The sequence below is a fragment of the Trachypithecus francoisi genome, unplaced genomic scaffold, assembly GCF_009764315.1.
Source record: "Trachypithecus francoisi isolate TF-2019V2 unplaced genomic scaffold, Tfra_2.0 Lachesis_group10, whole genome shotgun sequence".
In the NCBI taxonomy this organism is placed as follows: domain Eukaryota; kingdom Metazoa; phylum Chordata; class Mammalia; order Primates; family Cercopithecidae; genus Trachypithecus; species Trachypithecus francoisi.
The window spans coordinates 28018609-28146725 of NW_022681455.1; the positions used below are offsets into that span (position 1 = coordinate 28018609).

Consider the following 128117-nt stretch of genomic DNA (forward strand, 5'->3'; position numbering starts at 1 on the left):
CATGTTTTTGTTTAAATATACCCATTGAGTAGCTCCTTTCCTAGAGACCAGGAAATAGGGCTGAGGACTCTACCCTATTTTCAATCTAGAGACTATGAAACTGTAGAGAAATATGTCTAGTAGCAATCCATATACTTTTCCTAGTAAGCATATTAAAAACTGAATACTATACTACATTCCTTACAGCCCAGTTTCCCAGAATCATAAATAAAATCCCACCAGTATCTAATATGTAACTCCCAGTTAAGATGCTGATTTTTGTCGAAGTTGTGTCCCAGTAAAATGCCTTTAAGATACTACAAACTGGCCTGGCAGTGGCTCACGCCTGTTAATCCCAGCACTTTGGGAGGCCTAGGCGAGTGGATTACCTGAGGTCATGAGTCCGAGACCAACCTGGCCACCAAGGCAAAACCCCTGAAAATAGATGTTAGCAAAGGTACCTTGTTATTATCTACATTAAGGAGTTAAAAAAAAAATTTTTAATTCTGACAACGTACACAGAGGTTAAAAATTAAAACCGAAACGCCATGAGTGTGTTGTCTAGTGGTGAAGCAGCTGAAAACGGACTCGTGTCATCTTTTTATGATTATTAAAGTGGCTCTGAAAAGAGCCTTTGTTTCTATGCGCTTTTCAACTCGGTCTTTACTTAGTCTTGTGGTGGCTCTCAGTTTTCTTTGGCAGCAGCACGGCCTGAATGTTGGGCAGAACACCACCCTGTGCGATGGTGACTTTGCCCAGCAGTTTGTTGAGCTCCTCGTCGTTGCGGATAGCCAGCTGGAGGTGACGCGGGATGATGCGAGTCTTCTTGTTGTCGCGGGCCGCGTTGCCAGCCAGCTCCAGGATCTCGGCGGTCAGGTACTCCAGCACCGCCGCCAGGTACACCGGCGCCCCAGCCCCGACACGCTCGGCATAGTTGCCTTTGCGGAGTAGGCGGTGCACTCGGCCCACGGGAAACTGAAGCCCGGCCCGAGAAGAGCGGGTCTTGGCCTTGGCGCGAGCTTTGCCTCCCTGCTTACCACGCCCAGACATGGCAAAAGGCCTATATCTATACAGTTAGAAAGGACAGACGAAAGTAGAAAAACGCAGTTTTTATAGCCTCTACTGGGCGCGAAAAGGAAGCTGTTCGATTGGCTGACGTTTTATTTTTATTTAGACCAATAGGACTCAATTATGCAGGATACCTATTTTGATTGGGCAAAACTGGCATCTGACGTCATCCACGGATAATCACCAATAAGCAGTGACCTATTCTACTCCTAATTTGCATAATAGCGTTTAAATAAAGAGGACGAAACAACCCTAGGATTGTTGTCTTCTGTTTTTCACCATGCCTGAACCACTAAAATCTGCTCCAGCCCCTAAAAAGGGCTCCAAGAAGGCTATTAACAAGGCTCAGAAGAAGGATGGAAAGAAGCGAAAACGCAGCCGCAAGGAAAGCTACTCCGTGTACGTGTACAAAGTGCTGAAGCAAGTCCACCCCGACACCGGCATTTCCTCCAAGGCTATGGGGATTATGAACTCCTTCGTCAACGACATCTTCGAGCGTATCGCCGGAGAAGCGTCACGCCTGGCGCATTATAACAAGCGCTCGACCATCACTTCGAGGGAGATTCAGACGGCCGTGCGCTTACTGCTGCCCGGGGAGTTGGCAAAGCATGCCGTGTCCGAGGGCACCAAGGCCGTCACCAAGTATACCAGCTCCAAGTGAGCCCCTCGCTGCAGTTACAGGTCCGCTCTGACCCACACTCCAAAGGCTCTTTTCAGAGCCGTCCACGTTTCTCAAGAAAGAGCCAGTTCACTGTTAGCTTGTCTCCCCTTAGGTACCCTTTGGGACTCGCTTCGTACATATAAATGTACACATACATGTGTTTTGTGTTTTTTGTTTTTGAGGTGGAGTCTCACTCTGTTGCCCAGCCTGGAGTGCAATGGCACGATTTGGGTTCACTGAAATCTCCACCTTCCGGGTTCAAGCGATTCTTCTGCCTCAGCCTCCCGAGTTGCTGGGACCACAGGCGTGTGGCACCATGCCCTGCTAATTTTTGTATTTTTAGTAGATAGGGAGTTTCGCCATGTTGGTCAGACAGGTCTCGAACTCCTGACCTTAGGTGATACATTTGCTTCCTCCCAAAGTGTTGGGATCACAGGTTTGAGCCCCTGCGCCTGGCCCAAAATATTTTAAAGAGGATTATTAGCAAGTATGAGTGACCGTGGCTTAGGGAAGACACAACCCCCAAGACCATGAGAAAGTGGTTCTGAGGCAGTCAGAATGCAACTGTTTTATACATTTTAGGGAAGTAGAAGTTATAGGTAAAGTCATAAATCAATATGTGGAGGGTTAGGCCAGGCGCGGTGACTTACGCCTGTAATCCCAGCACTTTGGGAGTCCGAGGCGGGCGGACCACTTGAGATCAGGAGTTTGAGACCAGCCTGGGCAACATGGAGAAACCCCGTCTGTACCAAAAATACAAAAATTAGCCGGGCATGGTGGCACGTGCCTGTAATACCAGCTTCTCGGGAGGCTGAGGCAGGAGAATCGCTTGAACCCGCAGACGGGTTGCAGTGAGCCGAGCCGTGATTGTGCCACTGCACTGTAGCCTGAGCAACAGATAAATAAATAAATAAGTAAATAAATAAATAAATAAATAATAAATAAAATTTAAAAATCAGGTAAATCAAAGAAATGAACTGGAAAAAATAATTGCTCTTAATATTACTGTGAATACCTAGTGAGTGTTTTGTAGATGTGTTATAATTAAATTGCCAGAAATATTCTAGTTATGCTTAAATCAATTTTTAAAATTGTGAGAAAACTCATACCTGGAAGGATTAAAAAGGCATCTGCACTGAGATTGCTTTTCCAGAGCCTTTGAATCCTCACACTTCTTTAAAGAAACCCAACTTGAAAAATATTTTTTAACATGTGTGTGATTTATGCTAGGAATTTCCAATTTAGGGTTCCATTCAATAAATTATCATAATGTTAGAAAAGACATATAAACGTTAATGGAATAAGTAAGAATAATACGTTCAAAGAGTGAAGCATATTTACATAATTCCCAACTTTTACTTTTGGTTGTCTATTGAAACTGTAGAATCCAAAGGAAAACTTCTCCTTTGTCCTCTGAAGGTTTGGTGAAAAATCAACTCACAAAAGGTAGATTAATAGGAGAAAAAGCATACAAATTTATTAATGTGCATGGGGGAGAATCAGTGATTACTGCCTCTCCCTCCCCCCCATCCATGCCCCAAGCAATAGAATAGAGATGATTACACACCCTTTTTCTTAGGGAAAAGGGAGATGGATAAGTGTGGATTATTTTAGAGGGTATTAAGTGATTTTTAGGGGAATTCAATAGACTTGAATAACATATAACAGCCTAGGACAAAGTCTGTTTGGCCCACAGACCAGACAACGGTTTGTGACAAAGGTTTGTCTCAGTATGTTGACAGACTTCAGTCTTCTTGCAATATGAGTTTTCAGTTAAGGAAGACTCAGAGAAGGGACCAGAGGTAATTGCTTTCTTCTTTAGCAGGTCTATACTTTAGAGAGATAAAGGAATTTCAGAGAACAACTTCATTTTGTGATTTCAGATAGAGAAATGAGACAGGAATAGGAGGAAGTTCAGAAAGACCTTCAGGATTCTTCTTCAGTTCAGTATGTCAAAACTCCATATTTTGCGGAATCGGTTTCTGAGCCCCAACAATACAATCTCATTAGACGAAGCATCTATTCTTGATACATGAGTATCATGCTAGAAAGAAAGCTCAAAAGATTTTTTTAAAAAATTAGGCCGAGTGTGGTGGCTCATGCCTGTAAATCCCAGAAATTTGGAAGGCGGAGGCAGGCGGATTACTTGAGGTCAGAAGTTTGAGTTCAGCCGGGCTAATATGGTGAAACCTCATCTCTACAAAAATACAACAATTAGTAGAGTGTGGTGGCATGCTCCTGTAATCCCAGTTTCTTGGGAGGGTGAGGCAGGAGAATTGCTTGAATCCAGGAGGCAGAGGCTGCAGTGAGCTGATATCACACCACTGCACTCCAGCCTGGGGACAGAGCAAGACTACATCTAAAAGAAAAGAAAAAAAAAAGTAGGAAAATACTTTCCAGAAATCTTGGCAAAATTGTTTATTATTATTATTATTTTTGAGACAAAGTCTCACTCTGTTGCCCAGGCTGGAGTGCAGTGGCACAATCACCGCTCACTGCATCTTGGCTTCCCCAAGCCCAATCAATCCTCCCAACTCAGCCTCCTGGGTTGCTGGGACTACAGGCACAGGCCACCACGCCCAGCTAGTGTTTGTATCTTTTTTGGTGGAGACAGTGTTTCACCATGTTGCCGAAGCTGTTTTCAAACTTCTGTGCTCAAGTGATCCTCTTTCCTTGGCCTTCCAAAATGTTGCGATTACAGGTGTGAGCCACTGTGCCCTGCCCCATTTTTTTTTTTTTTTTTTGAGACGAGTCTCGCTCTGTCGCCCACGCTGGAGTGCAGTGGCGTGATCTCGGCTCACTGCAAGCTCCGCCTCCCAGGTTCACGCCATTCTGCCTCAGCCTCACGAGTAGCTGGGACTACAGGCTCCCACCACCACGCCCCGCTAATTTTTTTGCATTTCTAGCAGAGACGAGGTTTCATCATGTTAGCCAGGATGGTCTCAATCTCCCGACCTCGTGGTCTGCCCGCCTCGGCCTCCCAAAGTACTGGGATTTACAGGCGTGAGCCACCGCGCCTGGCCTGGATTCTCTTTTTCGGTAGAGATTAGCTTTTTCTGAGTGAAGGGTGGCATGACACACCACCCCAAAATATGCCACATTGACATAAAGATTATTTCAGTTGAGGGCCACTGAGAAGAAGCAGATACAAGAAAACTCTCTGCCTTCTCCCTATTTGCCTAAAAGCAGGACATAAATGTGCAGAAGTGTCCCTCCTCCCCTCTCTACCAGAGAGGACAAAAAATAATCACCAGAGACCACTCATCAGCCTAGAGAGGGCACCAGAGCAATCTGCATAACAACTTTATTAACCAGCCGTTATCTACCATTAGTTTACTATATATTTGCCTTCCCACAATTTGTTACTCCTACAGACTCAAAATCCTTTTCCTTTGTCTTTTAATTTATCTAAAAACTTATTGATCTTATTAAAGATGCTGTATATAAATTGGAGTTTTAAGTCACATTTTTTAATTACTCATTTCTGGGTACTCCCTCTTGTGACATGTGCTGTACACATGTTAATAAACTTGTTTGTTTTTCTCTTCTTAATCTGTCTTTTGTCACAAGAGCTCTAGCTAAGAACTCAGAAGTGTAGAGGGAAAATAATTTTTTCCTCCCACATGAGGCTTCCAGGAAAACCAGGCCTTCCTGACAAAATTAATGACATACTTTGACAAACTTTCTACTCTCTTAGTTACCTTCTTGGTTTTCCAATGTTTTTCTTTCATATCTTAAATCTGTGTACTATATGTCTTGATTTTAACTGTATGTATAAACATATTCTCTTTATTGTTATTGTGATGATGTTCAAAGTGGGAAATGAAGAACAGGCCTCAAAAAGAGCCTTCAGCCAGGCACGGTGGCTCACGCCTGTAATCCCAGCACTTTGGGAAGCTGAGGTGGGTGGATCACGAGGTCAGGAGTTTGAGACCAGCCTGACCAACATAGTGAAACCCTGTCTCTACTAAAAATACAAAAAAAATTAGCTGGGCCTGGTGTTATGTACCTGTAATCCCAGCTACTTAGGAGGTTGAGGCAGGAGAATCGCTTGCACCAGGGAGGCAGAGGTTGCAGTGAGCTGAGATCGAGCCATTGCACTCCAGCCTGGGCAAAAGAGTGAGACTCTGTCTCAAAAAAAAAAGTCTTCATTTGATTATATTTTTATTTTAGCTATTAATATCTTCTAATAGCTGCTTTAGAAGTTATATCAAAACATAAAACTCTAAGCATTTATTCAAATATATTAGAAATGTAAATGACATAAAAATTGTTAAGTACTTTATTTGGACTAGTGCAAATAGCATAAATGTGAATTTAAATCTACACAAAAAGTTAAGTAATTGAATATCAGTAAAATATTAATCAATAAATAATAAATATAAATTATATATGTATGACTAGTGAGATATTACTAAGCTAGTCTAGCCATTTTGCTCAATTATCTCCATTATTTCCTACAGCTTCCTGTGAAGTAACTCTTATTGCCTTTACTCTCATCATAAAGATGAGGAAATTAAGACATAAACAGCAAAAGTGTCTGCAACGATGTCACAATTTAAGTCTAGGTTTGTTCCATTGCAGAGGCTGAGTTCCTCACTATTCTCCAAAGTAAATATCTACATGAAAACACTGAAAAACAAAGAAATTACATTTTAAATTGTGTCAGGATTACAGTTTCTTTAGAGTTAAAAGAATTTCACAGTGTATCCATGCATGTAAAAAATATTAAATATATGAAAAGATGACTATTTCAGTAGACAGATATCATAAAGTTAATAGGATAATCTTTGGACTGTGATTTATAGACATTTTTCAGTTTGCCTAATTTGAATTTTTAAATTTTTAACTACGTACAAGAATTGCTTTCTAATTATTTGGACACCAACTGATGTACTGCAGTTCAATTCAGGCACTAATTATTCGAAGTTAGCTGGACCTCATCAGTTAAAGGGCACATTTCCCAACAAGACTGTCCCAACTTCAGACACTAGCTGCAAGTGGGGTTCCCAAGCCACTTGCTCTTCTGAGCAACTGGCTTCAAATAAATCCAGGGATTCCCACTACCCCTTCATGTTGAATAATTTGCTAGAATGACTCATAGAATATAAAAAGTGCTATCCTTATGATTATAGTTTTATCATAAAGAATACAAATCAGGACCAGTCAGATGAAGAGACACATAGGGCAAGTCTTGGAAGGGTCCTGAAAGCAAAGCTTCTGTGCCATCTCTATGTGGAACCAGCAGTTACCTCCCTAGGATATCTATGTGTTCACAAACCAATAAACTCACTGACCTTGGTATTCAGAGCTTTTTTTTTTTTTTTTTTTGAGGCGGAGTCTCGCTCTGTCGCCCGGACTGGAGTGCAGTGGCCGGATCTCAGCTCACTGCAAGCTTCGCCTCCCGCGTTTACACCATTCTCCTGCCTCAGCCTCTCGAGTAGCTGGGACTACAGGCGCCCGCCACCTCGCCCGGCTAGTTTTTGTATTTTTAGTAGAGACGGGGTTTCGCGGTGTTAGCCAGGATGGTCTCGATCTCCTGACCTCGTGATCCGCCCGTCTCGGCCTCCCAAAGTGCTGGGATTACAGGCTTGAGCCACCGCGCCCTGCCCTGAGCTTTTATGAGGGTTTCATTATGTAGGCAGGATTGATTGAATCCTTGACTGTATGATTGAACTTGTTGGGGCCCAGGCAAAGCTTTCCCTTTGTACTCTGAAACTTCACTGAAAATCCTGTCAAGAGGCAGATTAATAGAAGAAAGGCATACACATTTATTTAACATGTACACAGGAGCCTTCAGAATGAAGACCTAAAGATACAGGGGAAATTGTCCATTTTTATGCTTAGGTTCAACAAAGTATGGACAACTATGTAGAAATATGATTGGACATAAAGAGTATGACCTAATGCTAAGAGACTGAGTGGGGAAACCCAGCCAGACCTGTCTAGATTCTTGGGCTGTCTGTGCAGTATTTCTTTTGTACATGGAATGGTGGTCTTACGACTTACAGTCAAACAAGGTAAGTTAAATAATTTCTTTGTGGCCAGTTTTTACAGGAAAAAATAAAGTTTATAGGTTTCTCTTTTTTTTTCTTTTCTTTTCCTTCTTTTTTTTTTTTTTTTTTTTGAGATGGAATCTCACTTGGTTGTCCAGCCTGGAATGCTGTGGTGTGATGTCAGCTTACTGTAACTGCTGCCTCCCAGGTTCAAGAGATTCTCCTGCCTCAGCCTCCTGAGTAGCTGATATTACAGACATGTGACACCATGCCCAGTTAATTTTTATATTTTTAGTAAAGACAAGGTTTCACCATGTTGGCCAGGTTGGTCTCGAAGTCCTGACCTTAAGTGATCTGCCTGCCTTGGCCTCTCTAAGTGCTGGGATTACAGGCATGAGCCTCCACGCCCAGCCTAAACAAGCGTATATTAAAGATGATAATTTATTACTTATAAAGAAATCAATAAATCTTGCTGGGTAACTAGTTCATTAACTCAAGACTCAATCAACAAAACCAAAAGTAAATTCTGAATGTAACATAGAATTTAAAAACTATAACACTCAGTGATGGTAAACATACACAAGAACAGTTACTGCTGACAAAAGTGAATGGAATAAAACTTTTGAGGAAAATGTAGTAACAGTCATCAAAATACCTTAAAATCCGCATCTTTTGTGACAAAGCACTTCAATTCTACATTTTCCTCAGGAAGTAAATTTTGTACAGTTCTCCTTTAAAATAGGAAAAAGAAAATTAGAAAGCACATTTTGCTAAATACTAGAAATATTGTTAAAGTGGACCTAGAAAATTCCTATGATGGAATATTAAGCAGATATAAATTACTGCTTTTAAAATTTTTCCTAATGTGAATTTTCTTTTTTTTTTTTTTTTTTGAGACGGAGTCTCGCTCTGTCCTCCTGGCTGGAGGGCAGTGGCGCGATCTCGGCTCACTGCAAGCTCCGCCTCCCGGGTTCACGCCATTCTCCTGCCTCAGCCTCCTGAGTAGCTGGGACTACAGGCGCCCGCCACCGCGCCCGGCTAATTTTTTGTATTTTTAGTAGAGACGGGGTTTCACTGTGGTCTCGATCTCCTGACCTTGTGATCCGCCCGCCTCGGCCTCCCAAAGTGCTGGGATTACAGGCGTGAGCCACTGCGCCCGGCCCGTAATGTGAATTTTCTAAACTTTTAACTGTGAACAAAGATTCCCTTTTGCAAACCATCTTGATTAAATTATAGACAGAATAGAATTTTGGTAATAGTTCTGAGTATGTACAATGTTAAAGGTGGTACTTAATCAGCAGGAAGAAGATGAATTATTTTAAAAATCTTGTTGATTAATAAATTCCTAGGGAATTGGTTAACACTTTAGTATGGAGAATTCAGGAGGAGAAATAATAAGCAGACATTAAAATTACTCTTTGTAAACTCTTTAGATAAGGGAAATTGATTAAAATAACAGCGCGAAGTTGTAAAATGCCATATACTGCATACATATTGTAGGAAAAAAATGTGCATTTATCTGCTCATCAAAATATCTTATTAGCTAGCAGTAGAGCTCTTTGTGTGATGGGAAAATGGGGATAACAGGCTGTTGTTACTGTAGTGTTTTTTTTTTTTTAATATGTATATGTAAAAAAAGAGGGTCTCTTAAAATGTAAGCGCTACCACCCTGGGCTAATGTTTTAATTTAATTTAATTGTTTTCTTGGAAGAGATGGGGGTATCACTATTTTGCTCACGCTGATCTCAAACTCCTGACGTCCAGGTACATTTCCACCTTGGCATCCTAAAATGGTGGGATCACAGACGTGAGCCACCGAGCCCGGTCACTTTTTTGTATTGCCCACAGCGTTGATGTACATCTTCTGCGTTCAAAAGCAATTTTTTAAAGCCTTATAACGTGGTAACAAAATACTTTGCACATTACAAAATTCAGAACACGGAAACAAGAAGCTCGCCTTTTTTCCCTATTTCGGTTTGGCCCTTTCGATTCCCCTCCCCCACCGGGGCGGGACTTCCCGCCGACTTCTTTCAGGTTCTCAGTTCGGTCCGCCAACTGTCGTATAAAGGCGCTGCCTCAGGCCAGAGTCCTCACAAGGCGTTGTGTGCGACTCGTCTTGCTCATCATGTCCGGCCGCGGCAAAGGCGGGAAGGGTCTTGGCAAGGGCGGCGCTAAGCGCCACCGCAAGGTGCTGCGTGACAATATCCAGGGCATCACCAAGCCGGCCATCCGGCGCCTTGCTCGCCGCGGCGGCGTGAAGCGCATCTCCGGCCTCATCTACGAGGAGACCCGCGGGGTGCTGAAGGTCTTTCTGGAGAACGTGATCCGCGACGCTGTGACCTACACGGAGCACGCCAAGCGCAAGACGGTCACCGCCATGGATGTGGTTTACGCGCTGAAGCGCCAGGGTCGCACCCTCTACGGTTTCGGTGGCTGAGCCTCATTTTCTAACAGTAAAAGGCCCTTTTCAGGGCCACTACTTTCTCAGCTGAGGAGTGGTAACACTGGATTTGGTACGGCCGGAATTTTGCTTGCTTCTAAGTCAGTTTTGGCGCGAGCAGTTTTCTGAAGACAGCGGCACACGTGATCATTCACCCGCGGTCACTGTTGGTAGAACTAATTACGACCTGTAATGTGGTCTAAACTTGCTCAAAATTCATAAGCTTGTTTACGTAATGGGGAAAATACTTAGACACGGAATGTGCAGTACCAGTAACTCCTGTATTCCCTGTAGTGAGCTTGACAGTGGTAATCGAAAATCGTTTTTGAAAAACCCCTAAATCCACAAGCATTTTGAGTTTTTTTTTGTTTTTGTTTTTTTGTCAGCGAGTTTGAGTGCAGTGGCGCGATCTCGGCTCACTGCAACCTCTGCCTCCTGGGTGCAAGCAATTCTGCCTCAGCCTGCCGAGTAGCTGGGATTACAGGTATGTGCCACCACATCCAGCTAATTTTTGTATTTTTAGTAGAGATGGTGTTTCACCATGTTGGCCAGGATGGTCTCGATCTCCTTACCTCGTGATCCGCCCTCCTCGGCCTCCTAACGTGCGGCCTCTTAAGGGATTTTAAGAGAATTTTTTACTTTTCTCCACTTTCACTAAGGTATGACAAATTACAACATGTACAATCTGATCTGACATATATTCATTGTGGAATGATTACATCGAGCTTAACATCCATCTCAGTTTCTGTGGTGAGAACATATAAAGCTTACTATGAGCAATTTTCAAGTATAAAGTACATTAACTATTGTCACCATGCTTTAAAATAGATCTCCAGAATTTATACCTCTTGAGTCCCATTATACCTCCATCTTCATTCTCTGCCATTTTACTCTGAGTTCAACATTTTTAGATTCCTCATGTAAGTGAGATCATGCAGTTTTTGTTTTTCTGTGCCTGGTTTGTTTTACTTAGCGTAATGGTCTCCAGTTTCATCTATGTTGTAAGAAATGACAAGATTCATTTTTTTAAGGCTGAGTAGTATTCCATTGTATATATGCCCCATTTTCTTTATCCATTCATCTGGCATTGGATACTTGATTTATTGAAAGAGCTGTACAAGTTTAAATTCATAAATGAAATCCAGTGAGTAAAGCTTTTTTTTTTTTTTTTTGGTGAGGCTCAGTCACTCATTGTTATGATCATGAAAATGATGGATGTGTAATTGGTGATATCAAAAGATCTGGAAGGACAATAATAGTGGCATTGATTCAGTTAAAGCAAAAGTACAAAACTTTGTAGTCCAAGTAATTACCACAGGGAAATTTAAATTATACTTTTTTTAATTGGAATTTTTGTTAAGGGAAAAAAATTGTATTTTACATGGAAAACAGTTTTAAATCCCAAAAATTTGTCAGATCTGGAATTGCTAAGTGGGCCTAAATAAATTTTTTGGATATAAATGATAATGTTTCTTTTTAAGATGTAAAAAATAATATATATATTTTAACTATGTATATCTATATGTGTGTGTGTGTGTGTGTGTGTGTGTGTGTATACAGATAGATTTTTTTTTTGAGACAGAGTCTTACTCTGTAACCCAGGCTGGAGAGCAATGGCAGGATCTCCACTCACTGCAACTTCTGCCTCCTGGGTTCAAGCAGTTCTCGTGCCTCAGGCTCCGGAGTAGCTGAGATTATACATGCAGGCCACCATGCCCAGCTAATTTTTGTGTATTTTTTAGTAAAGAAGGGGTCTCACAATGTTGTTCAGGCTGGTCTCGAACTCCTGGTCTTAAGCAATCTGACTGCCTCATCCTCCCAAAGTGCTAGGATTATAGGCATGAGCCATCGCGCTGGGCCAAAAATACATTTTTAAAGTTAAGACATAAATGTTTTATAACTTTACACCACCAAAGCAATGTGACATGGTGAAAAATTTAAGCACAATCATAAGAAGCAGATTATTTGCAATCAAATCTGTAACAATCATATTCTAGTCGTGGGATCTTGGGTTGAGGTGCATATGCTCTCTAAGCCTCTGTGTTTTTGTAAACAATTATGTGATGATGATAAAAATAGTTCCTAGCTCTAACGGTTGTTGTAAGGAGTAAATGAGTTGGGCCAGGTGGCTCATGCCTGTAATCTCAGCTTTTAGGGAGGTAGATGTGGGAGGACAGTTTGAGCCCAGGGGTTGGAGACCTGCCTAAGCCATGTAGTGAAACCCTGTTCACCACAAAAAGTAAAAAAAAAAAAAAAAAAAAAAAAAGACAATAAGTGTAAACAAATTGGTAAATAAAAAGCACTTAGGATACTGACAACAGTATGTTCAGTGTGAAACACTTAGCATTACTCATTTACGCCAGGCCTGTAACCCTTAATTGCATCTGACCACCATCCCTGGGTAAGAGCAATCTTTTCTTTTTTTTTTTTTTGTGACACTCTTGTCACCCAGTCTAGAGGGCAGAGGCGTGACCTCAGTTTACTGGAACCTCTGAGTCCCAGGTTTAAGCGATTCTCAGCCTCAGCCTCTCGCGTAGCTGGGATTACAAGCGTGTGCCACCACGTCTGGCTAATTTTTTATATTTTTAGTAGAGATGGGGTTTCAACATGTAGGCCAGAATGGTCTCCAACTCCTGGCCTAAATCTATCTGCCAGCCTTGGCCTCTAAAATTGCTGGGATTACAGGCATGACACCAGGCCCAGACAGCAACATTTTCTAACAGCCACATTTTAGTACTCTAGATTCAGCCAGCAATTGTGTAATTAAATCTTTGTCTATTATGAAGCCATAGGAAAGACCTGTGTCAAGTGCATTTTTTCACCCAGTTTTTGCCAATGGAGACATCTTCATTATTCCTGTAGTATCCTATCTTTTTAAAGTTTGTACTCACACTTTGTGTGGTAAATGAAAGGCAAGATCCTTCCCTATCCTTATGAGGATGACTACAGCATGACTGGATAGGCTTGCTATGATTTTTATCTTTCCCTGTGTTCTCACTACCGTTTTATTAATCTCAGTTCTTTTTCACAGGGTAGCACAGAATTTAGCAGAAAGAGATCCAGCCATGTAGACCAGAGATTTGTCTAAGTGACAGCATGTAAGAATCAGGAAGGAAAATTTTCTGTTTAAATACCAACAGTTTCTTTCCTTAACGCAATTATTATTTTTTAAATCTAACTACAAGGTGATGGTATCCTTAAACCAATTAAATCAGAATCTCGGGTTGGATAACCTCAAATATGACTTATTAGCACTTCCCATTAATCACTGGTCCTTCAGGCCTTTAAGTTTACTTAGTAGGAATCTCACTTTTAATACCATCTTATCAACTTCAATTGTAAATAAGAGAACACTCAAAGGCTGAGGAATTCTCAGCGGTAAAGCTCTGACCCACGTTCAGTAACAAAGGGTAAGTTAGTCTTTGTTGTGATCATTCTTTGTTGTACTGAGAAGCTACATATTTCTACTCAAGGATTCAAATTCTCACCTTTCTCAAGAATTGGGCCAAAAACGATAACCTAAACTTATTTACGGTTCACAGATTAAAGGTTGTTGCCTTGTGTTCAGCAGTTGGGTTTACAGTGCCAGAAACATGTAACAACTGCTTGACTTTCCTCCCCAGCTATACTGCGAAAATTGGCACTTAAATATAACTAACTTTAAAACCTCAACAAGAGTATCGTGGCCATGTGTGGTGGCTCACTCCTGTAATGCCAACACTAGGTATAGGCGAAAGGATTATCTGAGGCCAGGATATCGAAACTAGTCTGGGAAACATACGCAGACCCGGTCTTCGGAAAAACAATTAGCGTTGCGTGGTGGCGAGAGCGAGGTTCCAGCTAATCGGGAGGCTACAGTGAGCCATGACACTGCACTACGGTCTGCGCGACACCCCATGTCAGTAAGCCCTGGAATACCTGAAAGAAGCTGTGTTGTGTTGCATTTACTGGTACTGGAGAGCGATTGAAGTGACCGATACCTACTTACAGCGACTAGGGAGGGACGCACGCTCCGATAGGGCAAACTCAGCAGGTACGGACAAACAGTAAAGAGAATCCGGGCAAACAATGCATCACGGCTCCTCAGATGAGAAAGTGGGGGCCCTGAAAAGGGCCTTTTATTGATAGACTAGGAAGCTTAACCGCCGAAACCGTAGAGGGTGCGACCCTGGCGCTTCAGCGCGTAAACCACATCCATGGCGGTGACCGTCTTGCGCTTGGCGTGCTCGGTGTAGGTGACGGCGTCCCGGATCACGTTCTCCAAGAAAACCTTGAGCACCCCGCGGGTCTCCTCGTAGATGAGGCCGGAGATGCGCTTGACTCCGCCACGGCGCGCTAGGCGGCGAATGGCCGGCTTGGTGATGCCCTGGATGTTGTCTCGGAGCACCTTGCGGTGCCTCTTGGCGCCGCCTTTGCCGAGCCCCTTCCCTCCTTTGCCGCGGCCGGACATGATGAGCAAGACGAGTCGCACACAACGCCTTGTGAGGACTCTGGCCTGAGGCAGCGCCTTTATACGACAGTTGGCGGACCGAACTGAGAACCTGAAAGAAGTCGGCGGGAAGTCCCGCCCCGGTGGGGGAGGGGAATCGAAAGGGCCAAACCGAAATAGGGAAAAAAGGCGAGCTTCTTGTTTCCGTGTTCTGAATTTTGTAATGTGCAAAGTATTTTGTTACCACGTTATAAGGCTTTAAAAAAATTGCTTTTGAACGCAGAAGATATACATCAATGCTGTGGGCAATACAAGAAAGGACAAGAAATGAAGAAAGTACAACCTGTTATCCCATCACACAGAGATCACAAGTGCTAGTTAATAACGTATTTTGCAAAGTAGTTGCACATATTTTTCCAAGAAAATGTATACAATGTTGTATATGGCGTTTTGTAACCTCCTTATATTGATTATAGTTTAATCAATTTCTATTAAAGAGATAAAATAGTGTCTATCTTTCTTAGGAATTATCAATACAGTTTTAATCAGTTCCCCAGCAATTTTTTAATCCGCTGTATTTTGAGAATAATGTTTTCAACATTCAAAATAAATTTATTTTTTCTCTATGCTTGGGACCAATATTGAAATTTGTATGATTACACCAAACTTTAAATTTTTATTACATTAATATTTAAAATTTAATTAGAGGTCCCTTGATTTGGTACTGCCGGTCTCCTCATTATTTCCTTTCCAAATTTCCTAATCTGTTTCACCAAGGTTTCTGGGCAACTTTGGAGACCTTTTGTGAAGTTTGAATAAAAATCTCTTCGAGATTTTGATAATAATTGCGTTAGCGTTAGGACTTATTTGGAATAGAATTAATATCCTTAAAACAAGTTCTTATAACTAGAAAATTGGTGTTTGTAGGTTTTGTGTGTGGGGCGGGCGTTTTTTTTGGGGGGGAGGGAGATGGAGTCTCGCTCTGTCGTCAGGCTTGAGAGCAGTGGCGCGATCTCGGTTCACTGCAACTTCCGCCTCCCAGGTTCAAGCAATTCTCATGCCTCGACCTCCCGAGTAGCGCGGCACAGGCATGCACCACCACGCCCAGCTAATTTTTTGTATTTTTAGTAGAGACCAGGTTTCACCATGTTGGACAGGATGGTCTTGATCTCTTGACATTGTGATCCGCCTGCCTCAGCCTCCGAAAGTGTTGGGATTACAGGCATGAGCCACCGCGCTTGGACGCCTGTAGGTTTTTAAAAAGACACTTTTACATGACCCAATTAAAGATTTGTTATCAACCATTATGGAACAACGTTGTTTCCGTATATTTAATTTTCTTTCTTATTAGTAAATACAGGGTTATACTCTGAAATTTTTTTTTTTTTTTTTTGTAACAGAGTCTTGTCCTTTCACTCAGGCTGGAGTGCAATGGCCCAATCTCGGCTCACTGCAACCTCCACCTCCCGGGTTCAAGCGATTCTCCCACCTCAGTCTCCTGAGTAGCTGGGATTACAGGCACTCACCACTATGCCCGGCTAATTTATTTGTATCTTTAGTGGAGACAGGGTTTCACCATGTTGGTCAGGCTAGTCTTGAACTCCTGATCTCATGATCCACATACCTTGGCCTCCCAAAGTGCTGGGATTACAGGTGTGAGGTCACTGCACCCCGCCACTCTGAAATTATTTTAACCCCTATGAAAATTATAAAACTCCTATAACTATTCTAATATAATCTCTTAGTATTCAATTCTTTGTTTACAAAGTAGTTAAGAGCTGAAACTCTGGAATTAGAAAACTTTGGTTTTAGATTAAATGTTTACCTATCAGACTCGAGCTGACTTGTTACGGATCAGACACGAGGTGACTTGTTTATTCTCTTTAAATCTTTGCTCATCTACAAAGTTAGATCAGGATACTGACGACACTGTTGGGGTGCAGAATGATTCCCCAAAATGTGGTTCTTGGGCATGCTGAGCGCTTTTGAACACTGAAAGGCCTCAGAATTAAGCTTCAGAATCAAAGCTCCTCTAACCTTGTCTTGTTTCTCTTTCCTATACATGCAAAGGAACTCTGACATGTCCTAATCGGACCAAGAAAATTTCTTAACAAAAGAAACAGAATTGCCTTCTATCCCCCTCCCTAGTTATCTCATTATTGCAGAAAAGAAGACTGAATATGGGTTTTTCAAGATAATGCCTTCTTCTCAGTCTCATTTAAATTACCAAGACATACTAGATGCCGTGGCTCCTCCCCATAACCCCAGCACTGTAGGAGGTCAAGGCAGGTGGATCCCTTGAGCTCAGGAGTTCAAAACCAGCCTGGCCAACATGGTGAATCCCCGTCTCTAGAAAAGTTACAAAAAATTAGCCAGGTGGTGGTGCATGCCTGTAATCCCAGCTACTTGGGAGGCTGAGGCAGGAGAATCACTTGAACCTGGAAGGCGGAGGTTGCAGTGAGCCAAGATTGCACTATTGCACTCCAGCCTGAGTAACAAGAGTGAAACTCTGTCTAAAAAAAATAATAATTAGCCAGGTATAGTGGTGCCCACCTGTGTTCGCAGCTACTAGGGAGGCTGAGGTAGGAGGATCACTTGAATCCCAGAGGTGGAGGTTGCAGTGAGTGGAGACTATGCCACTGCACTCCAGCCTGGGTGATGGAGTAAGACTCCATCTCAAAATAAATACATAAATTACGAAAACAATTATTTACAAGCTAATTTCTTTCTGTGGTCCATTTATTCTCCATAACAATCTTTTATTGTCCCTCAAAGGAATTATCTACCTTTCCCATCTCCTCCTTCCCCTATGAAAAAAGTTACAGAACCTGTACCCCTTTGAGGACTGGGGTAATCACTTTGTAATTCTCCCTCGTGCACATTATTAAATTTCTCCCATTATCCTGCCTTTTGTCAGTTGGTTATCTGTGAAACATCCCTTAGCCCCTCCAGTATCTACCTCTTTGAGTTACTGTAAGAATTAATAGAGGCCAGGCTCAGTGACCTGCCTGTAGTCCCAGCTACTCTGGAGGCTGAGGTGGGAGGATTGCATGAGTCCAGGAGTGGGATGATTGTGCAAGCTCAGGAGTCACAGATCAGCCTGGGCAACACCACAAGACCTTTATCTAAAAAAAAAAAAAAATTAATAAAAAACAACAATGGAGATAATGTACATAAAATATCAAGCAGAAAGCCAACCTCTATTTAATATAAGTAATTTTTTCTTTATAACTAATTTACAAATATTTTATGTTTATATTATACTTTAAATATGTTAATACATCATAAATTAATCTAATTATGTATAACGCATTAAGTAGTTAATTTAAATAATAAATATTTATTTTTAGTGCATATTATCAATGTCGGGGCTCAGAAACCAATACCCCAAACTACGGCATGGTGACAAGCTGAACTGCAGAAGCCTCAAAGTCTCTTAGACCTTCTCCACCTCCCCAACCTTTATCTGCCTATTATCCAGACTCACCAAAAATGAATCCCTGTAAGATGAATGTCATCACACCTGAAGAGCTCATTTCACAAGATAAGGTAGAAATTTAATTTCTTTTCCCTGATCCATTCATTCTTCCTAGTAATCCTCTCAAATGAATTCCTCTTCTCCCTCCCTCAAACTGTTTTTCTAGGATGGTGTATAAACTTCTGAACCACATTCTGGGGTGAGCAATCACTCTGATTCTCCCCATGCACATTGTAAATTTGTCTTTTTTTTCTATTAATCTGCCTCATGTCCGATTTTTCAACGAACCTTCAGAGGGCACCAAATCAGTAAGGACATTAATTTAATTCAATATTTCACAGATGATATGATACCATAAAGTGATAAGGCACTATAAATCTTCCTAATTGCTCTTTGCCCCTTGGATCCCTCTGGTCTTTAGGTTGCCTCCTCTAGTTTACTTACTTTGAAGCTACACATTTAACAGCTCCTCCATTTTTCTTTACATGTGTATGTAGAATTATAAACAATGATATATCACACTTGTATATTTTATTTTACTTGATACATAAGTTTGCATTTGTCAGTGTTTTGATTATGAGTACATTGAGTTAGGATAAATAACACCAAAAATTATAATAATTATAAAGCAAAAGTTACTTTACAAGCTGTTTAGCTTAAAGAATTTTACTTCTGGAACTCAGGAACTCTGAAAATTATTACTTAGCTAGCTTTCATGATTAGATGGTGGTTCTTGGGAGAAATAGAAACAATAGAATAATTTTATCATCAACTTCAATGATCATGACAGCATATTTTATTTAAAAACTTATTTTAGGCCGGGCGCGGTGGCTCAAGCCTGTAATCCCAGCACTTTGGGAGGCCGAGACGGGCGGATCACGAGGTCAGGAGATCGAGACCATCCTGGCTAACACGGTGAAACCCCGTCTCTACTAAAAAATACAAAAAAATTAGCCGGGCGAGGTGGCGGGCGCCTGTAGTCCCAGCTACTCGGGAGGCTGAGGCAGGAGAATGGCGTGAACCCGGGAGGCGGAGCTTGCAGTGAGCTGAGATCCGGCCACTGCACTCCAGCCTGGGCGGCAGAGCCAGACTCCGTCTCAAAAAAAAAAAAAAAAAAAAAACTTATTTTAATTTCAAAAATCTTACAGGCCTTCTATGGAGCTGTATCATTTACTTTATATTGATGGTTGTAACAGAAACAATTATTGAAAATTTATACACACAAATAACGCAGATGACATTTTAAAAGGGAACGAATGAATTAATTCATTGAAGTCAGGATGGAGTCCTCAACATCAAATAATCATAACTTTTTTTTAAAAAGTAATATTTATGACAGTTGTGTTTGCTGTTTTATTCCAAGAAATATTAGTTGTATGCGATTGCAATTAAGACTTAAATCTAGGAAATAAAAATGTGTGCAGAGACTCAAAAATTAATGTATTTCATTGGACTAGAGATCCTGTAGAAATTCGTTTTCATTAACATGTCTTTATGAGGAACACAGTAGCTTATATAAGTTTAGGTGGAGAGGAATAGAAGGCCTCTCTAGCTAGGAGGACTTGGTGATCTGAGGAGGAAGGGAGTGATCTTGATGAGAGAAAGGAAGCAGGAAAAACTGACAGGAACAGGACTATATGACCATGATATAATAAAAAACCTGACTTACAACGTCCATCATTCATACTGTTTTTAAGTAACATGTTCTAACGTAATCTCACACCCTAACCCCAGCTCTTTCCCATTATTTACATAAACAGTCCATTATGACATGTATTCTTTGCCCAAGTCAATTTGAAACTCCTTTTGGATATAGACGTTATGTATCTGGATTAATATTGTATTCCCATTTAGGAGGGTGCCTGGCACACCATAGGTGCTCAGAAAGATTCAATTGAACTCGAATAGGTAGGCCAAACGCACATGGGGTCCTAAATTCTGCAGAAGGGTCAGATACCCAAATTCTGCTTCCATGGTCTTATGAAGTATAAACTAAAAGCCCAAGCAAGGAGCAAAGGTTAGTTTACCAATTTTATCTCTGGAACCCAGGTACACTGAAAACTATTATTTAGCTAGCTTTCAGTCCTCTGTAATACAGAAAGTAAGTATCTGACACTAGGTTCATTTGAAACACTCTTGCTCTGTCACACAAGCTGGACTGCAGTGGTGCAATCATAGCTCATTGCAGCCTCGAACTCCTGGGCTCAGGTGATCCTCCTGGTCTCAGCCTCCCGAGTAGCTAGGACTACAGGCTTTGAGACACCAGGCACAGTCAGTTATTTTACTTTTGTAAAGATCAGGCTGACTTCGAACATCAAGGCTCTAGCTGTCCTTCCGCCTCGGCTTCCCAAAGTGGTTGTGTTACCGGATGGTGCCAAGCAGTTCCAGGCTCTTGGTGCCGGGAGCAAACTAGTCGACACACACACACATAGCAAAGCAAAGCAGCAAAAGTTTATTAAGCAGAGTATTACATCAGCTTGTTGCAGTTTACGTCTTTTTTATGTGTGCGCGTTTTTCTCTTCCCAGTGCCGCCTAATCTATAGCCAGTATCTGCCCTTTTATTGATAGGTTTGTTGCTTAGTTACTTTGGCTTCTGTGGCTTGTGCATCACCTCTATCTCATAATCTTAAATACATGCAAGATATGTAGCCCATATGCAAGAACCTTAAGTAGCTGATTATCATATGGGCTTTTGTTAAGGATACTTTTTTCCTCCCTAATACGCATGCCCATCTCTGAAGAGCTGCCTTTTACTGGTTTGTTCCAGATCTTGCCGGCCACGAGGTCCTTGCTCACATTATTTCACCTTTGTTTCGGCTGCAAAAGGTTCACTGCTTGTTATCTCGCTTCTTGTTCACCCGCCCGTCCACCTTAGTTCTGCCCTTTGCTTTTACTTATTCAGCCCTCTAACCAACTTTCAACTCCCTTTGTTATCCTCTTGCCTCGCTTTTCCTATTGTTTTCAGCTGTGTTGCAGGCGCGAGCTGCCGCGCCTAAATTTCTTGATGTGCCCTGAATATTTCAATATCTACTTTCTATCTCAAAACAATGTGGTGTAAAAGCCCTTTGGTTTTGCTTCATCTCTATACAGCATTCCAGTGCCATTGCAAGATGACTCGACATCGGATAAAACTGTGGAACACAGCTCTACTTGGTGAAAAAGTAGGTGGCTCTGAAAAGAACCTTTTTGGTTTGGACCGAGGTATGAGTAATGCAGTACTCCAGACCCACTACTTGCCCTTGGCCTTGTGGTGGCTCTCAGTTTTCTTAGGCAGCAGCACGGCCTGGATGTTGGGCAGAACACCACCCTGGGCGATGGTCACTTTACCAAGCAGCTTGTTGAGCTCCTCGTCGTTGCGGATGGCCAGCTGCAGGTGGCGCGGGATGATGCGGGTCTTCTTGTTGTCGCGGGCCGCGTTCCCAGCCAACTCCAGGATCTCAGCGGTCAGGTACTCCAGCACCGCCGCCAGGTACACAGGCGCGCCGGCACCGACCCGCTCGGCATAGTTGCCCTTGCGGAGCAGTCGGTGCACTCGGCCCACGGGGAACTGAAGACCCGCCCTAGAAGAGCGGGTCTTAGCTTTGGCTCGAGCTTTGCCGCCCTGCTTGCCACGTCCCGACATGGCAAAAACACTCAGTCAGCAATGTGCCTGAGACTGACCCAACACTAAGGCTCGGCTACTTATCGTCAATACGGGCACGAAAACTAAGCTATGCTATTGGCTAACATTACAGTTTCGCTTTAACCAATGGGATTGCGGTTTTGAAAAACACTTATTTTGATTGGACAAAGTTAATACACGTTTCCAGGACTCACCACTAGTTAAACGCACACCTTCATTGTCTGCCCCATTTGCGTTAAGAAGCAGGGAATAAGCGGTAGGTAGACAGTGCTACCGACTTTCTTCTCGTTTTTTCTCCAATTTTCCGGCAGTTACTACCAGACATGCCTGAACCCTCAAAGTCCGCTCCCGCCCCGAAGAAAGGCTCCAAGAAGGCGGTGACAAAGGCCCAGAAGAAGGACGGCAAGAAGCGCAAGCGCAGCCGCAAGGAGAGCTACTCCGTGTACGTGTACAAGGTTCTGAAGCAGGTCCACCCCGACACCGGCATCTCGTCCAAGGCCATGGGAATCATGAACTCCTTCGTCAATGATATCTTCGAGCGCATCGCGGGTGAGGCTTCCCGCCTGGCGCATTACAACAAACGCTCGACCATCACCTCCAGGGAGATCCAGACGGCTGTGCGCCTGCTGCTCCCCGGGGAGCTGGCCAAGCACGCGGTGTCGGAGGGCACCAAGGCCGTCACCAAGTACACCAGCTCCAAGTGAGCCCGCCCACCGCGGAACGTTCGGTCAGTCTCGGCCCACACCCCAAAGGCTCTTTTCAGAGCCACTCAGTCTTCCCAAAGAGAGCTGGCACTCACTTTTCTTACAGCAGATATTTCTTAATTGTTACAAAGAAGATTTACAAGATTCCTTACTTTATCCTTGTTAGAAACTAATTTTGGCTCAAGCCTCTAGTCCCAGCACTCTGGGGAGCCGAGGCGGGTGGATCACGTGAAGTTAGGAGTTCAAGACGAGCCTGGCCAACATGGTGAAACCCCCGTATCTACTAAAAATACAAAAAAATTAGCTGGGCGTGGTGGCGGACGCCTGTAATCCCAGCTACTCGGGAAGCTGAGGCAGGAGAATGGCTTGAACCCGGGAGACGGAGGTTGCAGTGAGCTGAGATCGGGCCATTGCACTCCAGCGTGGGCAATAAGAGCGAAACTCTGTCTCAAAAAAGAAAGAAAAAAGAAATTAATTAGCACTGCAGTGTACTGCATGTTGCAACAACGCTTGAGACAATGCTTTATCTGAAGAAGGATCAGGTTTATCATCAAACAAACCTAGTAAAGGGAAAATTCAATTCCTGTTGACCCCAAATAAAATATAATATTTAAGTGTCAACTGGTAAAATATCCATAGTGTTTACGGCGCTCTGTCCCTAAACTTCATGTATACTTTAGTAATGAAGCAGTTGGCACACACAGAAACGTACAAATCGAGTTAAACTTGTTTATTTTGAGAGTGGTGCTGTTTCTCCTCCCTTGTTTCCAGTTTGGGTTTGCTAAATATTAAGATAGAAAGGCAGCAGAAAAAAGTTTGAACCCAGTTTACAGCATCGTACAGGTCAATCGGGCCGAGTTGATGTCGATGGCCAATCCCGACGCTGCGCGGGCAGTTTGAAACTTGACCACTGTTTTCTCTGGTGAGTGTTCTAATTGGGAAAATTCTTGGCAGTGCGGGTTTTTTGGAGGATTCTTGCCGTTTTACTCATTCCCATATTTCTCTTGTGTGGAATTCATGTTTATGAACATAGTTTCTATTCCCTACCTTTTCTGTTAGGATCTGCTCCATGTTTTCTTATCTGTGTCACTTGCATTTACTGTATCTCTATTAATTGGAATAAATTTTAAAAGAAAAAAAATAGAGGAGGAGAAGGGCTCTTCTCCATTGTTTTCCCCCACCCCCAACTGAGGAAATCAGAATGAGTGTCTTCATTTTAAACACTTAGGAGTGGCATATTTAAAAGTATTTTGGTCTTTGCCAAGAATCAGTGTGGGAACTCTTCCACATCGAATTGTATTTGCTGAAGGTTTTTGATAGTATTTTTTATCCAGTAAGTGTACTCCAGTGACCCAACTGTTTGACTCCTAGATGTTTACATGAGAGAATATTTTGCACACATGCAACAGGAGACATATGAGAATGGAAAATATACTATTTTTAATAGATAAAAATATTAGAGAGAACTACATGTTCATGGTCCAAATAATGCATTTATTGAGGTACACACAGTAGTACCTGGTTGAATTTTAGAAACATAAGTCTCAGAAGGTTCATATATAATAACATTTTTTAAAACTCAAAAGTAAAACCATGGCTGGGCACGGTCCTCACGCCTGTAATCCTAGCACTTTGGGAATGCTGAGGTGGGAGGATTGCTTAAGCTCACGAGTTTGAGACCAGCCTGGACAACATGGTGAGACCCTATCTCTTAAAAAACAAAACAAAACAAAAAAACAGTAAAATGAACATAAAACCAAATTATACATTGTTGAAGTATATATAGAAGCACTTATACAGAATAAGTATACATAAGTGTGTGATAATGAAAACTTTTAAGAGAGAGTTTTAAAAATACTTGACAGTGGCTATCTTAGTGATAAAGACAAGACATGGGATAGGGAAACACACAGAGGTAAATACAAGTTGTTGCCAATATTCCAGTTTGGGGTTAGATGTTTTATCATGGGTTTTGATATAATTTGATTTAAACTTTTTATATATATATGTGTGTGTGTATATATATATATATATTTAGATAGTGTCTCACCGTGTCACCCAGGCTGGAGTGCAATGGCACGATCTCGGCTCTCTACAACCCTCACCTCCCGGGTTTAAGCGATTCTCCTGCCTCAGCCTCCCTAGTAGCTGGGTTTACAGGAGCCGGCCACCATGCCCAGCTGATTTTTTGTATCTTTAGTAGAGATGGGGTTTTACCATGATGGTTTCACTGGTCTCGAACTCCTGACCTCATGATCCGCCCGTCTTGGCCTCCCAAAGTGCTGGGATTACAGGCATGAGCCACTATGCCCAGCCTGATTTACACTTTAAATATATGTTACATATATTAAATTTATGTATCAAATACTATACTGGAAAATATAATAGGAAAAAACTCCCAGTGTAAAAACAAGTTACAAGCATCACATAGTTTGTCATAAAGGAAAATTTATAGATGAGAAACTCAAACCTAATAGTGTTTCCATAAATATTATTCATTTTCTAAATATTGTTCATTCCTCCTCCTCTCTTAAGGAGGAGAAAAAGAAGACTCACGGAGGACATTAAGAAGGTGGATGGTTTCTGAAAGCTCAAGATTTTGGCTAAAATTAAGAGTCAGCAACCAATCTCCAGGTACCCTTGCTTCTCAATCTGTAGACTAAAGACCCTAGACCAAAAATCCTGATTCCTAGGAAGTGCTTGGAGGACCCTGATGGTACTTCATTACAGTTGATTTCTTCACATTATCTGATGTATTGAATCTGCGTTTGGCACAGAATTGATACAATTCAGACTTCATGAAATCCATTTAATTAAATGTTCTTTCTCTCTGCTTCTCTATCTAAATCCTAACTTATCCTCCAAAGTTCACACAAGTCTCACTCTCTGAAGCCCTCTCTATTAGAACCTAGCTGAGCTCTGTCTTCCTTCAGCTCCTCTAAGCTCTTATAAATCTCTACTTAACTTCCCACAAAATCTTTGTAACATCTCTCTGGAGGCTGTGTGTGTGTATGTATATGTGTATTTTGTATATATGTTATGTATGTGTATGTGTGTATACTCCTCTCTCTGTTAGAACAGAGATTATACTCTTTTCATTTATGTATCTTCTCTCCTCCCACCATTTCACACCAAAATACTTGAGGACAGTAAATTCATCATACATTTGAGTTTTTTCATCACAACTTTTCATAGCACAGGTGCCATTGAGCCTCTCCATTAATACAGATAATCAGCAGGAAATTCTGTTGTTGGTTTGTTTTATGGAATGGAGAAATCTGTAGTTAAAATCCAGAAGAGAAAGTGAGAAGGGGATTTAGAAAGATTAAGTTACCTAAACACATTCTCCAGGCCAGAATAAAGAATAGTGAAGTGACTCCTTATTAAACATACAGAGAATATAGATAGATGTCTATATTTCTGCATGTATATGTCTATATGTAAGTTTGGGCCATCAGGGACTACTTGAATAACTTGGAATTGTCAGCAGGGAAGAAGATGTCGAGAAGAATATTGTATGTGGGGTGGCTAAAATCTGTGTGGAGAATGGAGAGAAGCATTAAGAAAAAAATCGAACACTTCTTTATAAAGTTCACATATCAGGCCCATTACTCTCAGTTATTAAGAAGGTTAAAATTTCTAAAACAGAGAAAGAGAAATAAGGACTCAAAGATAGATCTTTTAAGTTATTTGCACCTCGTAGCCAAGCATGGTACCCTCTGTTGCTGAAACAATCTTGATTAATTTATGAGATTGCTAATCAGCCCTGGAGAATTGATTAGAGCTAATCGTAACCAGCATGTCACGTTAGTGCTTTACGCTGGAACTTTTATATGGTAGCTGCAAGAAAGCACATGATTCATGTTTTGCCCCATATAACTTTTTGTGTGTGTGTGTATATATATATATTTTCCTGAAAACAATTTATAGGGCAAAAAGGAACAGATTGGAACATAGAATTATAAGAGAGAATCTGGTCCTAAAGGACTTTTTTTTTTTCTTTTTTTACAGCTATGTCTTGAAAAAACAACTTATTTACCTGAATAAATGGTCTTTGGCCAGACTAGAAAAATTTATATTTTCCTCATTGGAAACAGAGCACTCTCTTCCATGGAGATTGCAAGAAACATACTAACAAAGCCTAATTCTTTTTCACTCATTTCTAGATTTCATGCAGTCTACCATTCTTCAGTTATGACATAGTATTGGACATGCTCCTTTTTTATTTTGTTTTGTTTTATTTTGTTTTTGTTTTTTTGTTTGTTTATTTCATTACAGCAAACATTGCCTGATAAAGGGCATGTTAAATTAATGTGATCACAACTTATCTGAGGTCCATTTCCTGTTACTTGATGTAGAAAAACATTGTGTGAATTTCATCATCCATCCATTTCCAAACTATCTCAAATATATGTTACTTCTGCAGATGGTCAATTTATTCATTTCCCAATTCCTTTTAACTTGTATTTCAGAGCCTCTCCTTTTCTGATACTGTCACCAAATCATAAAGATTAGGAGACTGCATGAGGTAAAGCAGATGCGTGGTACTAAAAAACAGGAGAAAATTTTTCCACACTTGAATAATGATAAAAATGTCTGTCCAGGTGCGGTGGCTCATGCCTGTAATTCCAGCACTGTGGGAGGCTGAGGTGGGTGGATCACCTGAGGTCAGGAGTTCAAGACCAGCCTGGCCAACATGGTGAAACCCCATCTCTATGAAAAATACAAAAATTAGCCAGGCATGGTGGCGTGCACCTGTAATCCCAGCCACTCGGGAGGCTGAGGCAGGAGAATCGCTTGAACCCAGAAGGCAGATGTTACAATGAGCCAAGATTGTGCCACTGCACTCCAGCCTGGGTGACAGAGCAAGATTGCATCTCAGAAGAAAAAAAATTTTTTTTCTATTAATTTCCAGAGTTGAACACGCATACAAGTATCTCTAGGGGGTTGGTAAATGTGAGTGATGAAACTTAAGGTTTTATTGAGGGTCAGAAAATGCAAAGAACAATGGGGATAGACTGTGAGAACAAATAACTTCATCCCCTGACAGTAAGAATTCCCACTGATATAAGGAAAAATAAAAGTGCCTCAGTCATAGTTCTTTAGTTATACTAGAGAAAAGGAATTATTTTTGATGGAGAAATTAAGAAACACTATAAGAAAACACTGGGATTCTAAGTGTATTAATTTGGGAAGAGCCTTAAAATCCCAAGGCACAAGAGCAGCAACTCAGGCTTTGAAATCATATAGTCAGGTCCTAGTGCAACCATATGGAGTAGGAGTGAGGGTTGTGACCTGTATTTATTGACCTTCTGTGAGGTTGGTGCTTGTGTAGCTCATTAAACAGGGCTTACAAATGAGAATTTATAAAAAGCAGTGGTTCTCACACCTGTCAGGCCTAGGCTCCCTTTGTATGTCTAATATTTTTATGATCCTTTTTACAGCCTGAAATTAAATTATTAGGTAATACTATTTAACTTAATTTTTCAAAAATTGCTAAAGCAGCTTAATATGATATAAAAGCTAAATAAGGGATGGTATTTTAATAATAAAGATGGTACTTTCAACCTATAAATGCTTGGGCCCTATACTAGAAAACAAAATGAAGTAGTTGGATGTTTTAGCTCTGTATGGAACTATCCCGAATGCAACAAGGACCAAACCAACTGACTTAGGTAACTCAAATACCACAAGGGACATTACTCTCAGCAATGTGATTTTTTCTTTTTGAAAAGACCAATAATGCTGAGTGACATTTGAATACAACAAAATATAGTCTTCTCTTAATTTGTAAAGTGATTGCATTCTTGGAAAATTCAGTGCACATTAAATTATGCACACACACAAACATTGCATGCTTATGTGTAAAAGGAATTCTGTTTTAGCCTCAAATAATCAGGTTTTTCACCTTCAGATTGATTTTGAGATACGTGGAAGTCATGCATGAGTTGAGACTTCTTCACAGGATATCTAGCATCCCTGGTCCTTCCCTAAATTTCCCTAAATGTCAGTACTGTGCCCTCTCCCAATCACCAGGACAACAACAACAACAAAAACCCAATTTATTTAATTTCCAGAATGCTCCCTAAGAACCATCACTCTTCTATGAGAACAATTACATTAATTACTTTCATTGCAGAAACTACATAGAGGACATGTCAAAGCTGAGAGTGGCTGGAGGGCTTCTAATAAAGCCAGAATGTCCCCCAGAAATAGTCTGCAGTGCTGATAAATCCGTTGCAGAAGAAAAATACTTGAGGCATCTGCCCTAGGTAGGCCAATTTGTCCATGCGCCTGGTTGGGTATCTCTAAACTTCTTTTCTTCCCTCTAGAGGTTACCTGTGGACATGTGAATAGGCAGAGGGTCTTATTACTGAGAAGAGGTGGACAGCCTGTGATGGCAAAGGGTCATCAACTCGGAAGTCCTCCTCATTTGCTATTGCTCAGGCCAGTTTATTAAAATTCTGCTTCTGTAGGTATAGCGCTCCATTGGCTTTGAACTAAGGCAGCAGCCATCAGATTATCATTCAGCTTTAGCCTGATAAACAAAAAAGCAGAGAAAGATAATTGAAATGTAAGTAGTTGGCCACTTCTGTGGGGTCCACTGTGATACCAGAGCTCCTGTATACATCCTAGACCTTAAGAACACATGGAAACTCAACTGTTCTAAAAATGTAATATAGAACTATGCTGATCCCAAACAAACAATGAGTTCCCCACAGCCCCTTTCTAGGTAGGGCTTTGCAACAGGTACCTCACTGCAGATGTCTCAATAGCTTCTCTCATCTGGCCACCAGCAATACTTCTTAAACAGATATGTCTTCACTGTGTTAAATCAGTCAGAGAGATGTTGACGAATTCCCCTTCTTGGAACTTCATTGCTGGACGTGGAGCAAGAACATGTTCTGGGAAAGATAAGGCATATTGCAACTGCTTATTCTGAGACAGATTCTCCAAATCTCAGAATTTGCTTTCTGGTCTTGTGTCCTTTTTACTGACATGTTGTGCCAGACTAGAAGGAAAGGAATGAAAATAAATGTGGGTTTGGGGGAAGAGGAGGCATGGAGGAAGGCCTATGTAGGTCAATTTGTCCGTGTGCCTGGTTGGGTATTTCTAAACTTCTTTTCTTCCCCTCTAGAGCTGTGGGCATGTGCATAAGCAGAGGGTCTTAATGCTAAGAAGAGGTGGACAACCTGTGATGGCAAAGGGTCATTAACTTGGAAATCCTCCCCATTGATTATCATTGAATGTGCCCTTGGAGAAACAGTCAGTACAAAAGAACATGGTCATTGTCCTAAAGGACATACATCATAATAGACGACAACTAAAGAAGCCTTAATGATATATATAATTGATATATCAGGATTTAGTGTGGTGTGTCCTAAGTCAGAGAGATGGGACAGAATGGGCAAATTCTTCAACAAAACAGGCACCAGGGCTCAAGAAACACAATGCCCAGGCTGATTAGTTTAGATTTGTTTGTGTGGAAAGGAAAGCACTGTTTTGAAAAGTGTTTTTGCCAGGCACCGTGGCTTACGCCTGTAATCCCAGCACTTTGGGAGGTCGAGGCGGGCGGATCACGAGGTCAGCAGATCAAGACCATCCTGGCTAACACAGTGAAACCCCGTCTCTACTGAAAATACAAAAAAAATTAGCCGGGCGTGGAGGCGGGCCTGTAGTCCCAGCTACTCGGGATGCTAAGGCAGGAGAATGGCATGAACCTGGGTGGCGGAACTTGCAGTGAGCTGAGATTGCGCCACTGCAATCCAGCCTGGGTGACAGAGCGAGACTCGTCACAAAAAAAAAAAAAAAAAAAAAAAGAAAAGTGCTTTTAAGATGAAAAAGAAGTGACATTTGGAGATTTTAATTGGTCAGAATTGAACAGAGTAATAAGACTAGGAAAGAAGACCTCTTTGGCAGTAATCTAGGGATAAATAATCCATACTGGGAGCCCTTTACTTTCCATTGCCAGTGCTGACCTACTCTGTACCCACCTCCTCTCTTCTGGTTATTGCATAGCTTCTACCTGTAGTACCTGCTCCTATCTCTGTGCCTCTCCAGTCTGTGCTCCCCTCAGCATCCTGATACCCTTCTAAAATTTTCGGTCAGATCACCTGCTCCTTGACTTAGAAACTTCCAAAGCCCTTACCTTGCCTTATGAGGTTTTGCATACTCTGGCCCCAGTGATGTATTTGGCCTCGTCTTCTAGGGCTGTCTCACTTGTTTCCTCTACTCTAGCCACCCTGGTCCCCTTGATGTTCCTCAAACTGCTGAGCATTGTGTCCCTGTGAGCCCCTGTACTTTATTTTACCTCTGACTGGAACACACCTCCATCATTTTCCCCTTACTTCCTGCAACTTGCCATCTAAAGGTGACTTTTCCACATTTTTGTTATGATAGAGGGTCCTTATTGGTACCATGTGAGAAATTACCTTGATGCCCTGGTAGGCTCCAAGTACAGTCCCATGCAAGCTCTCCCAGAGGACACAGCACAAATAGGTTTGCAGACTATGCAGAAAAATGCTTAAATCACAGCTTCATTAAAAAACATAGCAAAGAGCAAGGGGGAAAAGAAGAGCAAATTAACAGTTTAGTGTGTAAGTGAATTGGAAGAACCATACTATCTGAATCAAGTGTGAGCAATTTCCATATATCTGAGCTCTCTTACATCGCTGAATCAACCTGTAGGACAGACACAGAGATATATATGCCTGGTCCCAACCAATTAGTTGGTTGAACAGCCATGGATTTTATTTTTGTTTCTGAAGTAGAGAACTTATGGTGTCTCCAATGTGTGGCTGACTCAAGGCCTCATGAATAATGAGTCAGTGCTTCGATATCTCATATATCTGTGAATTCTGAATGTGTGGCTCCTTTTGTATATTTTGTGCCTCATGAACATTAGGTATCTTTTGACCCTTCCATCCCTTATATCTATATTTAACAACATATTCTCTATTTACTAACTAGTTATGTCTACTTAAAACATCTTAAAGCGTTTTTGCCTACGTTTTACTAACTAAAAGCATATTTATCTTTTATAATAGAATCGCTCATTTACAAAAGTAAATATGTGTTACAATCCATATCATTTATTGGTGTATCCCTGACATATAGTAGGCACTCAATACATATATGCTGAATGAGAGAATTGTGCTTTCTCTCTCCTTTTCTCCTTCCCCTCCTCCTGCTTTTTCTCCTACACACACACACACTCTCTCTCTCTCTCTCTCTCTCTCTCTCTCTCTCTCTCTCTCACACACACACACACCACACACACACACGTTGGACAGGAATCCCAGAGATCTGGGTTCTGGTGTGACAGCATGCTTTTCACAAATACTTCTTGGTTTCCATTCCTTCAAATGTAAATAAAGGTAGGGTTTAGTAAGATGATCTTTGTGTTTCCTTCCAGGATTCAGAGTTTCATCAATAATTTCTTTATTCCTTTGCTCTACGAGGTTTCTTTGTGCTGTGGCTTTAATATAGCCTATCAAACACATTTCAACAAAATCAAAAGCCTTTTGTTTTGCCCATCACCATTGCTAGGCGGATCACTGCCAAGATCCCAAAGTAGAGGAAATTTTTCCTATAGAACATAACTGAATTTTGTATTAAGCAAGCTAAAACCAGAGAAAGATTAGATTTTAAAACTTTTAAAAGTGAAGCTAGGAGAGGTGGAGGTGCCTCATGTGTATAGTCCCAGCTACTTGGGAGGCTGGAGTAGGAAGATAGCTTGAGCCCAGAAGTTCAAGGCTGCAGTGAGCTAGGATGGCCCCACTGCATTCCAACCTGGGTGACTAACGGGACCATGTTACTTAAAACAAAACAAAACAAAAAAAAAAAAAAAACAAAACAAAGTACACAATCTTTAAAAGTGATATGAAATCAAAACAATAACAATAGGTAAGTCTATGGAAGTTTCCAGAGCTGTCTTTTTAATTACCAAAAAAACTAGAATAACATTCTTATGAAAGGATTAAATAACAATTAAATAACATTATGGATTGCCATCATTGTAAAAACAAGAATTAAAAGGCAATATAGGCTGGGCACAGTGGCTCACACCTGTAATCGCAGCACTTTGGAGGGCCAAGGCGGGCGGATCAACTAAAAATACAGAATTAGCCGGACTTGGTGGCACATACCTGTAATCCCAGCTACTCAGGAGGCTGAGGCAGGAGAATCACTTGAACCGGGGAGGTGGAGGTTGCAGTGAGCTGAGATCACGCCATTGCACTCCAGCCTGGGCAACATAAGCGAAACTCCGTCTTAAAAAAAAAAAAAAAAAAAATATAAGGTTGTTTATGTATTTCTTATCTATTTAGCTACTAAACTTCTGGAAGGCATCTTGTTACTGAAGAACAAAAAAATACACTATTTGGCCAATTAACTACTTACTGCTGTATTTCCCTTTTGTTCAAATTGCATATGAAGATACATATAGGTGACCTAATTTGTTTAATTTGCAGTATTCCCAAGATATAAACTAGTGATTGCCCATTAAAAGTCTCTTAGGCTGTGATCTTGAGATATGGAAAAGAGAGAAATTTTGAATTTTTGCTTAAAGCCTAGCATTCAAAGCTAAATAGGTATGGCCTATATCTTTCTGGAAGGCATATTATGTTAGATACTACTTTAAAAATAATAATTTTAATTTAATATATTATACTAAAACATCGATACAAACTATTTGCCAGAGGAGTTCTTCAGCTGCTTAGAATGAAGAAAAGTATCCTTTAATAAATTAAGGGATTTTTTTTGGTGTGTTTTAATTTCTTAAGGCTATGTTTTATATCGTGCTTGCTTTAATAGTAGAATTAATACAGAACATAAAACTGAGAGTATAGGCATCGCCTATTAATGCAAAAATTCAAGTTTTACATAGAACTAGGAGGTCCTGTAATGATAACTTCTAAAGTGTCTGCACTTTTCAAAGAAAAAAAATCCTGTAAATTTACATCTCAGTTATCTTAATTAATATTAGAAGTTTGTACATGTGATGTGAATATATATGGAGTTGCACCTAAAATACATTATAACCCAAGTGTACTACTATCATTTACTAGTTGGTTCTTGTGAAATGGTGTTTCAAGAATATTGAACTATATAAATAATTGCACTAAAATTTTGGAGACAACATTGACACTGGACTTTAAAAGTAATTCTAGATATTAATTTTAATGCATTGTAGCTTGATCATAATTTAATTATTTTTTCCAACATTTTAAATTGACATCTTGAAAATAAACTATAGAATATCAAGAAATTCTGTGTATATTAAGGTATTTATATTTGGCCACATTATTGTGTGCTCATGAAACTCATCTCAGCAGTGAGATGGAGAATATAGATAGGTCCAATCTTTTGACGCTTTAGCTACCTATTCCATGAGCCAAATGACACTTTATACATACATGCACTTAATACATTATTCGTATTATATTTAATGGAGTTAATGGAATAATAATAAACTGGACATCAATGATACCTTTGTAATTTTGTTGTTCTCTTGGAGTAAGAGTGTTAGAAAATTAAAATTCCATTTCATTTTCTTTTCAAACAACTGCTATACACATAATAAAAACTGGGAGGCATCATTTAGAACTATAAAGTACAAAAAAAAAAAAAACAAAACACACACAGTAACTACATACATTTATTAGCTGTGGAGTATATTAATTGTCCTACATGCTCAATGTAGAATGTTAAAGTCACTACTGTGACTTTAATAATATGTGGATAAAAGTCCATTGTTGTGCTTTCTAAAATTTTAAACAATATTGTTCTTTAAACACATTATTTAAATTAACAACCCATAATATAGTAAATTAACCTTGGTAAAGGAATTTTTTTTATGACAGAGAAGAATGAAGCTTTTAGATTGGGAAGAAAAGTGAGTTAGTTTTAAAAAGGAAAACTTTTTAGGAAGGATAAAGGACATTCAGTGAAAGGAGTAACATGCACTCATCCTTTAAAAACACTGTTCTTTGATATGTGAGAGAGGAGGAAATAAAAGCAAAAAATGTCAGTGTTTTAAATCTGTCACTAAAAAATCATCTAAAAGTCCCACAAGTCAACCAGGTGCATCAGTGCACACAGAAAACAATCTAACGTAAACTGTAGTGTAGAGATTTTTAGTTTACAGTCAAGAACCCAAAGTTCTTGAAGAGGATCCAATTACAAGTTTTGGGGAATAGGAAATCCTAATGAGTGTAGGACATCATGCTGATGGAAGGTGAGGATAATCTCAGATGTCTGGAGAAGCAATAAAAAGTAAGTTAGGGCAGGAGAGAGGCAACAAAGCCTGAAAGAATCCCCACTAAGAATTAGTATTGCTAATTTGAGAATTTTAATTAAACAGAACAATTACAGTTGTCAATTGGAATAGATTCAGCATGTAAAACGCCAGGAATCCATGACGATAATCAATCGGAACAAACACTATGATGAACTGAATAAGACGCTTACACTGTGGTCTAGGATTTGTCTTCTCCTAGGTCATTGTGTCCTACATCTCTGAGATGAGCATCATACTCTCCAGGAGGGTCCCATCCTTCCATTTGTAAAGTTCTGTTGTATTTACGTTGGGGAAAACTCCACCTCCTACCAAGCTATAGATCAAGGTTCAAAAGAGAGCTCCCTGGAAAACTCCTTGGTGCTTTGTTCACTGAAATGTTATTTCAGGAGAGCATATTTCATCTTAATGGCTGTCATTGCTGGGAATCCAAACGCTAATTCCCAAGGCATTCTCAAATTATCATCTGCATCAGCTTCTGCCATAGTCATCCCCACCAGTGTCACCAACAATATTGTTACTAAGAACATAATTTTTTAAAATGTTTGCTTTTTTTTTTTGTCCTAAGGACAGTGATTTCTGTAATGGCAACAATTGCAGTGATTTTCAAAATGTGATCTGGGGACCCTTGAGACCCTTTTAGTGGGTCTGTGGGCTAATATTATTTCATACTAATTCTGACACTTATTTTTCTTTTTCATTATTATTTTCAGATGACATTTATATTGCAAGAGATTGAATGCAGAAACAAGAATTCAGCTGTCTTTTATTAAACAAGACATTAGATTTGCAAAAATGTAAAACAGTGTCACTCTTCTTTTTATTTTAAAAATATAGCTATTCATAAAATATGTATGCTAATATCAAATGGGTTTATTATTATTTTTAAGTGAATTAACCAATTTTTTTGTTTTACTCTATAATATGGTAAATATCAATAGTTATAACCTACAGAAACACAAATTCTTTGGATCCCAAAGCTCCACCACCTAACGTGCTATAGATCAAAGTTCAAAAGAGAGCTCCCTGGAAAACTCCTTGGTGCTTTATTCACTGAAATGTTATTTCAGGAGAGCATATTTCATTTTAATGACTGTCATTGCTGGCATCCAAACTCTAATTCCCAAGGCATTCTCAAATTGTCAACTGCATCACTTCATTACTTTTTAAGAGTATAAGCAGGTCATGAGACCAGAAGGTTCAAGAACTGCTGCCTTAGGGTATATACCACACTAGTAATGTTCATTTATGTTCAAATGACTATTTTTCAAAGTATTTGGAGTATCCCTTCCTGTATGCTTATGTTATGATCTAGATATACAGATCCATTTAATTCATTTTGCTGTTGATGTCTAGGGATTGGATTTTTAAATATTTGGTTCTAACATTAAATAAAATATTTTTACATAGTCCCAAGGTCAAATCAAATTATATCCAAAGAAATCTTTCTCCTTCATCCTAATAGCCTCTCTCACCTTAGAGTAATAATTTTAAATGTTGTGATATATCCTTCTTTTGTTTATTATAAGCATATATGTTTGTATCCTTAACACCCTTCTATTAAACAATGATGTGCTACATAACAATTTTCTCTATCTTGCCTATTTCACATATATATCTTAAAGATCATTTATAATATGTGGAGATTTTCCTCCTTTATTATTTCACAGCTGCAAAATACTCTGGGTTTTCTTCCTTTTCAGATTATTGCTCTGTAGTTCTTCCTTGTCTTGATAGCTGCCTGACAGTTTTGAAGAAGTTCACAAAATGCCACCTCAAAATATGTCACTGGGGGCACTTAGGGAACAGCAAATGCAAAGTGGGGTTTTCTCTGAATTCCCCATATTTGCCTATAGACAATCCCTCCAAAAGGAACTAGAGTGTCATCAGTCCCCTCCCCATCAATCTCATCACCCAGGGAAGATTAACTTGTATCACCGGAGAGGAGACTGGAAGTTGAAACTATGCAGTCACCTATTCTTTGGAGGGCCCATTCATCTTTTCCAAGAATAATTTCCTTTCCCCTACATTGCCTACATCCCCCTTCCTGTCTTCCCTATGAAGAGAGTATATAAACTTCTAGATCTCATTGGATTTGGAGGCATTCACTTCTTTTTCATATGATACCTACATGAACAAAATACATTTTTTTTTTTTTTGAGACGGAGTCTCGCTCTGTCGCCCAGGTTGGAGTGCAGTGGTGCGATCCCAGGTTCACGCCATTCTCCTGCCTCAGCCTCCCGAGTCGCTGGGACTACAGGCGCCAGCCTCCACGCTGGCTAATTTTTTTTGTATTTTCAGTAGAGACGGGATTTCACTGTGTTAACCAGGATGGTCTTGATCTCCTGACCTCGTGATCCGCCCACTCGGCCTCCCAAAGTGCTGGGATTACAGGTGTGAGCCACCGTGCCCGGCCACAAAATAAATTTTTGTGTCTTTCTCTTATTAATGTGCCTGTTGTCAATTTATTTCATATACTTAATTATTAAACCCTCAGAGGGCAAAGGGAGTCTTCCCTCTCCTACAGTTCCAGTCAGATTGTTTTCTAGTTGTTTTAAACATAAGGGTTGATCTAAGATGTCTGGCATACCATTACTGAAAATAATTACTAAAAATAGAATCAATAGTATAGTATTTGTTAACATGTTTTAAAAATATCAATAACTAAATTATTCTAGGACTTCCAATTCTTAAAATCTTCAAAATGTAGTTGTATAAAATGATATAGATCAGTGCTGTCATACTCTCTGGTCCAGGGATGGATTTCTCCTATAATAATTCACATTCTCACTAATGATGTTTAAGTTAGCAAATTAGTTGCCATGTTTGTTCAGTTGTGTATCACCACCAAAGAAGTAAGTTGCTAAATTAAATATAAATAAATACCTAGCCATAGAACTAGAGGAAGAGATTAAACAATGTATTGTTGGATCAAGAAATCATGCTTCAAAATTTAAACAAATGAATGACTTTTATAGTTCAAGTGTCTGTGAAGTCCAAAATAAAAATACAGACATTAATTGCACTACCTTATTGGTAGAAGAAATAGCAAGTACCTTAAAAAGTGCATATCATATTGGAATCAAATCTCCTGAAGGCTAGGCAATTCATCCTGACTATATTTTTCTCACCAAAGAGCTTAACATTGAACCATCAAAATATATTCACTTTATTATCTGGGACATTTTAATCAAACCTCTCATCTGTTCAATCACATATTTCACTTCAGAAAGAAGAACTTTCACTTCTGCCTTGTTTTTCAGAACTATCTATATCTACCACTTTTCACATTAAGATGATCCTTCTCAAGCCATCAGAGAACTAAGTGACATCTGCAATGAAATGGCTTCACCACTTCTGTCCTTTGGTAATTCTGTGATCTATTTTTGCTGGATCCAATCCCTGGAGACCATCCTGCCTTTCTAAGGGATGCTTCTCTCTTTCAGCTACCTTCATGTCTTTTAATGCAATTGTTGCCTCTTTCTGTCCTGGTGTTGTGCTTTGGCAGTGGTCACACCCATGGAGCGTAGACTTCTACAAGTCACAAAACATGACTTTGAGTTTTCTGTTGTAATTTGATGGAATTGGCCAGGCACGACAGCTCATGCCTGTAATCCCAGCACTTTGGGAAGCCAAGGCAGGCAGATCACCTGAGGTCAGGAGTTCCAGACTAGCCTGGCCAACATGGCAAAACCTTTGGTAATTCCTTTGGTAGAACTTTCACTTCTGCCTTGTTTTTCAGAACTATCTATATCTACCACTATATCTACTAAAATATACCTATATCTAAAAATATCTATATCTACTAAAAATATAAAAATTAGCCAGGCGTGGTGGTGGGCATGGTGGCGGGTGCCTGTAATCCCAGTTATTGGGGAGGCTGAGGCAGGAGAATCGCTTGAACCAGGAGGTGGAGGTTGCAGTGAGCTGAGATTGTGCCACTGCACTCCAGCCTGGGTGGCAGAGTGAGACTCTGTCTCAAAAAAAAAAAAAAAAATGGAATTAAGAAACATTGAAAAATATATACCATTTACTGTGAGAAAAAACTTCATCTCCTCCAACTGGGAATCTCAGTCCATTTTATGTATGAAGGTGATGGCCTGCAATAACCTTTTGAGGCTGCTATCATCCTATCCCTATTTTATGGGTGAAAAAATTGATGGACAGAGAAAGGGAGTATTTTCAGTATATCACTTAGAGAATCAGTGAGAGAGTCAGTCTATGAACTTTGTGGTGGTGAGTGGCCTTCACTGTAGAAAGGATAGATTCCATGATCTTTTGTACCATCAAATAAAATACTTACAAACAAATGAGAACTAGCCATTTGTATTTGTTTTGTTTTAATAATGCAAATAAGATGTCATTCTAGAGCTAAAAAAATGTTTTTCTCCCTCTTGTTTCCAAATTTTAGGATAAAAGGCAAATAGAAATTTGTTCTTAGAGAACCCTGGACAAATTTTCTTTATGAGGGAGGATCAAGCAATTTCACTATATCATCACCACACAATTAACTTTTGCCTTTCCTGTGAGAAACCAGCATGTATAGCAGTCTGCCTATTGAGTATTGTACTGAAATTAAGACAGATTAAAGTCTGTATGAAACTTTTTCAAAAGAGACTATTGAAAAATTGCAACTTATAGGTCACATAATGCCTGCAGACACCCTTTATGTCTTTTGTCTAAAATGTCTGCCAACTTGCAGTTGACCATCATTGCTGTCTTGAAAGCAGTGATGAAGTAACATGAAGTAACTTTAGATAGGGAATTATGAGCACTCTCTGTCTAAAGTAGTAGCCCCAGTAGAAAGACCCTCTTTTTTCACCCTCCTAGAGGGTGGACAATTTAGATCTGCCCAAGTAAAGAGCTGAAAAATCTCATTGTGGAAAAGACATAAATGTTTAATTATTTACAATACATTTTTTGAAAATGTAGCAGTTTAAACTTTAACATATCCTCATTCTTAGTTTTTGTTTTGTTTTTGTCTGCCTTATTGCTTATTATCAAATAACCAAACTTAGGCAGCCCAGAGAAGGGAGTCACCCATCTCTGACTTCTGTGGACTGTTCTCCATGTAGGAAAGCAGTTATTAAGGGCTAAATTGTGTGCCTCCCCATCCCCAGTAAATGAAGTCCTAATCCCCAGTACCTCAGAATGTAGCCGTAATTGTTTACAGAGTCTTCTTTTTGTTTTTTTTGTTGTTGTTGTTTGAGATGGAGTCTCTCTCTGTTGTCCAGGTGGGAGTGCCACAGCGCGATCTGGGCTCACTGCAAGCTCCGCCTCCCGGGTTCATGCCATTCTCCTGCCTCAGCCTCCCAGGTAGCTGGGACTACAGGCGCCCGCCACCACGCCCCAATAATTTTTTGTATTTTTAGTAGAGACAGGGTTTCATCGTGTTAGCCAGGATAGTCTCGATCTCCTGACCTTGTGATCCGCCCACCTCGGCCTCCCAAAATGCTGGGATTACAAGTGTGAGCCACCGCGTGCTGATAGTCTTTAAAGAGGCAATTAATGAAAATGAGGTAATTAGAGTAGGCCCTAATCCAATATGACTGGTTTCCTTTTAAGAAGAGGAAATTTGTGGCCAGGCATGGTGACTCAGGCCTGTAATCCCAACACTCTGGAATGGTGAGGTGGGAGGATAGCTTGAGGCCAGGAGTTCAAGACTCCATCTCTTAAAAAAATGTTTTTTAAACTACAAAATAAGAAAAGGAAATTTGAACACAGACATGCACAGAGGAAAGATGACCTGGAGACCCAGGGAGAAGATGCCATCTACAATCTAGGAGAGAGAGAAGAAAGAAGGAGGAGGAGGAAAGGGAAGAGAAGAAGAGGAGAAGAAGGAGGGAGAAGGAAGAAGACGAAGAAACTAACACTACTATGTCTCAGAGAAACCACAGCTTGATCTCAGACTTCCAGCCTCCAGAACTGTGAAAAAATTAATTTCTGTTGTTTAAGCCACTAGGTCTGTGGTACCTTGTTATGGCAGTCCTAGCAAACTAATACAACAGTCAATACATTAATACAATATAATGCTACATGTCCAATCCTTTGTCTCCTTATCATAGATACCACTAGCACTTACCTCCCAGGCCTGGAAAAATAAATTAAGTAGTGCATAGTATTGAGAAGATAGTACACACTCAATAAATGGCAGCTGATGACTAATGTTATTTTTTTCCCCAATGTGGCAAAAGCAAGATATAAGTACTGTATGGTTTAATCCTTGTGGGCAGATCATTAAATGCAGAGCCATAATGCAAATTTTGACATTCAGGAGTCCCTAACAGAGTATTAGAGCAAACTAAATCAAGAATTTTCAGATGTACAAGGGAAATAAGCAAGATGAATATGTGAATAACAAAATACTGAAAATAGAAAAAGTGGATGTGGCACTGAAGCAGGTTGTTCTGATATTCCACATTAGTGAAGAACCTACTAAGCTGCCTAAAACAGAGGGAAGGAGTACAGCCCTGGAAGCCCTTTGGAGATTGACATCCTACTCCATATTTGCTAGCCTGGTAACTTAAATACCTCAATGAGTGTGTAATTCTCTTGATTGTCTGCAATACGGAGATAATAATAAACTCCCACTTTTCTTACAAGTACTTTATGAGATGATGTCCACTGCTTCTAAGCATATTCTTGGAACCTGGATGAGGTGTATATATGAAAGTTACCGTGAAATAGTCATTACAATTTACTTTTCCTTTCAACAAAATAAGCTTGAGAAATAAAAGTAAGCATAATTTTGCAAATGTTCCACCACAATGTAAGCTTCTCCAGGTCATATATTTTTGTATTTCCTGAGTTGGGCATACAGTAGTGGCTCAAATAAATAATACATTAATGAAACTAGTGTTTTCTCAGATCTGTATCAAGTACCACTAGAGTTGTGGACAATGTTTATGAGGAGTTTATGAACTTTGGTTTTTTAAATGTTGGAACAGAGAATAAGAATATCATTCTCTTTTCTATTCTCTTTAAATATTTCTGATTAAGTGACTGGAAAGAAAAGTGTCAATTTGGTGCTAGCAGATGTTTAAGGCCTCTCTAACACTTGTTAATCTTTCCTCTCTCTCTCTTTTTTTTCAATTTTATAACAAAGAACAGTTTTTAGGCTCCAAGTAGCAGACAGCAAGCAGCATATAACTAGAATTGAATACTACTGTTTTATTTTATACTGTTTTATAGTTACCTTCTCTTTATGATCAGAGGTAGAAATTTTCCCCTGGAATACTGATGTAAAGCTTTTAAAATAAATTGATTTCATTTTCTACATAGTGTAGCTTGTATCCAAATACAGTAAAAAGAAAAAGAATCTTAAAGTGGTACTCACATAACTGAAGTTTGAACAATATTAAATAAAATAACCAATGTCATAAAACAGGAAATGTCAAAAGATACTATGGTTATACAGCCAGCCTTCTGTGTATGTGGTTCTGCTTCCATGGTTTCAACCAACCAAGGATTCAGATATTTAGGGGAAAACATCAAAAATAACAACAATAAAAAAGTGATATAAAAAAACACAATATAACAACTATTTATATATCATTTGCATGTTTTAAGTGTTATACGTAGAGATGATTTAAAATATAGGGAAGATATATGTAGGTTATATGACACCATTTTATACAACAGATTTGAACATCCAGGGTTTTTGGCATGCTAGAGGAATCAATTCCCCATGACACTAAAGACTACAGTATTTTATATTATCTTTATAAATTATATGTCTATTTATATTATAAGAACATATAAATTATACTGTCTTTAATATTAACTATAACTGCTATAGGAATTCGGAAAGGGTAAATATTCTGGAATGCTGCAATTTGAGAAAATTTTTTAGAAGAGATATGACAAGGTTCAACCTTGAAAGAAAGGGTTGTATTATCCATTACAGTGTAACACATTATCCCCCAAGTATAGCAGCTTATGACAGTAAACAGTTATTACCTCTCAGAGTTTCTGAGGGTCAGGAATCTGGGAGCAGCTTAGTTGAATGGTTTTTACTCAGTGTCTGTCTCTCATGAGGCTCAGTCAACGACTGTGATTATCTAAAAGCTTGACTGGGACTGTAACTTCCAAGTTGCAAGAAGAGGCTCACTTATGTGACTGTTGGCTAGAGGACTCATTTTCTTCCACACGTCTCTAGAGGGCTACTCTTAATAAGGGCTGGCTTCCTTCCTCTGCAGTGAGTGATCCAAGAGAGATTGGCAGTGATGGAAATCTCTTATCTAATCTTGGAAGTGACATGCCTTCACTTCTGCCATATTCTGTTGACCAACCCTGGTGCAATGTGGAAAGGGCTACACAAAGGTGCAAATATCAGAAGCTATCTTTTAGGCTGTTTCCACAGTATGCACTGAAAAATGTGTCTCTCAGCCCTTACAGGCATAATATCACCTGGGGAGTTTCAAATATACCAGATGCGGCCGGGCGCGGTGGCTCATGCCTGTAATCCCAGCACTTTGGGAGGCCGAGGTAGGCGGATCACTTGAGGTCAGGAGTTTGAGACCAGCCTGGCCAGTATAGTGAAACCCTGTCTCTACTGAAAATACAAAAATAAAAATAAAATAAAATAAAAAATAAGGCATTGTGGTGGACGCTTGTAATTCCAGCTATTGGGGAGGCTGAGGCAGGAGAATTGCTTGAACCTGGGAGGCGGAGATTGTTGTCAGCCAAGATTGGGCCACTGCACTCCAGCCTGGGCAACAGAGCAAGACTTCATCTGGAAAAAGAAATGTGTGCATATACCAGATGCTCAGGTCCCTCTCCTAATCAATTAAATCAGAATCTCTGCAGTAGGGTCTAGTTAATAGTATTTTTCCCCCCACAAAGTTCTACTAATGATTGTGATGTATGATTAAAGTTGGGGACCATTAGTTGAAAGGAGAATGAGAAATAGGGAATATAAACCTGATAAATAGGCCGGGCACGGTGGCTCACACCTGCAATCCCAGCACTTTGGGAGGTCGAGGCAGGCAGATCACCTGAGATTGGGAGTTCTCGAGACCAGCCTGACCAACATGGAGAAATCCCGTTTCCACTAACAGTACGCAATTAGCTGGGCGTGGTGGCGCATGCCTATAATCCCAGCTACTCTGGAGGCTGAGGCAGGAGAATCACTTGAACCCGGGAAGCGGAGGTTGCAATGTGCCAAGATTGGGCCATTGCACTTCATCCTGGGCAACAAGAGCTAAACAAAGAGTCTTCATACCATGACTCACCCTGGGAGGTTTTCCTTCCTTCTATCCTTTCTGAAAGGTTGAGCAAAGAAACAAACAAACAAACAACAACAACAAAAAAACAAAAACAAAAAAACTGATATATCATTGAAAGGGCCATTTGATTATTACCTAATTAGTGGATAATGTACTACACAAGGAAATATGAGAGATTTTGCTGTCTTGCTCTGAGACAGGTAGAAATAAGGTACTGATCTAAAGAAGTTGCCGAACACCGGCCAGGTGCGGTGGCTCACGCCTGTAATTCCCACTATGGGAGGCCGAGGAGGGCGGATCACGAGGTCAGGAGATCGAGACCATCTTGACTAACATGGTGAAACCCTGACTCTACTAAAAAATACAAAAAATTAGCCGGGTGTGGTGGCGGGTGCCTGTAATCCCAACTACTCCGGAGGCTGAGGCAGGAGAATGGCGTGAACCCGGGAGGCGGAGCTTGCAGTAGCGGAGATCGCGCCACTGCACTCCAGTCTGGGCGGCAGAGCGAGACTCCGTCTCAAAAAAAGAAGTTGCAGAACACTGAAATTCAGAAGTAGGGACATGCATCACATGGTGGGCATGGCTTTAATATCTGAGACAGTCTTATTTGTCACAGGCCCATGTTTGTGGTGTTTCTAATGCTCCCAAACTGGAAGCAGATTCAAAATTCGTGATTCTCCCACCAGCATTTGCTTAGTTCAGGAAGCTGTGGGGAACGGGTACTATTCTGGGGGAAAAAGGCAACTGTTGAGGGTGGAAGACCTTGAGTTTCCATATCTTTAGGGAAGGGTCTGGCACTTCTTTGGGATTCTTCATACCCTGACTCACCCTGGGAGGTTTTCCTTCCTTCTATCCTTTCTGAAAGGTTGAACAAAGAAGTAATGACATGTGGAGTGCCTTGCATATTGTCCCTTTAAAGTCCAGGAACAGGGGGTTAAGATGAGTACAGCTGATCACACAAAACCCACAGCTTTCTGCAGCTACTAAACATTTGAAATATAGGACAATACTATCCAAAGCTACTACAGTGTGATATAAGGTCCTATACATTCTTGAGGCTGCTTCCCCATTTCTGTTACTCCACTTCCAGCTACTGTTCTCCTTGTTCCCTCAGTTCCAGCCACATCGACCACTTTGCTGTTCCTTGACTAATACCAGGTATCTCTCCTTCCTACAAACACCTCAGGGCCTCTTTACTTATTCATTTTTTATTCTGCCTACAATCCCCAAAGGCCCACTCCCTCATCTCCTCATCTTTTTTAAAATTTCAACTTATAGATGAACATTCTATGATTATGTTATTTAAAATAAGAAATACAAAGCCTATCTTTCTTTTCTGCTTTATTTTCCTCCCCAACATTTAATATTATCTTACATCATAAAAGATATATATATATATTTTTTCCCTTATTAGAAAATAAACTGTGATTGCATAACTTTTTGTCTGTTTAGTTCACTGTAATATTTCCGGTCGGCCGCCGGGCGCAGTGGCTCACGCCTCTAATCCCAGCATTTTGGGAGGCCGAGATGGGCCGATCACGAGGTCAGGAGATCGAGACCATCCTGGCTAACATGGTGAAACCCCATCTCTACTAAAAATACAAAAAAAATTAGCCGGGCAGGCTAATTTTTGGCGCCTATAGTCCCAGCTACTCGGGAGGCTGAGGCAGGAGAATGGCGTGAACCCGGGAGGCGGAGCTTGCAGTGAGCCGAGATCGCGCCACCGCACTCCAGCCTGGGCGACTAAGCAAGACTCCCTCTCAAAAAAAAAAAAAAAAAAAAAAAAAAATTCTGGTCTAGAAGACCTTCTGGAACACAGCATGTGCTCAACAAGTATCTACTGAAAATAAAAAGGAACTGGAAAACAGCACTGCCTGGCCGGAGCTCTGTGATTCAGTTTGATAGGTGAGGGTGCCCTAAGCCTTTCAAGTGCCGAATAAATATATGAGATTCCTCTTTAATGTACATGAAATATGTGTATAATCATAATTCACAAAGTATTCTCACTGATCTTTACAACACTCACACAACTATGAATTGCTGTTATCTCCAACTTACAAATATAGAAGCTGGGTGTCAAAGAAACCAAAATCTCGATCTCTTGAAGTGGTCATTTGTTTTAGGAGTTGGTCTCCTAATTTCAAAACTGAGTACTGGTGTAAGTGCCATAGGCCAACCACAAAAGAGAAGACAGGTAATGTGGGTTAAAAATAGATTACAACAAATTTTTAAAAGAAAAAAGAAAAATGGATTACAAAACAAAAATATTAAAGACAAATAGAAGACTATCTAGAAACAAATTGTATTTCTGAGATTAGTGGGTCTAACGGAACAGAAATTATAAAGATACAGGAAAGACAAGGAGGTCTCTGCTTGCTCATAGGCAGGGTATATATGTGTGGGAATGGTTCAAACAGGAAGGAACTCTAGAGAAGCTTCAAGACAGGAAAACAATGCAAATTGTAATAGACATAAAAAAGATTTCAGGGGAAGTAAGACTTGGGATGGTCCTCAAAGTGTGGACAAAAACTGACTTTACAGAAATGGAGGACAGCTATAAGAAACATTTCAGGAAATAATAATTGTACTTTGTGAGCCTAATATTATTTTATTCCTTGACTGTATCAGTAACAGTACTAATTTCAGATTGAATAATGTTGGTGGATCTAGTAAAGCAATAGACTTCTTTCTTTTTTTTTTTTTTAGTTGGAGTCTCCCTCTGTTGCCCAGGCTGGTGTACAGTGGTGCCATCTTGGCCGACTGCAACCTCCACCTCCTAGGTTCAAGTGATTATCATGCCTCAGCCTCTGGAGTTGCTGGGATTACAGGTGCGTGCCCACCAGGTCTGGCTAATTTTTTTGTATTTTTAGTAGAGACAAGGTTTCACCATATTGGCCAGGCTGGTCTTGAACTCCTGATCTTGTGATCTGTCCACCTTGGCTTCCCAACATACTGGGATTACAGGCATGAGCCACAGCACCAGCCTAGCAATAGACTTCTGCAAATGTTTCTAGCAACATTTTGGAAGTTGGAGAGAAGACAGTCACTGGTTTTGTCTGCAGACTTGGCTCCTTAACTATGCTTGGCGCCTTAACTGTCCTTGGCTCTCTGAGCTCATAAATTCAGCCTAGATTTTGTGCTTTTTCATTCACATAGGCCAATCTAAGACCTCCAGCTTTTTAATGAGAAAAGATTGACTAATACCTAGAGAAACAACAAAGGTGTTAGGTTTCATGATTCTGGTATCTGATAGTCTGTAGCACAATTGGGACTTGTATTTCCACACTGATTACTGGAAAAAGCAAAATGGTTTTCCTAGCCTAAACACTGGGAGACTGCACTTCTCTCTTGGAGAAAAAGCCTTCCCATCACTCTCCTGCCTTCACATTTCAAAAATATTGCCTTTTTGTTTAGAATTTCCCCCTTATTACAGAAAAAACCAGTAAGGAGAATATAAAGTAAGATGAAATGTGGAGCTGACTCAGAAAAGAAACCGACCTACATTCTAAACTCTTAACCAAGGAAAATTTTGATCATGTTAAAAGTATAGTAAACAGAAATGCCATTCTTTATAGTGGTGAGACATTAAAGGTGAGAGGAAAACATGAAGCATAATCAAGTTACATCTTAGAGGAACTTCCTAAGACAGGTGTGAAAGTGGGGAGAAGTGTGGAGTACTTTGGTCTACCTAGGACAAATGTAAAAGAAAGTAATTAGTAGAAAAATTCCATCTGCCAGCATGGCATGTGGATTAGCAAGGAATGATCCAGACCTCATTTCTAACTGGTGGGAAGAGGTGATGTAAATTCGTTCTTATTTCTTTCCTTCTTCTTTCTCCATTTTAATCTCAACACCTTTAGGTCATTTTGTGCAAATTAGGCCTAAAGTGGAGATAGCAAGAAAGCACATTCCCAGCATTCATGTTACAAAAGAAAAATTGAAAGATAATGCCACCTGGATTACATGCTAGTCACTGAGCATCCTACCAGGAGGCCTGAAAATTGTAGTGTAACCTGTAAAATGTCCAATGATATTTCAGTAGAGGTTGATAGGACTTTTACTTTAAAGAATACTTGGTTTTCTAGACAATAACTTACTCAACAGGGGATCCTCAGCGTCGAAATTGAGTCCGAATAAGTGAAATATGCACAATAAAACTCCCATTTTGTGTATTTGACGTTTGTAACATAAAATTCTTGGTAGCAGATAATATTGGAAATATCATAAGGCCACAATGTATCTACTGCATAAATTAAGAAGCATTTATGAAAGGCTTTAGGTTAAAGCTAACTGAACGTTTCAAAACTGGGGATAAACGAACGTCAGTTGTTTAGGAAGTGTGGGTATCTCTGAAAAGAGTCTTTACGGTGTGGGTCAGGAAGAACCTGGTGGAGTTCCAAGTGGACGAACCAGAGAGGAGCTGACTTGGAGCTCGTGTACTTGGTGACGGCCTTGGTGCTCTTGGACACCGCGTGCGTGACAGGCTAACCGCCGTCTGGATCTCCCTGGAGGTGATGGTCGAACGCTTGTAAAGCGCCAGGCGGGAAGCCTCGCCAGCGAAACGCTCGAAGATGTCATAATGAAGGTGTTCAAGATCCCCATTGCTTTGGAAGAAATGCCGGTGTTGGTGGACCTGCTTCAGCACCTTGTACAAATACACGGTGCAGCTCTCCTTGCAGCTGCGCTTTCGCTTCTTGTCTTAGTAACAGCCTCCTTGGAACCCTTTTTCAGGGCTGGGGCTGACTTGGTGGGGTCAGGCGTGCTGTAATTTAACTGCAGAAAAGGTACAAAGAATAGGAAAAAGCGGCCGGGCGCGGCAGCGCGCGCCCGTAATTCCAGTAGTTTGGCAGGCGGAGGCGGAGATGGGCGGATCACTTGAGGTCAGGAGTTCCAGAGGAGCCTGAACAAAATGGCGAAACCATGACTCTCCAAAAAAATGTAAAAAATTAGCTGGGCGTGTGATGCAGGCCTGTAATCCCAGTTACTGGGGAGGCTCAGGGAGGAGGATCGCTTCAGCCAGGAAGGCGGAGGTTGCGGTGAGTCACGATCGCGCCGCTGCGTTCCAACCTGGGCGGCAAAGCCAGACCCTGTCTCGAGGAAAATAAATAAATAAATAAAAAGTGGCCGGGCCCAGCGGCTCACGCCTGTAATCCCAGCACTTTGGGAGGCCGAGGCAGGCGGATCGCCTAAGGTCAGGGGTTCGAGACCAGCATGACCAATATGGTGAAACCCCCGTCTCTACTAAAAAATACAAAAATTAGCCGGACTGTGGTGGCTGGTGCTTGTAATCTCAGTTACTCAGGAGGCCGAGGCAGAAGAATCACTTGAACCCAGGAGCGGACATTGCAGTGAGCCGAGATGGCACCACTGCACTCCAGCCTGGGAGACAGAGGGAGACCAGGTCTTTAAAAAAAAGAAGAAGAAAAATCTGTGTGTTGTAACTCCTACTCACGAATTCTTATGCAAATGAGGTGATTAATACACTAGTGTGTAGCACTGGTGGCGATTCTAGATGACGTCACATGCAATTTTGTCCAATCCAAAGAAGCGTGTTTCATAACAGCGATTCCATTGGTTTAAATAAAACTGTAATTTGAGCCAATGGCACAGCTTTATTTTCGCGCCCAGTATTGACTATAAGTAGCGGAGCTCTGGCAAAGTTCTTTAATCTCTTCTCAGTCTGTCTATTGATCGTTTTCTTCGTCATGTCGGGACGCGGCAAGCAGGGAGGCAAAGCTCGCGCCAAGGCCAAGACCCGCTCTTCTCGGGCTGGTCTCCAGTTCCCCGTGGGCCGAGTGCACCGGCTGCTCCGCAAGGGCAACTATGCTGAGCGGGTCGGGGCCGGCGCCCCGGTGTATCTTGCAGCGGTGCTGGAGTACCTGACCGCCGAGATCCTGGAGCTGGCGGGCAACGCCGCACGCGACAACAAGAAGACCCGTATTATCCCGCGTCACCTGCAGCTGGCCATCCGTAACGACGAGGAGCTCAACAAGCTGCTGGGCAAAGTGACCATCGCTCAGGGTGGTGTCCTCCCCAACATTCAGGCCGTGCTGCTGCCCAAGAAGACCGAGAGTCATCACAAGGCCAAGGGCAAATAAGGTCTCCATAGCATCACTTTCCAATACAACGGCTCTTTTCAGAGCCACTTACTATTTCTGCGGGAGAGCTGGGCCACTGGTTAAACATTCGGAACGTTTATTGTGAAAAGAAAAGCATTTTTCATCTAGAGCTTAGTAATGACTTTAGGGAAAACCTTACAGGATTCAGGTGACTGGTTTAAGTCAGAATGTGAACAAGTCATTTAATACAGGGCTTACAAGAGTGTTTGCTGTGTTTATTCATCTCGTGTCATATGTACTAGAGCCAATAAGAAAAAAATCCAGGGCCAGGTGCAGTGGCTCACGCCTGTAATCCCAGCACTTTTGGAAGCTGAGGCGGGAAGATCGCTGGAGCTCATGAATTCGAGATCTGCCTGGGCATCATAGCCGATACAAAAATTAGCCGGGCGGCGTGGTGCATACCTTTAGTCCTAGCACTTCAGAGGCGGAAGTGGGACAATCGTTTGAGTCGGGGAGGCTGAGGCTGCAGTGATCCGAGCCCGCGCCACTGCACGCCAGCCTGGGTGACAGAGCGAGACTCTGACTCGGGTAAAGAAAAAAAGGAATCCAGTACAGAATGATAGTCATCAAATTGGCTATATCAATGCCGAACACAATAACGCCGAAGTAGCTGGCGCCTAAGTGGCTTAAACCGGGAGAAATCACGTACTGATGATGGAACAAAACTGACCAATCAGATTATAGAGCGGGGTTTTTAAAATTTAAGAAGTTTATTTGTAGCTAGGCGTCAGACAAAAAGTTTGACACCAACTTCTTAAAAAACCAACTGCTGGAACTCATGCCTTGCGTTTCTCGATAAAGGTAGACGGAGGAAAACTGCCTGCCTGATCTAATACGTTGTGCACAGCAATTTTTTAGAGATCTCTGAGTGGCTCTGAAAAGAGCCTTTGGGGCTTTGTTGCGGTTTTCACACGCCAGCTTCCTACTTCTTTTTGGCAGCCGCCTTCTTGGCCTTTGCAGCTTTTGGTTTTGCTGCTTTGGGTTTAGCGGCTTTGGGCTTTGCCGCTTTCGGCTTAACTGCCTTGGGCTTGGCAGGACTCTTGGTTGCCTTTTTCGGTTTGGCCGCGGCCTTGGACTTCTTAGGGCTCTTCGCCACTTTTTTGACGCCAGCCGCCGCGGGTTTCTTCGCCTTCTTCGGAGTCTTCTTCACTGCCTTTTTCGCTCCTGCAGCCTTCTTGGGCTTCTTAGGCGTGGCCCCCGCGGGCTTCTTAGCTTTAGCGGCGCCTGCCTTCTTGGCTTTGGGCTTGGCTTCCCCAGAGGCCGCCTTCTTGTTGAGTTTAAAGGAGCCAGAAGCACCAGTGCCCTTGGTCTGCACCAGGGTGCCCTTGCTCACCAAGCTCTTGAGGCCCAGCTTGATGCGGCTGTTATTCTTCTCCACGTCGTAGCCACCGGCCGCTAAGGCCTTCTTAAGAGCTGCCAAGGAAAGGCCATTGCGCTCCTTAGAAGCAGCCACAGCCTTGGTGATCAGCTCTGAAACTGGGGGCCCAGTCGCTTTGCGCTTAGCCGCGCCGGCGCCGGCCGCCTTCTTAGTTGCCTTCTTCTTAGCGGGGGATTTCTCCACAGGCGCTGGGGTGGCTGTTTCGGCAGGAGCGGTTTCCGACATGGTAGCAAGAAACTGCTAGAAGAGAATAAGCTCAAAATCCAAAGAGCAAGTTTTGCATTGCTGCTATGCTCGGGCCCCGGGCTTATATAAGCCGGCGCTGCCCTGTGATTGGTGGAGCGTCCAATCCACCGCCCTCTGGCCGCCGCCACTCGCGGTTGGACTCCCAAATTGTGTTTGTTAGTCCTCAAAATTTGATTAAATGCTTAAAACAACGGTACAGAATTTGGCACTTTGAAGCTCCAAAGGAGGAAAACAGCCTCCAGGTTCACATACTTGTTTGTGTTTTCACGAATCTCGTGCAATTGATGAAAGATATTTTTAAAAATCCCTTCTGCTTTTCATAAGAATCCAATGGGCTGAGGGCATCATGTTAGTTAGTAGCGTGTCGCGATAAATTTCTATTAAGTATCCGGTGAAAGTTATTTTTTAAAATTTGCCCATGAGTTCACGCTTTGATTTTTGCAAGAGAAAAGACACTGGGTTCCTTGGTTTGGGCATGAACTTTGTTTCTAACTGTAGCAAGTAACACAGGCACAGGACAGCTGGTTGCCTGCAGCCCCAACTTAACCACACAGACTTGACTTTACAAACTGGTTCTGTGTCCTAGGGGTTTCCATGTGCTGATGTCTTTACAGAATGGGATTTTGCAGCTTGGAAAAGTTCCACTGTCAGAGTGACTTCTTCTGCATTGCAGCACCAGTAATTCAAGTCGCTTTGACTTAAGTATCCAACTACCCAGATTCAAATTCAAACTTAAATGTGTTATGTTTTCTAATTGAAGTGTTTTCCCTTTTTAGTTCCTGGGCAAACCCATTAAAAAGGGGAAGAAAAATAATATAGGTAATTCAGTTTAGAGAAAAATCAAACCTGCGGAACATTATTCAGGAGTGCCCTGTTATCCTCAAATACACAAACTGTTTAGGTGACCCAGGATTCTGTTAGGTTTTCAAAATGTTCTCACTGCTCCCCCTGAATCTCCACCCACATTTAACAAGCTGCACCATCAGGAATACTCTCTTCTATAAGCAGCCAGGATACATCAATACGGGTATTTTTGTGTGTTTAAATGCTAATATTTTAGAAGAATATCTGGCTATTGACTGAAAAGGTTGGATTGGATATTGAGCGACTTCAGTTTATAGAAGTTCAGAGGAACTCAGGAAAACACAGGCAAATACATTGAGGTTGAAATAAATGGTGAAGTTTACGATTTATGGGATGTGGAGGGGATTGGACAGGATGCCTGGATGATAAAAATGGTCAAATGATAATTTGGATTCCTAATGAAATCAACAGTCACTTATTTCTCACCCTTGAAATGCTGTGCAAGAAAATTTAAAGTAGCCAATACACTTCATCTTCTCTCTAAGAACTCCTGGAGAGGTTGGCAGACTATGGCCAAATCTGGACAATGGCTTGTTTCTGTATGGCCCTCAAGCTAAGAAGTGTCTTTACATTTTAACAGTATTGTTTAAAACAAAAACAAAAACAAAGGCTGGGCACGGTGGTTCATGTCTGTAATCTCAGCACTGGGGAAGACTGGGATAGGTGGGTTGCTTGAGTTCAGGAGTTCAAGACCAGCCTGGGCAATGTGGTGAAACCCTATCTCTACTGAAAATACAAAAAATATTGCTGGGTGTGGTGGTGCATGCCTGTAGTCTCAGCTACTTGGGAGACTGAGGTGGGAGGATCACTTGAATTCACGGTGTCAAGGCTGCAGTGAGCAGTGATAGCACCACTGCACTCCAGCCTGGGCGATGGAGCAAGATGCTGTCTCGAACAAGCAAACAAACTAAAAACTAAAAAGAATGTGTTACAGAGACTATATATAGCCTTTAAACTCCAAACTATTTATTATCTAGCCCTTTTGCTGTGTTATAAATTTATCCACAGAGACACAGATATTGTATAGGCCTCTTACCGAACAATGCAAATTGAGAACTAAAGAAAAGGAGATCTTCACAAGAAAATGTTCTAACCAAGCACTTTCTGCTGTTCCAAACACAAAACTTAGAAGGTCCAGGAGAAAAAAACCCCAAAACTCCATGCATAGTGGGAGCAGGGGTATAACAATAAGGGCTGACACTCATTCAGCATTTACTACCTGCCAGGAAGTAATCTTAAATATGTTCCACAGGTTTCTATTAATTTGCCACATTTACAGCTATACAGCATGAGGCCCAGATAGAGAATGAACAATTTGCCAAAGGTTATACAGCTATGAAGTGGCAGCTCTAAATTTTAAACCCAGAAACATGGCCTCAGCTCCATTATGGAGGGAAAATCCTTGAAGAGGTGAGAAGAGAACTGTCTTTGAAGCTTGGAAGAGGCAGTGTCAAGTTGTTCCTACACCTAGCAGACGGCCACTAAAAGAGCTCTAAGTTAATTGTGGGAAGAGGCTTCTGGCACCATGGATCAAAAGTGGTTTATTGTTGTTGTTGTTTTTCTGAATCAAATCTTGTTTCCGAAAACTGTATATGCTTATCCAACCCTTTAAATGTGAGGACTTTTTTGTTCATCTGTGGTGATGGATATCACAAAAATTATGCACAGATCTTTTCTTCTTTCTTTCCCTTCCTTCCTTTTTTCTATTTATTTATTTTGAGATGGGGTCTCACTCTGTCACCCAGGCTGGCATACAGTGGCCCGATCTCGGCTCACTGCAACCTCAGCCTCCCAAGGAGCTGGGATATTTTTGAGATGGAGTCTAGCTCTGTAGCCCAGGCTGGAGTGCAGTGGTGCAATCTTGGGTTCAAGTGATTCTCCCGCCTCAGCCTCCCGAGGAGCTGTGATTACAGGCGCCCACCACTATGCCCAGCTAATTTTTTGTATTTTTAGTAGAGATGGGGTTTCACCATGTTGGCCAGGCTGGTCTGACCTCAAGATTCACCCACCTCCTTCCTTCCTTCCTTCCTTCCTTCCTTCCTTCCTTCCTTCCTTCCTTCTTTCTTTTCTGTTCTTTTCTTTTCTTTTCTTTTCTTTTCTTATCAGCTATCCTTAGCGATCTTGTATTTTACGTGTGGCCCAACACAACTCTTCTGCTTGCAATGTGGCCCAGGGAAGCCAAAGGGCTGGACACCACTGCATGCCTCTTTGCAAGAGTGAATCCAATATGAGAAAGAAGGGAAGGCACAGATACATGGCTGAGCTGGCTGAGAGCACTCGGGAGAAAAACTGCCTTCACATCTCTGCCAAACTCTAAACAGCTGGAAATACTGGACAAGTTTGGTTAGAAACCAGGAAGAGCTTTAAATACCACTTGAAGTTTAATACGCAGACTGATTCTCTTGAAAAAAATATATATATAAAAAACAAAACAAAACAAAAAACAAACAAAAAAACACCTCATGAAAATCCAAATCCACAATCTATGACAAACATAATGTGAAATGACAGGAAAGTACTTTTTAAGGTCCACTTACAGAGCTAGAAGCTCATTTCACAGATGACAGCATGCCGTAGGTTAAAGTATTCCTCTTCAGAGGCCCACTACCTAACACATGGCTTGCTAAACATTACATTGAAACAGAACAAAAGTGTCGAGCTTTTGGTCAAAACTGTTACTTGCATGGGGTACAATGGCAACTTTGTTACATGCATATGCTCCATGGTGATCAAGTTACATGGGGTATACGAGAGCTAAACAGCTTCCATTGTACCAATTAAGTAATGTATCATTCATTCTTTCGTCCCTTCTGAGTCCTGATTGTCTATTGTTCCACTCTCATGTGTGCAGTTTTTAGAGCCTGATTTTTTGGGTTTTTTTTTTTGAGAGGGAGTCTGGCTCTGTAGCCCAGGCTGGAGGATAGTGGCGCGATCTCGGCTCACTGCGACCTCCGCTTCCCAGGTTCAAGCGATGCTCCTGCCCCAGCCTCCGGAGTAGCTGGGACTACAGGCGCGTGCCACCCTCCCGGCATTTTTTTTCAGTAGACACGGGGTTTCATCGTGTTAGCCAGGATGGTCTCTATGTACTGACTTTGTGATCTGTGAGCCTCGACCTCACAAGAGCCTGTGTACACTCACTATATTACTTGTTCCCTTCCTTAGAGGCAGGTAGACAAGCAGGAAACACATTCCTCAAAGAACAGGAATACTTTTCAAAAGTTAAACTTCATCTCCACAATTGTCCCTGTGACATATGTCTTTTTTGAATGGTAATCCTTATCAGTACGAGCAGGTTCTGCATGTGGAATTGATTTAGCATACCAACAGCCTGTGACCTAACTCCTGCATTACAGTGCGTTGAGCCACGACTACATTTTGTCCACAACTTGTAATTAACATGGAGCTAAGAGATGTCTCAATATCTACAGCTTCCTTTCGGTGACAATTGAGGGGCTCTGAAAAGAGCCTTTTGGGGTTGGACAGACTTTTTGGGGTGATAGAAAAACATTTATGCCCTCTCCCCTCGGATGCGGCGCGCAAGCTGGATGTCTTTGGGCATAATAGTGACGCGCTTGGCGTGAATGGCGCACAGGTTGGTGTCCTCAAATAGCCCCACCAGGTAGGCCTCGCAAGCCTCTTGCAGCGCCATCACCGCCGAGCTCTGGAAGCGCAGGTCGGTCTTAAAGTCCTGTGCGATCTCCCGTACCAAGCGCTGAAAAGGTAGCTTCCGGATTAGCAGCTCAGTGGACTTCTGGTAGCGGCGGATCTCGCGCAGAGCCACGGTGCCGGGGCGGTAGCGATGGGGCTTCTTAACTCCACCGGTGGCAGGAGCACTCTTGCGAGCCGCCTTGGTGGCCAGCTGCTTGCGCGGCGCTTTGCCGCCGGTGGACTTGCGAGCTGTCTGCTTTGTCCGTGCCATTGCTAAGTAGGCCTAACTACTCAACACAAATGAGAGGAAAAAAAAAAAAACTGATCATCCCTGTATTTATAGCTGCCCTCGCGTTCTGATTGGATAGCAGACTGTGGCATGCCACGTCTCACGCACGAATTGGCTCCCAGTTTAATCTGCTAGTGAAAGGGAGACATTCCGCCTCTGCTTTGGGTCAAGAAACGTAAAATGGTTTTGATAGCAAAAGAAAAACAAAAACGGAAACAAAAAAAATACTCCTAAACTCTAGGAATTTTCATGCATCAAAATCCTGTTTAAATGTAAGCTTGAAAAATCTAAACTTGCCTTGCACTATTTGAATTATGTGGTGTCATTATTGGTTTGACAAAAAGTTAAGGAACGTGAAGGGAAAGTGAAACTAGAGTAAATTTTTCAGTGGAGGCATTGAAGGGGATATGAAACTCGAGCGTTGTAGGTATGCCAGTATTTCTCAAATTTAAACGTACTTAAGAACGTTTTAGAAGTTGGCCGACTTTTTCTGTAAAGGGCGATATTGAGGCATTTTGAGCGTTGCGGACCAGTGTCATAGTTACACAGCCCTTGCATTCGTAGCGGGAAAGTAATCGATACAAGGTAAATGAGACCGAATGTTCCACTGTGACTTGCAAAAACCGGAGGCGTTATAAATTTGGCCGTCTATCAGAGAATACGACACTTTTAACCACTAAGTAATGCTGAAAGGGGCACCGAACCGCAATAAACCTTAGCGACTGCTTATATAGAATCGCTAATTTGCCAAAACTGCCATATTTAGGTGTTCTTAGGAAATTAAGACTCTTTAGTCTACAGCTTTCACAGATTCCATAGGTGGCCCTGAGAAGGGCCTTTGAGGAATGGGATAAGTAAGGAAAACACTCAGCCGCCAAAACCGTAGAGGGTACGACCCTGGCGCTTGAGCGCGTAAACCACGTCCATGGCCGTGACTGTCTTGCGTTTGGCATGTTCCGTGTAGGTAACTGCATCGCGGATCACATTCTCCAAAAACACCTTAAGAACTCCGCGCGTCTCCTCGTATATAAGGCCTGAGATGCGCTTAACGCCTCCACGCCGTGCCAGGCGTCGGATGGCTGGCTTGGTGATGCCCTGAATATTGTCGCGCAGGACTTTGCGGTGGCGCTTAGCGCCTCCTTTGCCCAGACCTTACCCACCTTTGCCGCGGCCAGACACATCTTGTACTAAATAAAATGCAACACAGCAAGTCTCGCAGCAGTACTTATACATAGTGATAAATCGGACCTGATTGAGAACTCTCCACACCAGCTGCATCCGGTCAGTCAATCGCAGACCTTGCGCCCTGCCAACGACTTCAGGAAAAAAATGGAAAGGGTGGTGCTTAAACTACAGATTCTGAAATGATGCCTAATTAAAAGTTACTCAGCTCACCTTGCCCTTCCACAGTGTTTTAGGTTGACCACCGCTGCAATGGCATTCCTTTGGCTGGATCGTTGCAGCCTGTTTTTCCTGTCACCTCTTAGCATCGATTGCTGTAGTGCTTTGTGGCTGCTGGAATCAAGTGGCGCCATCTCTAGAGGGGTAATCACAGTCGTTTCGGGCAGTTGTGAAATCGTGTGTAGAAACTGCTTCGGTACAATCTCGAAGTGATTAGCCTGTGGAGTGGCTGACTGCAAAAGACTACACCTGATGATAGCTCCGAGGTGGGATTCCTCACCTTTCCCAAATTTGGTTCTCTATTCTTTTCCTTACCTTTTATTCTTTCTGTAGCTGTCTTTTCTGTTCGTTTACCTCCCTCGCCGACCACATTTTTGGGGCAAGAACTGACTTCCTGTTTTTTTTCCCCCTCATTCCACCTAGAAACACTTCAGGAAGCTGTTTGAGAAAGAAAGGTGGCTTTTACCCTCTAGTTCCTTCGAGTGGTGAAGATGCCTCTTGAGCTCTCTCGTGTTCCTCTTTTCTGTTGAACTAGGAAATCAGCTGTGCCCAGAAACCCTGTCTTCTACATTTACAAATAAAATGCAGGAGGGAAAGACCAAGGATGACTTTATTCCAAGAAAAAGAGTTTTAAATGGCTGGACTCTGTGGCTTACGCCTGTAATCCCAGCCCTTAGGGAGGCCGATGCAGATGGACCACGAAGTCAGGAGTTTGAGACCAGCCTGGCTAAGATGGTGAAACCCGTTTTCTACCAAAAATAAAGAAAATTGGCCGGGCGTGGTGGAGGGCGCCCGTAACCCCACCTACTCGGGAGGTTGAGTCAGAAGAATCGCTTGAACCCGGGAGGCGGAGGTTGCAGTGAGCCAAGACCTCACCACTGCACTCCATGCACTCCAGCCTGGGCAACAGAGTGAGACTCCATCTCAAAAAAACAAAAAACAAAACAAAACAAAAAAACAGTTTCATGTTGGGTGACCTTCCTGACCTAGGTTGGCCCTGCCTTGCCCTGCCTTCCAGCTATCAGATTCCGTTTCTCAGTAATGTTTACCTTTTATATTTCAAATGTGTTAGATTATTTATGCCTTTAACAAACATCTAATTCTATTCTAAAAACCAGTCTCTCCAAGTACATTATGAACTACTCTATGATTACTGTATGTGCAAAACATTACATACTTATGTTGTATCAGTTAATCAATTTCTCGCTGAGCTAGGCTGGCCTCTTTTTCCCTTTTTTTTTTTTTTTTTTTAACAGAGTTTCGCTCTTGTCCCCCCAGGCTGGAGTGCAATGGCACGTTCTCTGCACACTGCAATCTCTGCCTCCTGAGTTCAAGTGATTCTGCAGCCTTAGCCTCCTCAGTAGCTGGGATTAGGCACCCACCACCACCCTCAGCTAATTTTTGTATTTTTGGTAGAGGCGGAGTTTCGGCCTGTTGGCCAGGCTGGTCTCAAACTCCTGACCTCAGGTGATCCGCCCACCTCGGCCTCCCAAAGTGCTGGGATTACAGACGTGAGCCACCAGGCCGGGCCTTTTCCCCTGTCTTTTAACAATGGAACCTAAGTGCTTAAACTTGAAGATTTAAACCCTGTATCTCATGTGGCACATTAATCTCAGCAAGCCTCTTTTCCAACTACAGAAAAACTAGGCAGCATTTTGCGCCATAAAACAAGGTATTGAATATGTTATTTTATAATTAACTTTTTCAAGATGAAATCTAGAAGCACTGAAAACCCTTATAAGTGCTCCTTTATCTGGTGAAGGAAACTGTAGAATAAGAAACTTTTATTTCACCCTGTTAGGCTTTGTAGTTGGGCCCTACAAATTAAATTGACAAAAGACAGATTAACAGGGGGAAAGATTTATTGCTGTATATATGCATATGGGATCCCTCACAGAAAGGGAATAAAAGCCCATGGAAGCAGACAGACCCGGGGGTTTATATACCATTTTAAAGAGGTGGTGGTTTCCTAGGGGAGTAAATTGTGGGAAGGAAAATATAGGGAGTAAACTAATGGAAGATAAGGATTATCTGATAAAGTCTTGTATGCAGGTTCAAGTCATCTCAGGTGGTAAGAATTGTCTCTGCGGGCCATTCTCCTCTTCTGATATAACCAAGGAGGACATCTTTACCAAGGGAAATGTCTTTTATACATGAAAGGAGTTGTGTTTGTTTTTGTTGCTTCATGAAAGAGAAACTTTTACCATTTTCAGTGCTTTTTCTGTGTCAGCTGTTTCTCAAAATAATCCTTATAGCCAAGTGGTATATTTTGGGGGAGGAATATTCTGGTTGTCTGTATAACATCCTGTAAACCAAAAGGTATCTGAGGCAGGTGTCAATCAATTTAGAAAGTTTGTTTTACCAAGATTAAGGATGGGCCTGTGACACAGCCTCAGGAGGTCCTGACAACATGTGCCCAAGGTAGTTGGGGTATAGCTTGCTTTTATACAGTTTAGGGAGACAAAAGATATCAATCAACATGTGTAAGATGTACATTGGTTCGGTTCAGTAAGGCAGGACAACTCGAAGTGGGGGCTTCCAGATTAGAAGTAGATTCGAGACAAAAGACTGCATTCTTTTGAGTCATTGAACAGCCTCCCGTTGAATACACAATTTAGTCTGGTTCAGTGAATCTGCATTTTTACATAAATAATAGAGCAGAGGGAGTAATCAGATACACGTGTGTCTCAGGTGAGCCTCAGAAGGATGACTTTGAATTCTCTTTATCCTTTGTCCACAAGGAATTTCCTCATGGGAAAATTGTAAGGGAGGTATGTAGCTTTTTATTATAGCTATCTTATTTGGGAATAAAATGGAAGACAGGTTTGCCTGACATAGTTCCCAGCTTGACTTTTTCCTTGGCTTAGTGGTTTTGGGGTCCTGAGATGTATTTTCCTTTCACAATCCTATGAAAGATCTCTGGTTTACTGATTGCCTTGAAAATATTTTGCCCTTGGGCTGGGCGCTGTGGCTCACTCTTGTAATCCCAGCACTTGGGGAGGCTGAGGCGGTTGGATCACCTGAAGTCAGGAGTTCGTGACCAGCCTGGCCAACCTGTGTGAAACCCTGTCTTTATTAAAAATACACACGAAGCGGCCCAGAGCGGTGGCTCACGCCTGTAATCCCAGCACTTTGGGAGGCCGAGGCGGGCGGATCACGAGGTCAGGAGATTGAGACCATCCTGGCTAACATGGTGAAACCCCGTCTCTACCAAAAATAAAAAAAAGTAGCCGGGCACGGCGGCAGTCGCCTGTAGTCCCAGCTACTCGGGAGGCTGAGGCAGGAGAATGGCGTGAACCCAGGAGGCGGCGCTTGTAGTGAGCCAAGATGGCGTCACTGCACTCCAGCCTGGGCAACAAAGCGAGACTCCGTCACAAAAAAAAAGAAAGAAAGAAAAGAAAAGAAAAAAAATACACACAAAAATTAGCTGGGCATAGTGGCGCATGCCTGTAATCCCAGCTACTCAGGAGGCTGAGGCAGGAGAATTGCTTGAACCTGGGAAGCAAATGTTGCAGTGAGCCGAGATCACACCACTGGACTCCAGCCTGGGCAACAAAGCAATACTCTGTCTCTAAACAAATAAATATAAATACAAAAATGCTTTGCCCTGGGAATATTTACATTGTTGGGGCTCAGAACACAATTTCCCAAAGTATGGCATATTGACATGCTGTAGCTTCTCAGGAGGCTAAGGCAGGAGAATTACTTGAACACGGGAGGCGGAGATTGCAGTGAGCCGAGATCACACCACTGCACTCCAGCCTGGGCGACCGGCTGTTAACCTCTTTTTTGTTATAGTTCAGGCTGTGACCCTTATGGTCTCCCAACTTCTGTGCCCTACAGCATTGACGTCTGTGTTTTTCAGATATGTAAATTTTTTTTTTTTTTTTCGAGGCAGGCTCTTGCTCTGTCACCAAGGTTGGAGTGCAATCTTACCACCTCAGCCTTCCCAGATCCTGGGACTACAGGTGTGATTAACCACTCATGCCCGGCTAATTTTTATGTTTTTTGTAGAGATGGGGTTCCACCATGTTGCCCAGGCTGGTCTCGAACTCCTGGGCTCAAGCGGTCCACCTGCCTCGGCCTTCCAACGTGCTGGGATTACAGGCATGAGTCACCATACCCAGACCCTTGTAAATTCTGTGTTAAATCGTTAAATCAAATACTTTGTTAGTTCTCTTCTCCTACCAGCATGGAAACAAATAGAAGATTTCTTAATTTAAAAAAAAGTTTGTTTCATTTAAATTAAGTACCTTTTAAATGACTCCTTTTTGTTTTCCTCACTTATGATAATGTTAATTGATATGACAGTTGCTCAGTATATCCTTGTTGGTTAACTGGGATATATTGTGTATTCTTTTCACATTAAAAAAGAGTTGTACTGCCTGAGGCAGGCAGATCACTTGAGGCCAGGAGAGTGAGACTAGCCTGGCCAAGATGACGAAACCTTGTCTCTACTAAAAACACACAAAAAATTAACTGGGCATGGTGGCCTGTACTTGTAATCTCAGTTACTTGGGAGGTTGAGGCACGAGAATCAGTTGAACCCAGGAGGCAGAGGTTACAGTGAGCCAATACTGCAGCATTGCACTCCAGCCTGGGTAACAGAGCAAGAAGCTGTCTCACCAAAAAAAAAAAAAAAAAAAAAAGTTGTACTTCTACCATGCTTCAAGATTGACTAGAAAAAAAGAAAACAAAAGAAATAAATAATAGAAATTAAAAAGATATTTTAAAAAGAGATTTAAAATATTTACTTTTCCTGGCTGGTCGCAGTGTCCCACGCCTGTAATCCCAGCACTTTGGGAGGCTGAGGCGGGTGGATCACGAGATCAGGAGATCGATACCATCCTGGCTAACACTGCGAAACCCTGTCTCTACTAAAAATACAAAAAACTGGCCGGGCGTGGTGACACGTGTCTGTCGTCCCAGCTATCCGGAGGCTGAGGCAGGAGAATCGCTTGAACCTGGGAGGTGGAGTCGCAATGAGCCAAGATCTTGCCACTGCACTCCAGCCTGGGCGACAGAGCGAGACTCCGTCTCAAAAAAAAAAAAAAGTTTTACTTTTCCAAGAGAAATGCTAGCAGTGTTTTCATTTCCATATAATTCCCTCTATGCTTAAGCAAATGAATGCAGTGTGCTTATCTTTTCGATGTTCTGGGGTATGCTTGCTGATCTGCAGTTGTCTCTGACAATTTCTTAATGTCCTTACTTTAGAGTACTGTAACCGCCCAAGGTTGCCCCCTGCCTAGACAGAGCCGATTTATCAATACAGGGGAATTGCAATAAAGGAAGAGTAACTCACGCAGAGCCGGCCATTCAGGGAGTACAGGTTTTTTGTTTGTTTTTTAATAGCCGTAGCAAGGTTTATTGTGAAGAGCGAAAGGACAAAGCTTCCACAGCGTGGAAGGGGACCCGAGCTGGTTGCCCAGGGAGTACGGTTTTTAAGGATAACTTGGTGGATGGGGAGAAGCCAATGAGCCGGGAGTCCTGACTGGTCAGGGCTGAAAGCACAGGGAGTCGAAGCTGTTTTCTGGCACTGAGTCGGTTACTGGGTGGGGACCAGAAGATCAGATGAACCACTTTATCGATCTGTGTGGTGCCAGCTGATTCATCAAGTGCAGGGTCTGCAAAACATCTCAAGTGCTGATCTTAAAAGCAGTTTAGGGAGGGTCTGAATCTTGTAGCCTCCAGTTGCATGACTCCTAAACCATAATTTAAAATCTTGCGGCCCGTATTTGCATCTAGTCCCCAGGCAAGAAGGAGGTCTGCCCCAGGAAAGGGCTATTATGGTTTTTGGCTTTTTGTTTTTTGAGACGGAGTCTCACTCTGTCGCCCAGGCTGGAGTGGAATGGCGCTATCTCGGCTCACTGCAATCTCTGCCGCCCAGGTTCACGCGATTCTCCTGCCTCAGCCTCTCGAGTAGCTGGGATTACAAGCGTCTGCCACCGCGTCTGGCTAATTTTTGTCGTTTTACTTGAGACGGGATTTCACTATCTTAGCCAGGCTGGTCTTGAACTCCTGACCTCGTTATCCATCCGCCTCGGCCTCCCAAAATGCTGGGCTTACAGTTTTTGTTTTTAAACTATAAACTATATTTCTCCCAAAGTTAGTTCAGCCTATGGCCAGGAATGAACAAGGACAGCTAGGAGGTTAGAAGCAAGATGGAGTTGATTAAGTTAAATCTCTTTCACTGTCTCAGTCATAATTTTGCAAAGGTTGTTTCAGTGTTGGCCTCAATCCTTTTTAATATAGTTTAAAATTTCCATTTGATATGCCACCTGTTTATCTCATTGACACCCAGTTTTGTTTGTTTTGCTAAAGGCTTTAGAATTGGTTGATAGGTTGTGTTTTACACGGCTTTTTCCCCCTCTTTGGTCTTCATTCACAAATAGTTTATTTATTAGGACTTCTAGTTCTCACTTCACCTGCTCCAATACACGCACATAAACATACTACATACACAAAGACACCCCCCCACATATATATGTGTGTATATATATAGATATGTGTGTGTGTATATATATGTATATAAAACACAATGAGACCCTGTCTCAAACAAAACAAAACACCATTTGCAATTCAGTCTTTTCCTCTTCATTAATTTATTCTCTGAAATCTTGCATTCTACTTCATTGGCCTTTGCCAGGTCAGAACCTTAAACATGAGACATGGAAACATCAAGTTTTCCTTCTTCCTTGGCCTTGCCTCGGAGAAATGACCATCCCTGCTCTCATCCTCAAAGCATCTTTAAGCGTTTTTTTGTTTGTTTTTTGGGGGTTTTTTTGTTTTGTTTTGTTTTTGTTTTGTTTTTTGAAACAGGGTCTCACTGTTGCCCAGGCTGGAGGGCAGTGGTGTGGTCTACGGCTCACTGCAACCTACGCCTCCTGGGTTCAAGCAATTCTCCTGCCTCAGCCTCCCAAGTAGCTGGGACTACAGGCGTGCACCACCATGCTCGGCTAATTTTGTATTTTTTGGTAGAGACGGGGTTTCACCACGTTGGCCACGCTGGCCTCCAGCTCCTGACCTCAAGTGATCAGCCCACCTCATCCTCCCAGAGTGCTGGGATTTCAGGCATGAGCCACCGCGCCCCGCCTGCATCTTTGAGCTTATAATGCCTCCAAGTGGTATTAAGACCTATTGAGACGCCAGGTAAGGTTATAGCCCCAGCAACTCCAGAGGCTGAGGGGGTAGTATTACTTTAGCCAAGGACTTCAACGTGTCAGTGAGCTACGACGGCACCACTGCACTTCAGCCTGTCTCTAAAAAAGCAAAACAAAAAGACCAATTAAAGAACTTTGAAGATACAGAATCCACTGCCCTTCTTGACTTCCCTTCCTCTTACCGTGCCATTATTATTATTATTATTATTACTATTATTATTATTATTATTATTATTTGAGACGGAGCTTTGCTCTTGTTGCCCAGGCTCCAGTGCAATGGCGGGTGCAATGGCGAATCTCAAGGGATTCTCCTGCCTCAGCCTCCCGAGTAGCTGGGATTACAGGCATGCGCCACCACGCCTGGCTAATTCTGTATTTTTAGTAGAGGCAGGGTTTCTCCATGTTGGTCGGGCTGGTCTCCAACTCCTGATCTCAGGTGATCCACCTGCCTCGGTCTCCCAAAGTGCTGGAATCTCAGGCGTGAGCCACAGCGACCGCCCTCTGCCCTCTTGCCTGACGTTTACTATGCCATATGTGCTATATTCTTTGAGTGCTTATGGTTTTGTTTTGTTTTGTTTTTGGAGACGGAGTCTGGCTGTTACCCAGGCGGGAGTGTAGTGGCGCGATCTCGGCTCACTGCAACCTCCGCTTCCCAGGTTCAAGCAATTCTTTTGCCTCAGCCTCCCGAGTAGCTGGGACTACAGTCGCAGGCCGCCACGCTCTGCTAATTTTTTGTATTTTTAGTAGAGACGAGGTTTCACCGTGTTGCCCAGGCTGGTCTCGAACTCCTGAGCTCAGTCAAACCGCCCGCTTCAGTCTCCCAAAGCGCTAGAATTATGGGCGGGAGCCATTGCTTCCGGCCGAGTGCCTACGGTTTTAAACCTGACTTGCAAAACTCTATCAGGAAACCTCTTAGTTTCTCCTGAAAGTCTTTCAACCTATCATTGAAAGGATCAGAATTTACTTGTAAAGAATTTAATTAGCTGGACTTGGTGGCTCACACCTGTAATCCCATCCTTTTGGGAGGCAAAAGCGGGAATGTCAGAGCCATGTGAACCAGAGCAACTCCATCTTAAACAGGAGCTGGTAAAATAAGGCTGAAACCTCCTGGACAGTACTCACAGACGGTTAAAGCATTCTAAATCACGGCATGAGATAGGAGATCAGCACAAAATACAGGTTATAAAGACCTTGCTGATAAAGCAGATTGCAGTAAAGAAGCCAGCCAAAATCAAAATGGTGATGACAGTGACCTCTGGTAGTCCTCACTGCTACACTCCCACCAGGGCCATGACAATTTACAAATGCCATGGCAAGGTCAGGAAGTTACCCTATATAGTCTAAAGAGGGGCGGCATGAATAATCCACACCTCGTTTAGCATATCATCAAGAAATAATCGTAAAAATGGGCAACCAGTCTGCTCTACAGAGTAGCCATTCTTTTATTCCTTTACTTTCTTAATAAACTTGCTTTCATTTTGCACTACAGAGTTGTCCTGAATTCTTTCTTGCAAGAGACCCAAGAACCCTCTATTGGGGTCTGTATTGGAAACCCTTTCTTTAACAGGAGGATCGCTTGAGCCCAGGAGTTCAGACCAGCCTACTAGCCTGGGCAACATAGCAATCCTGTCTCTATTAAGAAGTTTTTTTTTTTTTTTAAGTTTATTCAAATGAAAACTGGGAATAGCCATTTGGAAAATAGACTCCAGGATCAATGGAATCAATTACAGCGCCAAATATAAAAGTAAAGATCTTGCTTATATCGATAGAAAACAAAGAAATTTAGTAGAATTTTAAGTTTCTGTGCAAAGTTGGCTTACGAGTTACAATTTGATTAGTTAGAGCTTGTTTTTATTTTCTTTCACATTTAAAAGAGTATATTTAAAATTCCATCTTATACAATATGATAGTCACGAAGTCTTTGTGTAAGATAGAAAACAGAGAAGTTCATCTATAATGAGACTCAATGGTGAAGAGGTAAGTGGTCTTCCCTGGTGTCCTGTAGTCATTTACAACATTTTACCACAAAAGGCAGATTTATAAGAGAAAAGGCTTACGAATGTGTTAACGTGCACATAGGAGACAACCGCGGAGTTTTTACCCACTTCCCAAATAGTATACAGAAGTTTACAAACATTCTTTAGGCAGAAAAAAGTTTACAGAAAGAATGTGCGCTTGGGTCGTAGCTAAACAGGTTAACCGAGGGTTCTGGGAAGAGGGATTCTGTTGAGGAGCAGTAAATGATTACTAGGTAGAATGAGTGGACTGGGGAAAAGAGATTAACTTGTAAATAGTTCTCTTTGGAATTTGAATGCTCCTGGGAGACAACATTATCTTGTGAAAGGGTCTGTTCAGGTACGGTTACATTCCTTTTTTTTTTTTTTTTTTGAGTCAGAGTTTCACTCTTGTCACCAGGCTGGAGTGCAATGGCGCGATCTCGGGATCTCGGCTCACCACAACCTCCTCCTCCCAGGTTCAAGCGATTTTCCTGCGCAGCCTCCCGAGTAGCTGAGATTAGAGGCATGCGCCACCACGCCCTGCTAATTTTTTGTATTTTTAGTAGAGACGGGGTTTCACCATGTTGGCCAGGATAGCCTGGATCTCTTGACCTCGTGATCTGCCCGCCTCTGCCTCCCAAAGTGCTGGGCTCACAAGCGTGAGCCACCGCCCCCAGCCCTTTTCTTTTACAGTATGAACTGAGTGGCAATAGTAAGGTTGATGGAGTCTTGAGTTCAGCTCTTGTTTTTGACATTTACTTATATCTTGACCTCAAAAAAGAGAGCATTGGTTAGTATTCATCCACTATATTTTACTTATTCATTGACTTAAATTACCTCTACTTTCATGTTATCACAAATATCACTTTGATGAATATTCTTGATATGTCCTCATATGGGTCTACAGGAGAGTTTTCTTGGAGCACAGGCCTGGGCACAGAAGGAATGGTTCTCCAAAATGTCTTTTGCAAAGCCGCCATCACTAAACCACCACATCAGAGTGTGAGTTTCTCCATCTCCCATCCGACACTAAGTTATACCTAGTGCTATAAACTGAAAGTTTGTGTCCTCACAGAATTCACTGTTGAAGCCTAGTCTCCAATGTGGTGATATTAGATGTGGCCTTTGGGAGGCGATTAGGTCAATTTCCCAAGGGAATTATTTACATTTAATCTCTGTTCCCCAAGCCATTTATTCACCCTATTAATTATTTATTGCCCATAAACAAAACTACCTATATATCCCATCTTTTCTCTCCCTTCTGAAATCAGGCTATTTAAGTATTTGGGCCTTATTGGGATATTGGATGATCACTCAATGATTCTCTCCCATGTATACATCATAACTTCATTTGACATTTCTCTTATTAACCTGCACTTTTTTTTTTTTTTTTTTGAGACAGAGTCTCGCTCTGTCGCCGGGGCTGGAGTGCAGTGGCCGGATCTCAGCTCACTGCAAGCTCCGCCTCCCGGGTTTACGCCATTCTCCTGCCTCAGCCTCCCGAGTAGCTGGGACTACAGGCGCCGCCACCTCGCCCGGCTAGTTTTTTTTGTATTTTTCAGTAGAGACGGGGTTTCACCATGTTAGCCAGGATGGTCTCGATCTCCTGGCCTTGTGATCCGCCCGTCTCGGCCTCCCAAAGTGCTGGGATTACAGGCTTGAGCCACCGCGCCCGGCCTACCTGCACTTTGTGAGTTGATTTTTCAGTGAAACTTCAGATGGCAAAGGGGAAGTTTTTCCCTTTGTTCTCTACACTACTCGTATAGATTTAAAATTTAATGTAGCTTGTACTAGTTTCCATCTCAGAAAATTCAGTATTTCTAATCTTGTGCAGATAAGAAACCTTATTATTATCAACAGATATATAGAAAAACATGTTTTTTACATTTTAGAACCTTTTTGTTGCCCAGGCTGGAGTGCAGTGGTACAATCTTGGCTCACTGCCACCTCTGCCCAGGCTGGAGTGCAGTGGTACAATCTTGACTCACTGCAACATCTGCCTCGTGGGTTCAAGCAATTCTCTTGCCTCGGCCTCCTGAGTAGCTGGGATTATAGGTGCGGATCACTCCATCCGGCTAATTTTTGTATTTTTAGTAGAGACAGGGTTTTGTCGTCATGTTGGCCAGGCTGGTCTCAAACTCTTGACCTCAGGTGTTCCACTCATCTTGGCCTCCCAAAGTGCTGGGATTACATGCGTGAGTTACTGGGTCAGTCCTAGAATCTCTTTCATATTGAGAACCATATTTTTGGGAAACAGTTTTTGTAGAATCTCAAGATTCCATTTGAGTGGAAATCTACATAAGCTTTATTTATAATATATTTTCAGTGACTTTGTTTCCTGTCTTGTTTTATACCCTTTCAGGGCTTCATCACTTCTGGGAAGGAGGGAGTGGTTCTGAAGCATTTGTTCTCATCTTTTCTGCCTCCTAAACAAAAATGTTTCCTGTTTTGGAACACAAGATTGGAAAATGTTGCTTTGTGAAGCAGAAGCTAACAGAAATCACAAAAATAAAATAAATAAATAAATAAATAAATACTGGCCATTAGCAGAAGTGACATCATTAAAGTGATTCGTTTCTGTGTTACTGATCAAACTGTATTATTTCCCAAATCTTGACCAGTGACAAGAGTGACTTCTCAATCCAATCTTATCAGAGAATTTAGGTGTATTTCCCCATTTCTATGAGGGTGAAGGTTGTTTTAAATTTCTGCTTTGATTTCTGAAGTTTCAATAATTTGAGTCTCTGGAATTAACCAACAGTAGAAAGATAAACAGGAAAAAAAAAAAAGGCATACAAATTTATTACCTGCATATACACAAGAGCCTCACAAAATACATTGCTCCAAGAAATGATACTGTGGGCTAGGGGAGGTACCCAAACGCCATTAGGATGTTGATCCCAGCCAGTGTCCAGGCCCTTGCCACTGTTGCCAGAAAGAATCCAAGGACAAGTCAGAAAATAGTGAAAGTACAGAGGTTTATTGCAAAGTGAAAAATACATACTCAAGGAAGGGAAGTGCAGGCTTACTCAAGAGAGTCAGTCTTGCCCAGCAGTGATTGGGGCTTCTATCTTTGTGGGTTTCTTTAACCAAGGGGTGGAATATTCATGAAAATTTCTGGAAAAGGGTGACAATTTCTCAGAACTGTGGTGCCATCCATTTTTCCATGAAATATGGGTGTTCTCGGAACTGTCATGGTGTTGGTGGGTGTCTGATTTGTATGTTAATAAGTGTATAAAGAGGTCCCAGGTGAAAGCTCGGTCAAATCCAGTGCCATGTTGGGTCAACTAGCACTTACTCAGCTTGGCAAACATTTCGGTTTTCAGGGTCTTTTTGGCTCCTAGCTTGTGCAGCTATTTCAACAGCTTCCTTTTTGCTAGCCATGTGAAACTGCTGCCTGGAATTTTCTATTGTCTTGTGACCACCCTATATTATTTCTCTCTCAGAAGGGCCAAATAATTGATGTTTTTATACCATTCTGAGACTACAGAAAGAAAAAAGGTCTTGGGACTTCTGGGGGGTTGGAGGAGGTGGTGACACAAGTTGTAGGAGGGTGAGGGAGGAAAGGCAAAGGCACCAGGGGAGGAAAGGCAAAGGTTTTCTTGTTATATAGATAAAGTCTCTCTGGTAATCTCAGAATAGCTGATAGCCTGTGGCAAAGTAGTTTTCTCTCCTCTGAGTCAGTCTTAGATACCTCTTCAGGCAGGAAAGGGGGCCTCAGAGAAAGCCAGTACTTGCATCCACGGTTTACTAATGTAGATATTCTTGATAGGTATAAATTTCTTTTACAAAAGAGTTTTTCAAAGCTATTCCTGTGTTTGCAGTTTCTCTGAATAGCCATCTTGAAATAGGACAAAGTATACTTCGGGATGGCATATTTTAGTCTCCCACAAGGGGCACTCCACACTAAGATTCAGAGATAAAATCAAGTTCAAGGAGTATTTTTTGTGCACCTAATGTGTTTTCTGGGGCACTGTCCAAGGCCCTAGAATATATTACTGCATTTAACCTTTAAAGCAATCTCTTGAGGAAAGTAAAGTGAAGGAAATAAAAATATTTTACTCCAAAAGATATTTCTTTGATCTCTTTTGAAATGGCTGCTTCACCACCCGCAGACCAATGAGGCCCTGCAAATCAGTCTTTTGTGGGGGAAATTTCCATTTGTTGCCAGGCCTTCCCTTTCTAGTCCTTTCCCGGATCTAGGAGAGATTAACTTAGAGTCTGATACCTTTTTTATTTTTACTTTTTTAAGAGACTGTCTTGCTCTGTCACCCAGGCTGGAGTGCAGTGTTGCAATCATAGTTCACTACATCCTTGAACTCGGTGGGCTCAAGCGATCTTTCTGCCTCAGCCTTCCGAGCAGCTACAACTACAGGTGTGCGCTGCAACACCCAGCTTTCTTTTTATTTGTTTTTCAGAGACAGGATTTTGCTGTGTTACCCAGGCTGATCTCAAACTGCTGGGCTCAGGGAATCCTCCTTCCACAACCTCCCAAAGTGGAGGGCATGAGCCGCCACGCCCAGCCTGACAAGAGACATTTACCACCTATTTTTTCTGAGGACTGCTACCTGTGAGGTTTCATCTACATAACAAGACCCCCCACCCCTTGCTAGCCAAGCCTCTTCCTTTCTCCCTCCTATAATCTGTTTTGCCAGGATCCAAGCTTGCATTCTTTCTATAACCTCAAGATGATATATAAATTTCTGTATCTCATTGGTGGGTGGGTCTTCATTTTGAAGTCTCCCGTGTCTATGTGCTAAATACACTTGTATGCCTTTTCTCCTATTAATCAACCGGCCTCATGTCAATGATTTTCAGCGAGTTTCCAGGGACCCAAGGCCAGTGCCCGTTTCACAGTTAAGAATGGCATTTCATATAACCTGTAATCTAATTGTTAGTTATGGGGTTCAGGACATGCTATCCCCAAAGTTCGGCTACAAAGGACAGCATGTGCAAGGACTTTGGCTTTTCCCTTGAAGCGGATTGACCTTGGATGTACAGATTTCCTCGGAGAAAGTGAGAGCCTTTTGTGAGATGGGCCCAGAGAAAAGAACCATCTTAGAAGACAAAGGACACAGGAAGGAATCAGAATGAACAAGCCTTGACGAGTTTCCCCCCCAGTTTACCCCTGTTTTAAAGTTGATTTAAGACAGTCAACCAATGGTGTGACAGCTGTCCTCCGTGAGAAGGTAAGTGGCTCTGAAAAGAGCCTTTGGAAACAAGTAGGAAACCCAAGCTAGAGCAGGGGATTATGCTCGCTCACCACGGATACGACGTGCAAGCTGGATGTCCTTAGGCATAATAGTGACGCGCTTGGCGTGAATAGCACAGAGATTGGTGTCCTCAAAGAGCCCCACCAGATAGGCCTCGCACGCCTCTTGCAGCGCCATCACCGCCGAGCTCTGGAAACGAAGGTCGGTTTTGAAATCCTGCGCGATTTCTCGCACCAGGCGCTGAAATGGCAGTTTGCGGATGAGCAGCTCAGTCGACTTCTGATAACGGCGGATCTCGCGCAAGGCCACAGTGCCTGGCCGGTAGCGGTGGGGCTTCTTCACACCGCCAGTCGCTGGAGCGCTTTTGCGCGCTGCCTTGGTGGCCAGCTGCTTCCGCGGTGCCTTGCCGCCGGTGGACTTCCGGGCTGTCTGCTTCGTCCGGGCCATAGTTGAGAAAGCTGTGCTCTGAAAGAAAGCACTGAATGAACAGTGGCTTCTACCAGAATTTATAACGATGATCTGATCCTGATTGGTCAGAACTGCTGTGAGAATAACCTGATTGGTTCTTAGTACTATCTTCATTTGGTTCCTGCCACCTCTTCCCCCGCCAGCCCCTCCGCCAGACTGAGTCTCTTTCTGTCTCCCAGGGTGGAGTGTGGTGGTGCGATCTCAGCTCATTGCAACCTCTGCCTCCCAGGTTCAAGCGATTCTGCCTCAGCCTCCGGAGTAGCTGGGCACTTGCCACAACGCCGCAAATTTTTGAGTAGAGAAGGAGTTTCACCATGTTGGCCAGGCTGCTCTCAAACTCCTGACCTCAAGTTATCCGCCCGCCTCGGACTCCCAAAGTGCTTGGATTACAGGCGTGAGCCACCGCGCTCGCCCTCCGTGCCAATTTTATTTATTGTTTTCAACCAATCATGTTAAGATTTCCCCAATGAAAATATAATCTGACCTAGAATTTGTATAGGTCAATTGTAGTCTTAAATTCATTTCCAATGGGTCATTTTTCCTATTTCGGATCGTGTAAAAATATATACAGTAGAACAATGTATTTGCTAGTACTTCCAAAAAGTAGTTTCGTTTTGTAACTGCTTAATTAAATCTTTTAATGACTGTATCAACACCCAGAACAAAAACAACTTAAATTTAGTCTGGCACATTCTCCGCTAAAACACCAAGACCTTAGTTTTGCCCAGTGTAGTGTGGGGAAGGAGTTTGATAGGTGCTTGAACCAATAAATGGTATCTAACCTCTTCATTAACTGAGTTTAAAGCAATCCAATGGCTGATTGGATTAATTATGTAAAACATTGCTTAATTTCATTAGCATGCGCGGAATTATAGGTTTGGGTCCGCGATTAGATTTTTGCCAGTGAATCTGTGTAGTTCTGACAACAGCATTTTATTAGGATGGAGATTTTAGTTGATCAAAGGACTATCAGGTTCTGGTATTGATAAAGACCCATAAAAACTACAAAAAGGTTGGTTTAACATTTGTTATATTCACAGGAGCAAATGATCACCAGAAATACTTTTGTTTAGGTTTTGTTTTTCTTTTTTGAGACGGGGTCTCGCTCTGTCGCCCAGGCTGGAGTGCAGTGGCGAGGTCTTGGCTCACTGAAATCTCAGACTCCTGGGGCTCAAAGTGTTCCTTCTGCTGTCAAGTTTCTTCTGCCGCCAAGTACAGGCGAGGGCCGCTGCGCCTGGCATTGATTTTTTTTTTTTTTTTTTTTTAGATGGAGTCTCGCTCTGTCGCCGCCCAGGCTGGAGTGCAGTGGCGTGATCTCGGCCCACTGCAACCTCTGCCTCCTGGGTTCAAGCGATTCTCCTGCCTCAGCCTCCCTAGCAACGCTCGCCACCACGAACGACTAATTTTTGTGTTTTTAGTAAGGACGAGGTTTCACCATATTGGCCAGGATGGTCTCTATATCTTGACCTCGTGGTCCACCCTCCTCGGCCTCCCAAAGTGCTGGGATTACAGGCGTGAGCCACCGCGCCCAGCCTTTTTAGAGGCAGAGGTCTCGTTATCACGGTGGTCTGGAACTCAAGGTCCCAAGAGATTTCTCCCCTCCCCACCCATCTGCCTCAGTTTCCCAAAATGCTGAGCACGCGTAAACCACGGCGCCCTGTCCCAAAATGTTTTTTAAGGACCCAGAAAGGTGTTTGTGGGGAGAGGACAATGAAGGAGGGTGCTTTAACAGTATAATGAAGCAATTAGATAGTATTCACTAGGCCAGATTCAATACCTTTATTTTACCCAATAGGAAACTAATGACCTCAGTGCTTGAACTCGGCCACAAATTTCTGATAGGTTTGGAGAACAGAGTGCTCAGTTCTTCCGTAGAAATGGTGGGTGGCTCTGAAAAGAGCCTTTTGTCTTATAAGTTTACATTTTTAAAGTCCAGTCCTTACTTGCCCTTAGCTTTGTGGTGGCTCTCAGTCTTCTTGGGGAGCAACACAGCCTGGATGTTAGGCAGAACACCGCCCTGGGCGATAGTAACTTTACCAAGCAGCTTGTTGAGCTCCTCGTCGTTGCGGATGGCCAGCTGCAAGTGGCGAGGGATGATGCGGGTCTTTTTGTTGTCGCGGGCTGCGTTGCCCGCCAGCTCCAGGATCTCGGCTGTCAGATACTCCAGCACAGCAGCTAGGTAAACCGGAGCGCCGGCCCCGACCCGCTCAGCATAGTTGCCCTTGCGGAGCAGGCGGTGCACTCGCCCCACGGGAAACTGGAGCCCGGCTCTAGAAGAGCGGGTTTTGGCCTTGGCGCGAGCCTTGCCTCCCTGCTTGCCACGTCCAGACATTGTAAAACGACCTGCGACCTAAGTCAGAAAGTGACTGGAAGGAAACTAGAGGGACGCATTTTATAGCGGCTGCTGGGCGCGAAAAAGAAGCTGGGCCATTGGCTAAGCTTGCGGCTCTCTCTTAATGCAAATAAGGTTTCTGAATATACGTATTTTGATTGGATTATATTGATATCGACGTCATCTGAGTAACTTCCAATCAGACAGAAGAGTTTCTCAATCTTATCTGCATATAGGCTTGTGAATAAATAGGGCATAACCCAGCTTGTCCTCATTCTTTTTTCTTGAGTGGTTTTTCACTCTCCTCCGCCATGCCTGACCCGGCTAAGTCCGCTCCAGCCCCCAAAAAGGGCTCTAAGAAAGCCGTAACCAAGGCCCAGAAAAAGGACGGCAAGAAGCGCAAGCGCAGCCGCAAAGAGAGCTACTCTATCTACGTGTACAAGGTGCTAAAACAGGTCCACCCCGACACCGGCATCTCATCGAAGGCCATGGGCATCATGAACTCCTTCGTCAACGACATCTTCGAGCGCATCGCGGGTGAAGCTTCCCGCCTGGCGCATTACAACAAGCGCTCGACCATCACCTCCAGGGAGATCCAGACGGCCGTGCGCCTGCTGCTGCCGGGGGAGCTGGCCAAGCACGCCGTGTCCGAGGGCACAAAGGCCGTCACCAAGTACACCAGCTCCAAGTGAGCTCGCTCGCAGCTGCCGACAATCCAAAGGCTCTTTTCAGAGCCACTCACGCTCCCAGAGAAAGAGCCGGTGCATTTTGCTTGTAGTCTTCTGAGTGGGCTACAGATGGCCTCCGTTAGGAGGGAAGATGGCGGGAAAAAGTAAGCTAAGATCCCTAGGCTTTTTGCGTGTGAGTATATATGCTCAGTCAGACGAACTTAGTTTGGGTTCTTAGGTGCCCTTGGGGAAAAAGCCTTGCAGTTGTGCTTTAAACTACAATTACAAGTTTGCTTTCGCTTACTCTTTCCCTTTTTTTTCTTTTTGAGACGGAGTCTTGCTCTGTTGCCCAGGATACAGTGCAGTGGCGCGATCTCAGCTCATTGCAAGCTCCGCCTCCCGGGTTCAACCAATTCTGCCTCGGCCTCCTGAGTAGCTGGGATTACAGGCGCCCGCCACCGTGCCAGGCCAATTTTTGCGTTTTTAGTAGAGACGTAATTTTACCATCTTGGCCAGGCTAGTCTGCAACTCCTGATCAACCCACCTCGACGTCCCAAAGTGTTGGGATAACCGGCGTGAGCCATAGCCAGCGCCCGGTCGGGTTATTCTTTAAATTCCTGTAACGTCCGCCTTCTCTGATTGGTCAATGCTCTATTTGAAAAGCCCGCCAAGGGCTGCAATTTGCCAGATAGTCTCATTCGGGTTGTTTTTCGAAGAGGTCCTCCGGGAATGGGAATGAATTTTCCGTTATCTGCAGGTGGGATTTTAAAGTCCATGATTAGGAATCCTGAGACAGAAGTTGGAGAATCCCGCATTTAAAGAGAGGCGGACCCCAGAAGAGATCACAGAAATAGGAGGTAAACCAAGAGCGTGGGAATATATGGGAGTGGAGACTTTCAAGGCATGATCCCTTCTTCTCAACAGTGCCTGAATTCTCAGCATTGCATCCTCTGCCACAGCGGTATCCTCTCTTAAATAAATTACTTCTACTGTAAATCTTTAAAAGCAAAATAGCAAGCCCCTCCACAATTCCACTCCAGGCTTTAAAATCACCCCGTAACTTTTCCTTTATTTTCCTGCCGTCACTTCCTTTGCAGCTATGGGTGGAAGGCTATCTCGGACGAATAGTCTCGTCTCTGTTACAGGTGACAAACAGCCCCGAATTATGCCAACTGGTTAGCGGGTCGTGCAAAATACATGTAGGATTTGCCGTTCACTTCCCTAAAATGTTCTCTTCCTCAGTACCTTGTCATTAGTTTGGCGCCTCGGGCTTGGCGACAGAGCTTATCGACAAACTAAGCTACTTGGAGAGCAGTTCCCTAATTTCATCGTGTTCTTAACTTGGCATCACATTTGTCGCCTCCCTTCATTCCTCTTCGCTCTCTTTTACGAGATTGCCCATCCCGCGTCCCTGAGAGAACATCTGAGGGATGATTAGCCTCTGAGCGGGTGAGAGAGGGCGTGTGGCCTTCTCTTGCCATCTTGTGGCAAAAAAAGCAAAAGCACAAGTTCAAGGCGTTGTGTTTTCCGGTCCCAGTTAAAATGCTTTCTTCTTAACTTTCTACTGAGTCAGTGGGCTAGGGTAGAGTTTCCATTTTTCACTCCTTTTAATTGCAGGATTCAAGCTTCTTAAAGAGTCGTTAGTGCGGTGGTTAAAAGGGAGCGGGAGGAGGGTGGGGGAGGTAAATAGGAAGAACGAGGAGTGGGTAAGGGAAGAAGTCCTATTGAGTTTTGTGATCTGGTCAGAGCTGCCCAAAAGAAATAAATAAAATCAAAAAGGCAAAATGCTTTGTACCCGAAAATAAATAATAATAGGATCATGCTTTCTAAGACCCGACACTTACAACTCAATTTAACCTTAATTATCTGTTTAAAGGCCCTGACTTCAAATACCGACTACACTGAGGGTTGGGACTTCAACATTAAGTTTTTTTGTTTTGTTTTGTTTTGTTTTTTGAGACAGATCCTCACTCTGCCGCCCAGGCTGGAGTGCAGTAGCGCAATCTAGGCTCACTGCAACTTCCTCCTCCTGGGTTCAAGCGATTCTTCTGCCTCAGCCTCCTGAGTAGCTGAACTACAGGCAGGCACCTGCCACCGCGCCCAGCTAATTTTTGTGTTTTTAGTATAGACAGGGTTTCACCATGTTGTCCAGGCTGGTCTTGGATTCCCAAAGTGCTGGGATTACAGGCGGGAGTCACTGCACCTGGTCTAAGTTTGGGGGAACACAATGAAGTCCATAACAGCACTTAAGACCATTTTCCATGCTTTCATCCCAACTTTCTATTCCAAGTTCTCCTTTATAAAATATCTACATTTAGCTTAATTTGCAGATAAGGTGACAGTTATGACATTCCTTAAACCAGAAGTTAAAAGTCAGTTGCTCACAAAGGCCCAGCACATTAGAGCAAAAATATCTGGATATTAAAACTCATGCCTTATCTCTATAAAGAGAGGTGCTATTTGCCATTTTTCTTGAAACACACTAACTTCTGACACCGTATTTCATTTTTCCAGTTTTGATAGAGATAATCGACCAAGATGTATTTAACTGTTTTCTTAATTCTGCTGTAAGACAACCATAGCACAAGCATATTGATAAATGCCAACTAATATGGAAACTAACAGGACCAGTGGGAACTTGAGAAATGAAGACAAAACCTGTGCTATTTGGTTTCACTGATTTCTCCCTTCTAGCAATGCAAGCACAAAGACAGTGTGACTTCTAATTTTTCAAGGTTATATGCAGCTTAATATGAAATATTATAAATTTTCAATATTGACAACTAATAAAACATTTATATCATGGTACAGACTATTAAAAAAACAAATCTGCTGACTTCATCAAGCCCTTCACCTCTAAAATAGAGATCTCGTGAAGCCCTTCATCCTTGAAGTTGACATCTCTGGACATTAACAAAGATTCCTGTATCCATGACAAGCTTTTCACCAAGCTGCTCTTTCTGCCATCAGGGCCCACATCAAATGCCCCGGACTTCCCAACTTTCTAAATCCTCAGCTGAAAGTAATTCATTCCTCACTTGGCCCCTCTGGATAGCGCATCAGGCCTCACATACATCAGGCATTCAAGAGTTATTTTCTGCCAGTTAAGTAAACAGACAAAGTGAACTAAAGAAAAAACAAAAAATTCAGTTCTCACAGCTATGAGGTAAAAGTGGTGAAAGACGCTCAGAGTTGTTCATTGTGGATTGAGTAGTTACCTGGTTAAATAAACCTGTTCTTTTCTATTTATGTTACATTTGTCTTATTTTTAAATTAATGTTATTCTTTGTGGGGGTGGGGACTTCCTAGTGAAAACCATAAGGCCTGCTAGACAAATTCTAAAAGAGCTGTAACACTATTTTTTGTTATTAATATTATTCTTAATTGAAAAATCATAATTGTATACATTTTTGAGAAAGAGTATGATGTTTTGATATATTGTTGGGGCTCAAAAAACTATAACCCAAAATGAAGGCCTCAGAAGCAGAAGCTTTTCCCTGACCTCCTGCCCTTCTGTCTCTGATCTATCATTCTCCTTCAAGCTTAGCCACAGAAACTAAAATCTCTCTTCCCCAAGGCAGGTCATAAAAACCAGAATCCCTTTTCCCCAAAGCCAGCTGTAAAACCTACAAATATTACTGTAGCTCCCCTCACCCACCCCATTCCCCAAGGCTTTTTGTATGAAAACTGGCCATTTATGGTCAGAAATTATCTGCCCTACTCTGTTTGACTGTAGGTCATAAGATCCCTATTCCAGAGAGGGACCTGCCCCATACCGAGAAGGAGGGAATGCTCCTCAGAGTGGCAAAGAAGAATCTGGACAGACAGGCATTTCTGGGTTTCCCTACTGTGTTTATTATCATTAGATCCTACCCTTCATGTCCAGTCATTTCTACAAGGCTGTCCAGACTTTATAGAATCTTAAAAACAATGGACAATCTCCCCTGTATCTTTAGGCCTTCATTTTGGAGGGCTCCCATGTGACATACAACTATGATCAATTTTTTTTCTCCTATTAATCTGCCTTTTAGTCAGTGATTTTCAGCAAACCTTCAGAGGGTGAAGGGGAAGCTTTCCTTCACTCTGTAATGTAATTCAAGGAGTGTTTTTTTCTTTTTCTTTTTTTGCCTTCACTCTGTTGCTGAGGCTGGAATGCAGTGGCACCATCCCGGCTCACTGCGATCTCCACCTCCCAAGCTTAAGCCTCATGTCTCATTCAGCCTCCCAAGTAGCTGGGACCACAGGTATGCACCACCACGCCCAGCTAATTTTTGTACTTTTCGTAGAAGGGGTTTTACCCTGTTGGCAAGGCTGGTCTGGAACTCCTGGACTCAAGTGATCCACCCATCTTGGCATCCCAGAGTGCTGGGATTTTCATGTGTGAGCCACCGTGCCTGGCCCCTTGCCTCTATAGTGTATACTGAAGGAGTTCAGTAAATATCATCCCAAAGTATGCCGCATTGTTGTGCTGATTACTTCCCACTAAAGTCATTTGGGAAATAGCAAATGCACAGAGGGGCTTTTTCTGAATCTCTTTTATTTGACTAAATGCAGATTCTCCAGGAGAAGGAAGTTAATTAATCATGAAAATCCTTCCTAGGCATTTTTATCTATCTTGGGAAGGTTAAGAGCAACAGAAGTGGAATGGAGAAGAGACTAGAAATTGGCTCCTTGTCCAGATAGGCCACTATCTACTCTGAAAGCCCATTCCTGTTTTCATTATCGTAGTCTTCCTAGGTCGCTCCAACTCCCCTTTCTCCTTACTCCTCTATTTAAATAAAGAAAGAATTTAAGTTGTAGAGAGATGATAAAATGCTGAATGGTTCCGAGTGATGAATGTGGAAAGGAGGTGGGGAGAGAGGAAAGCTAGTCTCAATACCCTTTTCCTCCAAACCTGACCAGTTCTTGGCCAGAGAAATAGTCTCCCACACAAGGAGTTTCCTGGCATCTCTAAGAAATTCTGAGGTTAGAAAATCTCTGTAGTTGGCATCCAAAAGAATAAAATGGGCAACTGAGGACTAATAATTTGAGGAATTAGACAGTTTAAGTTCTATCCACCACTTACCCTGGCTGCTATCACCTCATTTTATGTCATTTACTGGATTGTCTGTTCTTCCTGGTATCTTTTTCCTCAACTAAAAGTGATTTCTAAAGTCTCTTCCAGAATAAATAGTTGGCTTCTGAAAATAGATCTCCTCCATATGGATCACATGAAGCTATCACTAACAAATGTCACATATCATAAGATTTGTTTCAATCATGGAAAAAGTAGTTCTACACTGCCAACCTAAATAACAGAGGGAGGCTCTCTAAAATAAAATATATCTTGGGGGACTAGAGCATTGTAATGGGAATATGCATGCCAGAGTAAATAAGGTGAATATATAGGAAGGTTAAATAAAAGACAAGGTTAAAAAATCAATTATTTACATAATTGTTTAGAAAGAATTATCCTTGACCATAAAGACTGAGGACTAAACTCTGATTTTTATCTTGCCCAAATTCCCAAATAAGGAGTCTGGGGAGTCATGCCCTACAAATCATAAATTCTCATCAGAGGGTTTTATTTAACCTTATATATCATGAGTTACTTTCCAACCTGACTCTGGCATAAAACATTATGAGACAAGGAAGAAAATCAAAATATTTTACACCAAAAACCATGTTTCTTTGCCATATTTTGAAATGGCCCTGCAAAGTTGTTTTTTTGTGTGGGGGAAAATCTGCGTCTGTAAAGAATCTCTATTCCAGACCCTCCCAATCCTAAAGAGATTAACTAAGATCTGAATAGGAAACATTTATTGTCATCTATTGTCTCTAAGGGCAGCCACTGTAAGACTTCAAAATAACTTGGTCTCCATAATCTTTTTCTTAACCTCAACACTCCCTTTCTGTCAATCCCAGGTCTTCAGACAAATTCAACCAATTGTCAACCAGAAAATGTTTAAATTCACCTGTAGTGAGGAAGCACCCCATCCCCACCCCCCACCCCAACACTCCTGCCCTGCCTGGGCGTCCTGCCTTTCTGGACCAAACCAATGTACTTCTTAAATGTATTTGATTGATGTCTCCTGCCTCCCTAAAATGTATAAAAGCAAGCTGCGCCCTGACCACTTTGGTCACATGTTCTTAGGACCTCCTGAGGGATGTGTCACAGGACACAATCATATTTGGCTCAGAATACATCTCTTCAAATATTTTACAGGGTTTGACTCTTTTCATTGACAAGATCAATAACAAAGGTAACACCAGTTCAAGGTTAGACAGACAGTTACTGGATGGATGTCCTTATAAAAATATTTTTGTGTAAATCTGCAAGGGCCTTTATACAAGGTTGTGGTTTTTACAATGTTTTGTGATAGTTTTTATGATCAGATATACAAATATAAAAACTCACTCCTCATGGCCTTCCTGGGCTCTATTTGTCAGAGTTTTCTTAACATTAGTGATTACATTTTGATTCTGACAACTTTCACAGTACACTGACCGTGTGCTCTGAGGTCCCAAAGTGTCTGTCTTTACAAAACGACTATCTTTATATAGCTGCTCTCTTTTCAATTTCATGCTTGCTAATAGGAAACTATATACAGAAAGAAGAATGACAGCCTTGTACAAGATTAGGAGGTAAATTGAATTCACCACTTTGAAAGGAGGCTCTGTCTACAGTCACGATATCCAAGAATAAACTGAAAATTCATTTCTTAAATAGGATCCAGGAGAAAATAAAAAGGACAGTTCCATTTTTCTTGGTTTTTTTTTTTTTTTTTTTTTTTTAGATAAATCACATGTGCCCCTGCTTATCTGTGTGATTAGAAAGTTTCTTACTGAGAACAGTGTTGAGTTTGAGACCAGCCTGGCCAACATGGTGAAACCCCATCTTTACTAAAAATACAAAAAATTAGCTGGGAGTGGTGGTGCACACCTGTAATCCTATCTACTTAGGAGGCTGAGGCAGGAGAATTGCTTGAACCCGGGAAGTGGAGGTTGCAGTGAGCTGAGATGGTGCCATGGCACTCCAGCCTGGGCGACAGAGTAAGACCGTTTCAGAAAAAAAATTGTATTGCCATGGGCATATATATAAGCAGGAGTGGAAACGAAACATGACAGATGAACATCAAAGTCATAATAGACTTGCCCTGAGAAAGTCGTTAACAGGTCTGGGGATGGAGTTGAAGAATACTTACATTTCATGAGTGTTTTCCTCTTTTCTCTAAATATAAAAGAAACTTGTAGTGAATATGTCATGATGTTAAATAATAGATCAAATCCGTGTGGTCACTTTTAACTCTTCTATAATTTTTTAAAAGGTAAAATAAGGTGATGAGTAATGAGGAATGCTGATGTTTCCGTTTAGTGAATTGAAAATTGTGGCTATTAACTAATATTTACCAACTCACCAGTATCTAAGATGTGCCAGGCCTTGTTCTAGGTATGATGGCAACTACAGTGCCAAAATACAAAAATCTGTCCTTTTAAATTTACTTCCCATGAGAGAGAAAATACTAAATGAATAAAGACACAATATACTGCATAGTAATAAGTGCTAAGGAAGAAAACAGACTAGGAGCAAGACATTTTTTGGAAGAGTTGTTATTCAAAATAACTTCATGGTCTGGCGAGAGGGTTCACGCCTGTAATCCCAATACTTTGGGAGGCCGAGGCAGGAGAATCATCTGAGCCCAGGAGTTCGAGACCAGACTGCGTAAAAAAAGTGAGACACCTTCCTCCCACCTCCCATCTCTACAATTAAAAAAAAAAAAAATACAGCTGGGCTAGGTGGGGAGCACTTGTACTTCCAGCTACTCAGAAGGCTGCTTAAGCCCACGAGTTCGAAGTTGCAGTGAGCTATGATCGCGCCACTTGGACTCCAGCCTGAGTGACAGTGAGGCCCTGTCTCAAATAAAATATAATATAATATAAAATATAAAATAATAAAAATAAAATAAATACTTCCAATTCTCTTTAACTGAATCTCTAAAAATTAACTACCTATAAACTGGGAACTCTAAACTTAAATTATAGTTTACAAAATGATAGTATGTAGAGGTGGAGGTATTTCAGCTCATAGACTTAGTATCAATTCCCCCTCTGTAAGATGGAGTACCTCTGATTTCTTAACTGAAAGCTGCTTTCTGATTTTCTCCTCGAAGGAATGTGAATACTTCCATTTGCTGTCACTTTCCCTTTGATTGACCTAGCAAGGGAAGAAAGGTTGGTGACAGTATGTCCTAAGTAACTTTTTTGGGGGAGGGGGAAAAAAAAAAAAAAGGAGTAGCAGAGGATGGTTTCGATCCATCGACCTCTGGGTTATGGGCCCAGCACGCTGCCGCTGCGCCACTCTGCTACACACTAAAACGTACTTTGCCGGGGAATTCTTTGTGATGTTTACCTCAAAAGTTGGTGGGGATTTTAGTTTTTTGGTACGGTTAAATACATCTGATTTCCACTCCCCACCAAGGGCCACTAGTTCTATTTATGCTGCAAACATGAGGGTGAGTTCAGCGTGTATTGGTATCAAACATTCTGAAAGCAAAACAAAGAAAACCTCGATGTTTCTGTAAGAAAATAGCCTGTCGCTACCCTGCTTGCTTTATCATGTAGTCAGGATGTAAGACTAAGGCAAAAAACTGTATCCGGAAAATATCCAACTTCTGAAATATAATACGTAGTTTTCAAGAAGCATAAAACGTCACCGCTGCATTGGCCGGGAATCGAACCCGGGCCTCCCGCGTGGCAGGCGAGAATTCTACCACTGAACCACCAATGCTTGCTGTAGCTGAAAGCCTTGCCGTGTTTAGGAATGCTTTGCCGTTTTTCAGGAATCCAACTGATACCATAGACTTTGTTTTCAAAAAGATATTTAGGTAGCTTTCCGTTCTTATTGAATAGAGCCTCATAACAGAGCCTTCTTGCCTTCTTCCCTTCTTTTCAGGAAGAAAAAAATCCCTTTCACTGCAACTTCAAAGCGTCTCTGGCAACACTGGAGGCTGGCCCGTGTGTGGGCTGCCCGGCTCCGGCACGGTCTCAGCGGCGCAGTTGGACTGCTCCGACTGGGCCTGTACCTCCGCCACGCGGGTCGCGGGCTCCTGAGCTGACTCCGTCCGCCGCTGCAGGGCCCTGGGTATCCACTTGCCGAGTGCTCCCAAGCTCCTGACTCTTTAAGTTTCAGGAAGCGCTATGGAAGATGCCAAATTCCTTAGTTTGGGAGGCAGAAGACATTTTATGACCGTGGGGAGGCTCAAAGTCCAGGTGGGTTCTGGAGGGAACGAGAGAGGTAGAATAGAGTTACATGAGCACGAAGAATAAAGAAAATGAAGTGGAGGACCGCGGAGGAAGAGAACCCGAGCAGAGGATAAAGGAGGTAGGGCAGCCAAAAGAGGAGGGAGGAGGGGAGGAGCCAGAGGGAAGGGGTGGCAAACAGGAACCTAGTGTTGCTCTCCACAGGCCTCCCCAAAGAAAAGGGAGGCAGTGGGGGATTTAAGAGTTTTGTGGATTGACCTTATGCTTCAGTTGCCATGGTTTTGGGGGTGGCACTGGAAACTTCTTCCTGGCAAACTGAGCGCAAAGGTCTCATTGAAGAATAATTTCCACAACGGGTGCAATGATGACTCTAATACAAATATAAAAAAGAACCCGGGTAAAAAAAATTTGTGTAACTCAATGAGGTAATTGGTGAGGTGTTGATACCTGTTCAAAGGAGAATCCAAAGAGTGCTCGCTTCGGCAGCACATATAGGAGAATCCAAAGAACAGACGCTATTTATAGATCAGGAATATTAAAATAGGTGTGTAAATGAGGCCAAAACTATTTTGGTGAGATGTTCCCCAAACGTGTTTAAAGAAGATGGCCATCCATTTTGTCCCTACCGCAGTATAGAATTAATTTGCATGTCCGTAGATACGAAGAATTTTGTATTGCCATCATTAGCTACAATTTGCAGAGTTGTAAAATAGCTCCCGTACAATCGGAATCAGATGACACAGAAAGATGTGTTATAGTTTTCCTTTGAAGCACAAATTTTTCCAGCAATCTTTTCCTTTTTAAGGTAGATTGCTGCTCAACCTTACTTGAGTATAAATGTAAGGGCCAAACTAAGAAGTTAAACTTGCTTTTGAAAGCTTAACAATGCCAAAAGCACTGGTCTGATATTCCTGATCATATTCTGGGGAAAGTCTTGGGTGGGGATTCTTTTCCTTTCCTTTCTTTTCTTTTCTTTCTTTCTTTTTTTGTTTTGTTTGTTTTGGTATCTTTCTGTCGCCTAGGCTACAGTGCAGGGCTGGGGATTCTTAAGACCTCGGTTCACAGAATGTGAATGTTTGTGTCTCTCCAAAATTCATATGTTGAAGCCCCAGTTCCCCATGTGACATATTTGGAGGTAACTGGGAGGTAATTAGGTCATGAGGGTTAAGTCCTCATGAATGGAATTAGTGCCCTTATAAGAAGATACAGGAAAGACGTTACCTCTTTCTGCCATGTGAGGACACATCATGGAGGTAACTCTGCAAACCAGGAAAAATACCCCCTTCAGAACCAGGCTATGCTGGCAGCTTGATCTTTCCAGCCTTAGAACTGTGAGAAATACATGTCTGTTTAAGCTACCCAGTCTATGGTGGCAGTTTTTTTGTTGTTGTTTGTTTTTTTTTTTTGAGATGGAGTCTCGCTCTGTCACCCATGCTGGAGTGCAGTGGGCACGATCTTGGCTCACTGCAATCTCTGCCTCCTGGGTTCAAGCAATTCTCCTGCCTCAGCCTACCAAGTAGCTGGGACTACAGGCACACACCACCACGCCCAGCTAATTTTTGTATTTGTAGTAGAGATGGGGTTTCACCATATTGGTCAGGCTGGTCTCGAACTGCTGACCTCGTGATCCACCCACCTTGGCCTCCCAAAGTGCTGGGATTACAGGTGTGAGCCACCGCGCCTGGCCTATGTTGTTTTTTATAGCAGCCCAAGCTAAGACAATGATGAAAGATCTGGACTCACTCTCTAGAAGCCTGTGCATGCACACACATATCTGCATTCGATTTCAGATATGGAGCTTAGTTTAAATGAGGTAGGTTAGATACGGTGATCATAGCTTCCCTTAAAGGAAAACAAACTTGCTAAATAAATGGAGAGGACAAATTGCCTGACAGTGCACAAACCAGCCGCATCCTGGACTTATGGTTGGTGTCATGCGCATCCATGTGAAGAGACCATCAAACAGGCTTTGTGTGTGCAATAAAGCTTTTTAATCACCTGGGAGCAGGTGGGCTGAGTCCGAAAAGAGAGTCAGCGAAGGGAGATAAGGGTGGGGCCGTTTTATAGGATTTGGGTAGGTAAAGGAAAATTACAGTCAAAAGGGGAGTTGTTCTCTGGTGGGCAGGAGTGGGGGTCACAAGGTGCTCAGTGGGGGAGCTTTTTGAGCCAGGATGAGCCAGGAAAAGGACTTTCACAAGGTAATGTCATCACTTAAGGCAAGGACTGGCCATTTTCACTTCTTTTGTGGTGGAATGTCATCAGTCAAGGCGGGGCAGGGCATTTTCATCTCTTTTGTGATTCTTCAGTTACTTCAGGCCATCTGGGCGTATAGGTGCAAGTCACAGGCGATGCGATGCCTTGGCTTCAGCTCAGAGGCCTGACAGTTGGAACATTCTGCAGCAAAGAATTAGAAGAGCAAAAAGGGGGAAAAAAATCCTTCAAGAGGCGCAAGGATGGAAACCCGTGATTGGTGTCCTTAAGTTGACCTATGCTCATTATAGTAGTTAAAAACACACCCCAGGGGGATATTTAACATGCTAATGAGACATGCCATGTATGTGCTACCATGCAAAACCACAGTGCAGGCACGCCCAAGAGACCACCCAGAACATGTTTTATAGCAATGTCCTCCCACCCCCTCATGAATAATCACATAAGACTCCAGTGAGGCGAGTTTGTCCAGTATCATCAGCCAGTACTGTCTCTTGAGCAGCCCTCTCTGATCAGCTTTATCAGAGTGTACTTTCGCTTTGCAATAAACTTTTGCTTACTTAGGACTCACTTTCAAATTATTTTGTGCAGTGAAGTCAAGAACCTGAACTGGCCCACCAGCAACATTAGAAACCGTACTCCAGTAGTTCTAGGGCCTCTGCTCTCCCTCTTTTAATCAGGAAGGTGGTTTTCGGCCGGGCACCGTGGCTCACGCCTGTAATCCCCGCACTTTGGAAGGCCGAGGCGGGCGGATCACCAGAGGTCAGGAGTTCGAAACCAACCTGACCAACATGGAGAAACTCCGTCTCTACTAAAAATACAAAATTAGCCGGGTGTAGTGGCGCATACCTGTAATCCCAGCTGCTTGGGGAGCTGAGGCAGAATTGCTGGAACCCGGGAGGCGGAGATTACAGTGAGCCCAGAGGATGCCATTGCATTCCGGCTTGGGCAACAAGAGCAAAACTCCGTCTCAAAAAAAAAAAAAAGGTAGTTTTCATCAGTACCATCCCTCTCATGCTGCTCATTCATTCATTCTCACATCTACTCTTCAGGAAAAGCAGCCTAGCCTTTGTGAAGGCCCCCTCCTTGGGGAAGCAGCTTAGATGGGAAAGGGAGGCGGAGCAGATAATGTGTAAGTAGGTACACCCCAAGCTGTATTCCTGAAAATCACCCATGAGGCCCTACTTCCCTGCCTCCTGCCACACATACCTCCCAAGCCAGGCCTTGTTCACTGTGCCCCCAACCAATGAAGAGCCGGGTAATTCTTTAGAGCCTTCCAACCACAGTGTATTAGCCTGTTCTCATGATGCTATAAAAAACTGCCCAAGGCTGGGTACTTTATAAAGGAAAGAGGTTTAGTTGAGGACTGGGGAGGCCTCGGGAAACTCTCAATCATGGCGGAAAGGGAAGCAAACACGTCTCTCTTCAAATGGTGACGAGAGAGAAACGAGAGCCCAGCGAAGAGGGAAGCCCCTTATAAAACCCATCAGATCTCATGCGAACTTATTATCACAAAAATAGCATGAGGGAAACTGCCCCCATGATCCAATTACCTCCCTCTGGGTCCCTCCCATGACACATGGGAATTATGGGAACTACAATTTAAGATGAGATCTGGGTGGGGACACAACCAAACCATATCACACAGACTCAGTACAGGCTTTGCAGTTTCTTTTCCCTATGCCCATAAACCTTTTCCCCAATAAATTCCTGCAGGTCTTTCACCTTCTTCAATTTTACTCCTCTTTTAAGTGTCCATTTGTCATCACTGAGGGCTTGCCTGATCACTATTTGACGCAGCAACATCTGCCTTCAAACAGAGAAATGTACACACCCTCCCCCTCTTTCTTGCTTTGCATTTTTCTTCATAGCAGTTAGTTCCTTCTGACCTAGCATAAATTTCACTTTATTTCCTGTCCACCAGATTAGATGTCCCCCAAAAAATGGATTTTTGTCAGTTTTGTTTACTGCTGCGTCTGCAATTTCTGAAAATATACAGGCACCTAGTAGATGCGCAGTAAGTACTTATCAGTAAAGTAATATCTTTTCCTCACCCATCTCAAGGTTCATGACTGAGGCCCCTATAACAAAAGACAAATTAACAACAAAAACTTATTTATTCTAGGTTGTATGTGACACAGAAGCCTTCAGAGACAAATTTCAAAGATACTTGTGTATTTCTATGCTAAGTTTGATGAAGAAGTGGATAGCTGGGGAGAAATATCATTGTAGGACAGAAGGGGTATGATCTAATGGTAATAAACTGGGGGGATCTTAGCAGACCTGTTTAGATTCTTCTGTATTCCTATGTCTTCAGAGATAAGGACATTTCTTTTTTTCTGTTTTTCTTTTTTTTTTTTGAGATGGAGTCTTGTTCTGTTGCTCAGGCTGGAGTGCAGTGGCGCCATCTTGGCTCACTGCAAGCTTCGCCTCCCAGGTTCACGGCATTCTCCTGCCTCAGCCTCCCGACTAGCCGGGATTACAGGCACCCACCACCACACCTGGCTAATTTTTTGTATTTTTGGTAGAGACGGGGTTTCACTGTGTTAGCCAGGATGGTCTCGATCTCCTGATCTCGTGATCTGCCTGCCTCAGCCTCCCAAAGTGATGGGATTACAGGCGTGAGCCACCGCAGTGGCCAAGATAAGGCTTTCCTCCAGGTTTAGGGAGGGTACCTTTGGAATGAAAGTGAGAGTTAATACTTCATTAATTCACTTTATGACCTACTTTAAAGGAAGGTTAAAGAGTGACCTTCCTGCTTCTGATGTTTTCTCAAATGCCAAGGTGCCATATTTTGGGGTAGCATGTCCTGAATCCCATCAAATGAATGAATAAATTTGTACCCCTTAGCATGGTGTTGTTCACCTCGTAGACACTTGAAGGACGCAATGTTGGTTGGTTACTCAGCATTCAATTTGACAACAGCTCAATTTTCAAATAGTTTAAACCAGTGGTTCTCAAACTTTGGCATGCATCAGAATCACCTGGAGGGCTTATTACACAAAGATACTTGGGCCACAAACTCTAGGGTTTCTAATGCAGTGTGTCAGGATAGAATGCAAGAATTTGCATTTGTAGCAAGTTCTCAGGTGATGCCATCAAAGCATTGCCATACCTTGCTGGCTGTGGTACTAGCAGCGTCAAATCAGTATAGGTCTATAGCAATCTCAACTCCTGCCTCCTCAGAAGAAAGAATTAGACTGAGGGTCATAAGGTGGAGGGAGAGAAAGAGGTAAGGTTTCGAGCAGGAGTGAAAATTTTATTATTATTATTGTTATTATTATTTTGAAATGGAGTCTCACTCTGTCGCCCATGCTGGAGTGCAGTGGGCACGATCTTGGCTCACTGCAATCTCTGCCTCCTGGGTTCAAGCAATTCTCCTGCCTCAGCCTACCAAGTAGCTGGGACTACAGGCACACACCACCACGCCCAGCTAATTTTTGTATTTGTAGTAGAGATGGGGTTTCACCATATTGGTTAGGCTGGTCTCGAACTCCTGACCTCAGGTGGTCCACCTGCCTTGTCCTTCCAAAGTGCTTGCATTACAGGCATGAGCCACTGCGCCCTGGGAGAGAAAGTTTATTAAAACGTTTTAGAGAGGAATTAAAGGAAGTAAAGTACACTTGGAAGATGACCAAGTGGGTGACTTGAGAGATTCAAGTGCACTGTTTGATGTTTGACTTGGGACTTCATATGTTGGCATGCTTCCATTGGCATGTTTCCGGGGAGTTGCATTCCTTTTCCCCTGATTCTTCCCTTGGGGTGGACTGTCCTCATGCACAGTGGCCCTGCCAGCACTTGGAGGGGCTGCATGCACAATGTGTTACTGAAGTTGTACACATGCTTACTTGAGGCTTCTTTTTTTTTTTTTTTTTTGAGATGGAGTTTTGCTCTTGTCACCCAAGCTGGAGTGCAGTTGCATGATCTTGACTCACTGTAACCTCCACCTCCCTGGTTCAAGCCATTCTTCTGCCTCAGCCTCCCAAGTAGCTGGGACTACAGGCATATGCCACCATGCTTGGCTAATTTTTGTGTTATTAGTACGGACAGGGTTTCACCATACTGGCCAGGCTGGTCTCAAACTCCTGACCTCGTGATCTACCCTCCTCGGCCTCCCAAAGTGCTGGGATTATAGGCATGAGTGACTCTCATTTTTATCAACTTTTGTCTCTTGTTTTTAGAATATTCTTCATGCTTAACAATCCTGATATTCTCATTTTTTTGCTCAAGTTTTCCTGTGAAAAACCAAGTTAACCTATAGCATTTCTCTAGTGAAAAGGACATTTCTCTGTTAGATTGGCTGGACAACCTTGACTAGATAATTGTCATGTTTCAATTTCTGCCTGTGTACAATGGAAATAAGAACATCTGTTCAAAGAGATAAGAAATGTGATTTCTTTGAAAAGAATAAGTTGTTTCTTAAATAGAAGATGTAATTCAATTACACTTTTAACACATATGAAAAGAGTGATTTAGTGGCAAACAACCGGAATTTGGAGGTACTGGCCAGAATTCAAATTTTGGAACTCCCTGTTACAAAGTATGTGTCAATCTGAGCCTCAGTTTTTACCTGCTACTGAGGGACAATAATATTTGAAACATTATTGTAGCAGATACTCAGTGAGAACTTACTATGTTCCCAGAATTATGCTGAACCATTAAATTTCTGAACCCTTACAGTATTCCCTGTAATCCAGTAATAGTTACTATACCTATTCTGCAAATACAAACGCTGTTGCATTCTTGAGCTTACCAGAAAGTATTGTGAATCCCCAAAATTTGAGACAGGTCTCAGTTAATTTAGACAGTTTATTTTGCCAAGATTGAGGACACACACCCATGACACAGCCTCAGGAAGTCCTGACGACATGTACTGAAGGTGGTTGGGGCACAACTTGGTTTTATACATTTTAGGGAGACATGAGACATCAATCAATATATGTAAGAAGAACAGTGGTTCCGTCCAGGTAGGCGGTGACAACTCAAAGCAGGGAAGGGCTTGCAGGTCACAGGTAGGTGAGAGATAAACTGTTGCATTCTTTTGAGTTTCTGATAAGCCTTGCCAAAGGAGGCAATCAGAATATGCATCTGTCTCAGGGAGCAGAGGGATGACTTTAAATAAAATGGAGTGGGGGGAAGGTTTGCCCTGAGCAGTTCCCAGCTTGACTTTTTGTGGGGAAAAGAACGAGAGATCAGCTTGTTACCATGTCTATATAGAAGGAAGTAGACATAAAAGACTCCGTTTAGTTCTGTATTTGAGATGCTGTTAATCTGTGACCTTACTTTCAACTTTGTCCTTGCAAGAGACATGTGCGAAGGTGGTTTAAGGTTAAAGGATTTTGGGCTGTGCAGAATGTGCTTTGTTAAACAAGTGCCTAAAGGCTGCTTGTGGTTAAAAGTCATCACCATTCTCTTAAATCTCAAGAAAGAGAAAAACATTTGTCTCCTGCCCCTCCCTGGGCAATGGAACATCTCCGGGTAATACCCATTGTGTGCCTTGTTTACTGAGTGAGGAGAAACCGCCTTTAGGAATAAGGTGGGACTTGCTGGAGCAATACTGCTAAAAGGTTTATGGAGATGTCGCATATACATCTCAAGGCACAGCATTTTCCTTTAAACTTGTTCATATTACAAGGATGTTTTCATATGTCTTACTGCCGATTTTCCTCCCTACAATAATCCTATTGTCCAGCCACTCCCTTATCCTTTTAATGACTAAGATAATTCTCAATAAATCCTCAGGGAACTCAGAGGCCGGTGCCGGCGTGGGTCCTCTGTAAGCTGAGCGCCGGTCCCCTGGGCCCCGCTTTTCTTTCTCCATACTTTGTGTCTCATTTCTTTTCTCAAGTCTTTCGTTTCCAGCTAACGAGAAACACCCACAAGTGTGGAGGGCCAGGCCACCCCTTCATCTGGCGTCCAACGTGGAAGCTTTTCTCTAAGGTGAAGATATGCTCCAGCGTGGTCATTGAGGACAAGTCGAGTAGAGATTCCCGAGTACCTCTACAATCAGCCTTGCGGTAAGCTTGTGCGCTCGGAAGAACCCAGGGTCACAATGGGGCAAACTAAAAGTAAATATGCCTCTTATCGCAGCTTTATAAAAATTCTCTTAAAAAGAGGGGGAGTTAAAGTGTCTACCAAAAATCTAAATACGCTCTTTCAAACAATAGAACAGTTTTGTCCATGGTTTCCGGAACAGGGAACTTTAGATCTAAAAGATTGGGAAAAAATTGGCAAAGAATTAAAACAAGCAAGTAGGGAAGGTAAAATCATTCCACTTACAGTATGGAATGATTGGGTCATTATTAAAGTAGCTTTAGAACCGTTGCAAACAGAAGAAGATAGTGTTCCAATTTCGGATGTCCCTAAAAGCTGTGCCGTAGATTGTAAAAAAGAGGCAGGGAGAGAATCCCAGAAAGGAAAAGAAAGTTCACACTGTAAATATGTAGCAGAGCCGGTAATGGCTCGGTCAACACAAAACGCTAACGATAATCAATTACAGGAGGTGATATATCCAGAAACATTAAAATTAGAAGAAAAAGGTTCAGAATTAGCAGAGCCATCAGAGTCTAAGATACGATATCAGCCGATAGAAAATAAGACCCAGCCGCCAGTAGCCTCTCAATACTGGCCCCCAGAAAGTCAGTATGGACAGCCTGAAATGTTTCCAGCGCCACAGGGCAGGGCGCTGTATCCTCAGCTGCCCACTATGGGACTTAATCCTACAGCACCACCTATTGGACAGGGTGGTGCATTACATAAAATCATTGATAAGGCAAGAAAACAAGGAGATACTCAGACGTGGCCAGTCCCAGTAATATTAGAATCAAGACCACCTGGAGAAGGGGCCCAAGAGGGAGAGCCTCCCGTAGCTGAAGCCAGATATCAGTCCTTTTCTATAAAAATGCTAAAAGAGATGAAAGAAGGAGTAAAACAGTATGGACCCAACTCTCCTTACATGAGAACATTATTAGATTCCATTGCTCATGGACATAGACTCATTCCTTATGATTGGGAGATTCTGGCAAAATCATCACTCTCACCCTCTCAATTTTTACAATTTAAGACTTGGTGGATTGATGGGGCACAAGTGCAGGTCCGAAGAAATAGGACTGCCAGTCCTCCAGTTAACATAGACGTAGATCAACTATTAGGAACAGGTCAAAATTGGAGCACTGTTAGTCAACAAGTAATAATGCAAAATGAGGCCATTGAGCAAATTAGGACTATCTGCCTTAGGGCCTGGGAGAAAATCCAAGACCCAGGAACCGCCTGCCCCTCATTCAATACAATAAGACAAGGCTCTAAAGAGCCCTACCCTGATTTTGTGGCAAGACTTAAAGATGCTGCTCAAAAGTCAATTACCGATGAGAATGCCCGTAAAGTCATAGTGGAGTTGATGGCATATGAAAACGCCAATCCGGATTGTCAATCAGCCATTAAGCCATTAAAAGGAAGGGTTCCCACAGGATTAGATGTAATCTCAGAGTATGTTAAAGCCTGTGATGGAATTGGAGGAGCTATGTATAAAGCTATGCTTATGGCTCAAGCAATCACAGGAGTTGCTTTAGGAGGACAAGTTAGAACATTTCGGGGAAAATGTTATAATTGTGGTCAAATTGGTCATCTAAAAAAGAATTGCCCAGTCTCAAATAAACAAAATATAACTACTCAAGCTACTACAACAACAGATAAACAGCCACCTGGCCTATGTCCAAGATGTAAAAAGGGAAAACATTGGGGTAATCAATGTCGTTCTAAATATGATAAAAATGGGCAACCATTGTTGGGAAATGAGAGGAGGGGCCAGCCTCAGGCCCCGCAACAAACTGGGACATTCAAAATTCAACCCTTTGTTCCTCAGAGTTTTCAGAAACAACAACCCCCACTGTCGCAAGTGTCTCAGGGAATAAGCCAGTATCACAATACAGCAATTATACCCTGCCACAAGTGGCAGTGCAGCAGTAGATCTATGTACTTTACAAGCAGTCTCTTTGCTTCCAGGGGAGCCTCCACGAAAAATCCCCACAGGAGTATATGGCCCATTGCCTGAGGGGACTGTAGGACTAATCTAAGGAAGATCAAGTTTAAATCTAAAAGGAGTTCAAATTAATACTGGTGTGGTTGATTCAGACTATAAAGGAGAAATTCAATTGGTTATTAGTTCCTCAATTCCTTGGAGTGCCAGTCCAGGAGACAGAATCACTGAATTATTACTCCTACCTTATATTAAAATTGGAAACAGTGAGATAAAAAGAACAGGAGGGTTCGGAAGCACTGATCTGACAGGAAAGGCTGCATATTGGGCAAGTCTGGTCTCTGAGAGCAGACCTGTGTGTAAGGCCATTATTCAAGGAAAACAGTTTGAAGGGTTGATAGACACTGGAGCAGATGTCTCTGTTATTGCTTTAAATCAGTGGCCAAAAACTTGGCCTAAACAAAAGGCTGTTACAGGACTTGTCAGCATAGGCACAGCTTCAGAAGTGTATCAAAGTACTATGGTTTTACATTGTTTAGGGCCAGATAATCAAGAAAGTATTCTTCAGGCAATGATTAATTCCTGTTAATCTATGGGGTCAAGATTTGTTACAACAAAGGGGGTGAAAAGTCCCATGAGTCAAAAAATCATGACTAAGATGGGATATATACCAGGAAAAGGACTAGGAAAAAATGAAAATGACATTAAAGTCCCAATTGAGACTGAGAAAAATCAAGAAAGAAAAGGAATAGGCTATCCTTTTTAGGGGCGGCCACTGTAGAGCCTCCTAAACCCATTCCATTAACTTGGAAAACAGAAAAACCGGTATCGGTAAATCAGTGGCCACTACCAAAGCAAAAACTGGAGGCTTTACACTTATTAGCAAAGGAACAATTACAAAAGGGATACATTGAGCCTTCATTCTCACCCTGGAATGCTCCTGTATTTGAAATTCAAAAAAAATCAGGCAAATGGCGTATGTTAATGGACTTAAGAGCCGTAAATGCTGTAATTCAACCCATGAGGCCTCTCCAACCTGGATTGACCTCTCCAGCCATGATCCCAAAAGACTGGCCTTTAATTATAATTGATCTTAAGGATTGCTTTTTTACCATTCCTCTGGCAGAGCAAGATTGTGAAAAATTTGCCTTTACTATACCAGCCATAAATAATAAAGAACCAGCCACCAGGTTTCAGTGGAAAGTATTACCTCAGGGAATGCTTAATAGTCCAACTATTTGTCAAACTTTCGTAGGTCAAGTCCTTCAACCAGTTAGAGACAAATTTTCAGATTGTTATATCATTCACTATATTGATGATATTTTATGTGCTGCAGAAACAAGATACAAATTAATTGACTGTTACACATTTCTGCAAGCAGAGGTTGCCAACGCACGACTAACAATAGCATTTGATAAGATCCAAACCTCTGATCCTTTTCATTATTTAGGGATGCAAATAGAAAATAGAAAAATTAAGCCACAAAAAATAGAAATAAGAAAAGATACATTAAAAACATTAAATGATTTTCAAAAATTGTTAGGCGATATTAATTGGATTCGGCCAACTCTAGGCATTCCTACTTATGCCATGTCAAATTTGTTCTCTATCCTAAGAGGAGATCCAGACTTAAATAGTAAAAGGATGTTAACCCCAGAGGCAATAAAAGAAATTAAATTAGTGGAAGAAAAAATTCAGTCAGCGCAAATAAGTAGAATAGATTCTTTAGCCCCACTCCAACTTTTGATTTTTGCCACTACACATTCTCCAACAGGCATCATTGTTCAAAATACTGATCTAGTGGAGTGGTCATTTCTTCCTCACAGTATAATTAAGACTTTTACATTGTACTTGGATCAAATAGCTACATTAATTGGTCAGACAAGATTACGAATAATAAAATTGTGTGGTAATGACCCAGACAAAATAGTTGTTCCTTTAACCAAGGAACAAGTTAAACAAGCCTTTATCAATTCTGGTGCATGGCAAATTGGCCTTGCCGATTTTGTGGGAATTATTGATAATCATTACCCAAAAACAAAAATCTTCCAGTTTTTAAAATTGACTACTTGGATCTTACCTAAAATTACCAGACATGAACCTTTAGAAAATGCTCTGACAGTATTTACTGATGGTTCCAGCAATGGAAAAGCAGCTTACACAGGGCCAAAGGAGCGAGTAATCAAAACTCAATATCAATCAGCTCAAAGGGCAGAGTTGGTTGCAGTCATTACAGTGTTAGAAGATTTTAATCAACCTGTTAATATTATATCAGATTCTGCATATGTAGTACAGGCTACAAGGGATGTTGAGACAGCTCTAATTAAATATAGCATGGATGATCAGTTAAACCAGCTGTTCAGTTTGTTACAACAAACTGTAAGAAAAAGGAATTTCCCATTTTATATTACTCATATTCGAGCACATACTAATTTACCAGGACCTTTAACTAAAGCAAATGAAAAAGCTGACTTACTGGTATCCTCTGCATTCATAAAAGCACAAGAACTTCATGCTTTGACTTATGTAAATGCAGCAGGGTTAAAAAACAAATTTGATGTCACATGGAAACAGGCAAAAAATATTGTACAACATTGTACCCAGTGTCAAGTACTACACCTGCCCACCCAAGAGGCAGGAGTTAATCCCAGAGGTCTGTGTCCTAATGCATTATGGCAAATGGATGTTACCCATGTACCTTCATTTGGAAAATTATCATATGTTCATGTAACAGTTGATACTTATTCACATTTCATATGGGCAACATGCCAGACAGGAGAAAGTACTGCCCATGTTAAAAAAACAGTTATTATCTTGTTTTGCTGTGATGGGAGTTCCAGAAAAAATTAAAACTGACAATGGACCAGGTTATTGTAGTAAAGCTTTCCAAAAATTCTTAAATCAGTGGAATATTACACACACAACAGGAATTCCTTATAATTCCCAAGGACAGGCCATAGTTGAAAGAACTAATAGAACACTCAAAACTCAGTTAGTTAAATAAAAAAAGGGGGGAGACAGTAAGGAGTGTACCTCTCCTCAGATGCAGCTTAATCTAGCACTCTATACTTTAAATTTTTTAAGCATTTATAGAAATCAGACTACTACTTCTGCAGAACAACATCTTACTGGTAAAAAGAACAGTCCACATAAAGGAAAACTGATTTGGTGGAAAGACAACAAAAATAGGACATGGGAAATAGGGAAGGTGATAACCTGGGGAAGAGGTTTTGCTTGTGTTTCACCAGGAGAAAAATCAGCTTCCTATTTGGATACCCACTAGACATCTGAAGTTCTACAATGAACCCATCGGAGATGCAAAGAAAAGCGCCTCCACGGAGATGGAAACACCGCAATCGAGCACCATTGACTCGCATGGTGAATCAAGTGGTGATATTAGAAAAACAGATGAAGTCACCACACACCAAGAAGGCAAAGCTGCCAACCTGGGCACAGTTAAAGAAGCTGACACTGTTAGCTAGAAAAAGCCTAGCTAGCACAAAGGTGACACAAACCTCAGAAAAAATGCTGCTTGCAGCTTTAATGGTTGTATCAACGGTTGTAAGTCTCCCCATGCCTGCAGGAGCAGCTGCAGCTAATTATACCTACTGGGCCTATGTGCCTTTCCCGCCCTTAATTCGGGCAGTCACATGGATGGATAATCCTATTGAAGTATGTTAATAATAGTGTGTGGGTACCTGGTCCCACAGATGATCATTGCCCTGCCAAACCAGAGGAAGAAGGAATGATGATAAATATTTCCATTGGGTATCGTTATCCTCCTATTTGCCTAGGGAGAGCACCAGGATGTTTAATGCCTGCTATCCAAAATTGGTTGGTAGAAGTGCCTACACTCAATCCCACCTGTAGATTTACTTATCACATGGTAAGAGGAATGTCACTCAAACCACAGGTAAACTATTTACAAGGCTTCTCTTATCAAAGATCATTAAAATTTAGGCCAAAAGGGAAACACTGCCCCAAGGAGATTTCCAAAGAATCAAAAGATTTAGTTTGGGAAGAAGGTGTGGCTGATAGTGCCGTGATTTTACAAAACAATACATTCGGAACTGTTACAGATTGGGCACCTCGAGGTCAATTCTACCACAATTGCACAGGACAAACTCAATTCTGTCCCAGTGCACTAGTGAGTCCAACTGTTGATAGTGACTTAACAGAAAATTTAGACAAACATAAGCACAAAAAATTACAGTCTTTCTACCCTTGGATATGGGGAGAAAAGAAGGGAATCTCTACTCCAAGACCAAAAATAATAAGTCCGGTTTTTGGTCCTGAACATCCAGAATTATGGAGGCTTACTGTGGCTTCATACCACCTTAGAATTTGGTCTGGAAACCAAACTATAGAAACAAGAGATTATAAGTCATTTTACTCTATCAACCTAAATTCCAGTCTAACAGTTCCTTTACAAAGTTGTGTAAAGCCCCCTTATATGTTAGTCATAGGAAATATAGTTATTAAACCAGACTCCCAAACTATAACTTGTGAAAATTGCAGATTTTTTACTTGCATTGATTCGACTTTTGATTGGCAGCACCGTATTCTGCTAGTGAGAGCAAGAGAAGACGTGTGGATCCCTGTGTCCATGGACCGACCATGGGAGGCCTCGCCATCCATCCATATTTTGACTGAAGTATTAAAAGGCATTTTAAATAGATCCAAAAGATTCATTTTTACTTTAATTACAGTAATTATGGGATTAATTGCAGTCACAGCTACAGCCGCTGTGGCAGGAGTTGCACTGCACTCTTCTGTGCAGACAGTAAGCTTTGTTGACAATTGGCAAAAGAATTCCACAAGGTTGTGGAATTCACAATCTGGTATCGATCAAAAATTGGCTAATCAAATTAATGACCTTAGACAAACTGTCATTTGGATGGGAGATAGACTCATGAGCTTGGAACATCGTTTCCAGTTACAGTGTGACTGGAATACGTCAGATTTTTGTATTACACCGCAAGTTTATAATGAGTCTAAACATCACTGGGACATGGTAAGATGCCATTTACAGGGAAGAGAAGATAATCTCACTTTAGACATTTCTAAATTAAAAGAACAAGTTTTTGAAGCCTCTCAGAGCCACTTAAATATTGTGCCTGGAGCTGAGGCGTTAGATCAGGTAACAAAAAATCTTTATGGATTAAATCCCACGACTTGGATTGAGTCTATTGGGAACTCTACTGCAGTAAATCTTGGAATTATGTGTGTCTGTTTAATCGGCTTGTTTTTAGTGTGCTGGACCAGTCGAAGAATCCTGCGCCAAAATCGAGAGAACGAACAAGCTTTCGTCGCCATGGCACATTTATATAGAGGAAAAGGGAGGGAAAATGTTGCGGGAAGTCAGGGACCTTGAACGGAGGGACTGGCTGAAGCCACAGCAGAAAAACATAAAATATGAAGATTTCATGGACATTTTATTAGTTCTCCAAAATTTATACTTTTGTAATTTCCCAAATCTTTACTTTCATCTCTTAATCCCATCATCTTCTTTGTAAGCTGAGGAGGATATATGTCACCTCAGGACACTGTGATGATTGCCTTAACTGCACAAATTGTTTGTAGAGCACGTGTGTTTGAACAATACAAAAACTGGGCATCTTGTAAAAAGAACAGGATAACAGTGATGTTCAGGGAACAAGGGAGGCAACCTTGAACTGGCCGCCGGTGAGCCGGACGGAACAGAGCCATATCTTTTCTCTTTTGCACACAAATAGGAGAGATATCGCTGAATTCTTTTTCTCAGCAAGGAATATCCCTGAGAAAGAGAATGCGCTCTGAGGGTAGGCCTATAAACGACCCCCTTGGAGGCGTGCCGCCTTTTACGGTTGAAGCCGAAGGGATGAAATAAGCCCCGGCCTCCTGTAGTGCTCCCAGGCTTATTAGGAGGAAGAAATTCCCACCTAATAAATTTTGCTCTCAAACCCTATTTCCTGATAAAATGTTATCAATGACTATGCATGCCCAAAATTTTGTTAGCAATTTTAACTTTAATTTTAACACCATCCTGTGCTCTCGTCCAGTCTCCATTTGCTTTGTGATATTCTATTACCTTGTGAAGTATGTAATCTCGGTATCGTGATGACAATGGTGGTTTTGTTGAAAAGAACGAGAGATCAGCTTGTTACCATGTCTATATAGAAGGAAGAAGACATAAAAGACTCCGTTTAGTTCTGTATTTGAGATGCTGTTAATCTGTGACCTTACTTTCAACTTTGTCCTTGCAAGAGACATGTGCGAAGGTGATTTAAGGTTAAAAGGATTTGGGGCTGTGCAGAATGTGCTTTGTTAAACAAGTGCCTAAAGGCTGCTTGTGGTTAAAAGTCATCACCATTCTCTTAAATCTCAAGAAAGAGAAAAACATTTGTCTCCTGCCCCTCCTTGGGCAATGGAACGTCTCCGGGTAATACCCATTGTGTGCCTTGTTTACTGAGTGAGGAGAAACCACCTTTAGGAATAAGGTGGGACTTGCTGGAGCAACACTGCTAAAAGGTTTATGGAGATGTCGCATATACATCTCAAGGCACAGCATTTTCCTTTAAACTTGTTCATATTACAAGGATTTTTTCATATGTCTTACTGCTGATTTCCTCCCTACAATAATCCTATTGTCCAGCCACTCCCTTATCCTTTTAATGACTAAGATAATTCTCAATAAATCCTCAGGGAACTCAGAGGCCGGTGCCGGCGTGGGTCCTCTGTAAGCTGAGCACCGGTCCCCTGGGCCCCGCTTTTCTTTCTCTACACTTTGTCTCTGTGTTTTATTCCTTTTCTCAAGTCTTTCGTTTCCACCTAACGAGAAACACCCACAAGTGTGGAGGGGCAGGCCACCCCTTCAACTTTTCCCTTTAGTTTAGTAATTTTGCTTTTTCTTTCACAGTATCAACAAAGTTTTCAGGATACAGCTCAGACTTATAGTCCTTCCATAAATGGTCCTAAAATCATTTGTTGAGGATTCCAGTTAGCCAGCTAGGCTATCAGGAGGATTCCATTTGTGGAGGATTCCAGTTAGCCAGCTAGGCTATCAGGAGTAACAGTGAACACATTGCAATTCACAACTGCAATAGCAACTATGTTGTGACTGTCACCTGGCCAACACGATTGTAAAAGTCATAGATTATAGATGAACAGCAATTTTTAAGAGAAGTTACATGTGAAAAAATATACATCTTAGAATTTATGAAATTTGGAATATAAACTGTGGGGCATAGAAGCAAACATCTATAACTGAACTAAAATTCTCTCAGGCTTGCAACAAAACCTGTTGTCAGGGAACATATGTTGCTATGATTTGAATCCTTTTAACTATACTGATAGATGTTTTATACTCTAGAACATGGTCTATCATGGGAAATGTTCTGTGTGCACTTGAGAAGAACGCATATTCTGCTGATGCTATGTAGAGCCTTCTATAAATGTCAAATAGATCACTTAGGCTGATAATGTTCAAGTCTTCTATATGCCTACTGATTTTCTGTCTATTTGTTCTATCTATCATTGATGAAGGGGTGCTGAAATCACCTATAATCATAGCATGCCTACCTCTTTCATCTCTACCAGATTTCTCTGTATTTTGAAGTTTAGTTATCATGTGTATAAATGTTTAAGATTCACATGTCCTTTTGATGGATTGGTTTATTATTAAATGATTATATTCTTGGCAATATTCTTTACTCTGAAATCTACTTTTTCTTATAATAACATAGCCAATTCTTTTGATTAATGTTACTGTGGCTACCTTTTCCAATCTTTTACTATTTACTTGTGTGTGTCATTATAGATACATATGTATACACATACACACACACACACATACATATTTTTATTTTATTTTATTTTATATATTTTTTGGAACAGTCTCCCTCCGTCACCCAGGCTGGAGTGCAGTGGCACATTTCATGGCTCACTGCAACTTCCACCTCCCGGGTTCAAGCGATTCTAGTGCCTCAGCCTCCCAAGTAGCTGGGATTACAGATGTGCTGCTACTGTGTCCTGCTAATTTTCATAGTTTTAGTAGAGACGGAGTTTCCCCATGTTGGCCAGGCTGGCCTCAAACTCCTGACCTCAAGTGATCACCTCGGGGTCCCAAAGTGCTGGGATTACAGGCGTGAGCCACCATGCCCGGCTAGTGTCCTTATATTTAAAGTACCTTTCGTATAGACAGCATATAGTGAGCCTTGCTTTTTTATCAGTCTGATGATCTGTGTCTTTTTATTGGAGCATATGTGGGACACATTTTGGTACTGGAAATGATGTTTAAAAAAAAAAAACCTGTGACATATTTATGGGAATATTATTGTTGTTCTTAATGTAAATAACTTAGAAAAGTAAAATATGATAAATATGACAATGTATTTTGTGTCTATATTTAAATTATACACAGAGAGACAGACTGTATTATCTTCCTAATAATTCCACTATCCATATGGTGCTAATACTCATGCACCTTTTAAAAACTATATTGATTTCTTATATCTGCACGAAAGATTTTATTTTTTCACCGGTTTTTGCCCTGTGGTCAATTCAGTGTATGTACTGAAAAATGATATAATCTATGTGTTTGTTGTTTTAAACAGGAAAATGTATACAGTTTACAAATTCTCATGATAAGATAGTAATGATACTACTAGTAGGAATAAAGTTGGATTCTTTCTCATTTCCTTAAGAATCTAAAATTTAAAAATCTGACCCTTCAAGAGTAAATTTTATGCTCTTTTCTTTGGAAGATGATGGACTATATAGGCCCAAATGATATAGATGATGCAGTACCATGAATGATGGCCCTTCCCAAAAGATATGTCTAGGTGATAATCACTGGAATCTGCAAATGTTACCTTATATGGAGAAAGATGTGATTAAGAATCTTGGGAGGAGGCATTTATTCTAGATTATCTGAGTGAATTCTAAATGCCATCATGAATTCCTGTAAGAGACAGGCAAAGAGGGATTTGACTGAGGCTCACACAGAAAGAGATACGAAAATGAAGCCAGAGCTGAGAGTGATGTGGCCACAAGACAAGGATGAGCAGGGCATGCCAGTAGTCACTAAAAAACAAAAAAAGCAGAAACAAGTTCACCACCACCACCCCTCCTCTGCCCACCACCCTCCAGAGAGAACATGGCCTTGCTAATACCTTGATTTCGGACTTCTGGCTTCCAGAACTGTGAGATGGTAACTTTCTATGGTTTTAAGCTGTCAAGTACATGACAATTGGTTATGATAGCCCTAGGAAACTGATACAGTTGATTACTTCACTGTATCCTTTGTTTAAATAGTCCATTATACCCCATCTTTTATCTTCAGGAAGTTTTTTAAAAATCTAACCAAATTTCTCCTATATTGTAATTGGCAGAGCCATACACTTTCTGGATTGAAAGGAATCTTATAAGTCACATAGTCCAACTTCCCTTGGACTACTACTCATATTTGAAAATCATAGCTCCACAGATATTTACCCATTCAAGCCATTTCATGTTTTCTAGCATTGACTTCTATATGCTAAATCAGAATAGCTTCCATCCAGTTCTTTCCTTGGAATCAACTCAATTTCTTTTACATGACATTATTCCAAAGGTTTAGTTATATCTATCATTTTCTCTGCCTGCTTTTGTTTCTTTGGTCATTAACAGAAATTGTTATCACAAATGTTATTTCACAAAAGAAAATTCCTAAAACAGAATTTAAAGAGGAAAGGCATTAGGTAGATTGTTTAATTCAATCTCTCTTTTATATAGAATTCTATTTTCCCACATTGCCAGAAATGGTCAGTTATTTCATCATGGTATAACATCTATTTGTGTGTGTGTGTGTGTGTGTGTCCTTATATCATGCTCAGATCTCCTTTTTAATTTTTATGCATTAGTAGGATTTCTAACCTTTATGAGACAAACTAAGCTATGAGACAAACTAAGCCTTTAAATACCTGAAGAAAGCTACTGCTTCATACTTTGACAAAGCATTTTCTACTCAACATTGAAAAAATCAATGCCTTCAATAATTCTTCAAGAGGCATGGTGTTCTGATTTTTCAATTCTCTAGTCATTATTTTGTGTAGGCATTTTAGTTTTATAATGTATCTCTTAAGATAAAAATCCTCAAACTAAAGCCAATAATCTACATGTTTTATTATCCATATGTCTTAGCTGGGCTTCTATGGGATTCACTGCCAGTCATAGTTCTACTAATACTATTCTGTAGTATACAATTGAAGTAAATGTGTCCATCTTGATTATGTTAAATTTCATCTTTTATTTATTGCTTTTATTTTTTAATTTTACTTCTGATTTCTCTAGAATTATTAATTTCCCAAAGTTTAGTGTCATTTTTAACTTATGAAGTCTGTTCTCTTTAAATTCATGCAAGTTATTTATAAGTGCATATTCTAGTAGGACAAAACACTTAAGTCTTATAATGATATTTTCAGAGTGATAGTGTTTTATTAATCACCTTTTGAGTGAGATTTTACAAAAAGATAGGGACAAATGGAACCTTAACATTTTGGTCATTATTGCTCTGTATTGTACAGAAGTAGATAAGAATTGTTTGCAAATTCTATTCAGAAATCAAGATTTATGGAAGTCATAGCCAGAGCAATCAGGTGAGAGAAGAAGTAAAACATATCCAAATAGAAAAAGAAGTGCAACTATCTCTGTTCACTGAGGATATAATTCTATCTCTAGAAAACCCTGAAGACTTTGCCAAAGGGCTCCTGGAACTGATAAACTACTTCAGTAAAGTTTCAGGATACAAAATTAACATTCAAAAATTAGTAGCATTTCTATACACAAATAATGTTCAATCTGAAGCCTAATCAAGAGGGCAATCCCATGTACAATAGCTACACACACACAAAATTACCTAGGAAGACATCTAATGAAGGAGGTGAAAGATCTCTATTAGGCCGGGCGCGGTGGCTCACGCCTGTAATCCCAGCACTTTGGGAGGCCGAGGGGGGCGGATCACGAGGTCAGGATATTGAGACCATTCTGATTAACACGGTGAAACCCTGCCTCTACTAAAAATACAAAAAAATTAGCCGGGCATGGTGGCAGGCACCTGTAGTCCCAGCTACTCAGGAGGTTGAGGCAGGAGAATGGCCTGAACCTGGGAGGCGGAGCTTGCAGTGAGCCGGGATCGCACCACTGCACTCCAGCCTGGGCGACAGAGTGAGACTCCGTCTCAAACAAACAAACAAACAAACAAAAATATCTCTATTAGGATAACTACAAAACACTGCTGAAGAAATAATAGATGACACAAACAAATGGAAAAACATTCCATGCTCATGGAAGAATCAATATTGTTAAAATGGCCATATCAGCCAAAGCAATCTATAGGTTCAATGCTATTCCTATCAAACTATGAACGTCATTTTTCACAGAAGTAGAAAAACTATTCTAAAATGCATATGGAACCAAAAAAGAGCCCCACTGGCCGAAGCAATCCTAAGAAAAAAGAACAAAGTCAGAGTCATCACATTACCCGACTTCAAACTATCCTATAAGGGCTGCAGTAACCAAAACAACATGGTACTGGTACAAAAAGAGACACATAGACCAATGGAACAGAATAGAGAACTCAGAAATAAAGTCACAAACATATAGCCATCTGATCATTGACAAAAATAAGCAATGGAGAAAGGACTTCCTATTTAATAAATCGTGCTGGAATAGCTGGTTAGCCATATGCAGAAGAATGAAACTGGACCCTTATCTGTCACCATACACAAAGATTAACTAAAGATGATTCAAGTTTTAAATATAAGACACAAACTACAAGAATCGAAGAAGAAAACCTTGGAAACACCATTCTGAACATGGGGCTTGGGAAATAATTTATGATGAAGTCCTCAAAAGCAATTGCAACAAATACAAAAATTGACAACTGGGACCTAATTAAACTAAAGAGCTTCTGCATAGAAAAAGAAACTGTCAACAGAGTAAACAGACAACCTACAGAATTGGAGAAAATATTTGCAAACTATGCATCCAACAAAGGCATAATGTCCAGAATCTGTAAGGAACTTAAACAATTGAACAAGCAAAAAGCAAATAACACCCATTAAAAATGTACAAAAGAAATAAACAGACACTTCTTGAAAGAAGACATACAAGCAGCCAACGAACATATGAAAAAATGTTAATCATCACTAATCACCAGAGAAATGCAAATCAAAACCACAGTGAGATATTATCTCATACCAGTTGGAATGGCTATTAATAAAAAGTCAAGAAACAATAGATGCTGGCAAGGCTGTGGAGAAAAGTAAATACTTATACACTGTTGGTGGGAAAGTAAATTAATTCAGCCATTGTGGAAAGCAGTTTGGGGATTTCTCAAACAACTTAAAACTACGATTCCACTCAGCAATTCCATTACTGGGTATATATCCAAAAGAAAACAAATCCTACCAAAAAACACATGAACTCATATGTTCATCACAGCACTATTCACAATTGCAGAGACATGGAATGAACCTAGGCACCCACCAACAGTGAATAGAAAAAGAAAATGTGGTACGTATATACCACGGAATACCATGAGTCATAAAAAAGAAAAAAATCATGTCATTTACAGCAACATGCAGCTACAGGCCATTAACCTAAGTGAATTAACACAGGAATAGAAAACCAAATACTATATGTTCTCACTTAAGTGGGAGCTAACCATTGGGTACTCATGGACATAAAGATAGCAACAGTAGACACTAGGGACTACTAGAGTGGGTAGGTGGGGAGGGGGACAAGGGTTGAAAATCTAACTATTGATACTGTGCTGAGTACCTGGGTGACAAGATCAATCATACCCAAAACCTCAGTATCACAAAATATGCCCAGGTAACAAACCTGCAAATGTACCCCCTGAATCTAAAATAAAAGTTGAATTAGAAAAAAAAAAAAAAATCAAGAATTATAGGCTGGGTGCAGTGGCTCATGCCTGTAATCCCAGCACTTTGGGAGGCCAAGGCAGGTGAATCACCTGAGGTAAGGAGTTTGAGACCAGCCTGGCCAACATGATGAAACCCTGTTTCTACAAAAAATACAAAAATTAGCCAGGCATGGTGGCACTTGCCTGTAATCCCAGCTACTCTCCATAGGCTGAGGCAGGAGAATTGCTTGAACCTAGGAGGCGGAGGTTGCAGTGAACTAAAATGGCGCCACCATACTCCAGCCTGGGTGACAGAGTAAGACTCTGTCTAAAAAAAGAAAAAAAAAATTATTATACATATCTCTGTAAAATAGTTTAGTAATTGTTATTCTAAATGAAGCCAGAATATATATGTATATAGTCACAAGATAACTGATGGCAAAATATATATAAAATTTTGTCATATGGCTTTAGAACTTACCGATATGCAATTTATTAGATCAATTAATGGCTCTTTTAAAAAAATATAAAATACTTCAATCTCCATCACTCTGGTTTTTCTACTATTTTCTCATAATTCTTTAAAGGACCCTGACATTGCCTTTGAGCTGACATCAAAATTTGTCTCTGGAAATCTGGTATATCATTTAGTTGGACTTTAAGATATGAATGCATTTTTATTAAGGAATGTCCCCTCATATTTCAATATACTCTATTAGTGTTTTCTCCTATTTTCCTTTAAATTATAACTCATTTCTAAAAATAAAGGATAGAAACTCAGCAAGCAGCATACCTTTATTTATTTTAACTGTTAGCACAGCTGTTCCTAAAGTGTGGTCTCCTAACAGGCAACATAAGTATTACCTGGAAATTTGTAGAAATGCAAATTATCAGGCCTCACCCCAAACTTACTGCATTAGAAGGTCTGGGGGTAGGTGACCCCCACCAATCTGAACTTTAAAAGCCCTACAGATGATTCTGATGCAAGTTAAAGTTTTAAGATCCACCATGTTGGGTTAGAATTATGCTGAAATTTATGTTGTTACTGTAAGGTTTTGAAGTAAAACATTCTAATTGTATTTCTTAGTTACTGCATTTTATACTTTTATGACATATTTGATTAAAAAATTGGAAAAAGAATAATAATGAAGCAGTTAATATAATTATAGTGTAACTCACAAAATCAACCAAATAACCAACTTATAGTGTTTATTTTCTCTAGCACTTTTATGGGCTCTGAAGTCCATATGGAAGAAGTTGAAATTACGATCTATGCTACCTCAAGGGAACTAACATGAAACTAATAAGCGTTTCTTTTTGTACAAGAAATGTGCATTAAACAAGCTGTGGACATGATTATATAATGTGCTTTTTTATGACTTAACCTATAAGTGCTTTCTTTTCCTTTTTTTTTTTTTTGAGATGGAGTCTCACTCTGTTGCTCAAGCTAGAGTGCAGTGGTGTGATCTCTACTGCAACCTCCACCTCTTGGGTTCAAGCGAGTCTCCTGCCTCAGCCTCCCTAGTAGCTGCGACTACAGGCCCACACTGCCACGCCCAGCTAATTTTTGTATTTTAGTAGAGACAGGGTTTCACCATTGTTGCCCAGGCTGGTCTTGAACTCCTGACCTCAGGCAATCCACCCGCCTCAGCCTCCCAAAGTGCTAGGATTACAGGCGTGAGCCACCATGCCTGGCCCCTTTAAGTGCTTTCGAGGTTAAAAGGAGAGAAATAATATATACAGTAGAGGAATAATTTTAAAAGGTTAAAAGCAGGCATTTGATTTCAGTCTAAAATGTAGCTACAACTTTATTTGGTAGATGGAATAAGACACTTCAACTTAGGAGAAGTGGGAAGTACAGAAACAACAGAAGATCTAAGTAAAACTGGGGGCTGGAGAATCATTGTGGATTTTAGTATTGTGTTGATGTGCGAATAGTGTTAAAATTTAAGCTAGGGCTGTTAACCTTATATCGATAATTAAGACAAGGTTTTGGATACTTCTGTTAGATCTACAATTGTCTGAAAAATAATTTGTGCCATGGAGTTTGTGTGTGTATGTGTGTAAGGATGAGGGCATCTGTATGTGTATCAAATGTTTTGTTTCTAGGGAAAGAATTTCTAAGCTTTTATTCTGGTTTCAGAGAAGTCTAAGACTCTTCCTGATGTATACAGACTAGTGCTAAGATGTTTGAGACCTTAAAGATTTTAAGGCTATGCTATTTTGAGAATTCATAAAAGATCAGTTCTTAAGACTTGTGCAATGAATATACTTAGGCAGTGGAAAACAGATATAGTTCTCTGTCGAGATTTTATTTGAAGACCACCATAATAGTTTTTCTAAGAATAGTAATGATAAAGCAATTTGGAGAGAATTAAATTATAAGCTATGTAAAATTGAAGTCTTTAAAAGGCCTATAATTTGGGAATTCCTTATTTATTTATTAACACCCTTGCAAGCAACCTCTCAAAAGCTCCCTTTACATCTTTGTTTCTAAGTGTGTGTGTATGTGTGTATTACTGAAGAAATGATTTCTGGATCAGAAAGGTCTAGTTTACATTGAATTGTACAAACAATGATGTAAAGTTTGACAAACCTTGAAAATGTTGTGATTAGTTTTTGGTGCATTGGAAGGCCAGTTCTGGTGGCTTGTTCAATGAAAAGGTTTAGGCAACAGAAACAAATATAGCTTTTTGTCAAGGAAATTTTCTTTGAGGGAGATTACAATAGTTCTCTATAGTAATGACAAAAATAGGGCAACTTGCAGAGAAGTTAGTAAGCTGAGTAAGTATTGTGTCTTTAGCAAAACTTATCATTTGTATATTTCTTATTTCTTGATTAAGAAGACTCTTGCAACCAACCTTTTAAAGGCTTCCTTTACCTCTTTGTTCCTAAGTGTATATATAAGGGGATTCAGCATGGGTGCAATGATTCCATAGAAAAGAGAAACTATCTTTCCCCGGTCTTTGGAACTGGGTGAAGGTAGTTGCAGATACATGGAGATAGCTGTACCATAAAAAAGTGACACCACAGTTAGATGGGAGCCACATGTCCCAAATGCCTTTCGTTGACCTTCAGCAGACTGAATTCTCAACACTGCTTGGACAATAAAAGCATATGATATAAGGACAAGTGTCATGGGTATTAGAAGGAACAGCACGCTGATGAAGAATAGTTCAGCCTCATTTGCTGTTGTCTCAACACAGGGCAACTTGAGCAGAGCAGGGACTTCACAGAAGAAGTGATCCACTTCTTTGTGACCACACAGTGGCATCTTAAGTGTCCAGGTGGACTGTAATACTGAATTGCTAAAGCCACTAATCCAGGATGCAGCTGCCAACTGGAGGCAGAGCCTCTGGTGCATGACAATTGAGTAATGTAGAGGCCGACAAATAGCTACAAACCTATCAAAGGACATCATGGCCAGAAGAAGACATTCAGTGGAACCCAAGGCCAGGAAAATGAAAAGCTGGGCCACACAGCCACCATAACTGATTACTTTCCTAGTGTTGCATATGTTTACCAGCATTTGTGGAACTGTACTTGTGGTATAGCAAAGGTCCAGGAGTGAGAGATTGCTAAGAAAAAAGTACATAGGGGTGTGGAGTTTGAAATCCAAATGTGACACAAGAATTATTGTCAGATTGCCAAAGATTGTCAAGATATAGGAAAACAGAAACATCACAAAGAGTGGAATCTCTAGCCATGGTTGATCTGTGAAACCTAACAGAATGAACTCCTGTGGGACACTCTTATTTACGCAATTCATGTTGAATGGTTCAACTCTTCACTCTCTGAAATACAAGAAGTCAGGAAGTTAACAACACACTTACTGATTTTGTCAGCTATAATCATTTTGCTAGCAATTTACATAAAATTACAGACTGATCCAATTAATGTGAAAAAGTATTGATAAAAATATAAATATCCATCCAAGTATTTAAAAATTGTTTATATATTTGTAACAGCATATCAGCAAAGTGAATTTCAAGAATCCTTTTTTTTTTTTTGAGACAGTTTTGCTGTGTTGCCCAGGCTGGAGGACAATGGCAGCATCCCAGCTCACCACAACCCCTGCCTCCATGTTTCAAGCGCTTCTCCTGCCTCAGCCTCCCCAGTAGCTGGGATCATAGGCATGCGCCACCACACCCGGCTAATTTTGTATTTTTAGTATTGATGGAGCTTCTCCATGTTGGTCAGGCTGGTCTCAAACTCCCAAGTTCAGGTGATCCGCCCGCCTCAGCCTCCCAAAATGCTGAGATTACAGGCGTGACCCACTGTGCCCGGCCTAATTTCAAAAATCTTAAGCCATATGTTCAGTTTCCAAATTGACATAATGTATCCTTTGATATTTTACTGTTTGTAAATGTATTTTTTACATTCTTCCTACCTAGATATCTACTGTGAGGTAGATGTAGATACAGTTTCCTGTCATTTGAATTCATTCTAATTTCTCCTCAAGGCCAGTGATTGTAGGAATCAGTTAAAATTAATTAAAGGCACCTCCCATTATTCCCCTTCCCTCAAAAAAGTCATGTAGACAGTATCTAGTAAGTTATCAGACACAATTTAAGGAGACACATCCTTTTCATTTTAGAAGCTCATAGAATTTGTATAGATTCCTTAGCAATATGATATTTGAAGTTGACAGGCTGGTCTCATATCCCTACCCTCTCTAATTAGTTACATTCATTATATTGGAATGCTTCTAACCATTTGATCTCCACACTTCTCATTTGTAAAATGAAGATGATACAGTGGTCCCCCTTTATCAATGGGGGATACATTCCAAGACCACCAGTGGCTAGATACCTGAAACTGTGGGTAGTGCCAAACCCTATATATACTATGTTTTTTTAAATACCTACACAACTATAATAAGGTTTAATTTATAAATGAGGCACAGTAAGAGATTAAGAACAATAATAAAATGGAACAAGTATAACAGCTCCACACCCCCATTTATTGTAATAAATGTTATGTGAATGTGGTGGCCCTCTCTTTTTTTCTCTTCAAAACACCTTATTCTAGTGTATTCACCCCTCTGTGTTCTGATAATCTGATAACCGAGATGGCTACTCAGTGACTAACAGGCAGGTGGATGCTCTAAATCAAGCTTGTCCAACCTGAGGCCCACGGGCTGCATGCAGCCCAAGATGGCTTTGAACACATCCCAGGACGGCTTTGAATGTGGCCCAACATAGATTTGTAAACTTTCTTAAAACATCATGATATTCACTGATGACTGAAAAAAAAAATGCATCAGCTATTGTTAGTGTTGTTGTATTTTATGTGAGGCCTAATACAATTCTTCTTCCATTGTGGCCCAGGGACGACAAAAGATTGGACACCCCTACTCAAAACAGAGGAATGATTCCTGTGACTGGGTGGGACAACACAAGACTTCATCAGGCTATTCAGAATGGCGTGAATTTAAAACTTCTGAATTGTTGACTTCTGTAATTTTCCTTTTAATATTTACAGACCGTGGGTGACTATGGGTAACTGAAATTGTGCAGAGCAAAACCACAGATAAGGAAGGACTACTGTAATATTTTTCTAAGTTGTCTTGATGTGAAGTATAAATGATGTGAGGTATAAACGCACACACTGACCCTAGACTCACGCCTTTAGAAATGGAGAAAAGTGGATGAAGGGAACTATAGTGATCCAAGGTCTGAGGTGCTCAGAGAGGAATTACTTATGATTTTTAGAACTTTAAATTTCCTAGGGCTACCAATGGAAATGACTATGCCTGTTAAAACTCAATATCTGATTGCCTTCTTAACCCACAAACCATCAACTCCAACAAGAGGGGGTCATAGTAAGCATATGATGTGAGTATAAATGTGATCTTTACTGTAAATTGCCTAGCAAAGTGCCTGGCACATAGATGCACAGCCATGTCAGAGAAAGTACAACAGTTCTGCAGGAACTCTGAGATGCTTTGAGTAGAGGCTATTCAGCCCCATACATTTCCTGGAGGGACTAATATGCCAACTCTACCACTAAACATGTATTCATCCCCCCCAAAATCTTAATGGGACACTTAATTATTGTATTACTTTATCAATATCAGAATATTTGTTTTTCAATTTCCTTCATGTTCAGCAAAATGTTAGCAATGTCAATTTTAATTTTTCTATTTTAGAACCATTCGTTCCCTAAAAAATGTCTCCTTGACTCTCACATGAAAAGAAATTTGAGATTCGTAGTCATAGATGTGGATATGAAATGATATTCAAATGTATTTTTAAGTGAAAGGAAGTTACTTAACATTTGTATAGCATGATTCCATCAATTTATAAAAAGAATATAATATTAGTATAATATATATACACTAATATATAAATTAAAAACTACCTTGAATGATACAGAAGAAAGTATTACTCCTAGGAAATCAAAATGGTGGTGAGTAAAGCAGACTTTACTAATAAATTTACCTATTTTTTGTTCAAGTTTTTAATAAGCAGGCATTACTTTTGTAATATATTTTTTTAAACGACTGTGCTGACCAATTTATTCTCTGTATTCTACTTTCAGACTAGCATTGCTTTAGTTAAGACTTTGATCTCCATGAAGGTGAAAATATTATAAGAAATATAGTTTTTTTATTTCTTGATAATTCCTTAAAATTCAGTCTGAAAGTACAAAGATTTTTAAAGGATGGATTGGAGGAGCATTTTGTATCTTACTAGTAATATATATATATATATATATATATATATATATAACTAGTAATATATTTTGCCAGCAATTTACATAAAATTACAGACTGATCCAATTAATGTGTGTGAGAGAGAGAGACAGCATGCCAAGGAATGCAGGAATCAGATAAAACAAGGTAAATAGCCTCAGTAAACAGAGATTTCATATACTTCACAATTTCTTTGAGTTCCACAAGTGTTGAAGAGATCCCCTCAAACCCATAATTTTGGGATGGCTGAAATGCCCCAGTTTATTCAGGACTGCTGAATGTACTCCTGCGATCTTGACATAGTCACTAACAGAGTCACTCCTATTCTCAGACGCGTTTCTGTTTGGATAAATTATAACGTCTCCTGTCATTTATTGCTCAGGAGATATCTCACTATTAAGGACACTGCATGTGCTTTCTCCTTTAACATGGGTCAATGGCCCTTCCTTCCTGACCAGGCCCTCTGTCTGACTTTTCTTTCTCCTTAGAACTCAGCTAAGCGACTGCCTCACCAAAAAGCCCTTTCACTGAGGATTATAGAAGAAGGAGAGAATCAGTTAACTCTTTTCAAATTAATTGACTGCCTCACTCTGAGATTCAGTCCTTACAAAATAAATAAACTGCTTTCTCATCAATATAACATATTAGTGTATCCTGTTATGTAATATCACCTCACATTCTGTAGTAAGGGCACAAGGAGGGGGGAAATATTTATCACTCAGGTAGGAAGCCCTGGAGCTGAATAACAATGATGCAGCCAGAAAGCAGTGAGGGGAGGAAGCCGGAGATTTCAGAGCACTGAATTCTAATATTCTGTCTTACTCATCTTTGCGTACTTTCTCATCTTCTGAACAGTTACCTCAAATATTTATCCACTGTTAAAAGGATGTCTTTAAATAGCTGTGGTATCCTTTTGTATTTCATACATTTTACGTAATGTAAATTCTGATTCATATCCCTAATTTTAGAATTAAAGTGTTTGTTAACAACTAAAAAGCAAAACAAAACAAAACTAGGTGCCGGGCGCGGTGGCTCAAGCCTGTAATCCCAGCACTTTGGGTGGCCGAGACGGGTGGATCACGAGGTCAGGAGATCGAGACCATCCTGGCTAACACGGTGAAACCCCGTCTCTACTAAAAAATACAAAAATCTAGCCGGGCGAGGTGGCGGGCGCCTGTAGTCGCAGCTACTCGGGAGGCTGAGGCAGGAGAATGGCGTGAACCTGGGAGGCGGAGCTTGCGGTGAGCTGAGATCCGGCCACTGCACTCCAGCCTGCGCGACAGAGCGAGACTCCGTCTCAAAAAAAAAAAAAAAAAAAAAAACTAGGAAGTCCTTATCTGCATCTTTAAGATTATATCAAATAGGCTACTGAGTACTTACCGGTTAACACCTGCTCCAATTGCTTGCAATTGTGGCTAATGTCTTAAAGGTGGTAGATTTCTGTGCTTTCCAATAAAATCACATTGCCAGCATCTCCAGATACAATTATTCTCATTTTGATTAGCAAACATTCCATTGATTAGCAAAACAAAACATTTGAATTATGTGATATATCTAGCAGATCAGAAAGAGAGCATAGCAATTGGATTAAAACAGAAGTTAATGGAAGAGAATTTTAGAAAGCTGCTGAGGGGATCTTTACAGTTTTTATCTGTGATCACTTTAGAATGTTTTAATCCCTAGTTTAGAATACTTACCTAGATGAATATGCATCCTTACCTCTTTTCTTACCTGTGTATTGGTTGACCTTATATTTGTCATCTCCCTCTTGAATTTTCTCATTATATATTTTTAACATTAAAAAAAGATGAGGTTCAACAGAGTCTTGGAAGCATCTTTTTAAACTGCACTGTGGAAAAATAAATCGAGACAAGAGAGGCAACAAGAGTGTTAGTCCCAAACCTGCCATCCGAAGTCACCGTATAATTGGGCGAGTTAGTTAATAGCTTTGGCCGTCAGTTTTATTTTCTGTAACATTATAGGATTGCTATTTTCCTTACAGCATAAAAACTATTTACTTCTATGTTTTCTTAAAGTTTCTCATGTCCCTGTGAGATACATTTCCAGATACCGTCTTTTTGCTGGAGTATGAGAATGAATCATAGGACCATTTTCTCCACACAGCTGATACATTGTACAAGGAAGTTTGTAAAAGAAAAAAATTCCTGTTTATAAAAGATTAATTTTGTAGGTAGAAACCTGAAATTACATACTCAAAGAAATTACTTTCCCGAAGTCCTAGGTCTTGTAAGCAGCAAACTGAAGATTAGAACAAAAGACTGACCTTCTCTAAAGTTCTTATTTCCCATAGAAATTACAGATATGCTCAAAATAACATTATGTATAACAATAAAGCACCTAAAAGATGAAGCTAAGTCAGATTTTTCCAGCAGATAATTTAGTCTTTGCTGAGATTTGAATTACAGACTATAACATGAGTGCTTACTTAGAACACTCAAATTTTAATGTAATTTTATTTCATAATTTTTAGAAATGTTTTCTACTTACCTCCATTAGAGGTAGATTTTTTTTTTTTTTTTTGTATAAGAAGGCTTGAGTTCAAACAGGACTAAAGTGTACAGATAAACATCTTCATACACTTAGTTGTATAACTGATTTCATGAAATTTTTTTACTTATTTTAATTCCACTCAATATGCAGTAAGTCATGGAGTCTCTACTCAGAGTTAACTAGATAATAAGGATGAAATATTGCAGATGACCAGAATGTGGTGTGCAGCATCACATCACTTGGAATTTAGGGTGTCAACTGCTATTCTCGGAGACTCTTTCGAGTCAGTTTTGCAAAATGGATAAAAGAATTTTCTCTATTGATTGTAGTGTTTGTTTTGGTCACTGGCAGAAATCTCAATCACTGAATTGCAAAACCCCTCCCCGCCCCAGCGACCCCAGTTTATAGTAGTTAACAGCATACCCAGTGGGAAGAGAGAGGAGATCTCTATGAAGTGATGTTCCTCTTTCAAAACTGATTTGCTAAGCAAAATCCTTTCTCTAGGGACTGAATCCTCAACTTTTTCTAATGCAAAAGGAATGACAATGGGGACTAAAATACTTTATCAAAAAACACTGGAATTTTATGCTATTGAATTGAAGTTAGTTTTCTTCTGTAAACTATTTCATGAGTTCTTTAAAGCCAATTACTTCTATCAGGAAAGAAGTCTTTATTTTTATTATTTTTTTTTAAATCACAGCTGCACATACCAAGGGAATAATTTTTTTTTTTGAGACAGAGTCTCACTCTGTTGCCCAGGCTGGAGTGCAATGGCGTGATCTCAGTTCACCACAACCTCTGCCTCCCGGTTCAAGTAATTCTCCTGCCTCAGCCTTCCGAGTAGCTGGGACTACAGGTGCGTGCCACCATGCGTGGGCTAATTTTTTTGTATTTTTAGTAGAGACGGGATTTCACCATGTTGGCCAGGCTGGTCTCAATCTCGTGACCTCGTGATCCACCCACCTTGGCCTCCCAAAGTGCTGGGATTATAGGCATGAGCCACCGCGCCCAGCCCAAGGGAAGAATTTTTTTATTTCACGTGTAAAATCTCTAAGATGCGATCCGAGATCATGTTCTCAAAACTTTGATTCCTATATCAGAAAATAAGCTACCATTTATCTCCAGAAAATAGTGTATTAATTTGATTTATGGTATATTTTATATAAAATGGCTTTTTAAAAAGTTAATGTACAGCAATATATCTAGTATATATTTTCTCTGATGGATTTTGAGTTTTCATTCTCAGTTTCTAAGGTCTTACTCAGTTCAGAATTGTATCCGGCCCCTTACATTGCCTGGTTTGAAGTTTATTTATAGTACAGTATTTAATCCAAATGTAATACTTTTATTTTTTATATGTTGTAATATGCAGATTCATTTAAGTTGCTTTTCTAGATTAATAAAATTAGAAGACATATGTTTATAATTCTAGAAAAAATATTTGGTATCTATTAAATAGAAAAAAACACTTTTAACAATTTTGAAAAAATACTACAAATAGCTCAATAGGAAAATGAATTACATAGGCAGTTTAGAAAATAGCACATTCAAATGATCAATAGATATAAGGAAATATGATCAAGTCATCAAATATAGAAAGATATATATTTTTAGTTCAACATCTCCTTCTGAGAGAAGGATATATTAAAGTAATGATGATAAAGCTCCCCATTTTCACCAGATCAGAAACAAAAGGATAAATGAATTTTATTGCTAAGGTGGATGAAGGAAGACAGTTACTCACAGATTACTGGTGGATATTTAAAGTGTTATAGGCATTCTGGTGAGAAATATGGCAATAATTGCTTACAAACTATATATATTGTCAGTTTAGCACTGTTACTCCTGGGACTCTTTCCTAGGGAAAGGAAATTAACAGTAAGTAAGGACACATGGGCAATGACGTTTATTGTAGAGCTATTTTAATGACCAGAGATAGAGAAAAACGTGTTTTTTGGTAGATAGTTTTCTAAATAATTAATATGTTCACTGAACAGAATAATATGCATCTATCTAAAATAAGGAACTATAGGTCTAACGGACAGCTTGGAGATATTTTCCTGGGGTATCGCTGGGTGAGCAAATAAAGAAGCAAAAAAGGTAAAAAAACATGGTCCCAGTTTTATAGAATAATTATTTAAGGCACCATAAATATGATTTTCTGTATTGTGTGTCTGTGTGAGATTACATAACAAAAGACCTTTTTTTCCCCCAGAATAGTAAGAAAGGCTACTTCTTACATAATTAACAAGAGTAACTTGGAGAGAGGCAGACAGTAATATTAGGAGGAAGAGCGGGGTGAGGAGGAGAAAGAGGTAGATGGGACATGAAGTAAAACTGGAAAGAGAAAGAAATTAAGATTTCACATACAATTGATTTTTTAAAAATGTAATAGCAGTGGTTACCCCTGAATAGAAGACCAGGAATAAGGGGAAAAATTGTACTGGTGTGTGAACTTGGTTTTTTACAACATTTTCAAAAAGGTTTTATTTATTTATTTATTTAGACAAGAGTCTTGCTTTGTGGCCCAGGCTGGAGTGCAGTGGCGTGACCTTGGCTTACTGCAATCTCCACCTCCTGAGTTCAAGCAATTCTCCTGCCTCAACCTCCTGAATAGCTGGGACTACAGGCATGCAACACCATGCCCAACTAATTTTTTTGTGTTTTTAGTAGAGACAGGGTTTCACCATGTTGGCCAGCCTGGTCTCGAACTTCTGACCTCAAGTGATCTGCCTGCATCGGCCTCCCAAAGTGCTGGGATTACTGGTGTGAGCCACCGGGCCTGGCTAAGAGGTTGTAATTTAAATAAACCAAAGTATAGTTTGAAAAGAAAGTAAAGAACTAAGCAAGAACATATGAATAAATATAAATATTCTGTAGAATGAACCAATTATGGATAAATGGAAATGATTTCAAAAGTTCTGAAACTTAGAAACTATCAAGTGATACCCACTTATGCAAGTTCTGGAAGTAGGGAAGGATCTGCTGAATTTATTATTACTAGCCAGACATGTGCCATCCTTTCAAAGGATTATCTCACTCAGTCCTCATAAGTGCTCTCTGAGAAAGCAATTCACATCTCCATTCTATAGATGTAGAAACTGAGGCTTAGGGTGATTAAAATAGAATGTGTCAGGGAACTGGTGACATAATATGGCTGTTCCACTTTTATTTATTTATTTTTGTATTTTGTATTTTTTTTTTTACATGCCTTCCTGCTTACCACTAGGACTTATTTTTCAGAAATTTACTTGTTAGCATTTTAAAATAGAAAATGTATCGAATATTAGAACAAAATTCTGTAAGTAGCAAGGTGGGCAAAGTGTTTTCTGTCAAATAAATATTATAGAAGCATGAAAGACTGGATATAATAACTTTCCCAGGAGAAATGGAGATGGGATAAGGACCAAATTTTACTAACGTTTAAAATGAACCCTTAGTACTGGAGTCCGAAGAGAGTGGGTAGTATTCTAAGAAATCAAAGGGAATGATGAAGCTTTCTCCAAACAAGGCTAGTCCAACAATAATTTCCTCAACTAATTCCATGTTGCCATAAGAAATCCAAAAAAGCAAAGCCTTCAATACAAAGAATCAAGTCCTGTTTTATAGTTCTCTCTCTCTCTCTCTAGATATATATGTGTGCATGTGTAAATTTTTTGAAGCATTTGTGTGTGTTTTGGACCTAATACCCACTACTCCTAAAGTTTTCAGAGTGTATATCCTCCAAACAAGAATATTCTCCATTTCCAGCATAACCATCACAACTAGGAAATTCACACCATTGCAATACTGCCATCCAATCTACACACTACATTTAAATTTTGTCAGTTGCCTTAGGAGTGTCCTTCATAATCAACTTTTCCTTTTGGTCTAGGATCCAACTCAGAGTTATGTGTTGTATTTAGTTGTGATGTCTCCTTAGTTTGCCTATATCAGGAGCAGTTCTTCAGCTTTTCCTCATCTTTCATGACATGGTATTTTTCAAGAATGTTGGCCTGTCACTTAGTAGGTTGTCTCTCAATTTGGGGCATTTGACTTTTCTTCATTATTCATTTTTGGCAGGAATACAACAGAAATACTGTTGTCTTCTCATTCATCATATTAAGAGGCATCTGATACCCATGTGTCTCATTATTTGAGATTTTTTACTTTTATTACCTGGTTTATGAAGTGTCTGCTAAGTTTGTCTGCTACAAAACTAATTAATAAGTATTTTGCATTTATTAACTGAGATGTATGTTGTAGAGAGTTACTTTGAAACTATATAGACATCATGCTTGTTATTGAAATTTTACCCCCAGATTTAGCATTTCATTGATTCTTATCTGAATCAATTATTATAATGATTATGAAATGATGATGATTTTCTAATCCCACCATTCCTCTGTATTTATTAGTTTATATTCTACCAAATGCTGACTTACTTACTCACAGCTTTAAAGCAGTATGGACTAATGGATTTCAATTAAATTCAGTTGGTTGTAATCTATTGCTATCTTTATTTTTATGCTCAAGTTTTCCCAGGTTAGGCTAGTAGGAACCTCTGCAAGCCAGCTCCTAAATCATTTTGTAATTTTCCCTTGTTTCTATAGGCACTTTCTTACTTTAAGCACAAGAGGTGCCTGAAATCAGCTGTTTATCCAAAGAGCCCTAATTTCTTTCAGTGGAGAAGGGTAGTTAGAAACCTAATCTAGGAACATGGTGGGCTCATTACTATTTTATACTCACACATACTCACAGACACACTGTATCTCTTTCTATGCCCACTCATCTACATATATTAAATATCATGAGTCCACAATGATACTTTCAATTTCAATCTAATTCACTAGGTTTATGCAATTCTTACTTTCCCTACTTACACCTTCTTTCTCTAACTAGAAGAAACCTAGCTTCTCAATATATTTGCTCATTTTCTCAGTCCTCTATATGTAATCAATCTCTCTACCATGCAGGCCATCTCATTTGAGTCCTGTTATCTTCACACATGTTGGGTACTCAGTATGAGCACCACACTCTTCCTCTACACTGGAACTTCTTATGAATGAAGTCATATACTATGTAAACTTTTTTCTCTGGATTCTTCAACTGAATATAATGTTTTTGAAATTCATCCACATTATTGCATCTATCAGTAGTTTTTTTCTTTTTATTGCCAAGAATAATTACATTGTATTAATACACCATAATTTGTTTATTCATTCTTTTGCTGATTGATATTTTTATTGTTTCCTGTTTGGGGTTATTATATAATGGGACTAGTGTGAACATCCCTGTATAATATCTATTGTGGACATGTGTTTTCCTTCTTCTTGGGTAGATATTAAGGTGTATAATTGCTATATTAGAATCTTCCAAATAATTTCCCAAGTAGAGATACCATTTTACACTTACCCAACTGCGGTTTGAGAGTTCTGGTTGCTTCATATCTTTGCCAACATTTGATGTTGTCAGTGTTTTAAATTTTATCCAATCTAGTGGGTGTGTAGATATTTCTCATTATGGTTTAACATGTATTCCACTATTGGCTAATAATGGTGAGCCCTATTTTATGTGCTTATTGACCATATAACTTCTCTTGTGTCAATTTAAGCCTTTTGCTCGTTTAAAAAATAGGAAATAGGATTGTTTGTCTTTTGATCATTTATTTGTAAGAGTAATTTTATACATATATATATATTCTGGTTACAAGCCCTTTGTCAGATGTGCAAGTTATTTTCTCCCAGTCTGTGGCTTGCCTACTTATTTTACTAATAGTATCTTTTGATGAGCAGAAAAGTTTAATATTTATGAGATTTGTTATGACTGTCCACTGCCTTGACAGTGCAGAAGTGTGGCACCTGACATCATCAGGCCTCTTCATATTCTGGCTCTGTGCCTTACATCCTGATGCTGCTGAGTTGGCAATGTCAGCAGGCGGTGTCAAAAGTCTGAGTATTCCTAGAAACCATTCCTACACCAGGAGGGCTAAAAACAACTTACCTATCTGTATACACGACTTTAAGCCCATAATTATATCTCTAATACACTTTCTCCTAGCCAGATGATGAAAATTCTCACGGCCATTTCATTGTCAATTGACATGAGAACTATGATAGAGAGAAGTTGAAATGGAAAAGTGAGTGTCCCTAATGAATTAAGGATAAAATATATTTTTACAAATTTTACATAAACATATGTTTATATGAACACATTGCTAGGATCTCTCCCAGGGTCTTGGAAAGGGCCTATGCATGTGATATGCTATGAAATTATGCTACATTGATTTCACGGTAAATCTACCTGTGACATTGCCTATGAAGCCACCCACACCAGCAAAATCTGCAGTGTTTATTACAAATTTAGCTCAAACCCAGATTATGAATTCCTCTCATAGGCAAAATAGAATAGTTTTTGGAAGTCTAATCATCCTTCAAGAGCTAGAAAAGTGAAAATAAGTATGAAAATAATTTGCATAACAGATCGCAGAACCATTGAAGCAAAAAAAAAAAAAACAAAAAAGTTCATATTCCAGGCAGTGAAGAACTATGAAGTTGAGCTGAAGTTGCTTTTTCCCTGGGGAAATCTGCTGATTCTGAGGGGAGTTACACTTGTTTTTTGTTTTTTCCCCTAATATACACTTTTTATGGAGAACAGCATCTCACTGTATTGCCCAGGTAGGTCTCAAACTCCTGGGCTCAAGCTATCCTCTCATCTTTGCCTCCCTGAGAGCTGGGATTGCAGGCATGAGCCACCATACCCTGTGGAACTTGCTGATTCTGGATGCAAGCATAAAGCTGGTAAAAGGACCACTAGTAGGGAATACACGGGAAAAGCCCAGAAATTTGTTACTTTTGCAAAGCGTAAGTCACACAGCGTCAATTGAGAGCCTGATACAAGGCAGTTTTCCCTAGGCATTTGAAACATTTTTGTGTAAGGAAGAACATTTAACAAGCTATGTCAAAAACCTCTGAAAAATGCAGCTGAATTTTCAACCGTCTTAAGGTACTAAGGAATTAAAGTTTAGAATTCATGACTAACCCAGAGAATGAACACTGGATGAACACTGGCAAATATATTAGTCTCTCAGTTGAAAGCCCTAGGACTATAAAGAGATCGGCCAAACCTTTCCAATATGGCAACCGAGTACTGCCTCACCTCCGGCATTGCCTGGATAAATTCCTTTCTGCCTAGCAAAGGAAAAGGTGAACATCCTGAATCAGAGGAAATGACCACAGACTGGATTTATGGACTCCCAGGGCCCACATGAAATGAATTTATGTGAAAACAGTATTTATCATTTGACTGCCACGAATCTCCACACTCAGTAGTTGACCAAGTAGAATCTCCCTTCTGGGGAGATTTCAGAGAATAATGTTTCTGTTAAAGACTTGAAAGATGTATTGAACTCCAGTTGCATTATCTCTTTAGCCTGTGCATAAAACAAATTGAGATTGATGAATGAAATGGATTATTATAAGCTTCATAAGGTGGCAATTTTAATTGATTGTTACTTTCAGTTTGGCTTGCTGTCCTATTTGACCACCTTGACATCTGGCAACCTCTCACTGACACCTTGATTTTAGCCCACTGAAATAGATTTTTATCTTTTGATCTCCAGAACTGTAGGATAGTACATTTATGTTGTTTTAAGTCACCACATATGTGGCAATTTGTAAAAGCTGCCACAGGGATATAATAAACTAAGTGAGCTAAATTTCAACTTTGGAGAAGAAATTAACTGTATTCCACTGCCCTCCAGCCTGGGCGACAGAGCGAGACTCCATCTCAAAAAAAAAAAAAAAAAAAGGCCCCAAAATCGGTTTACTATGTGTTATTTGATCAATGAATGACTGTGTTTAGGTTGCTGAACATACAAGAAACTGTAAAACAGCTAATTTTTTTTTTTTTTTTGAGATAGAGTCTCACTTTGTCACCCAGGCTGGAATGCAGTGGTGCTATCTCAGCTCACTGCAGCGGCAACCTCCCGGGCTCAAGCAATTCTCCCTCCTCAGCCACCTGAGTAGCTGGGATTACAGGTGCACGCCACCACATGTGGCTAATGTTTGTATTTTTGTAGAGCCAGGCTGGTCTTGAACTCCTGACCTCAGGTGATCCATCTGCCTCAGCCTCCCAAAGGGCTGGGATTACAGGCATGAGCCACCACGCCCAGCCCAGTTAGATAATTTATATTTTTAACTTATTAAAATTTTTAATGTTGGTCATTTTGAGACCAACGCTATAATTCTTATATAATTAAGTTATGACAATTAATGACATCTTCAATTAAAAATTATAAACATGAAACTGACAATCACAATGAGAAACTCTTGAAATGGACAGCAAGCTGACTAAAACATTAAGAAAAGTTGATTGCCACATTTTGCTGATCATTAGTCTCTACCTAGTGAGAGTGGAGGCTTATTCAAAGGAATTGTAAGATATGCCACAGTTCTAAGGAAAGAGCTTAACATTGGAGCCTGCATATCTAGGTTCATATCTTGGCCCCATTGTTTAGAAGCTATGCCACTGCAATCAATAATTTAACCTCCCTATTTCAGAGTATGTGCAATTGTAAAATAAGAATAATAGTGTCCTTCAGTGTTGTGGTAAATAAATAAGATAAAGAATGTGGAAATACACTATAAATTGTAAAGCATTGTGTAAATGCAAAGAACTATGAGCATTTCTGGCTAAAGTCACACCTCTTTTTCATTTTCCTAGATCACCATCAATCATGGCATGCTATTAGCCACTCCCTCCTTCAAGGTGTCAGCAGGGCTATGCTCTCTGAAGGCTCTAGGGGAGAATCTGCTCTACACCTTTCTTTTAGCTTTTGGTGCTGCTAGAAATCTTTAGTATTTCTTGGCTTGCAGACGCATTGTTCTCATCTCTGCCTCTGTTGTCATATACTGTTCTCCCTGTGTATCTGTGTCTGTCTCTGTTTTCTTGTCTGATCCTTTATAAAAAGTTGGGCTGGCCAGTGCAGTGGGTCACGACTGTAATCTCAACACTTTGGGAGGCCAAGGTGGGCAGATGGCTTGAGCTCAGGAGTTAAAGACCAGCCTGGGCATTATGGTGAAACCCCATCTCTACTAAAAATACAAAAATCAGCCAGGCATGGTGGTGCGCGCCTGTAGTCCCAGCTACTTGGGAGGCTGAGGTGGGAGGATCCATTGAGCCCAGGAGGTTTAGGCTGCAGTGAGCTGAGATTATGCCACTGCACTCCAGCCTAGGTGACAGAGTGAGACCCTGTCTCAAAAAAAAAAAAAAAGTTGGCCTATGACTTCTTTGATCTTTCCCAACATAGCTCTTAAGCAACCACCCTACATGAATCCTCCTCCTCCAGTAAAGCATACTCTGTGCTTAGACTTTTTCTTTTGCTTGAAAACGTCTCCCTACTCTTCTCCATCTAGGCAAAGATTCACATCCTGCAACATTCAGCTCAAGTTCTATTATTTGGAAGCTTACCAAACCAATTGATTTGTTCTCACGTTTCTCTGACCTCAAACACCATGGCTTACTGCATTAATTTGGCAATTAATCCTGTATCATCTTTGTTAGTTTCTTGTATTCTCGTTTACAACTTATTTAACTTATTTACTTTTTGTTGTTATTTGCCAATTACATTGTAAATCTTCTTAGGGTAAGGCATATGTGATTTATTTATATTTCCTGTAGCATTTAGCAGACACAGGTTCTGAAAAGTATTTATTTAATACTATGTGGTTTAACAATCTCTTTTAATAGGTATAACTGGATGTAAAATTGGAAGCTATCTTTATTCTCAATTCTCTATCAGTTCATTCTACACAAAAAGGAAACTCTTGTCATCTGAAATTGTTCACCTCCAACAATACAATACCAGTTTACAATCTTCTTTAGATTTAAATTAAGCATTCCTTTTGCATTATTGTGCTCATGGATCCTAAAAACTCAAATATCTGGCCCCCACAATTCCAAGCTCTCCCTTCCTGCCTGCTGTCTCAGCTCATCAAATTCTCTCTCATTCCACCAATGGACCAACCACCTTCTCCCTGTTTTCTGGAAGTTGTTCTCAAAACCACCTCTGCAGTTCCCTCGTCAGGATGGTCAGCAATTGCTCCAACATCAGAAGCTCCAAGCTCTGCTCCTGGTCTCCATATCAGACCATGGCCACCTACAGGAAAGCTTCCAAAGACCCTAGAAGAGGACTCATCAAATTGCCTAAACCACCAGCACAAGATCTCTTGCCCAGAAAAGCTCCACTTCAAATTATATTAATATTCCCAGGTGTTCTCTTCCTTTATCTTTACTATTGGAAGTCTTTCTTATTTGGAAGAAAAGTGGAATCCAGTGTTGCTATGCTCGTTGATTCTAATGCTATATATAAAATGGCTCCTGGAATATGGAATCTAGATTTCTGGGAGATTCCTTCATGCACTGTTGTTGAGGGACATTCCTAAGGCAAGAAATATCATTGTTAATATTGAAAAATCACAAAAAAGCCTACTGAATTTAAAATAAAATTAAGGTCATTTACTGTAAATGAAATGTGGCTATAAAAAACAAAGGGGAGGTGAGATGACAGGGAAAATGAAATCAGGGAAAAAAACAATCAGCTCTCCCCCTAAAACAGAGCACTTGTTACCCAACTACAATTTTTAAAAAATGACTCTAGTTATCCAACTGTCAAAAAAGTAAAAAACACAAACTGACAGAATGAACTGGAGTCCTGAACAGACATAAGCCCAGGAAGGGTTTCAAAAAAACAAGAAAGGAAAAAAGTACATAATTAATATTTGATAATTTTTTTTTTTTTGAGACAGAGTCTCGCTCTGTGACCTAGGCTGGAGTGAAGTGGCACGATCTCGGCTCACTTCAACCTTCATCTCCTGGGTTCAAGTGATTCTCTTGCCTCAGCCTCCTGAGTAGCTGGGACACAGCCATGCGC

At 41.0% G+C, this 128117-nt stretch overlaps 12 protein-coding genes, 1 long non-coding RNA gene, 3 other non-coding genes and 1 pseudogene across 17 annotated transcripts; 6 read left to right on the top strand and 11 right to left on the bottom strand.

Moving 5' to 3' along the window:
• Positions 1 to 635: 635 nt before the first annotated feature.
• Positions 636 to 1109, bottom strand: LOC117086856 (histone H2A type 1-J). Its single transcript, XM_033216465.1, has one exon. The coding sequence runs from the start codon at positions 1027 to 1029 to the stop codon at positions 643 to 645; it is 387 nt and encodes a 128-aa protein (XP_033072356.1). The 5' UTR covers positions 1030 to 1109; the 3' UTR covers positions 636 to 642.
• A 205-nt stretch (positions 1110 to 1314) lies between these two features.
• LOC117086862 (histone H2B type 1-M) lies at positions 1315 to 1792 on the top strand. The gene has a single exon (XM_033216473.1). It carries the CDS (start codon positions 1328 to 1330, stop codon positions 1706 to 1708), a length of 381 nt encoding a protein of 126 aa, XP_033072364.1. The 5' UTR covers positions 1315 to 1327; the 3' UTR covers positions 1709 to 1792.
• Positions 1793 to 9706: 7914 nt separating this feature from the next.
• Positions 9707 to 10185, top strand: LOC117086867 (histone H4). The gene has a single exon (XM_033216477.1). The coding sequence runs from the start codon at positions 9830 to 9832 to the stop codon at positions 10139 to 10141; it is 312 nt and encodes a 103-aa protein (XP_033072368.1). The 5' UTR covers positions 9707 to 9829; the 3' UTR covers positions 10142 to 10185.
• A 4056-nt stretch (positions 10186 to 14241) lies between these two features.
• On the bottom strand, positions 14242 to 58416 carry LOC117086876 (histone H3.1). 2 transcript variants are annotated; one of them, XM_033216481.1, is made up of 2 exons: positions 56100 to 56590; positions 14242 to 14622 (listed from the first exon to the last, which is right to left on the bottom strand). In XM_033216481.1, exons 1-2 carry the CDS (start codon positions 56426 to 56428, stop codon positions 14283 to 14285), a joined length of 669 nt encoding a protein of 222 aa, XP_033072372.1. In that variant the 5' UTR covers positions 56429 to 56590; the 3' UTR covers positions 14242 to 14282. The 2 variants fall into 2 exon arrangements, with proteins under 2 accessions (XP_033072372.1, XP_033072371.1); XM_033216480.1 differs by lacking the exon at positions 14242 to 14622 and adding an exon at positions 57842 to 58416 and having other exon boundaries at positions 55959 to 56444.
• LOC117086875 (histone H2A type 1-H-like) lies at positions 17516 to 21702 on the bottom strand. Its single transcript, XM_033216479.1, has 2 exons — positions 21289 to 21702; positions 17516 to 17698 (listed from the first exon to the last, which is right to left on the bottom strand). Exons 1-2 carry the CDS (start codon positions 21671 to 21673, stop codon positions 17655 to 17657), a joined length of 429 nt encoding a protein of 142 aa, XP_033072370.1. The 5' UTR covers positions 21674 to 21702; the 3' UTR covers positions 17516 to 17654.
• On the top strand, positions 21098 to 23751 carry LOC117086881 (histone H2B type 1-N). The gene has a single exon (XM_033216484.1). It carries the CDS (start codon positions 21997 to 21999, stop codon positions 22375 to 22377), a length of 381 nt encoding a protein of 126 aa, XP_033072375.1. The 5' UTR covers positions 21098 to 21996; the 3' UTR covers positions 22378 to 23751.
• Positions 49513 to 50124, top strand: LOC117086880 (histone H2A type 1). The gene has a single exon (XM_033216483.1). The coding sequence runs from the start codon at positions 49608 to 49610 to the stop codon at positions 49998 to 50000; it is 393 nt and encodes a 130-aa protein (XP_033072374.1). The 5' UTR covers positions 49513 to 49607; the 3' UTR covers positions 50001 to 50124.
• Positions 50800 to 51695, bottom strand: H1-5 (H1.5 linker histone, cluster member). The gene has a single exon (XM_033216478.1). It carries the CDS (start codon positions 51622 to 51624, stop codon positions 50944 to 50946), a length of 681 nt encoding a protein of 226 aa, XP_033072369.1. The 5' UTR covers positions 51625 to 51695; the 3' UTR covers positions 50800 to 50943.
• On the bottom strand, positions 57300 to 57852 carry LOC117086877 (annotated as a pseudogene).
• Positions 58417 to 71443: 13027 nt separating the features above from the next.
• LOC117086878 (histone H3.1) lies at positions 71444 to 72689 on the bottom strand. Its single transcript, XM_033216482.1, has one exon. It carries the CDS (start codon positions 72662 to 72664, stop codon positions 72254 to 72256), a length of 411 nt encoding a protein of 136 aa, XP_033072373.1. The 5' UTR covers positions 72665 to 72689; the 3' UTR covers positions 71444 to 72253.
• Positions 72690 to 74443: 1754 nt separating this feature from the next.
• LOC117086882 (histone H2A type 1) lies at positions 74444 to 75048 on the bottom strand. The gene has a single exon (XM_033216485.1). The coding sequence runs from the start codon at positions 75015 to 75017 to the stop codon at positions 74625 to 74627; it is 393 nt and encodes a 130-aa protein (XP_033072376.1). The 5' UTR covers positions 75018 to 75048; the 3' UTR covers positions 74444 to 74624.
• A 248-nt stretch (positions 75049 to 75296) lies between these two features.
• Positions 75297 to 100503, top strand: LOC117086884 (histone H2B type 1-O). The gene is made up of 4 exons (XM_033216487.1): positions 75297 to 75705; positions 76374 to 76376; positions 82515 to 82520; positions 100492 to 100503. Coding segments are annotated over exons 1-3 (381 nt in total). The 5' UTR covers positions 75297 to 75328; the 3' UTR covers positions 82516 to 82520; positions 100492 to 100503.
• LOC117088859 lies at positions 78981 to 79043 on the bottom strand. Its single transcript, XR_004439377.1, has one exon. It is a non-coding gene; the product is annotated as a U7 small nuclear RNA (small nuclear RNA).
• TRNAM-CAU lies at positions 83958 to 84029 on the bottom strand. The gene has a single exon. It is a non-coding gene; the product is annotated as a tRNA-Met (tRNA).
• TRNAG-GCC lies at positions 84382 to 84452 on the bottom strand. The gene has a single exon. It is a non-coding gene; the product is annotated as a tRNA-Gly (tRNA).
• Positions 100504 to 101068: 565 nt separating the features above from the next.
• Positions 101069 to 101873, top strand: LOC117086885. Its single transcript, XR_004438606.1, has 2 exons — positions 101069 to 101452; positions 101486 to 101873. It is a non-coding gene; the product is annotated as an uncharacterized LOC117086885 (long non-coding RNA).
• An 8888-nt stretch (positions 101874 to 110761) lies between these two features.
• LOC117086883 (olfactory receptor 2B2) lies at positions 110762 to 111766 on the bottom strand. The gene has a single exon (XM_033216486.1). It carries the CDS (start codon positions 111764 to 111766, stop codon positions 110825 to 110827), a length of 942 nt encoding a protein of 313 aa, XP_033072377.1. The 3' UTR covers positions 110762 to 110824.
• Between the last annotated feature and the right edge of the window lie 16351 nt (positions 111767 to 128117).

Coding starts and splice junctions, on each gene's coding strand:
- LOC117086880 (XM_033216483.1), top strand. CDS start 49,608: ATGTCGGGACGCGGCAAGCAGGGAGGCAAAGCTCGCGCCAAGGCCAAG.
- LOC117086876 (XM_033216481.1), bottom strand. CDS start 56,428: ATGGCACGGACAAAGCAGACAGCTCGCAAGTCCACCGGCGGCAAAGCG. Junction 14,623..56,099: donor CTATTTGAGGACACCAACCT/GTGCGCCATTCA, acceptor AGTCCTCACAAG/GCGTTGTGTGCGACTCGTCT.
- LOC117086878 (XM_033216482.1), bottom strand. CDS start 72,664: ATGGCCCGGACGAAGCAGACAGCCCGGAAGTCCACCGGCGGCAAGGCA.
- LOC117086867 (XM_033216477.1), top strand. CDS start 9,830: ATGTCCGGCCGCGGCAAAGGCGGGAAGGGTCTTGGCAAGGGCGGCGCT.
- LOC117086884 (XM_033216487.1), top strand. CDS start 75,329: ATGCCTGACCCGGCTAAGTCCGCTCCAGCCCCCAAAAAGGGCTCTAAG.
- LOC117086875 (XM_033216479.1), bottom strand. CDS start 21,673: ATGTCGGGACGTGGCAAGCAGGGCGGCAAAGCTCGAGCCAAAGCTAAG. Junction 17,699..21,288: donor GAGCCACCACAAGGCCAAGG/GCAAGTAGTGGG, acceptor TTTTTTTTTTAG/ATAAAGGTCTTGTGGTGTTG.
- LOC117086883 (XM_033216486.1), bottom strand. CDS start 111,766: ATGAATTGCGTAAATAAGAGTGTCCCACAGGAGTTCATTCTGTTAGGT.
- LOC117086881 (XM_033216484.1), top strand. CDS start 21,997: ATGCCTGAACCCTCAAAGTCCGCTCCCGCCCCGAAGAAAGGCTCCAAG.
- LOC117086862 (XM_033216473.1), top strand. CDS start 1,328: ATGCCTGAACCACTAAAATCTGCTCCAGCCCCTAAAAAGGGCTCCAAG.
- H1-5 (XM_033216478.1), bottom strand. CDS start 51,624: ATGTCGGAAACCGCTCCTGCCGAAACAGCCACCCCAGCGCCTGTGGAG.
- LOC117086882 (XM_033216485.1), bottom strand. CDS start 75,017: ATGTCTGGACGTGGCAAGCAGGGAGGCAAGGCTCGCGCCAAGGCCAAA.
- LOC117086856 (XM_033216465.1), bottom strand. CDS start 1,029: ATGTCTGGGCGTGGTAAGCAGGGAGGCAAAGCTCGCGCCAAGGCCAAG.